Genomic DNA, 106,399 nt, shown 5'->3' with positions numbered 1-106,399 from the left:
TAAGCTCCTGAGTCAATTCGTACCATTTTTAGGACCTAAAAACCTCAAAAACCCTAAGAACTCTAACCTCCGATTTGGTGCACTGTTCATGCACACGTAAATGTGAAGGTTTCAGTGGATTTTAAGCTCACAGGGAGCTTTAAAAGGCCATCACGAAGCTCAAAGAAGAAAAACCAAGCGATTTGGACATCGGGATCGTCATTTTCAAGTTTGGCCAGTTTTCCTCGAATTTCTCTGGCTAGATTCCGTGATCATTGGGGCTTTAAATAGGTAAGGAAATGTTCTACAAGTTAAGAGCTTCAATTTGGTACTGGTTTCATGAAATTTGGTTGAAAACGAGTGAGATATCAAGGTTTAAAGAAATTCCCAGTTTCTGGCGCCGACGACGGTTGCCGGAGTTCTGAGGTTAGGGATGACGGAATATTCCGTCAACTTTGACTGAATATTCCTATCGGCGTTGGTTAGTTTTAACGGTTTCCGTTACTTTTAACAGAATATTCCTAACGGCGTCACTGTTACCGTCAGTGTGCCAGGCACGTGCTCGCGAGTGGGCAGCGCGTCTGGCTGTGCCTTGGCCTGCGCGTGGGTGGTCAGAAAATTTTTCTAAAAATATGGGGATGTTCGTGAGGTTGTGTAGATCACGTTGGTATATTCCAACACCCCATTTGAGCATTGTATGAGAAGTTATTAGCTAGTTTTGTCTATGTGCTTTAAATAACATTTTTATAGTTATTTCGCATATAGGGGAGGCTTAGCCCGAGGACGAGCGCAGTCAAGGGCGACTCGGGGGCTACGACCCTTCGACATACCAGTGAGTGGGCTTTTGGTTTTCAGTATATATTTATATACTTAATATTTTCCCAGAAAATGCGTTTAAATGAAAGTATGCCTTGAATGCCATACATCTAAATTTATATTTCGTATATGAATTAGTATATGATGCATATGTATAATTGTGGTGCTGTGGACGCTCAGGTAAGCCCAAATGAGTTATGAATTGTGAATGTGATTAAGGTTGTGATTATTTGAGAAGCATTGAGCTCATAAACCTCCACCTAAGGTGTTAATGATTAGCCAGAGATATGGCACAAGCCTGTTATTATAATGTCACCTCCCGCACCATATGCTTATATTGGATCCAATTTAGGTGCACAGTCCTGTCGTACAGACCATCATAGGTGGTTCTGACTCATAGGTGACTATCGATTTATCGCCCAGCTATCATGAGATATTAATATTGAGCATAATTATATTACACCTAGTCTTGTCGTACAGACCCATTTTTAGTGGTTTCGACTTATGTGCAATGTAGTGCCGTATAGGTCATAGTAGTGACTCCAGCTAGATTGACTAATGAGTTATGAATTCAGCCGTACAGACTTATGCAGAGGTTCCGGCTAATATGTTAACTTCCATGCAATTATTCTCACCTGAATTACTTATTTTATTTGCATCTTGGCATGGCATACTTATGATTATGAATATGTGAAGCATGATTTGAATGGATATGTTTACTTATATATTTATGCATATGATTATATTCTATTTTTGGAAAAATTATACATGTTTTACGGCGAGGGGTTAGAACTGTTGAGAAATGAAATGATTTTGTAAAACATTTGCTTTTGCCCACTCACATTTTCTGTTTTGCGCCCCTTCGGGTTTTAGGTAACTGCCGTTGGTGGCGTACGAGGATTTCGGCGGTTCTAACATATTAAAATAATTGTAGGACATCTTATGGTACTGTATAATTAGTACTTGTCCTACTGGACTGCACCTGGATTTTCTATGCTCTGAATAAGAGTATTTACACTTGTATCTCACTCCTAGCACTTCCTGTTTATTAATGCACATTAGTAGCTTTCAGTTTTAATTTATTCGTGTATTTCTTATCTTAATTGCTTCTGCACTATGCACATGGTTACGTCACCCTCACGTGACGGCCAGCATGCCTCGATCTCGGTCGGGGTGTGTCATTTTTTTTTCTTTTTACACATTCTTGTTTATTTTGTAATTTAATTTTCAATTATTTAATTCAAAAGCTCTAGTGGAACAAGTCTCCAATCGTTACATACTAATTCTCAAGCTATGAGGTCATCTCCAATAGAAGGGGCTAAACATAGACCTGTCCAGATTAAGTTTTGCAAAAAATTATTTTAAATAAACAATGTCATACCATACTTATACACCATCTCCAACCGAAGGAGTTAAACATAATCTCTTCAATAATTTATTAATTTTAAGTTTATACTGACACACCCCGTCCCGAAGGAGGGCGTGCTGGCCGTCACGTGAGAGTGACGTAACCATTTACACAGTTCGGAAGCTTTAAAAAAAAATTCCAATTACTAAGATAACACACCCGAAGGTGAGTCCTACATTTGTGAATTCTGTCAGAATACCGTTGGATTCCTCGTGGCCACCAAAACTCTGCTCTATCAAGAACCTGGAGGGGCGAAAAACAAAATTGAGTGGGTCAGTAAAACCAAGCTTTTCAAAAACATTTCTCCAAAAATAATTCTAACCCCTCACTGTAAAACCTGTATACTTTTCCCAGAAAATAGTATAATAACATAGTACTTTTCATAAATCTCGAATCATCAATTTTTCTTTAAAACCCGAAAGTATGCCATGATTTAATTTCGAAAACAAAATAAATGATGCATCAATGTAACAGGTGAAAAGTTGAATTAACCGGAGACCCTGCAGTTGGTCCTGTACGGTTAATTCCATAGCTCAACATCCAATCCAACCGGAGTCACCTCGATGACCTGTACGGCACTACACTGCAGATAAGTCGGAACTACCTGAAGTAGTCTGTACGACATGGATGGTGTAATAATACGCTCTAGTGCTTCTCTCATCAATCATCTGTGCACATAATCTAAGGTCACCCACTAGTCGGAATCACATCCAGTAATCTATACGACTAGCATGTCGGAACCCTCACTTGGTCTGTACGACATCCACCTACTTGGATCCAAGACGAGCATGCGGTGTGGTGAATAATATAAGCACTAACACCATGATTGCAGGTTATGAGCTATCCACAATATACACATCAACAATGCACATGAATAATATAAAACTCACCTGATACTTACTTGTGCGTCCACAACACCAATTCACATATATATATATGCATCATATATCAATTCATGCTTTTCATATACTTCTATGCATGGCATTTCAAATCATACTTTTCATATAAATCTATCCATGGCATTTTAAACCATACTTTCATTTAAATTCAATTTCTGGGAAAACTCAATAGTATATAGGTAATACGAAAACAAAACTGCCCACTCACCTGGAGTTCGCCCTACAACTCCCTAGCACAACACATCAAGGCGTCATGACGATCGCCGCCTAGAACAATAATCAAATCCAACCTCAGAAATCATATCGATAGGATATAACTTATATAAAACACATCACTACGCAGTTTGATTCGAAAGATCTGCAACTCAGATTTTAAATCTATAACTTCTAGAGATCCACAATATATCTCTAGGACAACATCCTGAAATTTCATTACCATCCAACGGTCGGATCTCCGTCAATTTCCAAAACTAAGTGACAGTTAACATTTTATTTTATGAACTTACAACTCCAATTCCGGAAGATTCGTAACTCGGATTCCCAATCCGTAAGTTCCAATAATCCTCAAATATTACGTATTACAACGTATCAAAGTTTGGTGACGATCCAACGGTCGGATCGTCAATTCACATTTTCACCTAAATGCGAAAACTATCAAACGTTATTTAAAGCACCTAACCAATAATCGTAATAACTTTTTCATACGGTGCTCAATTTGGGTATATGAATATACCACAGTGATCTACTCGACGTCACGAACGTCGACATATTTTTAGATTATTTGTTTGATGTGCCACGCGCCCCCACGCGCCAGGACAAGCACGGGGACACGCGCCCCCACGCGCATCATCCCCAACCCTGGGTTCGCCGGACTGGTTTTTCCGGCGGCCGGTTTCCGGCCAAACTTCAAACGCCTTGTTCTCCTTCGTTTCTCAACCATTTTATTCGTATAATATATCAAATTGAAGCCCCAAACATGTAGAATCACAATACACTACTTTAAGGCTCTAAAAACAACTAAATCTCACCGGAAAAATCCAAGCAAAACCGGCCAAAGTCGAACTCGACGATCCCGACGTCCAAACCTTCCAAACGAACGTCCCCGAGCTTCCTTAGGACCTCACTAAGCTCACTATAAGCTTAGAATTCCCTGAAAATCAACATTTCACGTGTGCATGAACAGTACTCAAAAACTGGGGTTCGGGTTTCAGGGGTTTTTCAAAGGTTCTACGTCCTAAAACTAACACCAATCAACTCAGAACTTCAAGAGGGTGAAGATTCTTACCTTATTTGCTTCGATCCACGAAGTTTTGGATGGTTTTGGTTGCCGTCCGTACGATGTGGGTGAGAGAGAGGAAGAATCGTGAGGGAGGAGAGAGAGAGAGTGATACGGGAAGAGGGAGAGAGAACAGGGAGTTTTAGGTGTGTGTGGTCCACTCAAATCCCCACCCTCCAATTCATCTACTTCCTAACCACAAAATTATACAAAACCAAATTTTTTAATTCATCTCATTTGCATTCTTTTTCTCCAATACTTATATGAAGTTAAACCAAATAATGTCACACATACATACCTTAGCACTTACTAGGGGCAATCCCGTCAATTCACATTCCCGTCAAATGAACCTTCGGGATGGGTTGTGACATATACTTTGAATTTGTTGATTAATTTAATGAAACTACTATTCAATGTTTTTATATATAGTCGTTGAATTTAAATTAATTATTGCATCATAAAAGTTGTCCTAAAAAGGGCTGAGAGTGGCCTACACTTGGCCAACCTAATGCGCCTTGAGTCAAATAATGGTTTATTGGGCTCGTAGAATTATAGCCTAGGCTTCCTAGTCATTTATTGAAGATTATTTTTTTGGAATTTCAAACTATTTTTTGAATTTTGGAGCTTTAGCCTCTTTATTGGAGATAATCTTAGCTCAAGCGTCGTAACTGTAACATTCCTTAGCGCCGGTATAATTATTTGCGTCTCTCTATCTCTTTGATCATATATGTTTTTTTTGTTTTTTTGGAAAACTTTGATCATATATGTTAAGTGTAAAAATAAATAAATATATATGAGTAAATTACATAGTAACCCCTCAAGTTTGAGGTCTATTACAACCCCATACAGTATCTTTAAAACATTTCACTTTCATACCTCAAGTACTATTTTATTTCAATATAATACATCTGTTAGATTTTCCATCCATTAATTCGTTAAATGCTGACGTGGTTGCCACATTTGTGCCACGTGGTAAAAAAAAATTTTTTTTTTTTAAACCTGAATTTTCTCAACAAAAAAAATAATAAATAAATTAAAACGCATCCATCTCCCCGCAACCCCCCAACCAAAAACAAATCCAGATCCTTTTTCCCCCCACTCCCCACCCACCCACCCACCCTCTTCCCTCCTATACACACTCCACTCCTTAAATCCACACCCCATTCCTCCCATTTGCACCTCATGAACCCGACGATGGCGGACGGGATCGGGGTTTTGTTTTTTTTTTTTGTTTTTTTGTTTTTTTTTTCTTCTAGGTTGCAGGTAGGGGGTTGGGCGCACCCGCACCCACCCTCTTCAGTCCTCTACACACCCCACTCCTTAAATCCACACCCATTCCTCCCATTTTCACCTCACAAACTCGATGATGGCAGACTGGATCTGGGTTTTGTTTTTTTGTTTTTTTCCTTCTAGGTTGCAAGTAGGGGTTGGGGGAAGAAGATGAAGATTGGGGAGAAGAGAGGGGAGAAGGAGGGGGGAAGACTAACTGAAGGGGTGTTTTTTTTTTTTTCTAGGTTGCGGAGAAGATGAAGATGGGGAAGAAGATGGGTGTGGTGGGGTGTGTAAAGGAGGGAAGAGGGTGGGTGCAAGGGGTGGATGCGCGGGTGCCACGGGCAAGATGAAGATGAGTTTTTTTTTCCTCCTCTTCTTCTTCTGGGTTGCAGGTTGCAGGTTAGGTTTTGGGGGAGGGGTGAAAGGGAGGGAGGGAAGACGAAGTGGGCTTTGGTTTTTGGTTTTTTTTTTTTTTTTTGATTTTATAATTTATTTAGAAGATTTAGGTTTTTTTTTTTTTTTAAATTTAATTTTTTTTTGCCACATGACACACATTTGGCAGCCAAGTGGCATAAATGTGACAGCCACGTCAGCATTTAACAGATTAATGGATGAAAAATCTAACGGATGTATTATATTAAAATAAAATAGTACTTGAGGTATGAAAGTAAAATGTTTTAAAGATGTTGTATAAGATTATAATATACCTCAATTAAGAAGTCACTATGTAATTTACCCGACAGAATTTAGATCCTCTCGGCATCTTGCAGTCCGGAACCGAGATTCTCTCATTTGACTGACTCGTGAGGGGGTCACTGGGCGCGTTTACGTAAGGGTAATGGGAATCAAGAAACGGAATTGAATTCCGATTACGGCTTACACCGGTGTTTACTAACGTGAGAGGAATAAAAAATCGTGTGGGACCCAGTTGAATTCCGGAATCACACTCCGGAATTTCCCGGAGTCGGATTCTCTAGCAACAAGTGGTAATTGAATTCCTTGTATTGCTGTCCTCCAGGAATCAAACTTTTGTTCCTAAATTACCCTCTCAATTCGTCTTCTGCAAATCCACCCAAATTGGGAGGTCGCATGGGTGGTGGGCGGACATGTGAACATGGGAGGCAGTGGGAGGATCTGTGAATATGGGAGGTTGTGGGGGCTGGGGAAGAAGAGGATATGGAGGATTGGGGAGTGTGGAGGACCTGTGAGTATGATGGGTGGTGGGAAGGGCTGTGCGGGCTGGGAAGGAAGAAGGCAGCAAGGATGAAACGAAGAGGTGTGGGAGACTGGGGGTGCTCTAGAAGTCGAAGAAAAGATGGGGATGAGAGGAAACGGAGAGGCATGGGAGATCGACTAGGGGTGCTCTGGAAGAAGGTGAAGAAAAGATGGGGATGAGAGGAAACGGAGAGGCATATGAGGTCGACTGGGGGTGTTCTGGAATAAGGTGCAGGAAAGATGGGGATAAGAGGATGGGAGGAAGAAAAGTCAAGTTTGTAAAGATAAATTTAATTTTATATAAATAAACTTAATTTTCAATAATTATAGCATAAAAATCATTTATTTTCAACAATGACAATTTAGTATTTACATTACTTGGAACAAGGGCATTTTAGTAATCGTACTGGTTTATATTCCGATTCTGCTGAATTAGTAAACAGCTTTATGAAATTCTATTCCGATTCCAGACAGTTTTAGTAAACAACTTCAACATGAATCCAATTCTGATTCCGCCTCATTTCATTTCCTCCTTAATCCAATTCCTCCCAATTTGATTACGGATTAGTAAACGCGCCATCAATTTATCAAACCAGCAAGATATATGCGGTTCCAAATGCCCGCCAATTATTTAATCTCTTTGATTTCAATTTCATGTTGTTTTCCTAGTGGATGCAGTGTGGTTTCCGTAAGCCGTGACGTGTGCGGTGACTGAGTAGTGTTGTTTTTTTTTGGCTACTCTTTAATTCATAAATAAATAAATATATCGTTGCTACGTATGGAATTTGGAAACTTGCGTTTTGGACGTTGAATATATAATTTTCTCTGCTTAAACCTGTTGCCCATTTTTCTGGGATTTTTGGGTTCTCTTTTTCCTCTGCAACTGAGCTCAAAGGTGACGGCTTTCTTCTCTTTCCACTTCTCTTTGTTTATTTGTTGATATAATTAGATTACAAACTTTGAAAATGGAGGTGGGTTTTTGATGCATACAAAAATTGAATCTTTGATTCTGTTTATTATTGTCAACCAGAAGTTAATGGGGTGTGGGCTGCTATACCAGCAAGTGCTTTTGGCTCATACATTAAGTAGCAAGTGCTTTTGGCTTATTTCTATACAAAAATTGAATCTTTGAATCTGCTTATTCATGTTTTGAAATTAGTGTGTTTGTTAATATTGCAGGAAGTGCTTCTGTGTGAGAAATTATTTCCTTGTGAAGTAATTAAGAAATTTGAGATTAAGATTGCATTAAGAAGTATGAGTTTGTACTTGTAGTGTGCCTTCAGTAGTGAACATCTGTTTTGGGGTTGTATACCCCAAATTTCTGAGCCTCGGGTATAGGCAGGAAGTTAATTGTATTGGATTGCGAGCATGCTGCCACAAGCTATGGTTTTTGAGCCAATAGATTGGTATTGCCAACCAGAAGCTAATTGGGTGTGGGCAGCTAAAGCAGCAAGTGCTTTTGGCTCATACACTCCTTGTGCAATTGACTCCCTAGCCATCTCCATTTCTCACTTGGTTCTTATGAGCCTTTGCTGCTACCGGATATGGATGATCAAGATGAGTTCAAAAGCCCGGAGGTTTCGATTGAGGTCGAATTACTACAATTACATTTTGGGTTTGTTGGCTGGTTACTTCACTGCACAGCCCTTACTGAGGTTGCTGATGGGCATGTCATATTTTAACTTGAACACACAATCTGGCTCTGCTCCTTTTGAGGTGGGTTGTTTTTATTTTCTTGTTTTGTGCTACCTTTGATATGTGCCTTATTGATAGGAATCTACAGTAAATTGTAATATGAAATGAAGCTACGCACTTGCAGATGACTTCTGCAGTCATTGAGTCAATTGCTTGGTGCTCCATGCTAATTATGATTGGCTTGGAGACTAAGATATACATAAAGGAATTCCGGTGGTTTGTAAGGTTTGGAGTCATTTATGTCTTGGTGGGAGAAGCTGTGGTGCTAAACCTTATTCTTTCAGTGGCAGATTACTACACCAGGTTATTTTTCCTCCTCTTCACTTACCAGATGCTTTATTTTCAGAGTTGTTTGAAATTCCGCACATGAAGGAGAATATTCGTATATACAATAAGTGTTCATCTTACATCCTAAGAACTTTAACTTTTGGGAATAATGGTTAACTAAACCAATTTCAGAAAATGCCCTTGTATTTAAAGATGAAAGAATATTCGGACATAATTATCATATAAGTTGTTGCTGAGTGGTTTTATTCTTCGTTTTTGTTTCACTCTTGCAGAGGTACTCTGTATCTGTATATAAGCACGGTCTGTTGCCAGGTTTGTCCCAATTTCCCAACTAATTACGTTTTCTTCATTTTATTACTCGTATATAAGTTGTTAGATCAATAAAATGTTTCATCCTTTTTCTTCGTCTTTCATCTCCCCGTCATAATATTAGTCTCCAAATTTAGGCTGACAGCCTTTCTGGCCAAATATTTGATGGTTGATAAGCCTCTGGACAAGCTAGGCCTTTGCTAGACTTTGTTGAGTAATATATATCTCATTAATTTGTCTAAGAATTTAAAATTTTACTTAAGCCGTTTATCCTTGTAACAAACTTAGATCTTAGTTCGTTGTTTCCGATCATTTCATATATTGCTATTTACATTTTGGTCTACGGTTCTTGTTCTGATGTAGGTGCTGTTTGGAATTCTACTTCTCGTTTATATTCCCAATTTGGATCCTTATCCGGGTTACATTGCTCTTCAATCCGAGCCTCTTGATAATGTCGAATATGAAGCACTACCTGGAGAAGAACAAATTTGCCCTGAAAGACATGTTAATATATTTTCCAGTAAGTAGTTCTTGAACATCGCATAATTAATTCACAGTTTTATAATTTTGGTTTAGGGTCTTTTTAAGTTTCTTTTGTTTACGTTTTGGTGATATGATATCTTATGTGTTCTACCGCTGCTTACTATTTTCTTGTGCATCTCCGTAGGAATATATTTCGGATGGATGACTCCACTCATGCAGCTTGGGTATCGAAAACCCATCACCGAATCAGATGTTTGGAAGTTGGATACGTGGGATCAGACTGAGACACTAATTAAAAAGTTCACTTCATGTTGCCTCCTTTTCAGTTGCTTCAACATAATTTCATGTGTCCAGCGCAGAACATGTATAACAGTTTTGAGTTTGCAGGTTCCAGACATGTTGGGATAAAGAATGTCAAAGGCCTAAGCCATGGCTTCTAAGAGCATTGAACTGTAGCCTTGGGGGAAGGTAAAGTTCAAACTACCATTTTCGTAATTCGTTAATTAACTTTTTGAATATGTTATCAGTTCTAGCAATAGATTAGTTTAGACAAAACACCCTATTTCCTAACATCTAATTTCATTTCTATCTTATTTGATTCGATTTTTGTCGAATATTCTGTGTAGGTTCTGGTGGGGAGGCTTATTCAAGGTAATGAACATATAGCCAGTTTATAAAGTCTGAAAGGAAAAATATTTTCAGAAAGTATTTGTTGAGTAAAATTCGCAAGCATCGCTTTATCTGCCTTTAAAGTTTTATTGCCTTAACATCTTGTAGATTGGAAATGATCTTTCTCAGTTTGCGGGTCCGGTTCTACTAAGTCATCTCTTGCAGGTCAGCCTCTCGCCAAAGCATCATTAGTATTCGTTTCTACCATATTACAGATTGTTGTATCAAAAGTGGTTCAAGGAATTCATGTTCGAGTCTATGAAGTTTCAATGCTTTTAACTATGCTTAAAAAATTTGTAAGTTATTGCTAGCTTGTCTTTCGACATGAGAGTTCATAATTGTCTCGCTATGATGTGCAGTCAATGCAACAAGGCGATCCGACTTGGATTGGTTACATTTATGCTTTCTCAATTTTCGCTGGTGTGGTATGGTTTTTATCTTTTTACTTTCTCCAGCAACATCATGTTTTCAACTTTTTCTGGCAAGCAACAGCTAATTGACTTGCGTCAACTTTAAGAAAAATGGATGATTAATTGAAACCAAGAACTGAGAAGTTAAATGTGCAGCATATTTTGAAGAGGTTGTGACGTATCTTGACAAGTTTATTCATCTTTTTCCAGTCACTTGGTGTGCTCTGTGAAGCTCAGTATTTCCAGAATGTTATGCGGGTCGGTTTTAGGCTAAGATCAACTTTGGTAATGTTCTTTATAAATATAAAACTAATTCGTTGGTACATTTTAATTTATTTTTATTATTCTCTTTCTGTCTGCAATGAATTTTCGGTCAGCTCAAGTTCCCAACTCCGTTTCATGCTGTGTGATTCATGAAAAGTAGGTTGCTTATGTTTTCCCTTCTTGTAGGTTGCTGCTGTATTCCGTAAATCTATAAGAATAACACATGAAGGCCGTAAGAAGTTTCCATCTGGGAAGATAACAAATATGATGTCAACAGATGCTAATGCACTCCAGGTATGCTCTAGATGTAGATTGGGTACGAGACAGTTTTTCTGATGTCTTGTTTTCTATTAAATGGAAATTCCATTTCTGATTTTTTGAAACGCTTTATTTCAAGTCATTTTATTGAATTGTGGATTTATAACTGATATGGGCTTTCTCCTGATTTAGCAAATATGTCAACAACTTCATGGATTGTGGTCAGCTCCTTTTCGTATCACTGTAGCTATGGTTCTTCTTTACCAGCAACTAGGTGTGGCATCACTCATTGGATCAGGAATGCTGGTTCTCATGATCCCCATACAGGTACGTACTCAGTTCTTTTTTAACCAAAAGTCTGTTTAGATTACCACTTTGCTACAGAAGTTAAGCTCAGGCTTCCATAACGTTACATGTTTTAGTGTAATGACTCATTTGTTTTAAACTCCTTTGTGAAAAGACATTTGTGATCAGCAAAATGCGAAAACTGACAAAGGATGGACTACAGCAAACTGACAAGAGAGTTGGCCTCATGAATGAAATTTTGGCAGCCATGGATACAGTGAAGTATGGTTGAATTTGGTTACAGCTTCCCTTTACATTTCTAGATGGCAAGCCATTGAAGGTAATCCTTCTCACATTCGTCTGAAATAAAATGTTTCAGATGTTACGCCTGGGAGACAAGTTTCCAACACCGAGTTCAAAGTATAAGGAATGATGAGTTGTCAAGGTTCCGTAAAGCGCAATTACTATCTTCTGTAAGGCACAGCACATCGTCCTGAAAATTTTATTTCCCTAAACACCTAAAGCACAATTGAGTCAATAGATTTGGTGGATAACACATTTTCTGAGGACTATCTCATTCGTGACCATAGAGTTTCTCTGACCAGCTGCCACCATTTTTGCAGTTTAACAGTTTTATACTGAACAGCATCCCAGTTGTTGTGACATTAACATCGTTTGGGGTGTTCACTGCTCTTGGTGGCGAATTGACACCTGCAAGGGCATTTACGTCCCTTTCTCTTTTCGCAGTGCTACGGTTTCCTCTAAACATGCTGCCTAGCTTACTAAGTCAGGTACCATTAGTTTCTTATCTGTTCACTTATCTGACTTCTTGCATTTGGCTTAACATCTAAACCTGTATGATCTCCTTTTCAACCTGTAATATATGTTTTGTTTGTGCTTAATGGAATGTTAGTATGTTAACTAGTTTCTCCTCATCCTTGTGAGTTTGTAACTCTGCTCTAATTTAACAGGTTGTGAATGCAAATGTATCGTTACAACGTTTGGAGGAACTATTTTTAACTGAGGAGAGAATTCTAGTACCGAACTTGCCTCTTGAACCAGGGCTGCCGGCCATCTCAATTAAGGATGGGTACTTTTCATGGGATTCAAAGGTCAGCGCTTGATGATTATGTATATATAGTGCATTCTTAGTTACGTTGAAATGTTGCATGAGAAAATGTGTAAATCCCAGGAATTTTTGTTCGTACTTGATACTTGATACTGAGTATCAAGCATGCCTCTTATCTTCTTCTCTTTTCTTTTTCTTTTTTTTCAGGCAGAGAATCCCACATTATCGAACATCAACTTAGATATACCAGTTGGCAGCTTAGTAGCAGTTGTTGGTGGAACTGGAGAAGGGAAGACATCGCTGGTATCAGCCATGCTTGGTGAGCTGCCTCCCAGAACAGATGCCAGTGTTGTAATCAGGGGGACTGTAGCTTATGTTCCCCAAGTTTCATGGATTTTCAACGCTACTGTGAGTCACAGCTTCTCTTATTTGAGTACCTCCAATGTTTAATCTTGTAACCCCTATGTGCACTTCTGAGCTTACAAAATTTATTTCTCTAGGTACGTGATAATATATTATTTGGATCTAAATTCGAATCTGCACGATATTGGAAGGCCATTGATTTGACCGAGTTACAGCATGATCTAGACTTACTTCCAGTAAGTCGATTGTGTGAATTTTTAGGCTTGCAAGTACTGCTCTAGCATGTAAAGGTTTTGATTAGTTAACTACTACACTTAAATGTTCTAGGGTCGAGATCTAACAGAGATAGGTGAAAGAGGGGTGAATATTAGCGGCGGTCAAAAGCAAAGAGTTTCAATGGCTAGAGCTGTATATTCTGATTCAGATGTTTACGTATTTGACGACCCGTTAAGTGCTCTAGATGCTCATGTGGCGAGAGAGGTTTTCAACCGCTGTATCAAGGAAGAGTTGCAAGGGAAAACTCGGGTGCTGGTCACAAATCAGCTACATTTTCTTCCTCAAGTGGATCATATTATTTTAGTCTCTGAAGGTATGATTAAAGGCGAGGGAACATTTAAGGAGCTCTCTGAAAGCAGTACGCTGTTCCAGAAGCTAATGGAAAATGCAGGGAAAATGGAAGCACATGTCGAAGAAAAGGAAGAGAGTGAAAATGATGACCATGAGAGCTCAACACCTACTTCCAATGGGGTGTCGAATGAGTTGCCAAAAGATGCAAGCAACCCAAAGAAAGGGAAAGGGGCGAAATCAGTACTCATTAAACAAGAGGAAAGGGAAACAGGCATTGTCAGTTGGAAAATTCTAATGAGGTAATACCAGTCGTGAATGCTTTTAGTCTTTTTTGACAATATTTATTGCCAGCGGCAAGTTCTTAATCTGATCATCACGCATTGATGAATGAATTGAGTCTATTTGTTCTTGTTGCAGGTACAAAAATGCATTAGGAGGGCTATGGGTGGTCATGGTTCTATTTGCGTGTTATACATTAACAGAAGTTCTTCGAGTTTCGAGCAGCACATGGTTAAGTGTTTGGACATCAAAAAGCACATCAAAGAGTTATAAACCTGGATTCTTCATTCTTGTGTATGGTCTTCTGTCATTTGGTCAGGTGAGCCGACGCGTAACTGGGAGCAGATTCTCACTTTTGCATGTTAGCTACATCATTTTATTCAGTTTTTCCATAAATACTTAAATCTGAATTTGCTTGATTCAGGTAACAGTGACACTGACGAACTCTTTTTGGTTAATCACGTCAAGCCTTCATGCAGCCAGAAGACTGCACGATGCTCTGCTTAATGCTATAATGAGAGCTCCAATGGTATTCTTCCACACTAATCCAACAGGACGGATAATCAATAGGTTTGCGAAAGATCTGGGTGACATAGATCGCGGCGTAGCAATGGTTGTGAACATGTTTATGGGTCAAGTGTGGCAGCTCTTTTCAACTTTTGTGCTCATAGGCATTGTGAGCACAATATCCCTCTGGGCCATAATGCCACTTCTGATTTTGTTCTATGCAGCCTATCTTTTTTATCAGGTAAGTTTGACATAGTATCGATCTTTATTATTAGTTCTTCCGCTTCTTTAGTATCGTCATTCGGCATAAAATCTTAATACTTATCTATGCGTTTTACAGAGCACATCCCGTGAAGTGAAACGTTTGGATTCCATTAGCAGATCTCCTGTTTATGCACAATTTGGAGAGGCATTGAATGGTTTGTCAACCATTCGTGCCTACAAAGCGTATGATCGGATGGCCAACATTAGCGGAAGGTCCATGGACAAGAACATCAGATTCACCCTTGTGAATATCAGTTCAAATCGCTGGCTTACGATTAGGTTGGAAACACTCGGAGGTCTGATGATTTGGTTGATAGCAAGCTTTGCTGTCATGCAAAACGGAAGAGCAGAAGACAAATTAGCATTTGCATCTACAATGGGTCTACTTCTCACTTATACTTTAAATATCACAAATTTGTTGAGCGGTGTTCTTAGGACAGCCAGCCGGGCTGAAAATAGTTTAAATGCCGTTGAGCGTGTTGGATCCTATATAGAACTGCCTTCTGAGGCACCGGCTGTAATTGAAAGCAACCGTCCCCAACCTGGGTGGCCATCGTCAGGATCAATCGAGTTTGAAGATGTCGTCCTGCGTTATAGGCCTGGACTTCCTCCGGTATTGCACGGATTATCTTTTACAGTTTCTGCGAGTGAAAAGCTAGGAATAGTCGGAAGAACTGGTGCAGGGAAATCTAGCATGATTAATGCATTGTTTAGGATAGTAGAAATCGAAAAGGGAAGAATCTTGATAGATAGTTGTGATGTTTCCAAGTTTGGACTGACGGATTTGCGAAAAGTTCTTAGTATCATACCCCAGTCACCGGTTCTTTTTTCAGGTATGCACTTATCCAACCTATATGTACTTTGATTGAGCTGACATGTTCAACCTATATACATAAAATGCAGCATTCTAATTGATTTCCATCATCTCTCGTCTAGGAACTGTGCGGTTTAACCTTGATCCCTTCAGCGAGCATAGCGACGCTGACCTTTGGGAAGCTCTAGAGAGGGCACATCTAAAGGATGTCATTAGGCGGAATTCTCTCGGTCTGGATGCTGAGGTATAAGTACATCTGTTAAGTTGAAGCTGCTTAAGTGAGCATTGAAAAGTGACAATTTATTAGTAAGTTTTAACCTATCTTATCGCATCAAGGTTTCAGAAGGAGGCGAAAACTTTAGCGTTGGGCAGAGGCAACTATTAAGTCTTGCTAGAGCATTGCTGCGAAGATCAAAGATTCTTGTTCTTGATGAAGCAACTGCTGCTGTCGACGTTGGGACTGATGCTCTTATCCAGAAAACCATTCGCGAAGAGTTCAAATCATGCACCATGCTCGTTATTGCTCACAGATTAAATACCATAATTGACTGTGATCGAATTCTGGTTCTGGATACCGGTCAGGTATATACCCTCACTCTAATGCAAGCAGGAATCCTTGTATGAGCCCGTCACATATAACCTCCCTCTCAGGATATGCATTTAGGTTCCGCTATGTAACAACGGTTCCCACGTGCATTTTGTGAGAGGACAATTGTATAGGGCTCATACAATAATATTTTACCAATTTTCCGAGTACCTAAACTCATAACTTTCGTCCTCTCCATTTAGGTCCTGGAACATGACTCCCCAGACAAACTCCTATCAAACGAAGAGAGTGCCTTCTCCAAGATGGTCAAGAGCACGGGACCTGCAAATGCTGAGTACTTGCGCGGCCTGGTATTTGGAGGTAAACAGCATAAGTTCGTTAGAGACCGAACGAAGCAGCTGGCTGGTCAGAGCCAGAGGGGATGGTTAGCCTCTTCGCGCTGGGCCGCTGCTGCCCAGTTAGCCTTAGCTGTTAGTCTCACTTCTTCGCAAAACGACCTTCGAGGAATGGACATTGAAGACAAAAACAATATCATCATGAAAACAAATGATGCAGTAATAACACTTCAGGGAGTTTTGGAAGGGAAGCATGACAAAGAGATAGACGACACACTGAATCAACACCATATACCAAGGGAAGGATGGTGGTCGGCTTTCTTCAGAGTAGTAGAAGGTAAAATCCTGAACTCATGTACCTATACATTGTAATACATAGAAGTACAAAACTGTGTATTTTGATACTGAAAATGGTTCAACGAGATAGAGATCATAAAATCGCAATCACACAAAAAACACAAACGATATAGCGTGGACTGAACAATAGGAGATAGTTGCGTCAAGAGGGGCGCATTCTAGTGTCTTAAATTTAGATGTGCTTTTTTTTTGTTTCGGGAAATGATTTTCGCACAAGCATTTTGTCCCAAAGGGATGTGCGGAAATCAACTTCCTTTCGATTTTTCGTCATCAAATATTGGCTTTTTGTTTCAGGTATGGCTGTGATGGGCAGGCTGGCTCACAACAGACTTCAGCCGTTAGAAGACGACTTTGAAAACAAAGAAATAGATTGGATTTGAACAGAGAGCAAGAAATGTTTCATATTTGTATAGGCCAAGGATTTTCAGATGTCCAAATTGCAACAAGCAGAAAGGAGTTATCATCTCTGCTTATAACTACAATCCATAAGTTGTCATGAACAACAGTAAATCTATATTTTCGAAGGAAAAATGTTTCAGTTCTTTCTGCAAGTATGCGTACTGCTTAGTATTACTTTGACATTCTTTTACTAATTTTAGATTCAAATGATTCCGAAGACAGTAATCAAAGTTGCAAACTTCATTCCGATGTGATTTATAAACGTTCCCCCATCCCCTTCTCTAGTTTCTTGGGACAGAAATGGTTACTAGGGCAATACAGCACTAACTGCATCTTAAAAAAGCAATTAAGATCAGCCAATCTAACAAAATCCTCAGGATTGTTATGATTAACATCTTCAACTACGTTGATAACCAGCTAGCCCCCCCAGTATAAATCTATGAAGTTGAGGGCAGTGCAATTTCAGAAGTCGAATCAAAACCATCAGCTGGTTTAATGTGCCCACAACCAGACTCAATGGCTTCCACATAGACTTGAAGACGTCATTAACGCTTGGAATACATTAGGAAGGCTGGTTTTCAGGTTTTCCAACGTCATGGCCTTACTAACCTGGGCCGAGTTCAGATATTTAGCCTTCTCGCTGTCCACTCACGCTTAAGCGACAATGGATGCTTAGGGCATAAACAGGAGTACTTGCCTTCGGCAGTGCTCCTTTTCTCCATCCCAACTAATGAATCCAACTCCCTTTGCAGCCTTTTGTCAAGTTTCTCGTATTTTTTTCTGCAGATTGTGCTCCTCTTCTTGCAGCATGAGAATGGAGAGGGTATTTGATGAGATTTGTGACTTCTATTTCTTATCCAGATGTTAAGGAAGGAGGTGCAGTACGATTATTGCCTTGAATGCATGCTTGGTGACATTGAGGTTCTGATGCGAAGTATGAGGTCTGTGACTTTTGCCTTCGTGCCTAGAGAGAGCAAAAGTGCGGCTCACTCGGTGACTAAGTTTGTGTTTAAGAGATAAAGTCTTTTGTATAGGATTGTATTAGTTCAGAATTTTTGTTTAATATTGGCACAAGATATTAATCTTTCTATTCGATTATAATAAATTTACCTTTTCTATTCGATTATAATAAATTTACCCTTTGGAAAAGAAAAAAAACAAAGATGTTAGGTGGCCTTGTTCTTAAAAGCTCTCAACTACAATTTTTCCAGCTTGCGTGCAGTGTGTGTGGTAATGTCATTCTTTTATTATTCTTTCTATTTCCTTTTTAAAAAGCACTTTGCTGACCAATAACTTGTCCTAAGGGTGATGCGTCACCCAGTCGTGCTGTATCTTCTTTCTGCTGTTCGCTTTTTCTCTACTTTTTTCCTCTCTCAAGTATTTTAGTCGTGTAATTAAACAAAAAAAAAAAGTTGTAGTAACTTCTATTTCTTAGGTACTAAGAAAGCATGATATGTGGTGTTTCTAGGCTTTGACGATGGAGGGGTCTAATATTTTAGTGGATAGGGTGTTGAATTTCTACCTATACGTCCTGATTTCTCAGTTCAAAACTCTAGTCTCTGATATTATTGTAATAGTTTTGAATCATCATCTCTCTCCTTAATAGTAATAGTAGTAGTAGTTATAATAATAATAATAAATAAAATGTATTTACCATTACTAGGGTTTGCTGCAAAATATTGAAAAATAATAATACCATGAATTGAATTGAAAAATAATACTAGGGTTTTCTAAAGTTCCAAAGTTTATTTTTTGAATGACTTTTTAAGTTTTGAATTCATCTCTCTTTTTATAATGTGGTGTTCTAATATGATTATAGTATTCAAAATTCAAGTATGGAATAGTATTAATATGAATTGAATTAAGACTTCACATTTACGAGTGAAAAGAAGTATCAACGAACTGCATTATAGAATTCATCTCTGAACTCGCAGCAGAGTTTAGATTTTGTCCTTGAACTAATTTTTCGTTATTTTATGTTCCTTATTTTACCAAAACGTGCAACATTTGTCCTTTCATGGACCAATTCTATATTTTACTCTTTTCTAGTAAGCAATGAAAACTTGAAAATTGTAATAAAAATTAGAAGTTGGAAGTTTGATCCACCACATTGACCATTTGGATATCAAAAGGGGCGAAAGGTTTATGTTCGTGTTTGATATCTGTGTTTTTCTTCTTATTTGGGCTTCTTTAAAAAAAGGAAGATTGTAACTTAAATTTAATAAATTGAATCCAACCCACGAAGAAAAAGCCCTATTGGGTCTGTCTGAGGGAGATTGGGCTGGGGCCTCACTCCTGACTAGTAAAGAAGGAAAACTGAGCCTTGAAAACAAGGCAACACTTGTCCCACATCGGTCAGTCATGCTCTTCTTCAACGCTTTATATACGTTTTCTCCATAACACTGTTTGTCCCTTCGGGGACATCCGATAAAATTGGAACGATACAGAGAAGATTAGCATGGCCCCTGCGCAAGGATGACACGCATAAATCGAGAAATGGTCCAAATTTTTTTTGCCATTTTTCCGTTGTCTTCCCGCTGTATCAAGCTACTTGCCGGAATCCAAAGGGTAAAATACATAGCTGAATGAGGTTTTGGGTTTTAAGCTACAGGGAAGTATTTTTTATCTCCAGTAATTCATTGTCTTTTGATTCTGTACAACATATAATAGTAGTGAAGCGGTTTGCAAGCACCTGAGAAGGAGGATGTATCCTCCTGTGGTCCGCAGAGGTGACTCTTAACGGTAGCATACGATATTGTAGCATCAGGTGTCCTTAATTTAACAACACGTGCATTTCTTTTTTCATATGAAGTTGAATCATTGACACGATTACTCTGTATTTGTGTCACACTTCATGTCCAATTATAATAATTAGATATTAAATTCGTCAATTTGAACACTTCATGTCCAATCATAATAATTAGGTATCAAATTCGTCAATTTGAACTTGAATGTTTGACTCTCACTCTCTCTCGACAATAAAAATGTTTCAAAAAATTGAATGTTTGAGTCCGCGTGACTTGTTTTTTATTGTTTTGCAAAGTATTTAAGTACAAAGCAAGCAACACAAATTATGATACACCGTAAATACTCATGTTATCCCTCCCACGATCTGCAAACTTGCAGTATACAAGATTATGTGGGTTTCCACATTTTGCATTGAACTTTGGACAAAACTTCACGCCTACTAATGCTAAGGAGACTCTCTTAAAAATGGGACTATTTGTCACTTCATATTTTTTTCACGATGTTCTATAAATCGGCACAGGAGTTGAAGTTAAACTATATGTACTTTGATTGAGCTGACATGTTCAACCTATATACATAAAATGCAGCATTCTAATTGATTTCCATCATCTCTCGTCCAGGAACCGTGCGGTTTAACCTTGATCCCTTCAGCGAGCATAGCGACGCTGACCTTTGGGAAGCTCTAGAGAGGGCACATCTAAGGGATGTCATCATCTCTCGGTCTGGATGCTGAGGTATAAGTACATCTGTTAAGTTGAAGCTGCTTAAGTGAGCATTGAAAACTGACAATTTACTAGTAAGTTTTAACCTGTCTTTCTTGCATCAAGGTTTCCGAAGGAGGCGAAAACTTTAGGGTTTAGGCAACTAATAAGTCTTGCTAGAGCATTGCTGCGAAGATCAAAGATTCTTGTTCTTGATGAAGCAACTGCTGCTGTCGACGTTGGGACTGATGCTCTTATCCAGAAAACCATTCGCGAAGAGTTCAAATCGTGCACCATGCTCGTTATTGCTCACAGATTAAATACCATAACTGACTGTGATCGAATTCTGGTTCTGGATGCCGGTCAGGTATGTGCCCTCACTTTAATGCAAGCAGGAATCCTTGTATGAGCCCGTCATATATAACCTCCCTCTCAGGATATGCATTTAAGTTCCGCTATGTAACAACGGTTCCACGTGCATTTTGTGAGAGGAAGATTGTATCGGGCTCATACAATAATATTTTACCAATTTTCCGAGTACTTAAAACTCATAACTTTCGTCCTCTCCATTTAGGTCCTGGAACATGACTCCCCAGACAAACTCCTATCAAACGAAGAGAGTGCCTTCTCCAAGATGGTCAAGAGAACGGGACCTGCGAATGCTGAGTACTTGCGCGGCCTGGTATTCGGAGGTAAACAGAATAAGGTGGTTAGTGTTGTGATTGGCTCATATAATTATGAGTTGACAACAATTTCATCTCAACCATGTGGAGTGCTAGCTACTTTCGGCTAAAGAAAAGGACAAAGGAAAAGGGAGACATCTACTTTTGGCTAAAGAAAGGGACAAAGAAAAAGGAAGACATCATCATGTCTAGCCCTTGATTTGTGGCCTTTTCAAAGGTGGTTTTCTTTTGTTGTTATAAGTGGAAGGATTTGCCGAAGGATGAAAAGGCTTGCCGAGTGAGAGGGTAAGCACCAGAGAGCATCCAAGGGGGAGAGCATTCGGCTCTCCCATGGGAAAGCATGGGCATGGGTGAGAGAAAATCAAGAGAGCTAGAGTGAAAAGTATTCTAGTGAAAGAACTCTTGGGGTAGAGTGAGGCTCTTGGGAAAATTCTATGAGTGGGTGTACAAGGGATTTGAGATTAGGTTATGTCGATTTAACTCATGTGTACTTGTACTGTTATTTTCATAGTGAAGAGCAATATCTCTCCGGAGACGTAGGCAGGATTTTTGCCGAACCTCGTAAATTTCTCGGTGTCTTTATTTCTTGTATTTTATTCTGTTCAACTGAGTGTGATTTGGTGAGGTTGTAATCTGAATCTCATTTCCGCACTGATAAACGGGCCAAGGCACAACAGTTAGAAACCGAACGGAGCTGCTGGCTGGTCAGAGCCAGAGGGGATGGTTAGCCTCTTCGCGCTGGGCCGCTGCTGCCCAGTTAGCCTTAGCTGTTAGTCTCAATTCTTTGTAAAACGACCTTCGAGGGATGGACATTGAAGACAAAAACAATATCCTCATGAAAACAAATGATGCAGTAATAACACTGCAGGGAGTTTTGGAAGGGAAGCATGACACAGAGATTGACGACACACTGAATCAACACCATATACCAAGGGAAGGATGGTGGTCAGCTTTCTTCAGAGTAGTAGAAGGTAAAATCTTGAACTCATTCATAATATACACACATATGTACATGTATACATTGTAATACATAGAAGTACAAAACCATGTATGTTGATGCCGCAAAATGGTTTGACGAACACAAATGATATAGCGGAGATATTTGCGTCAAGAGGGGAGCATTCCACAATCACCACCAAGCCTTATCCCACTAGGTGGGGTCGGCCGTATGAATTCTAGAACGTGACTGCACTCGGTTTTGCCCCGAGTCTTCCATTAGCTTAAAGTACTTCATATCTTTTCTTGAAAGAGACTAAGAAAACATATGGAGTACTCGAGCTAATGAAATACTTGGCATAAAATCGAGCGCAGTGGCATTCTAGAGTGCATACAACCGACTCCACTTAGTGTGATAAGGCTTGGTGGTGGTGGTTGTAGAGTGCTCCCCTCTTGATGTCTAAAAATTCTAGTGTCTAAGTTCAAGTGTGCTTTTCTTGTTTGGGAAATGGTTTTCTCACAAGCAACTTTTCCCCTTGCACATTCATGTTCATTTCTAGCCTTTGAATTGAACAAATCAAGAAACACAAATGATCAATCTGCATAAGAAGAAAAGGAGTGTACGGAAATCAACTTCCTTTCGATTTTTCGTTATCAAATCTTTGGCTTTTTGTTTCAGGTATGGCTGCGATGGGCAGGCTGGCTCACAACAGACCTCACCCGTTAGAAGATGATTTCGAAGACAAAGCCATAGATTGGAGTTGAATACAGAGCAAAAAATGTTTCATATTTGTATGGGCCAAGGATTTTTAGATGTCCAAATTGCAACAAGCAGAAAAGAGTTATCATCTCTGCTTGTAGCTACAATTCCTAAATTGTTATAACATCCTTAAATCTATATCTTCGAAAGAAAAAAAATTCACTTCTTTTTGCAAGTATGAGTACTTCTTAGTATTATTTTGACATTCTTTTGCTAATTTTCGATTCAAATGATTCCGAAGAAAAAGTAATCAAAGCTGTAACTACATTCCGATGCGATTTACAAACGTCCCCTCGCCCCCCTCTTCAGTTTCTTGGGACAGAAATGGTTGATAGGGCAATACAGCACTAACTGCATCTTAAAAAAGCAATTAAGATCAGCCAATCTAACAAAATCCTCAGGATTGTAATGAATAACATCTTCAACTACGTCGATAACCTGCTAGGCCCTCAGTATAAATCTATGAAGTTGAGGGAAGTGCAATTTCAGAAGTGGAATCAAAACCATCAGCTGGTTTAATGTGCCCACAAACAGACTCAATGGCTTCCACATAGAGATTTGAAGACGTCATTAACGCTTGGAATACATTAGGAAGGCGGGTTTTCAGGTTTTCCAACGTCATGGCCCTACTAACCTGGACCGAGTTAAGATATTTAGCCCTCTCGCTGTCCACTTGCTTCTTTAAGGCTTCGATTTTAGCACGCTTAAGTGACAACGGATGCTTAGGGCCTAAACTGGAGTACAAATCTTCGGCAGTGCTCCTTTCCTCCATCTCAACTAATGAATCTGACTCCTTTTGCAGCCTTTTGTCAAGTTTCTCGTATTTTTTCTGCAGATTGTGCTCCTCTTCTTGCTGCATGAGAATCGAGTGGATGGCTAATAGAAGGCTCTTGATGGCCTCCGCTGCCTCCTGCAAGCACGAAAAAGCATAAAAAGTTAAAGCTCCCCACATAAAACAGCACATGAGGTAATTTATAGTTTCAGAGGTATAAGTACAACACCAAGCACAAACTAGGTTAAGCAATAGAATGGTTCGTAATGGTAATCAGTTATCCTTAACTTCAAAATGCTTACGAGGATACCTCAGCATCTAATTCCCATATCTTAGTAGATCTTGATCGCCTAATACCTCAGCATCTAATACTCTATCGAACACCCTCTCCATTCTCATCATATCAACAAGAAATGCACGTAAATTTGTTTTTCTGTCAAAAGCCAACCACATGTTTTGCCTCAGCACAGCAAACGTCCAACTTCTTGTATTTTGTTATACAAGTGAGAAAGACTGAAAAACATAGACCGGGTCGTCCTTTCCACTACCATGTGCAATTTACCTTCCTCCGACCAAACGAGTAATGGGAACATATCTAATGGTGCACTCCGCTTTTAGCAACAACATTTATATAGTAGCTCGTAGATAAGATCATCAAGAATTTTCTTTTTAGGAACGTTAGATTTTCTGGAAAATCAGTGATAGCCAACAAAAGGTTATAACAGAAGTACCTTATCTTGTAATCTTTCAAAGGCAAGATTCCATTGTTCACATATGCGGTGAACAGAAGATGAGTACAGACTCTTTCGATCATCGCTGACAAGACTGTCAGTAAGTTGGATCCACCCGGAAAGTGTTCTAACATACTCTTTTTGAGATTTTATGACTTTGCCAAAGCTGTTGTACCAACAAGAGACCTCGGTTTCTAGTTGAACTGCAGCTTGGCGATGATGGTTGCTACTCAAGTCTAGCTTTTCAATATCAGTAAGAATATTCAACTGCTGGGAAAAATAATGCTGAGCTCGGTGACATTCATACATCGTTCTCCACAAGTGCAAAAGCCTGCAAGAGGGCCATACAAAGAAGACATCTCAGGATACAAATAAGCAGGGAAGTGTTTCAACACATTCCATTAAAAGGTGCAGAAGGGCAGTTGACAATTCCATCTTCAGGGTAAGGCAACTTTAATTCTGAAGACAAAACAAATACGATTAAATCAAGCTTTTCTTCGGTAAAAGGGTGCTTAGGGATAAAACAACTTCTTGTTCCATGTATTCGCTACTTGGTTGGTATCAACTAGAAAGACTACTAAACACCCTGCTGTATGCAAGAGAAAAGTGTGAAGGAAAGAGTACTAATGACATTTATAGAACCATGAGGAGGATATGATATCATCACGGTCTGATAACTAAGGTGACAGATGAATGAGAACAGAAAAAAATGATAATTTGAGTCATCGTGACGAACAATTTTCCCTGAGTGATCAAGAGTACTTTATACATTCTACTGTCCTACATAATTTAAAGCTAATAGAATAGCATCCATATTATTTTTCTAGACTTTCATAATCTCAACAATACCCGGAAGTTAGCGTGACCAACTGAGGATACAGCTCATTATCTATGAGCTTCACTATAGAAGAACAAGTAGTGCTGATTGAATCATGAAGACGTAAGATTTCGGACTCCAAACTCTCAACGCTTAACCGAATTTTCTCAGTCTTGGTCCAGTCATTGTTTCCATCCTCTTGTTTTTTCAGTAATTTGGATTTCCTATCGTGCTCAAATTTGGTATACTCTTCCTCCTGCACAATAAAAATGATTAAATTCTCTAGAAACAAGGCTAGCTGGAAAAGGAGGATTAGGAGGAGGGGAACGAGGCTAGTTTGTGATATTTAAATACACATTCCGATTATCTTCACTGGATACCCTAGTCAATTACTATTCTTACCTTAACTTCTTTGTAAAGTTTCTTTTCGTGATCATATAATTTTTTCAGTGTGATGCAATGAGCTCCTGGCCTGCATGGTTCATTTGGACCACTAGACTCAACCGCATCTTTAGGAAATTGAAGTGACCTAGAAGACCAGCTCCATGGGAATGCACTAAAGACCTTTGTGGAATTGGACGTCTTCCCTGTAAACCGCACAGCAAGGAAAATATGTGGAAGAGCTTAATAAGTGAAATAGCCAGTAAACACAAGTACACAGACATAGAGACTGCATTAAGCTGCACGATAACACAGTGTAAAGAACTAATACACGTGAAATTTTGACTTTAATGTGATATGTATTTTCAAGTCGGAAGTCTAAAAATTAATTTTACAAACTTCTCTACCATGCTACATTTACTTTTCTCCAACTTTGTTATAAAGTTTGTGTTTCTGTCAAAAGAAAAAATTATCAAGAAATAAAAAGAGACAACGTATAAGAGAAACCAAATCCAAAAATCGACAACATCTTACTTTGGCTTTCGCTACTACTGAGTGGCAGAAAAGTGTCCCTTCCTTTGATGTCCATAAGAACAGCAATTTCCTTTAAACCATCTGATGATTTCAGAAAATAATCATCTAACTCCTTAGCTATACCCTCCAAGGTCTTCTTGCTTCTCCATAGTCCCATGGGCACATCTGCAGTGTCCTTAGTATGCCGCTTTTTCACTGATACATCCTCCACGATGGCTTCTGCAAGCTGCAGATTCTTAGGCGGCGAATTCACAACATTAGCAACAGTTTCCTCTTCCAGTTCGTCTTCCTCAAATTCCATCTTAGTCTCTTCCCATTCTTCCTCTAGCAATTCCACCGTTTCATCATGTTTATGATGCTCTGGTGAGGAAGAGCTCAGGTTTGGAGGAGGTGGTGGAGTGCTGCTATCATCCTCAGTACGTTCTATGTATTCCTCTTGACCAACTTCTTCTCTGTGACTATCATCCAACTTTCTCGAATCAGGGCTGAAAGGTGGTGGCGGCGGGGGAGGCAAAGAGGGAGGTGGTGAAGCTGGCGACTCCAAGCCGTATGGAGCAGTATTATCAAGCTCCAACGTCTCCGACTCGGTAAATTGTCTGAGTGTTGATCCAGTGTTCCTCAATGATCTTAAATAAGCCAATTGTGCCTCAGCAAATTCACCTCTAAACCTTACCAACTGTTTCATTAGCTTCTTTCTCTCCTTGCAAACCCTCACCCTCTCTTCCTTATCAATCCTAGATGCAACACAACCCATCTTTCCAGATTAACAAATTCTACCAAAAACAACACAATCTCTTCTTCCTAGTTTCTGAAATTACAAAACCAAAACTTCCACATCCAATTTTTAACTACTTTGAGAACTCATCATATCAAGAAACTACAGTAGAAGAACTTCCACATCCAATTTTCACAATTTCCACTACATGCATTCCTTTTAATCTGGTCACTGAAAATAATAATAAATAAATAAAAACCCAACAAATTCAAAATCTTCATAAACCAGGAGGCTTCAGAGGTTGTAGAAGTAACAAGAAAAAGAGAAAAAGTAAAGTGGGTACCTTTCTTCTCAGTGAATTTTCAAGCATACACAGATAAAGTTGGCATCTTTCACCAGTGAATCAAAGGTCTCATCCTCCAAATCATGAATCTGCTATCTTTGCACTACATGCATCCATACTTCCAGAGCTTCAAGTCCCCAAAGAAAACAAAAATATCAGTAAAAAAAAAAAGTTACCTACTTCCCAAAATCTCCATATCCCCCATAATCAAACAGAACTGGAATTAAAAAAATAATAAATGGGTTTTGGAGCAGCTTTTCAGAGAAGTGTTTTTCCTGCCAAGCAGTTCCAGAAATGTGTTTGAAAATGCTACCTTTTTTGTTTGGTTACATAAAAATTTGAACGTTCATAAAATAAATAAACATATTAATTAAAAAAATGGAAAGCAAAAAACAAGATAAACAATTCTCCCGACATGGAAACTGTTATAGAAAGAAAGAAGAGCAGAGATTTGCCTTGCCCAGAAAAAACTACAGCAGTAAAACGACACTCACTGCTATTAGTAGTAGCAGGGATTTGAGCTTTCAAAACGTTGTGACAGGAAGTTGAATCTTCTTCAACAATTGTGCGTTGCCTTTTCCATGCTTTTCAAGTGGAGACCATTCTCCAAGCACACAGAGAAGCGAGAGAAAGCAAGGAGAGAGAGATGAGCTCGAGACCCAAGAGAGAAAGAGAAGCATTCAAGGACAAGAGCGAGGAAGATGGCGCACTTTAGCACAACATATAAAAATACTTACCCAAGAAGCAGAAATTTTTCAGTGTGATCGATACATTGTATGATACATCACGTGTACTAAATAAATAACATGATATGTGTGTTAAAAAGTTAATAACTTAAAAAATAAAATTTTCTATCATTTATATAAAAATACATGATGTATCTCTGTGCTTCGGTTACAATAAAAAATTTCTCCCAAGAAGCAACTCACGATCATGAATGACAGACATGATTTCCAATTGGGAAGGCCACTCCACCAATTGCAACACTGCTGCCCAACAGGACTAGAGTGTGTTACCCTCGGTGCATTTTAGCAAAGAGAGGTAAAACTACAAGTTATTGAGTGTGAATTCTACATTAGAAAATTAACCTTTTCGTTTCAACAGTCAACGTTACTCAATATGTATTTTTACGTGTTAGGCTAACGTGATTTGTCTCATGTTAAGCCTAATGGCAATATGTTATTACGTCATTCAGTATATGTTGTATACGTATTAAACTTAAATGACATCGCGCACAAAAAAAATTATTGAATGTGTAAATCTTACATCAGCATGTAATTTATTTATGATGATATATCAACTTATTTTACTCAAGATATAAAGTAAATTATTATATTACATGACTGCTGGTAGTTTCGTATGACGTGAGTGAAACCTAGAGGTGCGCATTCTAGCATGCAAAAGAGGGCCGAGGAGATGGGTGGCTTTGTTCATAAAGCTCCCACTACAATTTTTCCAGTTTGTGTTTAAAAAGCTCTTTTGCTATCTTCTTTCCGCTGTTGGCTTTTTCTCTACTTTTTTCGTTCTCTCAAGTATTTTAATTGTAATTAAGTTGTAATAACTTTTATTTCTTAGGTACTAAGAAAGCATGATATGTGGTGTTTCTAGGCTTCCACCATTACTAGGGTTTGCTGAAAAATATTCAAAACTTACGTTGAATAACAATTATTATGAATTGAATTAAAGTTTAGAAAACTAAAAGAATTCAGAAAACTACTTTTCTAAAGTACCAAAGTTCACTTTTCGAAAGATTTCTTAAGTTGTGAATTCATCGCTCTTTTTATAATGTCGTGTTTATACACGTTGTCCAATCAATAAAAAAATATTCAAAACTTACGTTGTTATCATGAATTAAATTAAAGTTTAGAAAACTAAAAGAATTCAGAAAACTACTTTTCTAAAGTACCAAAGTTCACTTTTCGAAAGATTTCTTAAGTTGTGAATTCATCGCTCTTTTTATAATGTCGTGTTTATACACGTTGTCCAATCAATAAAAAAATATTCAAAACTTACGTTGTTATCATGAATTAAATTAAAGTTTAGAAAACTAAAAGAATTCAGAAAACTACTTTTCTAAAGTACCAAAGTTCACTTTTCGAAAGATTTCTTAAGTTGTGAATTCATCGCTCTTTTTATAATGTCGTGTTTATACACGTTGTCCAATCAATAAAAAAATCCGGGGGATGGTTCATGAATTTGAAATCAATCTACGGGTTAAGAAGTTGGAGTAAGGAGTTGTTTTGAAAAATCTAAAATTGGAAAGGCTTTTTTATAATTTATGAAAATTGAATAATGACCTAAAGATATCCATTAAACAAAGTCTAAAAAAATGAATCAATCGTTGGATTCATTTCAATTTATAGAATAAGAACAAGTGATTGCTGAAATTTGCGCGGAAGCATGTACTTTAAATTTTAAAGAGATGGGTCGAATAGGCTTCTAGCAATCCAATAATATTATGATTATTGAATATTCTATATTTAATTATCAAATAGTATTCATGTGAATTGAATTTAAAACTTCACATCTACGAGTGGAAATAAGTATCAACAAACTGCATTTAGAATTCGTGCTAAACTCGCATCCGAGTTTAGAATCGTCGTTTAACTAATATTTCTTTCATTTACATTCTTTAATTTATCAAAACATGCACCATTCATCCTTCTGGCGGATGCATTCAGCCTTATCGTTAAAAAAGCCATGTGACGCGTTTTTCAGGAGTATATCGGATAGCACACCAATCCACTTTTATTTATTTTTTTAAATTTCAAAACTCACAACCCAAAAAGGAATGCAACACTTGTTTTATTTACTTTCCTCCTGTATTGGACCACAGGGGGTGTGTTGCCGTAGTTGCCGTCCCAATTGACCTAAGCAATGACTTGTGCTCGGAAGGATTTGTGGATGTTGGTGGTACAAGTAAAGCTTCTGTGCAGTTTTCCTCTAGTTAATTCAACACACAATACTAAGGATGTTGAGGGAGACTATGTTGATGTTAAAGGTACAATATTTATAGACATTAAACGTCATATCATATGGAGGATAGAACACAACGAACCTTACCGGAACTTTCAACTCGTCTAAGAAAAATGAGGACAACACTGTAAAGATTGAACGCGTGAGCTATTCTCTAACAAGTTGGTGATAGTGTTGGGTGGTTCCTCAAGCACGTGATCTATCCCTTGAATCTCCTTCAAATATAATGCATGCATGCATGTGAACCATCAGCTCCACCTGAAATGGTGATCGCACTCCTTCAACTCTTCCCGCCATCATTGCCACAATAGCACCGCCAACATCTCGCACCCATGCCCATTTGCTCAAAATAACCTCCATCTATTTTTGTGAGCATTTTCCCTCTTCTCTTCTCTCCCAATGTATCGTTGAAAAATACACCTCATGTGTGTAGCACGAGCCTTTTTGAACAAAAAAGCTGACAACATTCACCAAAAGAACGAATGATGCTTATTTTGGTAAATCAAGAGACGTAAATTAACGAAAAAGTAGTTGAGAAACAAATTCTAAACTAGGGTGTGAATTCGTGGACGAATTCTATATTTTACTCTTTTCTAGTAAGCAATGAAAACTTGAAAATTGTAATAAAAATTAGAAGGAGAAGTTTGATCCACCCATTGACCATTTGGCTATCAAAAGGGGCGAAAGGTTTATGTACGAGTTTGATATCTTTGTTTTACTTCTTCTTTGGGCTTCTCTAGGAAAAGGAAGATTGTAACTTAAATTTAATAAATTGAATCCAACCCACGAAGAAAAGGCCCAATTGGGTCTGTCTGAGGGAGATTGGGCTGGGGCCTCACTCCTGACGAGTAAAGAAGGAAAACTGAGCCTTGAAAACAAGGCAACACTTGTCCCACATCGGTCAATCATGCTATTCTTCAACGCTTTATATACTTTTCCTCCATAGCACTGCTTGTCCCTTCGGGGACATCCGATAAAATTGGAACGATACAGAGAAGATTAGCATGGCCCCTGCGCAAGGATGACACGCATAAATCGAGAAATGGTCCAAATTTTTTTTGCCGTTTTTCCGTCGTCTTCCCTCTGTATCAAGGTGCTTGTCTGAATCCGAAGGGTAAAATACATAACTGAATGAGGTTCTGGGTTTTAAGCTATGGGGAAGTATCTCTTATCTCCAGTAATTCATTGTTTTTTTAATCTGTACAACATATGATAGTAGTGAACCCGTTTGCAAGAACCTGAGGAGGATGTATCCTCTCGTGGTCCACGACAGCGACTCTTAACGGCAGCATACGACGTTGTAGCATCCCGTGTCTTTAATTTAACAACATGTGCAATTCTTTTTTCATATGAAGTTGAATCATTAACACGATTACTTTGTATTTGTGCTGAGAAAATACTTCTCTCACACTTCATGTTTAATCATAATAATTAGGTATCAAATTCGCCATTAAAGTAAGTTGAACTTGAATGTTTTACTCTCTCTCTCTCTCTCTCTCTCTCTCTCTCTCATTGACTAGACAATGAAATACTTCTCTCACACTTCATGTTTAATCATAATAATTAGGTATCAAATTCGCCATTAAAGTAAGTTGAACTTGAATGTTTTACTCTCTCTCTCTCTCTCTCTCTCTCTCTCTCTCTCATTGACTAGACAATAAAAACGTTTCAAAAAATTGAATGTTCGAGTCCGCTTGACTACTTGTTTATTGTTTTGCAAAGTAATTAAGAAGTAAAAAGCAAACAACACAAATTATGATACACTATATATACTCATGTTATCCCTCCCACGCTCTGCAAACTTGCAGAATACAAGATTATGTAGGTTTCCACATTTTGCATTGAACTTGACAAAACTTCACACCTACGTATGCTAGGGAGACACGAGAGTTAATGTTAAACTATGAGGTGGTAGAAAGTCTTCTTAGCATTTATCTGTTTTAGTCCCATATATTTAGTTCAACCTCAAGTGAAAACAAATAAAAAAACAAGTTGAATGATGCTAAGGCATTTCACGTTTCTTTTTATAATATTTTGATTGTATTTCTTACCTTTATGTTTGGTTTTGCAACTCGTTATAAGGAGATAAATTTCGGTAAGATTGTCTGATTAAGGTAGCTCACGCATCTAGTAGATCAATGTAAGGCCATGCCTAACCAAAATACACGAGCTTTTCAACTTTGGTCACAGCTGCCTAGCTGCCTAGCTAATCACTTGGAGAGACACCCCTATTGTGATCAGAAGTGGAATCAAAACCATCAGCTGGTTTAATGTGCCCACAAACAGACTCAATGGCTTCCACATAGAGACTTGAAAACGTCATTAACGCTTGGAATACATTAGGAAGGCTCGTTTTCAGGTTTTCCAACGTCATGGCCTTACTAACCTGGACCGAGTTCAGATATTTAGCCTTCTCGCTGTCCACTTGCTTCTTTAAGGCTTCGATTTTAGCACGCTTAAGCGACAACGGATGCTTAGGGCCTAAACTGGAGTACAAATCTTCGGCAGTGCTCCTTTCCTCCATCTCAACTAATGAATCTGACTCCTTTTGCAGCCTTTTGTCAAGTTTCTCGTATTTTTTCTGCAGATTGTGCTCCTCTTCTTGCTGCATGAGAATCGAGTGGATGGCTAATAGAAGGCTCTTGATGGCCTCCGCTGCCTCCTGCAAGCACGAAAAAGCATAAAAAGTTAAAGCTCCCCACATAAAACAGCACATGAGGTAATTTATGGTTTCAGAGGTATAAGTACAACGCCAAGAACAAACTAGGTTACGAAATAGAATGGTTCATAATAGTGATCAGTTATTCTTAACTTCAAAATAATTGCGAGGATTTGAACTATATCTAATTGATTCATCTAACTTCCATATCTTAGTACATCTTGATCGCCTAATACCTCAACATCTAATACTCTTTATCAAATACCCTCTCCATTCTCATCATATGCAACAAGAAATGCACGTCAATTTGTTTTTCCGTCAAAGGCCAACCACATGTTTTGCCTCAGCACAGCAAACGTCCAACTCCTTGTATTTTGTTATACAAGTGAGAAAGACTGAAAAACAGGTCGTCCTTTCCACTACCATGTACAATTTACCTTCCTCCGACCAAACGAGCAATGGGAACATATCTATTGGTGCACTCCACTTTTAGTGACAACATTTATATAGTAGCTCATAGTAGATAAGATCATCAAGAATTTTCTTTTTAAGAACGTTAGATTTTCTGGAAAATCAGTGATATCCAACATAAGGTTATAACAGAAGTACCTTATCTCGTAATCTTTCAAAGGCAAGATTCCATTGTTCACATATGCGGTGAACAGAAGATGAGTACAGACTCTTTCGATCATCATCGACAAGACTGTCAGTAAGTTGGATCCACCTGGAAAGTGTTCTAACATACTCTTTTTGAGATTTTATGACTTTGCAGAAGCTGTTGTACCAACAAGAGACCTCGGTTTCCAGTTGAACTCCAGCTTGGCGATGATAGTTGCTACTCAAGTTTAGCTTTTCAATATCAGTAAGAATATTCAACTGCTGGGAAACATAATGCTGAACTCGGTGACATTCATACATCGTTCTCCACAAGTGCAAAAGCCTGCAAGAGGGCCATACAAAGAAGACATCTCAGGATACAAATAAGCAGGGAAGTGTTTCACCACATTCCATTGAAAGGTGCAGAAGGGCAGTTGACAATTCCATCTTCAGGGTAAAGCAACTTTAATTCTGAAGACAAAACAAATACAATTAAATCAAGCTTTTCTTCAGTAAAAGGGTAATTTGAGTCATCGTGACGAACAATTTTCCCTGAGTGATCAAGAGTACTTTATACATTCTACTGTCCTACATAATTTAAAGCTAATAGAATAGCATCCATATTATTTTTCTAGACCAAGAAAAAAACAATGGCTTTCATAATCTCAACAATACCCAGAAGTTAGCGTGACCAACTGAGGATACAGCTCATTATCTATGAGCTTCACTATTGAAGAACAAGTAGTGCTGATTGAATCCTGAAGAGGAAAGATTTCAGACTCCACACTCTCAACGCTTAACTGAATTTTCTCAGTCTTGGTCCGGTCATTGTTTTCATCCTCTTGTTTTTGCAGTAATTTGGATTTCCTATCGTGCTCGAATTTGGTATACTCTTCCTCCTGCACAATAAAAATGATTAAATTCTCTAGAAACAAGGCTAGCTGGAAAAGGAGAATTAGGAGGAGAGGAACGAGGCTAGTTTGTCATATTTAAATACACATTCCAATTATCTTCACTGGATACACTAGTCAATTACTATTCTTACCTTAACTTCTTTGTAAAGTTTCTTTTCGTGATCATATAATTTTTTCAGTGTGATGCAATGAGCTCCTGGCCTGCATGGTTCATTTGGACCACTAGACTCAGCCTCATCTTTAGGAAATTGAAGTGACCTAGAAGACCAGCCCCATGGGAATGCACTAAAGACCTTTGTGGAATTCGACCTCTTCCCTGTAAATCGCACAGCAAAGAAAATATGTGGAAGAGCTTAATAAGTGAAATAGCCAGTAACCACAAGAACACAGACATAGAGACTGCATTGAGCTGCACGATAACACAGTGTTGTAAAGAACTAATACATGTGAAAATTTGACTTTGCTGTGATATGTATTTTCGAGTTAGAAGTGTAAAAATTAATTTTACAAACTTCTCTACCATGCTACATTTACTTTTCTCCAACTTTGTTATAAAGTTTGTGTTTCTGTCAAAAGAAAAAATCATCAAGAAATAAAAAGAGACAACGTATAGGAGAAACCAAATCCAAAAATCAACATCTTACTTTTGCTTTCGCTACTACTGAGTGGCAGAAAAGCGTCCCTTCCTTTGATGTCCATAAGAACAGCAATTTCCTTTAAACCATCTGATGATTTCAGAAAATAATCATCTAACACCTTAGCTATACCCTCCAAGGTCTTCTTGCTTTTCCACAGTACCATGGGCACATCTGCAGTGTCCTTAGTATGCCGCTTTTTCACTGATACATCCTCCACGATGGCTTCTGCGAGCTGCAGGTTCTTAGGCGGCAAATTCACAACATTAGCAACTGTTTCCTCTTCCTGTTCGTCTTCCTTAAATTCCATCATAGTCTTTTCCCATTTTTCCTCTAGCGATTCCACAGTTTCATCAGGGCTCAAAGGTGGTGGCGGCGGAGGAGGAGGCAAAGGGGAAGATGGTGAAGCTGGCGACTCCAAGCCGTATGGAGCAGTATTATCAAGCTCCAACGTCTCCGACTCGGTAAATTGTCTGAGTGTTGATCCAGTGTTCCTCAATGATCTTAAATAAGCCAATTGTGCCTCAGCAAATTCACCTCTAAACCTTACCAACTGTTTCATTAGCTTCTTTCTCTCCTTGCAAACCCTCACCCTCTCTTCCTTATCAATCCTAGATGCAACACAACCCATCTTTCCAGATTAACAAATTCTACCAAAAACAACACAATCTCTTCTTCCTAGTTTTTGAAATTACAAAACCAAAACTTCCACATCCAATTTTTAACTACTTTGAGAACTCATCAGATCAAGAAACTACGGTAGAAGAACTTCCACATCCAATTTTCACAATTTCCACTACATGCATTCCTTTTAATCTGGTCACTGTAAATAGTAATAAATATATAAAAACCCAACAAATTCAAAATCTTCATAAATCAGAAGGCTCCAGGAATCAGAGGTTGTAGAAGTAACAAGAAAAAGAGAAAAGGTAAAGTGGGTACCTTTCTTCTCAGTGAATTTTCAAGCATACACAGATAAGGTTGGCATCTGTCACCAGTGAATCAAAGGTCTCATCCTCCAAATCATGAATCTGCTATCTTTGCACTGCATGCATCCACACTTCCAGAGCTTCAAGTCCCCAAAGAAAACAAAAATATCAGTAAAAAAAAGTTACCCACTTCCCAAAATCTCCATATCCCCCATAATCAAACAGAACAGGAATTAAAAAATAAATGGGTTTCTGAAATTACAAAACCAAAACTTCCACATCCAATTTTCAACTACTTTGAGAACTCATCATATCAAGAAACTACAGTAGAAGAACTTCCACATCCAATTTTCACAATTTCCACTACATGCATTCCTTTTAATCTGGTCACTGTAAATAGTAATAAATATATAAAAACCCAACAAATTCAAAATCTTCATAAACCAGAAGGCTTCAGGAATCAGAGGTTGTAGAAGTAACAAGAAAAAAGAAAAAGTAAAGTGGGTACCTTTCTTCTCAGTGAATTTTCAAGCATACACAGATAAGGTTGGCATCTTTCACCAGTGAATCAAAGGTCTCATCCTCCAAATCATGAATCTGCTATCTTTGCACTGCATGCATCCACACTTCCAGAGCTTCACGTCCCCAAAGAAAACAAAACTATCAGTAAAAAAAAGTTACCCACTTCCCAAAATCTCCATATCCCCCATAATCAAACAGAACTGGAATTAAAAAATAAATAAAAATAAATGGGTTTTAGCGCAGCTTTTCAGAGAAGTGTTTTTCCTGCCAAGCAGTTCCAGAGATGTGTTTAAAATGCTACCTTAATGGAAAGCAAAAAAAACAAGATAAACAATGCTTCTGACATGGAAACTGTTAGAGAGAGAAAGAAGAGCAGAGATTTGCCTTGCCCAGAAAAAAACTACAGCGGTGAAACGACACTCACTGCTATTAGTAGTAGCAGGGATTTGGGCTTTCAAAAAGTTGCGACAGAAAGTAGAATCTTCTTCAACAAATGTGTGTTGCCTTTTCCATGCTTTTCCAGTGGAGACCATTCTCCAAGCACACAGAGATGATAGAGAAAGCAAGGAGAGAGAGAGAGAGAGATGAGCATCCAAGGACGAGAGACATATAAAAATACATGGTTTCCTTTGGGGAAGGCCACTCCACCAATTGCAACAGTGCTGCCCAAAAGGACTAGAGAGTGTGTTACCCCTCGGTCCATTTTAGCAATGAGAGGTAAAACTACAAATTATTGAGAATGTGAATTCTACCTTACAAAATTAACATCTTAGTTCCAACCGTTCACGTTACTCAATATGTATTTATACGTGTTGGCTTACGTGATCTCTCTCGCAAGTTAAGCCTAATGGCAATATGCTCTTACGTTATCCAGTATGTGTTGTACACGTGTTAAATTTAAGTGACGTCGCACAAAAAAAAGATTGTTGAGTATGTAAATCGTACATCAGCATGTAATTTATCATGATACATCAACTTATTTTACTCAAAATATAAAGTAAATTAATAACATTACATGACCGTGTTATGCTGGTAGTTTCGTATGACGTGCGTGAAACCTAAAGGTGCGCATTCGAGCATGCAAAAGAGGGCCGAGGAGATGCTGGGTGGCTTTGTTCAGAAAGCTCCCACTACAATTTTTCCAGTTTGTGTTTAAAAAGCTCTTTTGCTGTATCTTTTCTTTCCGCTGTTGGCTTTTTCTCTACTTTTTTCGTTCTCTCAAGTATTTTAATTGTAATTAAGTTGTAAAAAATAAAATATAATTTAAAAAGTTGTAATAACTTTTACTTCTTAGGTACTAAGAAAGCATGATATGTGGTGTTTCTAGGCTTCTTCCATTACCAGGGTTTGCTGAAAAATATTCAAAACTTACGTTGAATAACAATTATCATGAATTGAATTAAAGTTCAGAAAATTAAAAGAATTCAGAAAATTACTTTTCTAAAGAACGTTCACTTTTCGAAATACCTTTTAGGTTGTGAATTCATCTCTCTTTTTATAATGTGGTGTTTATACACGTTATACAATCAATAAAAAAATCCGGGGGATGGTTCATGAATTTGAAATCAATCTATGGGTTAAGAAGTTGGAGTAAGGAGTTGTTTTGAAAAATCTAAAATTGGAAATGCTTTTTATAATTTATGAAAATTGAATAATGACCTAAAGATATCCATTAAACACAGTTTAAAAAAATGAATCAATTTATAGAATAAGAACAAGTGATTGCTGAAATTCGTGCGGAAGCATCTACTTTAAATTTTAAAGAGAGGATTCGAATAGGCTTCTAGCAATCCAATAATATTATGATTATTGAATATTCTATATTTAACTATCAAATAGTATTCATGTGAATTAAATTTAAAACTTCACATCTACGAGTGGAAATAAATATCAATAAACTGCATTTAGAATTTGTCCTAAACTCGCATCCGAGATTAGATTAGTCGTTTAACTAATATTTCGTTAATTTACATCCTTTAATTTATCAAAACGTGCACCATTCATCCTTATGGTGGATGCAGTCAACCTTCTCGTTAAACGTGCATCATTCAGTGTGACCGGTATATGAAATAGTGTACCACATGTCACTATACAAATGGTGGAATATTTATGTTAAAAAATTAATAACTTAAAAAATAAAATTTCCTATCACTTATATAAAAACACCTGGCGGACCTCTCATGTTCCGGTCACAATAAAAAAAATTTCATTTTTTCAGGAGTACATTGGATAGCACACCAATCCACTTTTATTTACTTTTTAAATTTTTAAAACTCACAACCCAAAAAGGAATGCAACACTAGTTTTATGGGAACTTTAACGAAAAGCACCCGGTACTGTTCACTTTAACGAAAAACCACATTTTTACACTAAAAAGTCAATCCTGGTACTATTCACTTTACTTTTTATTTTGTACTTATCATTAAAACTCAAAATTTTCAAGCCCTTTTCATTAGTTTTCCTTAATTTTATTTACTTTCCTCCTGGATTGGACCACAGGGGCTGTGTTGCCATAGTTGCCGTCCCAATTGACCTAAGCAATGACTTGTGCTCGGAAGGATTTGTGGATGTTGCTGGTACAAGTAAAGCTTCTGTGCAGTTTTCCACTAGTTAATTCAACACACAATACTAAGGATGTTGAGTTGATGTTAAAGGTACGATATTCATAGATATTAAACGTCATATCATTTGGAAGATAGAACACAACGAACATTGCCGAAACTTTCAACTCGTCTAAGGAAAAGGCGTACAACACCGTAAAGATTAAACGCATGAGCTATTCTCTAACAAGTTGGTGATATTGTTGGGTGGTTCCTCAAGCACGTGATCTATCCCTTGAATCTCCTTCAAATATAATGCGTGCATGCCTGGGAGCCATCAGCTCCACCTGAAATGGTGATCGCACTCCTTCAGCTCTTCCCGCCATCATTGCCACAATAGTACCGCTAACATCTCGCACCCATGCCCATTTGCTCAAAATAACCTCCATCTATTTTTGTGAGCATTTTCCCTCTTCTCTTCTAGCAAATATCTCATGTGTATTGATAGGGATTTTTACTACTCATGTGAACATGCTTAAATCTCCTATTTTACTTGCAAGAATCACAAGGTTATTGTAGTATAAACGGATTTCGCAAGGTCATCTCCACAGGAATTATTAAATAATTCGAACTAATCAGATTCCATTTAATTATTGTAAAATAGAGATTGAAGTGATTGATTTTATAACCTAATTAAAATAAAAACGAATTTAATGAATTAAAATAAACAATCTGCAATATTAGGACTAGAGAGAAGAAAACAGTTTTGAGAAAATCAAATTAAGAAAGCACTAGGGTTCCACCATCACCTAGCAATCCTATGAATTTTTACCAATTACTTATGATCTACACATGCCACTTTGAAGGTTAGATTTTCCTAATTCATATTCTACTTGGAACCTCCAACATAGAACGTATATCTAACATGCAACCCGTCCGGACGTTCGGATCAAATCTAAACATGAAAGACTCATTATGCTTTATGAAAAATCCTTTGAAAAACCATGCAATCCTTAAGACGTGATATTCATCCTAAGAGAAATTACAATTATTAATCACAAGAAGCCAGTGTCAATTTCAGGGAACCTTCCGACCAAAATTGCATCAAATTACTTTTCTAAAAATCCTAACGGTGATCAGGCATTAAAACAATTAGATAGTTTTTATCTCGGTGATTAACAATTCAAAGTACGCATGCAATCAATCATAAGCAATTAAATAAAAATCACATATTTATGCTAAGGCTCAAGGTTTCGCCCTATCAAAAGAAATTAGTTCTGCATATTCATAATTGAAATCATAGAAAACATATTCAAGAAAAGGATTGAAAGCACCTTCAAGTAAAAAGTCTTCAAAACCCTAACAATTCTCTGTCTCCCCAAAATTGCATAAAAGAAAGCGTGTTCTAAAACTGTAGACGGCTAAGCAATATATTTTTCCAAGCCACCCCACAAACCCTAGGAAACATAACCCTAAATTAAATGATAAAATTCGTCTAAAATCTGAACAACCACGTTTTGACCCATAGGCTGCTCCAAAACTGGCCCAATATAGCTGGATTTAATGTTTGGAATATTCTGAACACTTTTTCAGAAGGCCACAAACCCATCCGAGGTCATCTTGGGCTCCAAAAACGCAATTTAAGCCCAAAAACGTCATTTTCCAACACTGCGCACTGCGCACTGCTTCTTTATTTCATCGCCAGAAAATAACCGCTTGGTGGAAAAATCCCAAATTTTGATACGATCAAGTTAAGTGACTCACGAACGTCCTCCAACTAGAATTACTCCAAAATTCGTCCATTTGGTCATGTTTTGCTCCAGAGGAAGTCGAAAGTCCTATATTGACAATACAATTCAAAGTATCAAAATTCTTCCAATATATTAACCAAAATATACTAAGATTAGGGTAAAATATATAATATAAAATCTACTCATCATGTATGGCACGAGCCTTTTTTAATATAAAAAAGTTGACAACATTCATCAAAAGAACGAATGATGCTTATTTTGGTAAATTTGTTATCTTTATTTTTTTTTCCTCTTTGCATTTTTCTAAGAAAATGAATAATATAATTTTAAATTTAATAAATTGAATCCAACCCACGAAGAAAAAGCCCACTTGGGTCTGTCTGAGGGAGATTGGGCCGGGGCTTCACTGCTGACTAATAAAGACGGTCAGTCATGCTATTCTTCAAAGCTTTTTATACGTTTGCTACATAACAATGCTTGGCCCTGTACAAGGATGACACGCATAAATTGAGAAATGTTCCAAAAAATTTTCGTCGTCTTCCCACTGTATCAATGTGCTTGTCGGAATCCGAAGTGTACAATACATAGCTGAATGAGATTTTGGGTTTTAAGCTACGGGAAGTATCTTTTATCTCCAGTAATTCATTGTCTTTTGATTCTGTACAACATATGATAGTAGTGAACCGGTTTGCAAGCAGTTGAGAAGAAGGATGTATCCTCCCGTGGTCTGCAACGGCGATTTTTAACTGCAGCATACAAAGTTGTAGCATCTCGTGTTCTTAATTTGACAACATGTGCAATTCTTTTCTTATATGAAGTTGAATCATTGACACGATTATTCTATATTTGTGCTAAGAAAGTACTTCTCTCACATTTCATATCCAATCATAATAATTAGATATTAAACTCGTCATTTAAGTAAGTTTAACTTGAATGTTTGACTCTTCCTCTTTCTCTCTCATCGACTAGACAATAAAAATGTTTCGAAAAATTGAATGTTTGAATTTGAGTCCGCGTGACTTCTTGTTGATTGTTATGCAAACTATTTAAGAAGTAAAAAGCAAACAACACAAATTATGATACACCACAAAATACTCATGTTATCCCTCCCACGCTCTGCAAACTTGCAGTATACAAGATTATGTGGTTTCCACATTTTGCATTGAACTTTGGACAAAACTTCACACCTACGTATGCTAAAGAAACTTTCTTAAAAATGAGATTCTTAAGGAATTTGTTGTCACTTTATATTTTGTGCACGGTGTTTTATAAGTCGGCACAGGAGGTGACGTTAAACTGTGAGGTGGTAGATAGTCTTCATAGCATTTCTCTGTTTTTTCAAATCCTAATTATATGTTAAGCAATATAATGAACATGAAACTTTAATAAATGGTATAATTAATTTAGTCCCATATATTTAGTTCAACCTCAGGTGAAAACAAATAAAAAAACAAGTTGAATGATGCTAAAGGCACTTCACATTTCCTTTTATAATATTTGATTGTATTTCTTATCTTTATGCTTGATTTTGTAACTTGTTATGAGGAGAGAAATTTTGGTAGAGTTGTCTAATTAAGGCAGCTCACGCATCTAGTAGACCAATGTAAGGCCATGTCTAACCAAAATACACGAGTTTTTCAACTTTTGTAACATCTGCCTAGCTGGCTACTAATGACGTGGAGAGACACCCCTACTTAAATTCTTTTGTTCATTAATTTGTTATGATCTATTGACTATGGAGTAAGAGTGAGATTAGGCCTACCAACCTATTTATTTTCTCCCATAATGCAGCTCACATATTAGTTGGTTGAGCACATTACTCTATACTAAAACTTAGCTGAAAAATATTGTTCATTAACAGTATTTTTGACGAAATTGTCCTTCTGTTGCTGCCGCCTATCCTCAATTTTTATTTTTTTAATTATGTTGCAATCAATTTACGATTTCACCCCTGATTTACATGTGTTAGTAATCAATGACTGAGGGTTATGAAAAAAAAAAATTGATTTTTGTACTTTATCAATGTTAATTTATCTTCATCTTCGTTTCTTTTATTTATCATTTTAGTATTACGGTCTAGCAACTTAATATTTATAGGTAAAAAGTTTTAAATTCAATTATAGTAAATAATAAGTTCAATGTCAAGTCACAAAAACTTACTTTTAAAAAAAAAAAAAAAATTTGATCGCAAAGTCTGTCCCACTCCAGCATTGCTATCATGAAAAGAAACTTTGAGGAGAATAATCACAAAGACTTACTCATTATATAGCTTAACCTCAATCATCCATTAGCGTTAATATATCGTTTGTTAAAAAAAAACAAAAAACCTTTAAAAATCCACATTGACCCCTATTTCTCCGTCAATACAGCGGGAAGAGGTTGGGTGGGGGGAATGAATCGGTCCCAATTCCAAATTATTGCATTTGCTATGCATGGGACAATAAATTGACTATCTTTCCAATCAACCCTATCAATTTCTTGTTTTTAATTTTATTCCCCAAAATCAATCAAAATCTCACTTAAAATGTCCACGTACTATATTTAATCATTATTCTTCTTTTGGTCTGAATAATTAATTAATTTTCATATGGGCGTTAGCAACGCACCCACATGGCCTTGCTGGATGAAACATATAGATGTTGCTTCTATTCTTTGTCTTTAAAGAATCCGGATGTGAAGATATCGGAAATTCTTAAATCGAGTTCGTTTGTTATACATCGTACGATTATAAATTAGTTTTTTATTTAAAATTGAATACAAACAGTAGTTGACAAATACTGATCGTACGATATACGATAAATGAACACAATTCATGAATCTCCGTAACTCTCACAAAACTATCGAAGAGGATCGTGTTGGATCATTAAACTAGAAGAACAAGAAAAGCTAAAGAATTATGGTTAATAATTAGACAACATTATCCTTTTCCTGGTCAAATTGCAGTTTCCCTTTACTTGTTGTGTACTCTATGTTTTTTTTTTTTTTTTTTTTAGAATTATGATTTTAGCGTCCATAGATTAGTTCAAGTTTTGATTTTTTCTTATTAAAATCGATATTAGTATTATATGCAGACCAAACTACACGAAGAAAGGAGAATAATTTAACTTGAAACTTATAGTGAGATAAAAGACAAAAGTCTTATCAATCAAAGCTTTGTTTTATTTGACAAATGAAAAGTTTTATCAATCCAAGCGACATTTTATAATATTGACACGAAAATTACATAAAAGGGGTGTGCTATCTACACATCTCTTTTTACTTCTCACACATCCTTGTTAATTTCTGTCCGTTGATCTTCTTAAATTCATCAGATCCAACGGCCGAAAACCAAAAAGGTGTGGAATAAGTAAAAAGGGATGTGTGGATATCACACCCCTACATTAAACTGTGAAGTAACAAAGAATATGTAAAAATCTTACTTTTAGAGTGTCTCTTTAGCATTTCTCATTTTATTTTAGTTCTTATAGTTTCAATTTTAGGATTTATAATCGTCATAATTCAAAGTAATGCCTTGATTGAGCGTTGTGGTTGTTTTATTTTATTTTCCACCTCCTAAAATATATATTTATTACTGACAACTGACAAGAGGTCTTAGATTTAAACTTCATAAATGATGAGTCTAATAATAATTTGTTTTCTCGCCCTTAATGTAAAAATATATCGTTGTATGAAGAATAAACTAATTTTCGCTCACATATGTCACAAAAGCGTTATTTGTGTCGTTATATAAAAAATAAACTAATTTACCTTCACATATGTCACACAAGCGTTATTTTGTATTTGTTGATGAAGCATTATTTTTAGGGTAGTGCTTTTCATAAACCTTTTTTTTTTAAATCTCCTACGCACTTTTTGTGAATTTTGTCCATTGATATTTTTTAATTTATTTGATCCAACGCGTAAAAAATGAAAAATAAAATGTGCGAGATAAAAATAAGTGTGTGAATTACGAGGTTTCTTAAAAACTAAAAACTAGAGGTCTCGGGTTCGAAACCCACTGTTGGTGTGGAAGCTAGACTTGTGGCAAGAGAAGGTTAAAATGCCTCTGTGAGTTTTTCCAGCCCCCAGAGGGATGGATAACCGTGACTTGCCACCAGTTGTCATTTAAAAAAAAAAAAAAAAAAGGTGTGAATAACACCTCTCTCAAAAGTGAGAGTCACCTCCTATTTTTTCAGGGTGGGGGGAGAAAAAATATCTATTGGCCCAATTGTTAGAGAAAGAAATCATCTCTGAATCTCTTTCACCAAGGCTACCGGATCAAGTGATCCAAACCCTTGAAATTTGATCAAATAGCTAAAAATAGGGGCCTTTAAAAGTTATAATAACTTTAGCCGTTGAATCAAATTTTAAGAGCCCTGATTACTTGATCCGGTAATCTTGATGGAAGATATCCGGAGAATATCTATTTTCAATTGTTAGTATTAATTATAAAACGTTATATCAAAAACATAAAATGACGGAAGATTTGGAGAGAATTTCACCTTAAAAAATATGTTTAGCATTTTTCCTCTTACATTAGAAAAGGAAAAGACTAATCGCGAAAATTGAAACTTGAAAGACCAAAAGCGGAAATTTGCACCCACTTCAAAACCAAATCATTATGTTGGGGTAAACATTCTCATCTCCTAAACCAAGTTCTTAAAGTGCAATGAGTGTGCCGCAAGCCAGAGGACCCCACATGTATGAGTGAGAGGAGAGAAGGCCTTCCTACCTTCGGAGCCAGAGGGAGAGAGGGAGCTGCTGTGCTGCCATTAATAACAAGGCCCTGACACGTTAGGGTTTCCAGGCGCCTGGCTGTCTTTTGGGCAAATGGGTCTTGCGGTTTTGCATTGGCAGGCATTAGGAGGACTCCTTTTCCTTTTACTTTAATAAGGTGTCAGTGGTTTTGGTCTCTTGTGTCTTGAGGGGTTTCAATATTTGGAAATTTCTTTTAAGTTAAATTATTTAAGCATCTCGTTTTGGGGGTTTCTGGGGCACCAGTTTGGAGGGGTTTACCTAAATTCTCTGTCTGAATTAGAAAGTTTGAGTTTTTATTTAATTTTTAATTTTTTGTGGGGTTTTTGGGGTCAGGTTTGGGGATTTTTGGAGGTGGGTATTTGTAGTGGAGTTGTTTTGGAGGAATTTTCTTGGATTCAGAACTGGGTTTGTAAAGGAATTCATTTTCTTCTGTTATATCTGCTGGTTTTTTGGGTCAGTTTTTTCCAGAAAATTTAGTGGGGTTCTGCAAAGAAAGCTGCATTGTGGTGCTGTTGGGTTTCTGCTTTCGGCTTTTTTTCAGGGATTTTTCTGGCTGATTTGGGCTTTTACAGTGGTTTTTGAGGGAAAGTGCTTATTGGGTATCCGCTTTTGCTTGTAAAACTGCCCTGATTTGGGCAGTTACTAGTGCATTTTGCCTTGAGGGATTTGTTTCTGCAGACTTGATTAGCTTGTCTCTGTTGGGAAGTTGTTCTTGAAGTTCTTCTGTACTGCTTTCACTGGGAGAAAAAATGGCTTGCGTGAAATTGGGATCTAAAACTGATGCATTCCATAGACAAGGACAGGCCTGGTATGCACCCTGACATCTTTAGTTTGATACTCTTTATGACCGAATGTGTGTGTGTATATATATATGTATGTATATGTATACATGCTCTGAATTGTTCTGAATTTGTGTCACAATTAAAATTGTTTACTTTTACATCATTTATATTCAGTTTGCAAACTTGAATTTGTATGGAAAGTAAAATTTGATATGTTGCCTGCAAGTTGGGATTCAGTTTAGGCACATCATATTTAGAGTTGTTACCTTCAAACGATTATTATTCCATTGGTGTTTTGGGATTTCGTAGTTTGAAGAATGCTTAAAAGAAAGGCGGTTGATACAAACATGTCCGCTGCTTGTTAATCATTGATGAGTTCTTGCTGTATCACAGTTGTTTGGGAGTCTGAAGAATGACTTAATTTGGAAGACAGAAGACGTTTCTTCTTCCTTTACCATCCATATTCTGGATATGCTCTTTGGGTTTTAGGATCTACTTGTTGCGTGTTCCTGTGTAGTACGTGGGTGATTGCATTCTCTTTGTACATTGCGTTGTGCTAGCAATCTTTTTCTGTTTTTGAACCTCATATTTGTGATTAACAATATGAAACGATGTTGGACTGATTTTTGTTTCTACTAGGTAATGAGTATATATAACAAATTGTATGCATGTTGTGAAACGAAAGCCATGTAGCGATTACCCTTTTGGATTATGTGTCTGTGCTTCATGATTGATTAGCTGATTATATGTTATGACTACAGACACTGAATCAATTCTTCTTGAGTAAATTAGTTCCCAATACTTTCTTATTTGTTGACTGACATTATATATGTCTTGCAACGATATAGGTTCTGCACCACTGGGCTTCCTAGTGACATTGTTGTTGAGGTTGGAGAGATGTCATTCCATCTTCATAAGGTTAGCTTCCCGGTTCCCTGTTTACTTTTACCTCCTTTTGGTAGGTATAACTATCACTTGATTTACTGTTCTTGTAACTTGGGACAATTCGTTACGTACCTGTTCTGGAGAATGACTTTTGACTTCTTTTATCAGGTTCTCTGACTCTTCTTTTGAGTCGTTAATCATAATTTGGTGTCAACCCCGTATGCATAATGCATGCCTGATTTCACATTTGAATGCTACTCTCACCTTTGAATTGCCATTTGGTGCAGTTTCCTTTGCTCTCAAGAAGTGGGGTTATGGAAAGATTGATTTCTGAAGCATCTGAAGGAGAAGAAGGATGTGTCATAACCGTCCCTGATATTCCTGGTGGGGCAAAAACATTTGAATTGGTAGCCAAGTTCTGCTACGGGGTGAAATTTGAGCTTTCTGCCTCAAATGTTGTCTACCTTCGATGTGCTGCTGAGCATCTTGAAATGACTGAAGACTACGGGGAGGACAACTTAATCACACAAACTGAAGCCTTTCTCAGTCAAGTAGTCCTTCGAAATTGGAAAGACTCTCTAAAGGCGCTTCAGACTTGTGATGATATTCTCCCTTATGCTGAAGAACTCAACATTACCAAAAGGTGCATCGAGTCACTAGCCACAAAAGCATCTACTGATCCTAATTTGTTTGGGTGGCCTGTCAGGGAGCATGGTGGCCCCATGCAAAGTCCTGGTGGGAGTGTCCTGTGGAATGGGATAAGTACAGGGGCTAGACCAAAGAAGTCAAGTTCAGATTGGTGGTATGAGGATGCATCAACCTTAAGCTTGCCTCTCTACCAGAGGCTGATTTCGGTCATGGAATCTCGTGGCATCAAACAGGAGATCATTGCAGCCTCAATCACTTATTATGCAAAAAAGTACCTTCCTGGGCTGAATCGGCGTCAAGGCAATGATTCTAGTACTCATCTTAAACCAGTGTCCTTGGGGTCCCCACCATCAGAAGAAGACCAGAAGCTCTTACTTGAAGAGGTTGATCGGTTACTTCCATTTCAGAAGCGTGTAGTCCCAACCAAATTTTTGTTTGGTCTACTTCGAACAGCCATGATTCTTCGAGCCAACCCTTCCTGCATATCAAATTTTGAGAAAAGAATTGGCATGCAGCTTGATCAAGCTACTTTGGAAGATCTTTTGATGCCCAACTTCTCTTATTCTATGGAGACTCTGTACAATGTTGACTGTGTGCAACGAATTCTTGACCACTTCATTGCCATGGAACAAACAGGAGGAGTGTCTCCATGTTCGGTCGATGATGAACAATTGATCGGGTCTTCAGGCCCTTCACTGACCCCAATCACAATGGTAGCCAAGCTTATCGATGGATACCTTGCAGAGGTTGCCCCTGATGTCAACTTGAAGCTCCCCAAGTTTCAGGCTCTTGCTGCTGCTGTTCCAGAATATGCCAGACCCTTGGATGATGGTCTTTACCGTGCCATGGATATTTATTTGAAGGTAATAGGCATCGATCAATTGTTCAATATAATTCATTTTTCCTTTATAAGATTGATCATTGAATTGATCAACCACACCGCATCCACCTAGAAATATTCTCTCAACCTCAATGTTTCTAGAGTTACAATCTATAAAATGAATTTAGTATTGGACACTCCTGTAACTTTTTGGGCTTATTGTTTTCTATGGTTTACAACCTGCAGTCGCACCCATGGTTGGTAGAGTCCGAAAGGGAACAGCTTTGCCGGTTGATGGACTGCCAGAAGCTTTCCTTGGAAGCTTGCACTCATGCTGCACAGAATGAGAGGCTACCCTTGAGAATAGTTGTTCAAGTTCTCTTCTTCGAGCAGCTTCAGCTTAGGTCGTCAATTGCCGACTGCTTCCTGGTATCAGAAAATCTTGATGGATCAAGACAGTTAAGAAGCGGGTTTGCTATGTCTAACGAGGGAGGCTGGGCCACTACCGTGAGGGAGAATCAGGTTTTAAAGGTTGGGATGGACAACATGAGGATGCGGGTATCCGAGCTTGAGAAGGAGTGTTCGAACATGAGACAAGAGATCGAGAAGTTGGGTCGCGTAAAAGGGTCTAGCACGTGGGGAAACGTATCAAAGAAATTCGGGTTCAAGATTAAGTCCCAGATGTGCAGTGCTCAAGAGGGATCCGTCACCAATCAACACAACGCGATTGAGAAAGTCGAGAAGCTAAAGGAGAGGCATGGAAAGCATAAGAAAGACTCTGTTAAAGATGAATAGTTTTGAAGTTTTTCCTGTGTTTAGCTGGATATTTCTTCGATTTCGGTTCAGAAAGTAAGTTCCAACGTTTGCTTCTTTGTGCTAATACACCTGTTTAGTCTTTTGCTGTATGATATTCTGCCGTAATTATGTGTAGTGGCGATGGACAAACGAAGTTACCTTGTAATTTGGTTCTCAACAAAGTTCATGAGAAATTCAAATGATCTTTATCAATCAATGTTTTTTTGTTGCAAGTCATTCTGCATTCTTGTTAGTCGCGGGAGGTCAAAGTTACACTAAAATAATTCAGCGACCTAAATTTGACCTCCCGCGGATTAGAGGAAGTGGGGGGAGAGCCTCGAGATGGAACAAACCATCGTCGCAGCTCTCCCGGTGAACGCATCCTGCTAGCGCAGATGCGCGATGCGCGAGCAACGATGAAAAATGAGGCTCTGGATTTTATTATCCTACTCATGCAGGAGAAATGCAACAATCTTTAACCTTTTAGATGTATTTGTTTAAGACGAATATTGATAGGAATTGATTAATATTAACATTTTAGATGTATTTGTTTAAGACGAATATTGATAGGAATTGATTAATATTCACTGGATTCAATGTACGTTGAAGGTTTGGTTTGGTGTCGAGGATTGAATTTGGTTTGAAATTGACGTGAAAAATTCTCTGGATTTTACGTTCGTTGAAGAATAAATGGATGTCAACTTCCAAAGTCGGGTCACAAGGTTATTGGGCCATGACGAAGACATATTTTCATTGTAGAAATGTTGTATCGAAACTATTTATATTTTTAATAACATGTCTTTCCTCCTTTACATAGTACCTTCAAAACTCACCATCAAAGCTAATTTATGAGAACTCATTGAATTGTAAGATTTTTTTTTTTTATTAAGCTTGTTGTCTTATAATTTTTGTGTGTACTCTTCAATACTGCAGGGACGAGACGACTTTAGTTTTGAATTTGGGACACAGTGAATTAAATAGAAAAGTTTTTATGTAACATTTTTTTACTCTCAAAATTACTATTTTAAGCTAGACTAGAGGAGAGAATTTAAATCCAAGATGCACTGAGTTGTAGTCAAAGATCATATCCACGAGCGCAATACACTACCTGCATAAGATCAACAAATTTTATACGTTATAACTACTGTATCAAATTTTGTTATAAGACGAGAGAACCATAGTGAGCAATGCTTAATTCACTAATGGCCGATTCATAAAACTTCGTATTTCAGAATCGTACATGTTATAGATTTCTTTGTAAATATCATTTCTTACAAAAGTCAATTAAAGTTAAGGTTGTTTTATAAATCAATTGTAGCAAATAAATAGACGGTTTTTAATGTTTTTTCCGAATTCGTCTGTTTGTTTTTATACAGTTCGATGACTAAACAATCTCATATTTTATTAATTTTTTGTATAGATAATTTTTACAAAGCGTTTTATAACAGTTCTGATTATAAGTATGAAATAAACTTGGAATTTGAATAAAGGAAAAATTAGGTTTCCATCCATCTTTTTGCTACTCCATTGATTAAAACCTTATTCTTTTTCAATTTTTGATTAAGGACCTTAGGTTTTAATAAACACTATTAATTATTTCAATAATAAAATATTTTTTATTACTAAATACATTAATTTAGTGTTAGAAACATTACATTTAATATATTTATATTTATGGCTAAATTTTTTATTATATATTTTTATTTTTAGTTTGTACCCATTTTCGATTTGCAACTTTTTTTTTTTAAATTTGTACCAATTTTATTTTCAGCTTTAATTTGTACCCATATATTAATTTCTTTTTGTGCCCATATATTTTAAACTTTTATTTGTATTTGTACCCATATTTTTAAAATTTATTTGTACACATTTTTAATTTTGCTAAATGTACCCATGCTAATTATATGTATTTATTTTATGTTTTAAAATATATATCGGTATTTATTTTTTAAAATATGTTAATAATTATGTGGGTACATTAATTTTTTGCTATAATTTTGTGAAAAACAATATTACTCTATTATTGATTTTTAAGTATTTACTATATTTTGATAATATTATTTGAATTTGGTTAAATTTCATAATTTGAGAGACATTAAATGCATAAATACATGAGTTAAATATCTTAAATGATACTAAGAACCTAGATCAAAATATTTAAACAAATAAGGCTTTAATCTAACAATTAGGTTAATAAGGGATCGGAACCAAAATGGCCCTTGAATAGAAGTCAAAATTTATAAATTAACATGCAGCAATTCCTTGTTTGGATTCATAAACATATAAATTTAGAATTTCAGCGTGTAAAAAAACTTGGAATTTGAGACCTCTGATTTTCAAGTTTAAATTCTAGGTATATATATGTCACTTTTCAATGTCTATTATGGAAAGTTTAAAAAAAAAAAATTTCGTATTTAATTTCATTGTTCTTTTAGATTAATCAAACCAGAAAATTCACAAATTCATAAAAATAAAATTCCGTCATTTTAATTTTAATTTTAAAATTTCTGGTAATTTTAATTTTGTTTTCATCCACCATAGAGTGACTGTGTAATGAATTGAGGAGGAACTCAGGACCGAGAGCCAATATTAACAGAAGCAAAACCGTGGTTCCAAAATTTGACGTCGTCATTTCTCAATTTCTTTTCTCCTATTTTTCTCATTTGATTTCGCCTCCAGGTTTCTTCAATTCAAAGCCGCCTCTGTCTTTTTCTCTGCGTTTCTTTGAACAATCAACATCCAATAATATCATCGTTTCTTAATTTTCCACAAATATTATATAAAAATCCTTTCTTTCTATCTCTTTCTCGCACAGATCTAAATCCACTTTCTATAGGAGTAGCTTTGTATCGGATCGATCCAAACAGGGGATAGGAAATGGACAATGTCGACGTCGAAGCCGGTGCGGAAGACGAGTTCCGTGGCCAGAGGGGTCGCAAGTACCGCCCCGTCGTCGACAACGATCGGGCCGTGCTCGAGATGTCGCCCATGGATCCTTCCTCCTCCTCTTCTTCGTCGTCTTCTCTCCCGGTTCACCAGGCTTCCCTCAAGTATGTGTGTTTTCTGTATCTGAGACTTAGGGATTTGAATGGTGGTTTAAGAATGAATTTTGATGCGGTATGCTTTTGGTTTAATGGGTTAATTGTCGAAGATGAGTTAAACCCACAAGTTCACTTGATGATTTAAGCTTTGTGTATGGTGAATTCTTGTCCGAAATCGAACATGGGTTAAACCCAGAAGTGCAAGTTGATGCTTTGAGCTTTGTGTATTGTTAATTCTTGTCGGAAGTCGAAAATGAGTTAAACCCACAAGTGCAAATTGATGCTTTAAGCTTTGTGTATTGTTAATTCTTGTTGGAATTCGAAAATGAGTTAAACCCACAAGTGCAATTTGATGCTTCTAGCTGCTTTGTGTATGACGAATTCTTGTTGGAAATCGAAAATGAGTTAAACCCACGAGTGCCTTTGCCAGAATGTTGTTTGTTAAGTGGACCGAGATATTGAATTCAAAAAATGGGAAATCATAAAATGTTTGGATTCTGAATCCTAACATAAGGCTCTGCCCAAGTAGGAGAGTGCTGATCCTGTTACAGCACAAATTTGGGTTAGGCTGATGAAACTGTTGGGGGTGGTTTAGGTTGAGCTTAGAAAATGTTGTTCCTTGCTGGTGAAGATGAATTGCATACTGGGGCCAACGTAATGTGATTATCATTTGGCATTGTGGGGTATTGGTTTCTATGTGGATTGTTTGGTTGGAATGACATAAGAGGTAGTTTGAGGTTACGGTGGTGGAATTGGGGTGCGTTTTGGACTATAATAGAGTTTGATATTTTTTTTTTGTGTGTGTTTTATAATTCTGACTCTCCTCTAGATCTTGTTCTTTTGATGTATCTAGCAACAAACTAAACTTAGCAAAATAGAGAATAACTAGAAACACACAAGATTTATATTGGTTCGGCAACACTTTTGCCTACGTCCTGTTGTGATTTCTCTAGGTAGAGAAACGACTTCTTTGATTAATAATAGAGTTACAGTACTTTTGCAAACCTTAGAATTAATCCCTCTCTTTTCCTCTCGGCTGTCTCTGGCTTTCTCTTCTTTTACTAGCCTTGCCGCACCCTATTTATAAGTATAGGCTGTGGTTTACATGCCTATTTTTTATTAAGTTTCCTATTCTATATGGAAATGGAAAGTAAATTATCTCTATTTTGTATGGAGTAAGAAAGTACACTTTCTTTCTTATTCTATATAAAATAGGAAAGTACACTTTCTTTCTTATTCTATATAAAATAGGAAAGTACACTTTCTTTCCTTTGCCAATTATGTTTCTAGGATTCCCAATCTAATTTTACAAGGAAACTTGATTCTTTCCTAATACAATCCTAAACAAAATAGGACACTTACTTTGACGAGGAAATTCCTAACATTTTGGTCATCTATATCCAAGCATTTCAGGATATTCCTTTAACTGCAATCATTTTGGTTGGGATTTTTGAGTTGAATGTAATCTAATTCTTGCATTCTTCACTTATACATCTTTTTATTATTCATGGGTATCCCAATCTATGGTTTGGCATAGCATCAAAATCCATGAAAATCTAAAGATATCTTATTTATGAGGTGTTGCAATAATTCCTTGAGACAAAAAATCCGAGTTTCCCTTGTCAAAATGTTTCTGATAGCTATAAAGATACTTGTAAACTAATATTCATTTTCAGGTAAGTTTGGTTTTTTGTGCCTATACGTTGAAAGGCTGATTTCTCTTCATTGCATGTAAAGAAGATCAAGCAACATGTGTACTAGAATATAATATTATTTATTCTTGCTCGTAATCTTTGTACATGCTTATTGGTGGACAGGAAAATAAAAGTGAGCACACAAGAAAACATGGGTTCTAACATAAATGAAGGGCCTTCTACTCATGTGCAAGCCAAGGGCCCCCAGAAAGAATCCAATTTGGAACTATTTGGTTTTGATTCTCTCGTCAACATTCTTGGTCTGAAGAGGTATGTTTGTTATGTTCAATAGTATTGTTTCTTTATCATGCTCTGTCACCCTAAAACGCAGATACTGCAATATATTTTGGGTATGTAGTATCTGATTGGCATTCTTTTGGTACTCCATATCTGTATTCAACTTGACCCTTGAATATGGCATGTACATGGTGAATAGGAACAGTGATTTTGAGATTGTTAGGAAAATCATGTGTCTGTTGGTAGTTTTAAATTGTTAAGGGCTAACATGAAAATAAAACATTGATAAAAAAAGAGGAAACACTTTGCATATTTATTTTGCTTTGTTGTCTTATTCGTTGCTAGCCGTATCTGTATCCTAGTTTTTACGATATGTCATATTGTTGTATTGTTTATGTATCCTGTATCTGGTGCCCTTGGAACATAGTTTTATTGACCCATATACATACATGTCTAGGCATTCAGAGGGATGCAGGCACACGTACAAACTACTTTATGTTCACTTTTAAAGTTATTGTTTCTGATATATGGTTTATGTTTCCTGCCTAATCTCTTTCTGAGAAGAGATGCAAGGATGAGAGAATATTTTGGCAGTTTTCTCCCCGCATGTTTGATTTTGGAGAATGTTCGTGATACGAAAGTTATTTACTATAGTTTGGTATAAAATTTTGTTGCTGATTGGTCGGTAATTATTTGTTTCATGCTCCTACAGTATGACGGATGAGCAGACTGCAGCACCATCAAGTCCTAGAGATGGTGAAGATATTGCTATCACTCAGGGGCGACCAAAGGTATGGTCATTTATTACAATCCTGCTGTCTGTTGCATAAGTCCCTCCTTTATCATGTTGCTTGCTTAGTTTCAATAGCAGCAGTTACAAGGCAAAATAGTGCAACTACTGTGTTATGTCGTCATCATCATCCTCAACAACATCAATCCTTCTTTTTCTTCCCCTTATTCCCTTCAATTTTCTCACATTTTACTACCAATTTTGACGGTATAGTTACTTGTAGTATATGCTTATTACCCCTTTGCTTTATTGTTGAACTATCATATTGTTATGCTTTCCTGAAAGTTGAAACTGATTTTGAATTTCTGATGTTTTTCTGTATCTTTTGATGTGCATTCACCATGCAGCCAAGTGATCTCAAACTGGGAACATTAATGGGTGTATTTGTGCCGTGCCTTCAGAACATTTTGGGAATTATCTACTATATCCGATTTTCTTGGTAATTCTTGATTTGGTTGAGATTTATCATTCTTTGATATTCAACTATCTTATTCTATTTTTCAAACTGTCTATAGGATGCATGAACAATTATATATTTATGGTAGGATTTTCTGTTAGATGTTGATATTGTATATGGAGGGTGCAATGTAGATTTTCTTGTTCATTATTGGACGTGCTATCAAAAATCTGGTGAATTTTTGTTTTCCCTTTAATACCACATTGTTTTGTGCCCCCCTAGTGCTGTTCCAGTGGAACTTGTTTAGATTCTGAAATTAAGAAAGCCTTTATATTTTCATTTCGAAGCGTGTTTTTATCCATGTCAAATACAACTACAAGTCCTATTGGCGCAGCCACCACAGCACCCGCTTTTTATGGAAGTGGGATTGTCTTGTTTTCTCACTAGTTAATTTTGGATGCATGTGAAAAATACTTCTCTCCTGCAGAGGCTGTAAAATTGACTTTTTGTCCGGCATGCTTCTTTCTCTTTTTAAAGCTCTTTATTAGGCTTAGTAGAACTGGGAAATTGCATGCCAGACGAATCTGATCATTATTGCCTATATATTTGTGTAATATTTTACTGCTTTTAAATTATTTTTTTTGTCACTGCTTTTAAATGATTGAATTCATCATGTTTCTGTTTCCTTATAGACCAGTCATGTTTTTACTGATATAAGTTTTTTAAATTTATTTATTAGTACAAAAAGATAGTGATATTATCTCTGATATGTTAAAATGGCAGGATTGTTGGTATGGCTGGCATAGCTGAGTCACTATTCTTGGTTTCCCTCTGTGGCTTGTGTACTTTCCTGACTGCAATATCATTGAGCGCAATTGCAACCAATGGTGCTATGAAGGTACACAATTTATATATGATAAGACTAGAGAAATATTAGATGGTGAACTTTAGCGACTCTTAACAGTTGAAAACTGGATTGTGAGACCATTTTAGATTGCTACACGGTGGTGCATCTACAATTGGGATTTAATCTTAAAACAGTTATTCCTACTTTCAAGGAATCATTAACCTTGTGCTTTATATGTTAATGAACTGTGTAATATTCCAATTATTATCATGTACTGCACGTCGAGTTCTGGTTCTTTCCTTTTGAGTACTCTGACACTGTATTTTAGGAGTTAATCAATTCTTAACTGAATAGGGTTGTGAAAGAAGGAAACTGAGTTCTGCTTTGTATTCATTTTACTAGGGTGGTGGACCTTACTATCTAATTGGTCGTGCCCTTGGTCCAGAAGTTGGAGTTAGCATTGGATTATGTTTCTTTCTAGGAAATGCTGTTGCTGGATCTCTGTGAGTTTTCACTGTTAACTTAATTGTGATGATATAATGACATGATGGTTGACGCCTGGAGGCAGATGGATTTTGTCGAGGCAGATGGATTTTGTCTTGAATAAAGTGTTCTATTATTTTGATTGCTTTGTGCTTGATGCTGGATGGTTGTTGACTTGAGTAATGAACTTAGGCTTTCATGTTATTGTTGTTCTAGTTATGTCTTGGGAGCTGTTGAAACCTTCTTGAAAGCTGTGCCGGCAGCTGGGATTTTTAGAGGTAATTTAGCAATGTTCCGGTTCACAATAATAGAACTTTTTTTCTTTGAAAATTGTTGCTGGGAATTGCTTTAAAAACCAAAAAAAATTCAGGTTAGAAAAAACAAAGACTTGTTACTAATATTTGAATGGAGTGTAAGTAATTTCTTTTTCTTCTTTCATGTTGTCAACACAGAGACCACAAGAGTTAATGGAACATCAATTACCATACACAGTCCAAGTTCTCATGACCTGCAAATCTATGGGATAGTTGTGACTATTATTTTGTGCTTTATTGTGTTTGGTGGTGTGAAAATGATCAATCGGGTTGCACCTGCCTTCCTCATACCCGTTTTGTTCTCGCTGTTCTGCATATATATCGGGATTGCTTTGGCGAGGAAGAATCACCCTGTAGGTTAGTGAAGGTTTAACTTTTTTTCAGGAACTGGCACTTTTCAGTATGGATATATGTTTTTGCCTCATATTAATAATGATGTATGCCATTTTGAGGTCATAATATGTAGGTATGATTTTTTACATAACGTAATGCTGTGAACCTAGAGTGTTGTGTTGTTATCAGCTTCTTGTTTTATTGTTATTAGTTATTACTACTACAATGCTAGAGGTAATATTGTTTGCAATAATAATGATACAAATATTAACAACAATAATAATTTTACTAAAACAAAAATTTTACGAATAAAAATAAATGAAAATATAAGCAAGCTTATATGATAAACTCAACCAAAAGCACAAAATAAAGTCAATAATCTAACACTGCCCCCATTCAAGAACAATATACTAAAATAAATATCTTTGAAGGCTGGATACTGTTTTAGTATTTTTTTTCTTTTCATTTTAGTGGTCAAAGGCTGCATGCCTGGACCAGTTTCTTAATGATTAGCTGACTTTTACTTAGGGGTGCGGATCAGATCAAGTCAACTGTTGCATTAAAGTAACTTGACTTTCTAAAATATTTGTTCCAGTCAAATGTATTCTTTTAAGGTTTTGGTGGGGATAAATGGATAATATTTCTTGCAATATTTGTTACAGATGGGGTCACGGGCTTGAGTTCGCACTCTTTCAAAGAAAACTGGAGCTCAGATTATAAGAAGACCAATAACAATGGAATTCCTGATCCTGACGGAAAAGTATCCTGGAATTTCAAGTCAGTATGGCATTAATTTTCCAACTTTGATAGTTTTACTTTGATGCTGGTGTGAGTTAAACTTATAAATATGCGAATATGTGGATTTTTTTTTATGATTTTGGAGGACATTCTTTTAAATCACCAATTCATCAATCTGTTTCTTTAAACTAGTAATATGCGGATATCTGGGTTCTTATTATTGCTCTCTCTCTTGCGCACTCTCTATTCTTGTTATTACTATTCTTCTTCTTCTTCTTCTTCTTCTTCTTCTTCTTTTATTTATTTATTTATTTATTTTTAAATTTAATTAATTAAATTTTTTTTTTCTAGTGAAGGCCGTTTTGCATGCTGGCTGTATATTTGTATAGCAATTTATATGCTTTGTTATGAATCTAGGGCGGAAATAAAATTGTATTGCTTTTCTAACTGCTATTAATCTTTGTATCCAGTGCAATGGTCGGCCTCTTTTTCCCTGCTGTGACAGGAATTATGGCAGGTTCAAATCGGTCAGCCTCACTGAAAGATACTCAGCGTTCAATTCCTATTGGAACACTGGCTGCAACTCTTTCAACTACTGCAATGTATCTGGTCTCTGTGTTACTATTTGGAGCCCTTGCAACCAGGGAGAAGCTTTTGACTGACAGGTATACAAATGTTCTTATAGCCCTTTCTTAGGGCACGGACATAAATTTCTATCTTTCTTTTTTTTTTTTTAATTTTTAATTTTTTTTTTAATTTTAACTATTTATTCAAAAGTTGCATGTTGTATAATTTGGTTTTTTTCTTCCCTTTCTGTTCTTGTTATTGTGTGTCAATGGGCTACTGTGTTAATTTTGTGACAAACTAGATGTCGAGAAATCATCTTTTTTATTTTCATATCCATTTTGTCTCAACTATGGAAATAAGAAATCCAAAATTTGAAAGAAGACGGAGTTCTTCAACATAAGAAAGGAGAGACAGAAATCTTTTTCTAAACTGTTAAAGTTCCCCCTCTTTCATCAATGGCTCTTCTTTCTTTGAAACATAGAAAAACGTCTCCCTTTGTGCTGAACTTTTTGACACCTAATAAAAAGATAATCTCATTTCTAGGTTTTGTACCTGTTAGAATGTAAGAATGGAGAAGATTTATGTGAGTTCATAGATAACTAGTCTTTGTCTGGGAGTTCCTTTTGTTTTTCGTTTGTTCTGAACTCTTCAGGGTTTAGAACAGCTAAATCTGTTGTTTTGGAGTTTCTTCCATAGCCACTTATTTAATACATTATCTTTATTGTGTCAAATTGAGTTCTAAAAGTTGGGATTATCTGTCCAGTTAATTGTTTTCCTGCGTATGTGTCGACTAGAATTTTGCATTAACAAAATAATGTACTTTGTTCGTTGTTTGTCTCATTGCTGAAACTGGAGTTCCTCTGCAGGCTACTCTCGGCTAGAATTGCTTGGCCTTTCCCAGTATTCATTTACATTGGAATAATTCTTTCAACCTTAGGTGCTGCTCTTCAAAGCCTGACTGGTGCCCCCCGTCTCCTTGCAGCAATAGCCAATGATGACATTTTACCCGTTCTTAACTACTTTCGGGTTTCAGAAGGGAATGAGCCTCACATTGCTACCTTGTTTACTGCGCTCCTCTGTATCGGGTGTGTCATTATTGGGAACCTGGATCTTATCACGCCAACTATAACTATGTTTTTCCTTCTGTGTTATGCGGGTGTGAACTTATCTTGCTTCCTTCTGGATCTTCTGGATGCTCCCAGTTGGCGTCCTCGGTGGAAATTTCACCACTGGAGCCTCTCTCTTCTTGGAGCCACACTTTGTATAGGTATACCTATTGTATTTATTTTGTACTTTGATTTTAACATTATGCTCTCTGTATAGACGTGCTAAGAAAGGCAGTAAAAGCATAGGGAGGAGAAATCAACCGTCAGCTCTTGAAAATTAGGCACTAGTTTGTGCTTGAATATCTGTCAGTGATGTGATTCTGTTACTGGCATACTGTGTGCTATTGTAGCCACATGCTATGCGTGATGTAAGTAGGTCAAATTTGATTTCTTTTGAACTTTATACTGACCTTCTGTTTTTACTTTTTTTCTTTTTGTATACAGTGATCATGTTCTTGATCTCTTGGTCATTCACTATCGTGTCTCTAGCCCTGGCAAGCCTTATATATTATTATGTGAGCATCAAAGGCAAGGCTGGGGACTGGGGTGATGGTTTCAAGAGTGCATATTTCCAACTTGCTCTCCGCAGTCTTCGATCTCTAGGAGGTATGTGTACTTGCATCTCTAGGACAAAATTTTAACGTGGGAGCCATGTTTGTGTTGTGTGGTTGCCGGGGGCATGCTGATGGTTTGAACGAAGTGCATGCTAATGCTATGGTTTATGCTTGCGTGTGAGTATATTTTAACCTTTTCTCATTCATCTTTTCACTATCCATGCAGCAAACCAGGTACACCCAAAGAATTGGTATCCCATCCCCTTGATATTCTGCCGGCCATGGGGGAAGCTGCCAGAAAATGTGCCCTGCCATCCCAAACTTGCTGACTTTGCCAACTGTATGAAGAAGAAGGGCAGGGGAATGTCCATTTTTTTCTCTATTCTAGACGGTGATTACCGTGAATGTGCTGAAGATGCTAAGACTGCATGCAAACAGCTTGCGACCTACCTTGACTACAAGAATTGTGAAGGTGTAGCTGAGATTGTCGTGGCCCCCAGTATGTCTGAAGGCTTTCGGGGCATCGTCCAGACAATGGGTCTTGGAAACCTCAAGCCAAACATTGTGGTGATGCGGTATCCTGAGATATGGCGTCGTGAAAACTTAACGGAAATTCCAGCCACTTTCGTTGAAATAATTAACGATTGCATTATTGCGAACAAGGCCGTTGTCATCGTCAAGGGTCTTGATGAATGGCCTAATGAGTATCAGAGGCAGTATGGTACCATTGACTTGTACTGGATTGTGAGAGATGGAGGTCTCATGCTGCTTCTGTCCCAGCTCCTCCTCACGAAGGAAAGCTTTGAGAGTTGCAAAATCCAGGTTTTCTGCATCGCAGAGGAGGATACTGATGCGGAGGGGCTCAAGGCTGATGTGAAAAAGTTTCTATATGATCTTCGGATGCATGCTGAAGTGATTGTTGTAACAATGAAATCGTGGGATGTGCAAGCAGATGGTGGGTCTCCTCAAGATGAATCTGTGGAGGCGTTCACTGGTGCTCAGCGGCGGATAGCTGATTACATGGCTAACATGAAGGCAATAGCTGAGAAACAAGGGACCCCGCTGATGGCTGACGGGAAGCAAGTTTTTGTGGATGAACAGCAGGTGGAGAAGTTTCTTTACACTACCCTAAAGCTGAACTCGACAATACTCAGATACTCGAGAATGGCTGCGGTTGTGCTTGTGAGCTTACCTCCACCGCCGGCCAACCACCCTGCATATTTCTACATGGAGTACATGGATTTGCTGGTGGAGAACGTGCCGAGACTTCTGATGGTGAGAGGATACCGTAGAGACGTTGTAACTCTATTCACATAGTTTCAGTGGAAGACTGCTTCCGTCCTGGAATGGTAAATTACCGCATTTTCCAACACTCTATGTTCATATAATTTTTTTGCTTTTGTAGTTTAAAACGTTACATTCATTCATTTCACCTTCCCTGTGGCTAGAGCAGCATTTTACTGGTTCCCTTAATTTGTTTTTGTAAAATTTTGAAATATAGCTTCTTTTTTTTTGGGATTCATACAGCCGACCCCGCTTAGAGAAATAAGTTTTTGCTATTGTCGTCATCTTGCAGCTCAGATATGTTGGTTTTGAATATGGTGTTTATTTGCCTTCTCCTACAACATCCTGCAGCAAATTAAGCACTACATAGTACCTTGCATTTGCCTTTGCATTTGCATGACTTGGTTGAGCGCGCGGAAGGCTACTTAGCAATCAAATATCATTGCCATCTTAACAACATTGTATCGACAGGTGTCTTAATGGACACCATACGAACATGGCGTCACATCGACAATATCAACTAGATATTAATATAAGGTCATCTCCAATTGAAAGGGTTAAATATAGTTTCGTTTAGAATTATAGTCTTGCAAAATATATTTTTTAAATGAACAGTGACAAACCATACTCATACAATCTCTAACCAAATAGGTTAAACATAGTCTTCTCGATAATTTATTAGGTAATTTAATTAAACTACCTTTGAATGTTTTCAAATTAAGTCGTTGAATTTGAATTAATTATTGTAACTGAGGAGCTGACCTCCAAAAAAAAAGAAGCTAGAAGGGCTACATTTGGTCAGCCTAATGTTCTTTTGCCAAATAATAGCCCCAACCATCTGTTTGGAGTGAGTTTTTGTACCAATCAAGTCTTTTTTTTGGCTTTTAAACCTTTAGCTATTTCTATTAGAAATGGTCTAATATCTACTGAACATCAACGTTGTCTTGTCACCAACTTAGCATGACGTTTACATATGACCATTGTCGTCTGCGTCGCTATCGTTGCTATACGGATAATGCCGCATGAGAGAAAATCTGCCGTGTCGGAGGTCTATTCAATGACTGAATGACAGAGCAGAGACCAGCTTGGAAAGGAATCATCTCCAGATCTCTTTCTTCTAATCCATCAAGTTCGGTAATTCGGATAATTAAAATTTGATCAAACAGCTAAAGTTATTATAACTTTTAAAGTGAGCTCCTGTTGTAACCGTTAGATCAAATTTCAACAGACCGAATCCCCGAACTTGGTGGATTAAGAGGAAGGGATCGAGAGAGGATCCCTTTCCCTTGGGCTCTTCGACCATTCGGTTTCAAAGTCAACACCAAAGGTTGGGTGGCTAGTCAATTGAGAGTTTTCAATGTGTCAGGAATACGAAATGAAACATCATGTGTTATTTTACAATTGGAAGAACACTTGAAAATAAAACATTCCTCTAATTATATAATAACTGTGGTATTCCGTTTCATATTTCGGACACATTTAAAATCTATAAGTCAAGTGCGTATGCAGATTTTGTCCCCACCAACAAAGTAGGCAATATTGCATAGACAAGGATTGTCTGCCCTCCCACTTTCGGTGCCCTCCCATGTCCTTCTGTTTGTATGGTCACTGTTAAACCCTATCAACATTTTATATCTGTGAACAAGGAAAATTCCTGAAACGAAAGAGACAAGAACAACGTTCACAAACAAATATTTGTATTTGATGATGATTTTGGGTTACAATCTCTCTCTAATTTGATCATCTGATTCGATCTCCGTAAGGTGTGTATTTGTGGATGTGTGATTGATCCAAAGGGCCGTTGGGCTTGATCTAAGGATGAACGTTCTTCAAGGGCCGTGGACTTGATCTTGAAGGTGGATTTGAGCGGATCTTCAAAGGGGCTTTTGGGCTTGATCTTTGAAGAACAGTGATGAACGGATCTCCAAGGGCTTTTGGGCTCGATCTTGAAGAACAGTGATGAACGGATCTTCAAGGGCTTTTGGGCTTGATCTTGAAGAACGGTTGGATGTGTGGATTTGTCGACGTTGTTGATCCAAAGGGCCGTTGGGGCTTGATCTTGGATGAACGGATGATGAACGATGGTGCTTTCTTCAAGGGCCGTCGGGGCTTGATCTTGAATTGGTGGATGATTGTTGATCCAAAGGGCCGTTGGGGCTTGATCTTGGAAGAACGATGAACGAAGAACGAAGAACGCTTTCTTCAAGGGCCGTCGGGGCTTGATCTTGAAGGTGGATGATTGTTGATCCAAGGGCCGTCGAGGCTTGGTCTTGGAAGAACGATGAACGAAGAACGAAGAACACTTTCTTGATTCTTCGAGAACCTGGATGCTTGAGAGCTTCGGAGTTTCAGAGCTTCAGAGCTTCAAGGTGTAATATGAATTGATTCCTCAAAATGAATGAAATGGGCTTGTATTTATAGAATTTTCCAAGGCCTAATTTTGAATATAATATCCCAGATGAAATAAGTCGTTTCTGCCAGGTGTTGACACGTGTCCTATTTGATGACTTTTCCAACTCATTTCAATTTTCGTTGAGTCACACGCTACGTGTAAAATTTATGTAATACATGAGCGTTGACACTTTGATTTATCGGTCAACATTTATTTACCGAAATTTCGATGTCTACAATATCACTATTCATTTTTGTCTCATTATCTCTATAAAAAAATAATATAAAATGTTGACATGGCTTAACCATGACCACACAAAACAGGAGGGCACGAGAGGACACCGGAAGTGGGAGGGCAGACAATCCTTGTCCATATTGCACACACTTTCAACACTACGGGCAATCGGGTCCCACATCTCTATTTTTAATAAGACATTTTATGTAGAAGAGGAAGACAAAACTAAAAGATAAAAAGTAGATATTAAAGATGAAATAAAGCAATAAAATTAAATTTTACCTATGCGGTTTGCCTATTTCATTAGAGTGACACATTTTGTTCATGAGACAATTGAGTAGGCAACTTACTACATTATAGTACAATTTTTTCCGTTTTGTTTTCCTACACCATTGAAGATGATCAAGAATAAATTCTTGACTTGTTTGGTTCGGAGAGTGTCCTAATGAATAGGTTTTTTTGTTTAACTCATTGCATTTTCAAGTTCACACTCTTCATTTTTTTCGCGAATGAAAAGAGTTTAGTGCAAATGATCTTATTATTTATATAAAATACAATATCTTGCTAATTTCAACTCGTAATCATATACAATGTTGAAGAACGTAAAGCCCCAACTCGAAAATATCAAGATAAAATAAGACGCATAATGATTATCAAAGTATAATTCCACTCCATCCAGTTATTTAATTAAAAAAAACCTCACAAATGCTTAATTGTGCAGGTTATTAAGTATCTAGACCGTCTAAAGTTTTACCACAAAAATTTAGGGAACTTTAACGAAAAGTTTCCCGGTACTGTTTACTTTAACGAAAAATCACATTTTTACATTAAAAAGTCAATCATGGTACTATTCACTTTACCTTTATTTCATTATTATCGTTAAAACTCAAAATTTTCAAATCATTTTAATTAGTTTTCCTAAAAATTTACAAACAAAAAATTGTCATGGTCAATTGCTCATAGTCAATGATTTATGGAAGCACTATCCGACTTCGAAACCAAGAAACAAAACACAAAAATGGTGGGACAATGTTGGACTTTTAAGACTGAGCTTCTTTTATAACCTTAGTTCACATGCGACGTATGCATATCCACTAGGAAAGAGGCGCCCGAGTCAGCGCCTCTAATTCGGACCATAAGGGAACGAGGAATTCTCAACGAAAAAAAAATGTTTTTTGAACGGAACGTAAAAGTTGTTTTCCATCAGACGGTTGTACCCGTAACTCTACCGACTTGGATTATATATCCAAAAAGGTCCGTCCAAAATAATTTTGTCTTCTATAGTATGCATTAATAATTGGCCAGAAAAATTAACGTTTTTATATAAAGTTTAATAAATTTTTACAATAATTAAATTTTGCGTGATTAAAATTTTGCAACCATGCACAATTATACGACAGGATGGCACGTATCATTGTAGCCGGACTTTATCCAAAACCATGCACTCAGCCAAATTGTAGGGATCCTAGGAATCCTCACATTTTAGCAATTGATCGTGAATTGTGCGGTTATAAATTATTTGATTTTTTTATTAAAAATTAAACATAAATAGTACCTGACGAAAATTAACTATACGATATACAATGAACAGCTAGGATGTGGGGATCCTAAAGTGGATCCGGAGAGGATCCTCTTTCATGCACTCATTCCTTGACTTTTCAACAAAACTAGAGAATTTCAACTATAGTAGCTAGTACGTAGCACAATTAATTTTAGGGAACTTTAACGAAAAGCTCCGGTACTGTTTACTTTAACGAAAAACCACATTTTTACATTAAAAAGTCAATCCTGGTACTATTCACTTTACCCTTTATTTTGTCCTTATCATTAAAACTCAAAGTTTTCAAACCCTTTTCATTAGTTTTCCTTTAATCTTATCTTAACTTTAAACTTTAAACCGTAAACCCTAATTAATCTTATCTTAATCCTTCCCATGCTCAGAGCAACTGGAACGAGAAATGCAGAAGCTCGATATGAATCTCATGCACATCCTTTAAAATTATGAACTGATGCGTATAATAATTATTTGGTAATCTATTGCATGCATTTTATTAGGCTATCTTTAATGTAAGGGGCTAAAAATTAAAAATTTAGCTCCATATGTTCAACTACTCATTTATACGTACCTACTCAAATTGGTTTTCCTCTTAGACCATCTCCAATGGTGGCTTATAACCTAAATTTTCCCCATTCCTCCCCCCCCAAATCCACTCCAACCCAAAACCTAAACCAAACCTAAAACCTAAAACTTAAAATGAAAGTAAATATAGGTCATAAATTTAGCCTACAAAAGCTGCTGGGACCCATAGATGAGAGTGAAAAGTGGGCCTTGTCCTGTAGTCAACGGCTACTTTTCTTCATCAGGTGGTGGTGGTAATTGGACCGTTGGTTAATCCAATGGTCCACATTCAATTTTTTTTTGTTTTATATTTATATATTTATTGAATCCAACGGCTTAAATCGAATATAATCAAATCTCACGGTAAAAAAAAAGATCTAACGGTCCAAATTTAAATCCAATGGCTAGAATAATCTTAAAATTTATCGGAATTTAAATATTTTTTTCCAACGGCTAGAATAATTTTTTTTTTTTAAGTTTATGTGGTTTATCATGATTTTCATGTATTGATTTAGTGATTTTCAAAATTTATCGGAATTTAAATATTTTTAGGTTAAAATGTTCATAAAATTAATTTAGGATAGTCTACATAATATTTTTTTTTAAAGTTAATTTAAAAAAAATTAGCCTTAATTCATTTTTTGATAATCTGGGGCTAAAATTTTAGGCCAAAAGGGTTGGAGTAGAAAAGCTGTTTCTGGGCTAAAACCTAAATGTTTTGGGCTAAATATTTTTAGGTTTTAGGTCAGGATTGGAGATGGTCTTAGTGGTCCTAACTTTTTAAACAGGAAGGATCCATGACTTTTTTACACAACTTTTGACACATGTTTTTTGTGGGACGCATTCCGTAATGTATTTCAATGATTTGAGTCGTCTATTATTTAGATCTTCCCTAAAAAATAATGTTTACCAAAAAACACTCAATTCTGAAACATATGACTGTTGGATTAATGGTTATGGTTTCTTTGTACCATTTTCTTCACCACAAATGCATGTTTTAATGGTTTTGGATTTCTCTACTTTTTTACAAAGATTGTCACATTTCGGCCCAAGATCGATTTTGCCGTAGCACGATATTGTCTACTTTGGACCCCGACCATGCCCTCAAGGTTTTGTTTCTGGGAATTCACACGAGAACTTCCCAATGGGTCACCCATCATGAGATTGCTCTTGTGCGAACTCGCTTAACTTCGGAGTTCTGATAGAACCCGAAGCCAGTGAGCTCCCAAAATACCTCGTGCTAGGTAGAGATGTGAATATACATATAAGATTATAGGATCCTCACCTCTGGGCGATGTGGGATCTTACAAAGATAACCTATGAATGATGTTATAAAAGCTAGACCGTTCAGATCGTTAAAATACATTATAGAATGGGTCTCACAAAAACTCACTCTGTAGTAAAAAATCGTATAAAAAAATAATGTCACAGATCTGTCCATTTTAAAATTATATAATTTTGGTGTTTCCTTAACTTTTGTTGTTTAGATTCAAGTCTTCTTCATTAATATGAACACAATCTATCTGTGTGTCAAATACGTGTGCTTATGAAATTTTTTTATTTCATATAATGGACTCCTATTAAGTTTTTTATTAGTGTGAAAACAACCCATAAAGAAATTAATTTAACCTATAATTACTACTATTAATTTATCCAGGTGGATCTCCTACGCTTGATTTTTAATTGGTGGGACCCTATTTGATAATTCTTGACAAAAAATTCATATAAAAAAACAGAAAAATAGTAAAACGGTAAGCGTATAAGGCCAGCCATTGCCGCGAGTGGTATATTTCCCCAAACGTGTATCTGCCAAGTAAGACCTAATTAAATTGCATTTTCACACTAAATACCAATTAAGACAACGTTAATTATGGGGGTTCTCACTAATCACTATCCGCGTCACACAACCGTAAGAAGCCCCCTTTTTAGGAATAAAATCTCAGCCGTCCGATTAGGACACCATTTAAAAACTACCGAATTTTGTCCAGATTCAATGTCCTTTTGCCTTGCTTTCTTTACTAAATAAGTACCGCCTTAATTTCGAAATGAGAAAATTTTCAGTATATCGAGATTACTGTTGGTGCATGAAATATCATGACATTATTGGGTAGAAATTTAATTAGTCAAGTATCAAACTATTTACAATTTTCTAAAAAAATATCAAATTTAGAAAATTAAATATTAAAAAGATTCTAGATTCGCTTTTCCATGTGATATAATTCCAAAACAAAAAAATTTCCATTAATCAAACAAACAAAGCTGTTTTCAATTATATAAAAAAATATTAGCGTCAATTATTCACGAGCATATAAATAAAATGAATCTCATATGGAGATTCACCAAATCAACGACCCTCGCATCAAATAATTAGTGACCGTCGATGAAGCGTCAGATTTACTGAATCTGGCGGTTGAGATCGTCCCTCCAAAAATCAACGGTTCAGATTCGATCATTGCCAGAATGTAACAGCTCTTATTCTTAACACGCGAGTAATGAGCGGTCAACGAAGTGGGCGTATATAACTGCTTGCTTTACTGAATGAGTTTTCCCGCGCCTCTCTCTGTCTCTCTCCGCCGGCCAAAGGAGAAAACGGAAGCTCACTTTCTCTCTCTCTCTATAAATCTCTCTCTCTCTCTCTCTCTCTCTCTCGAAGATAATATACAAATATGCAGATATTGGAATAATCGCTTATTATTTCGTATATATATAAGCCAAATTCAGACGTACGGTTGCGGATCTAAGCATTTTCCTCAGCTTTCTCGGCAACCAAACAGAAACTAAGGGTACTGAATCAAGCCTCTCTGGATCATCTGATTTACTTATTTATTTCGATAATAAATTCGGTGTTTTTTAAAATGTTGAGTGTGAATTTTTACAGATGGTGGCGGGCGGCGGAGGAGACGATGAGGGGATACGGCGGAGAGGCTGCACGTACCGAAGGAACGATTTTCTCCCCGAGGAGTCGTTCCAGAGCTGGTGGAATTACGTCCATGCGCTGTGCCAGACGCCGGGCCGGTTCGTGGATCGGGTCCTGACCCGGTCGGCGGACAGCACGGAGCTGGTGGAGATGAAGGCGCGGAGTCATAACGAGATGAAGAAGACGCTCAACTGGTGGGACCTCATCTGGTTCGGACTCGGCGCTGTCATCGGCGCCGGAATATTCGTGCTCACCGGACTGGAGGCGAAAAACCACGCGGGCCCCGCCGTCGTGCTGTCGTACGTCGTCTCGGGCGTCTCCGCCTTGCTCTCTGTTTTCTGCTACACCGAGTTCGCAGTCGAGATTCCTGTTGCAGGTACGGCAACACACTTACTGAATATTCGAGCAATTTTGTTAAATATTATTGTTGTATTAATATTTTTTGGTAAAAAAATTTGTTTTATTACTTTTAAATTAGCCTTTGCCTGCATATTATCGTCTTTTTTTCAACAAGAAACGGTTCTATTAATTTTTAATATATTTTTTATGAACGACTGATGTGTATGCCTGGACGTAAATATTTGATCTTGACGGAAAATACTAAAAAAAGGTTCGATATATAAAATTTAATAAAAAAGGTTCGATTTTCACGTAAATATTTTTTAAACTAAATTTATAAATCAAATGATGTGGTTATTGATAATTAGATTATTAGTTAAGCGTTAATTAACGTGCTTATTTCCTACTAGTGATATATCATTTGGGTTCTAAAATTAGTTTAAAATTTTAATCTCCTTAACTTACCCTTTTTATTTTATTATGTGTTTTTCATTAAAATATATTTTGAAAAATAATAAACTTACTAATCACTCACAGTCCGACTATGTCTTTCTTGTGTGAATATTTTTACTTTTTATTTTTAGAAATTCCTAATGAGAAAGGCAATTTAAGTATTATAAAAGTTCGACTCTTTTGTCTTTTCCCTTTATATAATAACACAAGTTTTGATAATATTACCGTAAAATTATATAAATTAAATTACGTAAGATTCTTAAACAGTTGAACATGCTTTTCTTAGTATTTTATAATTGAATTATTCCATAGGGTATTTGACTTGAGGTTTTATACAACCTTACTGATTTTAGCCTTAAGACATTTGAAATCACGGCAAGAAGAAATTATGATTATATATCCAATAAATCGAATTACAATAAATCAATGATGATTAAACTTATTTGTAGAAGAGAAATCGTCGCATGCTTATAAATGTCATCTACTCTCTTCAAACTATATGTTCTTACTATTCAAAAGAGTTAAGTACGTATTAGAAACAATATTATTAGAACAGGGACAAATCTTTATATAATCGTGAAATTAATCTATCTTCTTACCATTGAATGAGAGAATCTCATTGGTCACAACAATTATACTATATTAGCGTCCCATCACACCATTAAATGAAATAAAAAATTACAGAGTTCCGAATCTATTATTTTGATCATAATTAGGATTGCAAGATCACATAAACAGAGATCCTCTTCGGATTCCTTTCAACAGTCTTTGACCAACAAATTCGGATATTTGAAATTTGATCAAACGACTAAAGTTTTTATAACTTTTAATGGGGCCTTCTGTTTTTAACTATTGGATCAAATTTCAAAGGTCCAAATTTGTTAGTTAGGAGGCTCAGGTGGAAAGGATCAGGAGATGATCCCTTTTCCACATAAACATCATATAATTTGAACTGGGAACTGTTAATAGAACTCAAAAAATCTCATTCGGCATTCTTCATAAGTGTATTTTTTTTTTGTATTACAAAATATTTAAAGTGCAAAATAAGATTTTTAAATTTTTAGAGTATTAATAACAATTATGTTTGAATATTAAATAACCCATTTAGGTGAAGATGCAAAACGTCAAATGATCAAATGCTTACGTTTAAAGGAATGCTTTTGAATATTCTGAAGATATTTTAGTAAAATGTATCAATAAATCCAAAGAAATATTTAATGAATATATGGGTGACTGGGGGAAATCTGGCAGGTGGCTCATCACGTTGCTTGCCCGCATGATTTTGCTACTTTCTACATTATTCTTCGTTTTCCATGCGGACTTTCTGTTTGCTTAACTATTCAAAGTCAATGACTCAATAGCGTAGGCCGGTCTATCTCTTTGACTCTGATGAGTGATGACCTGGGAGTCCTGTCCCCACCATCTATCACTGGTTTTGACTTTCTTTGGGTCAATTATCCTTGATTTAGACTTAATCCTAGTATTGTCTGGTTCATAAGGTACTAACACATTGATTAAATTTAGTTGATTAAGAACATTCATTCTTGTACTCGAGTTCGAATCTTGTTGTATCGCTTCTATAAATCATAATAGTTATTGATCCTATCTTGCTATGTCTAATATAATATTTCGAAGTAATTAAAGTAGTAATACCATTATAATTAAACTAACGGAAGATATGAAATTGTAACAAATTCGTAGATGAAGTATGATATTGAAATTTTTTAAAGATAGGGTATGAAACTGTCATTGATCCAATAGTTAAGATAATTTTATGTAATTTACCTATTTTTTTTCAACTGATCGTAGAAGTGAAAACGTTTTGAATTTGATTTTGCAGGGGGCTCATTTGCCTACCTAAGGGTGGAGCTAGGTGACTTCGTGGCCTTCATTGCAGCAGGCAACATCCTCCTCGAGTATGTCATAGGCGGCGCAGCCGTTGCTCGTTCCTGGACCTCCTACTTCACCACCCTCTGCAACCGCAGCGACACCAATGATTTCCGCATCGTAGCCCACGATTTGCCAGAGGACTACAGGTTCCTCGACCCCATTGCCGTTGTTGTCATTATCGGCATCTGCTGCCTCGCAGTCCTCAGCACAAAGGGCTCTTCTCGTCTCAACTACATTGCCTCGATTGTCCATGTAATTGTCATTATCTTCATCATCATTGCCGGCCTCACCAAAGCTGATACCAAAAACTACATCGATTTCGCCCCCTTTGGCCCCCGCGGTGTGTTCCAAGCCTCAGCTGTACTATTCTTCGCCTACGTTGGATTCGATGCTGTTTCAACCATGGCGGAGGAGACCAAGAATCCCGCAAGGGACATCCCAATTGGTCTTGTCGGTTCAATGGTGATTACCACAGTGGTCTATTGCTTGCTTGCAGTGACATTATGCCTTATGCAGCCGTATGGCAGCATTGACGAACAAGCTCCATTTTCGGTTGCATTTGAAGCTGTTGGGATGGGATGGGCTAAGTACATTGTGGCAGCGGGCGCATTGAAAGGTATGACAAGCGTGCTTCTTGTCGGGGCAGTTGGACAGGCTCGGTACCTCACTCACATTGCCCGAACCCACATGGTGCCGCCATGGTTTGCGCAAGTTGATTCCAAAACCGGCACTCCTGTCAATGCGACGGTCACCATGCTTGCAGCCACCGCAATCATTGCCTTCTTCTCAAGCCTCGACGTTCTGGCCAACCTTCTCTCCATCTCCACTCTGTTCATCTTCAGCCTTGTTGCCATGGCTCTCCTTGTTCGCCGCTACTATGTAAGCGGCGTCACAACTCAGGCCAACAGGAACAAGTTCATTGCCTTCCTTTTCATCATAATTACCTCTTCAATTGCCACCTCTATCTACTGGAGCAGAACAGATAAATGGACTGCCTACGTGGTAACCGCGCCGCTTTGGTTCTTGGGTACTTTCGGGATTTGGTTACTTGTCCCCCAAGCAAGGGATCCGAAGCTCTGGGGAGTGCCACTGGTGCCATGGTTGCCATCTCTTTCAATTGCCATCAACATTTTCCTGCTCGGGTCAATCGATCACGCCTCATTCGTAAGGTTTGGAGTGTGGACTGTGATCATCTTGGTTTACTACTTCTTCTTCGGGTTGCACGCGTCTTATGACACGGCAAAGGACTCCGAAGCGAAGAGGCTGGAGGGCGGCACAGGCAATGAGTTGTGGAAGGTTGAAGCTGCAGGGGTTGCGACAAGGGACCCCGGATTAGGCAGTGGAAATGGTAGCTATGCCTCTGCAACTGCTGCTAATTAAGAAAGGGTTTCTTGAATGTGTCAAGATTTAGTTGTGTTTGTGTGATTAATTCTGTATTAGTTTGTTATCAGCTTGCTCATTAGTAATGTGATTTACAATTATATGTCTATAAATATGATTTACAGTAGTACTTTTAACACACCACACCTTTCTTTGTAACCAAGTTTTTTTTTTTTTTTAGTTTCTTTCTTACAAGCAATTAGAGAGGTTAATTATTTTTATGAGGGTACGTCGACAATCTAATTTTAATTGGTAAAAGTTTACATCGGGCATGGGAGACTATTTTAGGGACAAAATGCATCCGAACTTTCACGCACAACTGAGAATGACCTATATTTGCCAATGCATTCGCAGCAATAAACATTCCTTCTGATCCTCGCAAAGCGAGAAGTTTTGTTGGCTTGAGGTCGCCCTTTTACCATAATCAATTTAGAAATCTCAATTATTGAAACTATCATTTTTCAGCATTTGATCAATATCGCCAATGTTTGATCCATATATCATCAATGTTCTATTTAGACCATTGAGATTTGCAAATCGATCATTTGAGTCAACTTCCGAAAAATCTATGGCAATTAGAGTACGAAAGAAATTAGTGAACCTTTATGACGCCATGAAAGTTACACGAAAATAAATTTATACTTCCCGTAGAATTTCGCAAAACCGATTAATAAACGTGTATATATCATTAACTAATTGAATAATGCCAACACAATCCTCATTGTAATATCCCTTTCTCACTGCACACCTTACAATTACGTACATTATATATTTATGTCTCGATTTTGAGGAGGGTGTTGAGGGATGTACTGTTGAATCTCTGAGCGAGCCCTCGGATCACAAGCACTGTCACATCCCGCAGGTGCCTCGACTGCACCATCAAGTCCACCTCATTCTCGCCGTCCACCACGATTTTCAGACGATGTTGGTCGTTTCGGAACAGCTCCACCTGACAAAACTCTCCACCTTTTTAAGTTTGTAGGACATAAGAAATGCAACTCAAAGCCGGAAGGAAGATGAAAGGAAATCCAGCCATCTTAGGCTTAGAACGACAACAATGAGCCTGCGCTAAAGTTCTATGTTTGAAATTTCTTCGATGTGTTGAACATTCCAAACATCGCGCAACTGGGAAAGCAAAGATGGATTTAGAAGGCGTGTATAGGAAGTTAGTGACGTGAACTTACGTGAAAGGGAGGCGCATAACTTCCACGAATTTCAGTCGTTGGGAAGGAAGTCTTGGAACCAGGCTTTACCACCTTGACTCTTTTTCTATTGACTTCGAGGATTCTTCTCTCAAGACTTCCCACTGCAGGAGCCTGCAATAAAAACAACAAAAAAATTTCAATCGTTTCCAATGGGGAACAGATTAATTACAATCGTAGAAAGAGGATATCAGTTGACGAACCTTTTTCGTAGATTGGTCCTTGTCACACAATGTCTGTACCGAATAAGTGAAATGTGGTTAGAAATGGATTTTGCGACAGATACTATAGGATTTACTACACATGGAAGACAATATCAATGAGTTTAACGATTTCCATACCTCAAATTTCACAGTTCCAAGATCAAGCTTCTGCCTCACTTCTTTAAGAACATCAGGTTCTGCATGAAAATCGATGCCAATTTTATAAACAAACAGTCGGTCTATTACAACTTAAAAGCAATAAGAAAAAGGAAAAAAAATGGTGAGAGACGGGATTCTAAATTACCAACTGCAATCGGGTCTGTTGATGCAGAAACAGGTTGCCCCTCCACTCCATCCTCTCTTACAGGAGTGTAAACCACAACAAGCCTGTACCCTACGTCGTCCACATTAGACTCATACATTCTCCCTACCTCCCCTGCAAGTAAAATTTTCATTCAATATTCCAGTGGAAAGATAAATCATATGCTATTCGCTAGGCTATTTACCATCACAAACGAAATTCAGAAAGCTCCACAAATTGTTGAACAGAAAAATGATTCGTGTAAGAAAAACTATACCTGGTATAGAGATAAGATCAGGACTCCCAACCATTGATCTGAGCCACTGGATTCTACTTTTGCCTTCCTTCCCTCCGCTATAAATTCCACGTACAGCGTATAAGTTGGTGTGGAAACCCCTCCCTTCAATCTCCAGCTTATCTATCCTAGGGATCCCTACAGATTAACAGAAGTGAAATATATGATTAAACAAAAATTAGGGGCATATACGAATACGGTTAAAAGCTAAAATATGGAGCCGTGGCAACTTCCACACGTTTTGCATTTCAATCCATCAAATGGGCTTGAAAGCATTTCTTACTAGTCCAGTTTACATGCTTTAGGATCCCAAGAAAATCACCAAACCCGAGGACTAATGGATGTGTTTGAAAGGGAATACCTGGTAATATAGGTCCAGTTTCAGCATATACAGGCTCAGTTGATCTTCCAAAGACATCAGTCACAATGCACTCACATTTTAGACAGCGCCCAACATCTTCTAGACGCATCTTGTAGGAGCAAGATTGCTGCGCAGGTAATATTTCAAAGGTTTTCATATCTTCCTCCTTTGAAGAAAAATACCTGCAGCATCCCTTTGTGTCATATAATGAACAAATTGAAATAGTACAAGCTAATAAACTTGAGACAAGAAATAAGAAAATTTCAACAAATTGAATGCATCTCGAGACTTGAAAGTTATGACATTAGACGACATTAGAAACCGCTGCATGCCACCTTCTAAAAGATTCAAATAGCCATCTGATTATCAGAAAAAAATGTTACATGCCACTATGACCCAACTGTAGTCCCATTTGAATGGAATCATGCCGGTGATTACTAAAATATAACACCATACCATTGATATCTGACATCTTTCTTGTACTTGCTCCAAACAATCTGTTGAGTCTCACTCTCTGGGATCACTTGAACAACTGTAAGAACATCACCTTCGATTGCCTTTCCAGTGAGAGCGAGCATCTCTAGTCTTGGAAGCTCTGGAGGGTAATGCCATATCCGAACGATATTAAAATTTAAGTCCAAATATATCAAAGGCCAGAAGTGTTGATACAGTCAAATGGGACTCTACCTGGAAGAATAATATCAGTTGGCTCAGACAACTTCAGTTCTCCAACCACCGAATCTGAACGAACCGGTGTGTATCTATGAGATGCATTTGAAAAAGTTCATTAGTGTGTATATATAGATATCTACATATTCATCCATAAAACTCCACAGGCTATACATATAACTAACAAGGAATATATTTGACATGCAAGTTGTCAGATGTTGGAAAGGTTAAAATGCGAGATGGAACTTTTACCCAAACAATAGACGGCAGTTGTAGTCTGCATCGGTGACTTCATAAGTGTTAGAGTTGGCTCCATTAATAAGAGCAATAGTTCCTTCATTATTTTCTCTATACCAGCTAAACAGGCTCGATCCTTCATATCCACCAAAATACTCTCCTTCTCCAGAATAAACACTTCGTGACAACTCCTTCACACGAACATTAGAAACCACAGGAAGAGCTGCAACATTATTTCACTAAACAGTCAATGATCCAAAAGAAATGGATATATGAATGCCTTGGAAGACCTAGACAATAACATATGAAATGTATCGACAATAGTATATAGCAGATACAAAACATGGAACTGATCAATTAACTATAAAGTTGGTCTCGATTCTTGGCTAAATTAAATTGAAACAGTTTCTCAAGTATGTAACTTCCTTAAAATCCAACACCACATGAAATTTAAGGAACTTGAAGGAGTGTATATCAATTTTTCCAATCAGAAAAATAAAACAGCATTAATGGTATGTCCTCCTGTGAATGATAACCAAAGAATCTACAAGCATGAAAATATCAGAACTAAGTTTGTACCTGGTGCAACTGGAAAGTTGCAAATCGCAACTAGTGGCTGTCCACATTTGCCATCAGAACGAGTGGGGAGCCAATGCAAGGCTAAATATGCCTCCACATCTTCAAGTACTGGTGTGTATGTTCTGCCACATTTGCAAACCATTAAGATACATCTTTTCAAAAATGGAAAAACAGACTTAGAATCATTAGAAATCACCTCCCAGTATCAGAACTTACAATGCTTTACCACATATAACCAAATCTTCACACACATTAGATATATCCTGCAATGCAGATCCATGCAGCTTATTCTTTGTTCTGTACCAAATGTATTCTCCAACACCTTCTTCTCCACCAAAATATCTTTTTTTTGGGTGTAAATTTTCAGCCTCACAGCAGTCGGGAATGACAAGCTCCAGCCCTTCAGGATCCGCTGTTGCAAGAAGCAATAAATTGAGTTGGTTTAATAATAATCAAATAATCTTTTCTTTAATGCAAATGAAAACAAAAGAAATGGACAGAATAAGATGGATTCACCATAATCCAAAACGAATTTAACATTTGACCATCCAAACTACAAAAAGAATCTGCAGAACTCTTGAAAATAAATTAACTAACCAGGAGCAATCACATCAGATTGTATACTCTTAGAATTTCCTTTCATCCCATCTTTGCGCATAGGAGTGTAAACAAGTTCAACACATGTTCCCACATCATCAAGGGTCAAATCCACAAAATCTGCCACGAGAAAAAGTGCCATTTCAAATTGTAATTTAAATGGATGTGAAATATGTCTCAAGTAATTACTCTAAAGAACTCACCGTGTCCTTGAGTACTCAACTTCTCCTTGACACCATTACGCTTCACTCTAAACCATTCGTGGGAGCAATTTCCTTTCTCCCTGAATCACAAACAAGGACTTCCATTGTGTGAGCAATCATAAAACCAAAATTCCAGGATTATCCAAAGGAGGAGAAAACAATAATACAAAAAGAATAAAAGGAAATCTGACCCTCCACTATAAGAAGCAGTAAAGCTGAGACGTTGCCCTTCTATCATGGAACCAAGAAACTCCAGAGATCGACAAGTTGGGGGGCCTGCAGTCCGAATACAAGTTTATAATAAACACTCTTTCTTAATTTTATTCTTCTGGAAAGATGAATAGGCATTTATCAGAACTGATGGTATGCGTATCAAACTTATATGACCATATTATTACTGATAACCAGCTATACAAGCCAAAGTGAGAAAGGGAAGAAAAAAAACTAGAAACCTTCATTAGTATCCTACCATTATAAATAAAGATAACAATAAATTAACTCATTACCAGGTATAACAGGTCCAATTTGTTCGGATAGAACAGTGGGACCACGAGCCCAGTCACTTCTGACAGGCTCACATGACACTGAGACAAAGAAGCCAATATCATCAATTGAGAGAGTGTATGAAGCAGCTTTTGCACCCCTAATTTCAGTTTGTGCTCCATCTGAGGTAGTCTGCCAATGCATCACATTTCTTTTATCAAAAGTTGTACCAGTTGGCAATTTTCTATTGCTTGAGAAAAGCAACCACAAACAAGGTCGTATACGACGTGTTTTCTCAAGGAATTGTGACTTTCTGGTAATATTAAAATGTAAATTTCTAGTAAACAAGGAATTCTCACACACAAGGTTCTGGAAGCCAACCAAAATTTCACAAATTGAGAACAGAAGATAACTTACTAGCAGAACAAAGTTAAATGAAATTACCCGGAACCAGTAGAAAACTGAATCTCCCTCTTCACCGCCCCAATATTTTTTTTCCACACTAAGTGTAGTTCCTTCAGTGGCATTCCCAACGATTTGTAGAGAAAGCAATCTAGGGTTCCCTGATTAAGAAGTAGCATGCTTCATAAGAATGACTCGAGCACAAAATATATAAATCAGCATGCATAGGTATCCACCATAATTTGCACAAGTCTACAATGAAAATTATAGCATATGCCATTGGCATGCATATTCATTTGAAACCAACTAAAGATCAATGTACTGTGCTTTTTCTTTTGTCCACTTAGCAAAACAAACATGCAAATAATCGGCACAATATATATCAAGAAACAAGAGAACAAAATTACCAGGGCGAACACATTCCTGGCCCATGCATGTTCTTGGCTCACCCACAATCCCATCATCACGCACTGGTGTGCATTGGAATGAAATGAATTTACCAATTGCATCTTTTGCAATACGATACTGAAGAAGTCCTGTGACCTCAGGTATTAGAGATCCGCAGTCAGCCTCAACCTGTCAATTCCCAGGAAAACAAGTAACTATAAGCATAGGTCCTCTATATATCACCTAGCAATCTGCACAGCACATCATGGGAAAAAAAACCTAATACGACCCAGTGTAACGTTGAAGATTCTCTCATTTTTGTAGATAAATCAGTTAAAAATATGTAAGAAAGGTATTAGACCACCAATAGATCAAGCATTAAATCATGTCTTGAATTTGATAAAGGTATATATACCTCATGAAGATACCAATTATAGATACTTTTTCCTTCATGACCACCAATGTAACCATATGATGCCGTCAACATTCCACCTTCGGTGTAATCACCGGTAATTGATAAGAAATTTAGGCTTGGAGGCAGAGCTGCAAGAAGCAGGATAACGGTCAGGTATCCACTACCTCTATTAGCGCATCAAGAATGGGTGGTACAAGGATTAAGCAACTCCCTTGTTAGCAACAGATGCAACCTTCAATCTAGCCGTTGGAAATCAACGGCTGGGTTTATAAAGTTTAAAAAAAAACACATATAGAATTCCACCGAAATTTTTGTGAATATATTAAAAAGATTCTCTGTTTCCAACTTTCCACCAAGATAATTATGGTAGAATGCCGCAAACATTTCATTGATAAGTGGGGAAGGATATACCTTCCACCACTCTTTCTATATCAGTGGTGGCAAAATCCTTGTATTAGGCTGATATTACTGTATATTAGCTTGAAATCCAAAAACTATTAAATACACAAACACATAAAAGATTTACTTACTCTCAACTGCTCTATCTGATATAGCATACGCTGGTTCACCAGATTCACCGTCTAGAGTCATAGGAGTAAATTTTGCAACGATGTAATAGCCAACAGCTCCTAAGGGTACGCGAAACGCCTAAACAAAGGTATCATCAATACAATTTGCATCACATATATGAAAGCCCTTCAATTAGGATTTCTGAATTCGTATGTTAAAAGAATATGAGATCACGAACCTTTGCAATCTTAGAGGTGCTCAAAGATTCAAGACCTTTCTCACCATCCAAAGTAGACGAACTTGTTTTAAACCACTGTACTCTGCTAGACCCTTCAGTTCCTCCAGTGACAGTACCGACTGCAGTAACCTTACTGTTCTCCCTTAGATCACCAACTATCTTCAAATCTATTACCTTTGGAGGTGCTGGAATTTGACAGAGCAAAAAAAATATATTAAACAAGAGGAAGTCAGTGACAACATGCCAACATCACAAAACCAAAATAGAAACATAGAACAGGTTAAAATTCCAACCATACATCACAACAGATATCCACAAAATCAACCAGAAGACTTCCACAAGGAAAATGACATCAATTTAAAGAATGCTTTTTTTTTTTTTTTTTACTTAGAAAAGTAAACCAAATCTAGCTTCAAGACTGTTGACATTATTCAAGATACCTGGCTTCACAACATGGGACCTTATCGAAACAGATTCCCCTTCTTGACCTGAAAAAAAGAAAAGCACCAACACAATGTTAAATGCCAATTCAGGAGTAAGCCACACTGTTACTATTTATAAAATGTTCCCAAAGGAAAGGTCAAAGTATTAACCTTCAAAATTGATAGGTATATACACAAAAGCCAAGTGATGGCCAACATCTTCCTTAGTCAAAGTATACTCAGATGTACCAGTTGATACCAAAACGAGGTCTCTGACAAGAAAAGCCATTAGAGGAAATATGAGGAGGGAGGCTCAAGTATGCAAACTTTCAACAAAAAAGAAATTAGAAAAAAAAAGACGCCAAAATTGAAAAAAAAAGATTAAGGGAACAAAACTATGAGGAACTTCCACATGAAGGAACATAATAACTAAAGGCCATATAAGTTCCTTTGGAGCATCACAACAAATGAGTATACTAACCCAGTGTCTTTATGCTCACATAACCATTCAAACTTGCTGGGACCCTCTCTTCCTCCAAAGTAATCACCAACTCCTCTGATGGTACTGCCTTCAACAACATCTCCAACAATGTGTACATTATTGACTGATGGAGGGGCTGCCACCATGAAACATGAACAATTAATACCCCAGTCATAATCTTTTGGGCTGAAAAGGAAACGCAGTGAATAAAAGAGGGAAAAACAGCCTCAATGAATCGTATACTTGACACAGTCATGCTACAAAAGTTATGGACAGGATCTTTGCAAAAGTTGGAAGGGTTACAAACCTGATTTTACAAAATCGGTGTATTTATAATGAGGTTCTCCTTTGGCACCTTCTTCTGTCACTGGTGTGTACATAAAAACCAAACTCGAATCAATATCATCTATAGTCAATTTGTACTCCTCATCTTCAGCTCCAGCAATAACCACAGGACTGCTATTCCATTTTCTCCTCAACCAACTGAAAAATATGAAAGATGTATGTGCATTACGTTATTTCTCTGTACCATTACATACAAATGTGCGGACAAGCACATATTTGTAAGAAACATATGTATGTAAATAACTTGCGCAGATATGTGCTAGACTACTATTGTACATCAAAGCTTAAGCTAAGAAACAGGCCAACAACGTGTGCAACGCACTCCTGCACTATTAAAAGTTAATAAAATTACTGGTGGCTGGAGGTTGGAACACATGAGACTATCATATACCCAATCTTCAGCTATTTTGGAATGGATAGCAATGTATATCAAGCTAAAAATATCCAGCATTGTCAACGTAACGTTGTAAACATGTACGTAAATTGTTTAAATGGGTATTCTCACCTAGAAACACCTTTCCCTGGAGTACCACCACACCACGCAACCTCTGCATGGCCTCTCATAATATTTCCCTCCATCAGATCTCCACGAACATCAAGATTCACAACCTTTGGGATTCCACTTCCTTTGCAAGAGAGACAGTAAGATAATCAGTAGCATGACAAAAGTTCCTTACACCGTATAAAAACTTTCCCAATAAGCAAATGTATGCTTCTTTACACGGAAATATATTGGCAAATTATTCCATTGGTATTTACCTCGTTTAACTGGAGAAGATATAGCAAAAATAGGAGGATACTCCATTTCTCCTAATACGGGAGTACACTCCACTTTTAAAATTCTACCGATATCGTCATGCTTAGGCCAGTAGACCTATGTTCATCATCAGCTCAAAATTAGATTGCACGAAGAATAAATTGCAGCCCTAAACTTCAAAACATTGAACTTACTGAAAGAATCAGTTACCTCTCCAGTGGCATCAGGAATAATGGTGAAATTTGAAGGAGTTCTTTCTCCTACAAACCATTGGTATTTTAAGATTAATTGTGGATCAGTTGCCAAAGTGTTCTCTTGTACAAAAGTGAACTGGCAGCGACAGGTATCTTCTTCAAATGGTTTCTCAACAGAGGCCTCCTTGACCAGGAAGCCAGGAGGCAAATGATCCTTCCATTGCTCAACAAGGAAACGAAAAGTTGAGTCTGTTCAAGAAACAAAATTTCATTAGTTTAACTAAACTATCAACTACAACTGCAAAACAAGGTTAAACATCCTAATATTTCCTGACAACAGACAAAAATGAAAACTAAAATACAGCAGCATGCCAATCATAGAATATAACTATCCATAAACACACATATCTCCAGACATATACATATAAATTTGGTAAGTTCATTTGAAGGGCATATAAATGCAGCTTATTGTGAACTTTGTTCATGCATTTCAATACATTATTATCCTATGAAGCAAAACACACGATAAACCATCAGATTTGCAGTCCCTTTATCAAAAACAACATGTCTCTCCAAAAGGAATTATGCAAGACAGTAAGGTGTCCATTCAAACCCTTTACTTCCAAGTTCCAACAGCAACTTGTCCTTTCAAAACCAAACATAAGCTCTGCACCAAAGATTTCACGAGAACTGAATTTTGCAACATAAAAGAACGAAAGAATCAAATTACACACCTGCTGCATGGTCTGGACGGCAAAACTCCCAACCATCTCTAATGCACAAAGAGGTGTGTGCAGGATAGCGCTTTGCAATTGTAAGCTCTTCTCGGGAAAGATCTGGCAAAATTTTCACATTAACTCGTAAGAACACACTATTGGAAAATAAAACTAGTGATATACAAACACAAAATTATAGATATACACAGAAAAAAAGGGGGGGGGGGAGGGAAAGAAAAGTAAGAGCAGGAAACAGGTAAACATAGTAGAGATGCAGAAACCAAATCACAATCATTCTACAAGATACCTCTATCATTGAACTTTTTTAAGGTAGGGCCAACAAGCAAAATGGAAGCTGCTTCTAAGTGAGGCATTTTAAGAATGGGATTCTCCTCCACTCGTAAATGCTGTGGCACAAAACAAGAAAGTATGAGTATGTGAGTTTACACACCTGGGTCAAATGAATTAATTAATTGATGCATCAATCCCTTTCATTGACATGCTTGATGTCAATCACACTGAATTTCACCAATACAATCACCACAGCTAGTCTATAGTATTTGACGTTAAATGTGCCAGATGTTCAGCTACATTGTTAAAGATAAAGACCCACAGAAGAGAACTTGGGGTAAATGTAGGTATTTTGAAACTAACCTCAAGGACTGGTAAGTAGGGGAAACCCTTTAGAGTTGAAATTTTGTTTTTGCTGGCAGCTAATACCTGTTTGAAATTTTGAAGTGATTGAAATAATAAGTATTTCAAACACTAGGAGTGGGGAAAAGAAGCCACAAGTTGCAAGCTACTACAACAACAACAAACCTGTAATCTAGGTTGGCTTGCCATTGTAAGAGACTTCAACTTATTTTGAGCGACAGAGAGAAACTATACAAGGAAAAACAAACAAAAGTCAGAAACATCAAAATTATTACCCCCAGGGACCAACTCGGGAGGTTATAACAAATTGAAAACTGGCATTGCACATCAGCAACGCAAAACAATTCATTAATCCTTACCTCCAAATTAGGGAGCTGAGGGAGGCTTGCAAGTGATGTGATTTGGTTTCCAGCAAGATAAAGTTGCTGCACAGATCAAAATTTAAGAACCCTATTACATGGATAACTGCATTCTACCAGAAAGATGAATATATGTATATATATGAAACATATATGAAACACAAACCTGTAAGACTTTGCAATTTTCAAGAGGTTCAAATCCAGGCCCTTTGAAATCATTGAAGCTCAAATCCAGAACCTGGAAATAAGGAAGTACTATCAATCATTATTAAGCTATTTATTTTCAAATCTGCAGACATTGTTTACATGCTTATTGCGTGCATAGTAATAAATAGTTGCTTGGCAAATAATTTGAACATGTGGATGGAAACATTTGAGTCCTATTAACCAACCTTTACTCGTGTCAATATTTCCACTCCCTCCAACGTAGACAAGAGATTGTCTCTAAGATAAACAAACTGCCAAAAAGAGTGTTATTTAAAGGAAGAATTATAATCGCTTGCAAGGTATCTAGTTAGGCAGATCGCAAAATTCTCTTAAATGCTAATCGTATAATAAGAAATCAGTTTACCTCTAAATTTGGCGACAAGTTCAACCCGCTAGCCTTGAGGCTACGAACTCTGTGACCCCTAAGATCTAACCTCTGGCACAAAAAGTAAAATAAGGCAGTAATAAGTACAGAATGAAAGGACTGTCTGTCACCTGTGATATGATAATATTTCACAAGTAGTCATCTTCAACACCATGACACACACAGATGCAAATCAAATAAAGTATCCAATGAAGCGTATGTGAAATTCAAGAGGAATGATGCTTACCAGATCATCACCGGCTTTGATTTCCACTTGTGGAAGTACAATGAACCGAGAATCCCGGTGTTCAGGAGTTGCTGTTTTCCTACGTCCAGATAAACTGGAATTTCTATCAAGAGAAGAGGACAAAGTTCTCAGCCCACTAGTAACTGCAGGTGATCGAGCTGATGGGGAAGAAAGCTTTGAGACCGACTTCCTGACACCACTGCTAGCACTACTGTCCAATGAGGAAGTCGGCCTTCTTGAAGATGAAGAAGAAGTGGACAATACTGGCCTCACAGCAGGCTTCCTGATAGTCTCTTGTTTAGTTACACTCACATTAGATCCAGTTGATTTATTCAGGCTCCGGTCCAATGGCGATCCTGAAACCGACTTTCTAACCTCTGAAACGCTGGTTCTAGTCAAAGATTTAGCAGTAGCAGCTGAAGGCACTGAACTTCTTCTAAGCTCTGGGAGAGACCGCCTTACAGCGTCCGGAGTCTTTTTAACTGCAGCCGTAGTAGTATTGTTTTGCATTCTTGCGGCGGAGACTGATGGCTTCTGAGGCAAACCTCCAGTGCTGTTGCGCCTTACAGGGACTGAATTCAAACTCCGGGTAGAGCCAGTTGCACTTGGCTTGGTGACACTTAAATTAGGATCCAAACCACTTTTCGGGTCTACTTTCGGTCTAATGGAACTAGTTGGAACCGAGATCTTCGATGTCACTGCACCACCAGGTTTCACCTTTTTGGAAACACTTTTTGCAGTTTCTGATGAACAAACAGAGGACTGCTTCTTTGGAATTGGGACCTTTTCAACTGTGTCTTCGCCCGCAGGCACTAAATTGTCCTCCATTTTGGTTCACCACAAATGCGTTCAAAACCAAAAGCTACATTCCACCAACAGTTAACAAAACCGAATAAGTTTATGTTTGGTTTCCAAGAAAATGCAGAAAGAAAATAAAAGAAAAAAGTGCAGTTTTGTAAAAATTCACACCCTTTACTCAACTAAGCTAAAAACTTCAACTTCACTCCTCACCTCAATTTTTCACCAACTAAAAGGTAATTCAATTCAAGTAAAACTCCATGTGGAAAAAATGGAAAACCCAATTCATAAAATAAAAGCCGGAGGTACTTACAAGTCCAGAACTTGATAAAGATTGAAGCTTTTTTCAGGACCAAAACCCCTGTCCTTGTAAACAAAGGACCATACTTGGATCTACCACAAAATGTAGACTGTTTAGCAAAACCCAGTTCGATTTAAGCCAAACCCTTTCGAGAAAAAGGCTCAAAAACAACAAATGTGAACTCAGAAGGACTAATGCAAACAAACAGTAAAAAGATTGAGACGAAATAAATGAAGAGAGATAGAGAGACAAGGACAATAAATTAAAAAATCACCTGGACAATGTCTCAGATCTGGGGGGTCACAAAACTGAAAGGGAAACTGTAAAGCATTTCTAGGGTTTTATTATTATGGCAGAAGATGCTCAGAGGCAGGCTCGCAAGGCACCAAAAATACAGCACAAAAGTGATGGAGTGAGAGAGTGAGTAACTGAGAAACTGTGCTGTTTGCTGAGCTAAGAATTTGGTAAAAGCTATGGCCACACCACAGCCATGTGGGGATTAAAATATATTTGGAAAAAGTTGGGTGTTCCAGATAAAATTAGCAAATGTTAAAAAATTGGCGGAAAAAATTAAGATTTAAAACACTGTGCAGTGAAAAATGGACTCCCATTCCCCATGTCATCTGTGAGTGGGCAGAAAAAAAGGGGAAGTGGTTGGTGAAAATTATAGTACACTTGACTACTTTAATTTCGAAAAAGAGATCATCTTCGGATCTCTTCCTCTTAATTCACTAAATCAAAAAATTTATGTCGTTGAAATTTGATCAAACGGCTACTAAAAGTTATAATAACTTCAACTGTTGAATCAAATTTTAACGGCGCAGATCCCCTGATTTGATAGATTATGATGAAGGAATCCAGAGAGGATCCAAGTTAGGATAAAAAAAGTAATGTGCTTTTATTTTAGGATTTTATCAAAATAAAGTGTCAAAATACTTTTAAAATGACCTAAAACGTTTTTAGTTAAATTAATTTAGCTTTAAAACTTGTATCGTAATTGCCTTTTTGTGTATGAAGTTCATGGTTGTGAACTTTTAAATCTTCAATTTTTATCCAAATGAAGATTATTTAATCCTTTAATTAATATCATCTTCATTTTAGTAGACAAACTTTATTCGACTATCTAATTTAAATGACTAAACGATTTTTAATTTGCTTATGTTTCTTTTCGTTTTGTTTTGTAATTTGAAAAAAAAAGAGAATGCAAAGTCGTCTTACATAAAATATATGTGTTTTTTCAATGCAAACATCCTTACTTCTTGTTGCTTATCTAGTGCACTTCATTGGATTCGGTTCCTCTCCAAAAGGATTAGGATCCTCTCTAGATCTCCTCCCTGGGGATCCGAATATCAAAGCATAAGGACTGTTCATCAAAGATCGTGCGGTCACAATTAAAGATTTTTTATATTTTTAAAAGTAAAGCAATCTCGTTTTACGTAAAAAATATTTAATTGTGACCGCACGATTTTTAATGAACTGTCATTGTGCATTGATCTCCGGGATCTCCAGACAAGGGATCCGGAGAGGATCCAAATCCCTCTCCAAAATCAGTTCCGTCGGCATCGAGCATTACCTGAAAAAATAAAAATACACACATTTTTTAAAAGGGTAACAAATTGGAGACTTTCTATTCGGTTATTCCTGACCGAAATGAAAAGCAATTATTGTCGGGTGGGAAATCGTTGTCATTATTACTAAACAAGTACGAAACTTTGACTAAATTTAATTCACCACACAGGACAACTGATGGGTAAATTTGTAAAATGACAAAACACGGATAAATGTTCATCCTGATCCGACGTAAGGATATTTCTAATCCCGAACAGGAGCATAGACTTGCCCGTGTCCAAACATCCCCAGATATTATTTTATTCACTTCTTCGTCGGCACGGCGTTTGGTCTTCAGAAAAGCAAACGCAAAAGACTAACACAGAGAAAGACTTAGAGAGAGAAAAAAGAGGAGAGAGAAAGCGAGAGCTGCAATGGCGGACGAGAGGCCGCTGAGGAAGATAGCGGAGGCATTCAAAGAGCTCGAGGCGGCCGTAAACTCCCCAGCGGCGGACGTCGAGTTGGCTCCGTTCTCTCTTGCGTGCTCGCTCGTTTCGCCTCTGTTCGGCTGCTTAGGAATCGCCTTCAAGTTCGCCGAGATGGACTACGTCGCCAAGGTACGCAATTTCATATTCCCCCTTCTTTTTTTTTCCTGTTTGGTTGCCGAGAAAATCACTGAAACGTGCTCAAACCAAAATCTGAAACATTTGCTCTTCAATTTGATCGGTATCGGGATTGTAATAGGTCCATGATCTATCGGAGGCCTCGGATTCAATCTCGACGTTGCAGGTTCTGCTCGATCGCGATATCGAAGCGGATTGCGTGAGAAAAGCCGGTAGTCACTCGAGGAATTTGTTGAGAGTGAAGCGTGGGATTGACATGGTTAGAGTACTCTTCGAGCAGATTATAGTCACCAAGTACGTAATTTTATCAGAAACTATTGATTTGCATCATAGCTCGATTGTTTGATCGTCTTCATTTCACTATTTTCCAGTTAAATTAATTAGCTTTTTAGTACAAAGTTTGTTGGGATTATGTCGAAATTAATAGGGGATTATTTGCGAATTAAAAGTGCGAAATGTATTTCGAGTTTCGCCTTTCGGTATAAAAAAAAATCGATTTTGCACCATAAATTTACAAACTTTTGCACATTGACGGACTGCAACTGTTGTAAAACCATACAAGCAGCTGCACTAGTTGTAGTATCATACTTGGATGCGTTCCGTTTGCTGCATGTCGTTTGTTGTTTCGAGCTGTTGCAACCACCGCGTGTTATGTTTTAAGCACGAACATAGTTTGCACCCGTTTTTCTTCCTTGAATTGGTTTAAATGGTGACGCTGCAAGCCTGCGGCGACTGGTATAGTGGTATGTTTGATTGAACATAAACATTAAATGGGGTTAACATGCTACAATTCGTAAAAGTTTGGTATAGCTTGTTCAAGTGGAAACATCACGAACCAAAGTGAACCCCGCTTAAGATGTCAAGGTTCATACAAATTATTTGGATGCTTAAGTTTATATTACGTGGTTAAATTGTATTGAAATTTCCTTGTTTTCATATGGAAGGGGAAATTCCCTGAAGGATCCAGCTTCCAAGGCTTACGCACAGGTGTTTGCTCCCCACCATGGATGGGTCATCAGGAAAGCTGTTGCAGCAGGGATGTATGCGCTTCCTACTAGGGAACAACTAATGAACAAACTCAATGAAGACGGTGAGTGTATTACGAGATAGTACATTTGTTTCTTAAATTTTTTATTTCAGTAAATCTGATTTGGCTGCAAAGATAGTTGCATTTGGACCTTTTGCGCCAAAACGGTTGGAACTGGTAGTTTTATTTTAAAACCTTTACACACCCATTTGACCTTTGATTGATTTGAGCGGAGCTTTATGGCATTGTGCCGTTTTGAATATAGTGAAAAGTTGAAAACTAATGCTCGACTATCCCTGCCGAGATCTTGACTTTGCTGGGCTTATAGATTTTAGTGTAACTTCTACCATTTCTTTCATTATATAACTTGTGAATATCAAGCTTTCCATTATGCACATTTTGTACATATAGGCTTCGTTTTAGATGATTTGAGTCTCGAGTCGAAAGTTTGAGCACTTAGCACCAGTTAAATATGTCACTTTGCAAATGGATTGTAAAATAAAAGCGGGGAAGGAAGACCCGTTGGACTAGTTATTTTTGTCCTTTTCAATATTTTCCTTCCACTTTTACTTATATTGTTATTCTCGATCGACTGGTCGTGTTAAGTTGTTAACTTCACATTTCCTTTTACTTTGTTTCTTTCAGATAACTCGGCAAAAGTTCAAATGCAGAGTTATATCGCTGCGTCTGCACCTCTAAGTCTGTACATCGACAAACTCTTCCATTCGCGGAAATTGGGCGTAGATTGGTAGGGCAGAGCTTGCATTGTACGTCTGGAGATTTGTACTCGACATTGTAACGCAGAGCTTGCATTGTACGTCTGGAGATTTGTACTCGACATTGTAACTTGTTTGAAAACATCGTTGTATACTGTTACAAATAATTGAAAATGCTCATAAACTCTTCTGTTTACAACTGTTTTGCTACATAAAATTCCACATGCTTTTACATTGAACGTATTTTTGTTCGGACCTTGGAATTGTTCGAAGAGAACGGTGGATTAGACATCGTCGCAAGCGACTTCTGCAGGAAAATCCCGTATGATGTACCACGGGCTACTAATTTAGGTCTTCAAATTACTTTCTACCATTCGATTTCTGATTCGAATGCACACTGAAAAAGGTTGCGTTCCTCGTCGTATGAAATTCAACGTCGTCGATGACGCAGCACAAGAACAAAAGCTCAACTACATAAAATCTGAGCACAAGGAACATCATTTCATTTAACTCATCAACTCATTGTTGTCAAAATTGGGAGATGCAAGAACATATGATTGTCAAAACTGAGAGCTTAGAGAGTGTTTGTATCTTCTGATGAAAGCTTAATGGAATGGATTGCGATTCCGTTCCGAGCAGCTGGGTTATGTCCCCACCTTCCTAGACGAGGTTCCTGTCGCAAAGGTCATTGGCAATGTTAGAAGCTGAGATTGTTTCCGTAAAGTGAACAATATGGAAACAAAACTGAAGAAAATAGACACGGGTTCAGAAATATCCCGATGAAGTATTCAAGAAACAGAAATTTAAGTTTTGCGTCGTTCTCCTTGCCCCAAAAAAACCTTAAGCTCTAGCAGCATTACGCTTGCACTGCACTATTATAATGTTTCAACTTTCATATCCACTTTCGAAGTTCAATCTTAAAGTTGAGCATTCCTTTCAATCGATGAAGTTGAAAGGAATATGAGAAAGCAAAAATTGCAAGATGGCGAAATAAGTGAAGATCGAAAAGAAAAGAGAGGTCACCTTCCCAACTCCTGCAACCAGAAACCGTCCAGATTTTGCAAAAGCTAAAGAATTCACAAATCCAACCTGCACGGAACAAGAATATTGAGGGAAGAAAAAAAAACTTGTTAACTTCTGATTTACACGAGGCAAACAAGGTTTTTTAATAATTGATTTGGCATACCAATGGGATGTTGTGTAACGGCTGAAGCACTCTGCTCTCACTTTCAATAGCCCATAATCGAACAGAGCCATTACCAGCTCCTGATGCAGCGAGGTCACTGCCTCTACAAACAGTGACTGAACTGATCCAAGAATTGGTTGATGAACAATCAAAGCTTTCAGAAGTGTGGTTACCATTTTCTGCACAACAAAATTCAATACCATCCCGTTAGAACACAACTAACTGGGAAGAAAAGCGTCCGCAGGGTAAAACTTGAAGACCGAAAAACTTAAGAATGTTTTAGATAAATTTACCTATGTGACCATTTGGGATTCTATCACCATCCTTTTGTTCGACTTCTTTGTGTGCAGCCAAAAAAGGATGAGCATTCTTAACTATGCAAACAGGCTTCTTCCGCACCATGTTCCAAAGCTCAACACTTCCATCATCAGAGCCGGATAAGAATTCGTCATTGCTAATAAAGCAACAACACTCCAATGAAGATGCAGGGGCACGGAATACTAAACGTGACTCCTCTGGGACCTGTGTTTCAGGTAACGGATGATTGTGTCAAAACTAAGATAGACTACATGCCGTAAGTACACCAAAGTAACTCTGGAACATATAATTGAAAGAAAAAGAAAGTCTATCCTAAAAGTCTGGCTAATGCGGTAGTGCAATTCAATAGCATTGGGATCCAAAGTTAATCACAGGAAAGCTAAAGGTTCCTAGGAAGTTTGGATTTTAGAAATGAGAAGGAAAGGAATAATATGAAATAGTAGCTTCCGCCCATGAGCGGTAGGTCTCGGGTTCGAGACTTGGGAGCAGCCTCTCCATAAATGGGGGTAAGGCTAGCCGACATTCACCTCTCCCAGACCCTGCGTAAAGCGGGAGCCTTGTGCACTGGGTACGACCTTTAGTAGCTTCCGCCAACGTGATTTGACCTAAGTTTTATTTACAAGTGTTCCCAAAACATAGAAAGTATTTACTTTTTACCTTAAATAACTGCATGCTTCGATCATGTCCAACAGTTAATACCCTTTCTTTCCGTAGGCAATCAATACTTAATACTTCCCCTTGATGACCAAATAATGTGTTTATGTAAGCTCTATCTTCTACATTCCATATCTTAACTGTTCGATCATATGAACCAGAAAAAAGTTCTGAAGACCCTTGCCTGAAAGTTAAACATGAAACGGGGCCCCTGTGACCTGGAAAAGCCTGTTAACAAACACAAAGTTCAATTAAGAACAGATCGCAAGGAAAAAAAAAAATTAAGAACAGATCATAAAACCTTTCCGTAGTTACAAATATTGCTTCTAACAAAATTTGGAGGGAGAAGTGGAGAGTGCGTATGCATAATAAAAAATTATAGCTTACTGTCAAAACTTAAGTTGACAAACAATACATCAACAGCCCTGACATTTCATTATTTTGTTTAGGACCTTTCTATAGCATAATCAGACATAATTCCTCATCAGTGTCTTTAACATGTCGATGCATCCCAATCCCAATATATGGACGACATGTGAGTAAGCTTACAGATAATACTGCTTTTGCCAAAGAAAAACATGTACTTCTGTTGGATAAAAACAAAAGCATTTCTTGTAAAAAAATAAAATAAATTAGGTCATTCACTTATGATTTGTATATAGGCACATAGGCCCTTCTCTATGCACGAGCAATTTTACAGTTAGTGAATTATCCTAACAGTATGAGAGGTCAACTGCACTCCCCTATCCTGATTAAACTAAGTTTATTAAACCACAACCTACTAACAATTTCCAAAACATTAACGTATTATTCTACTCCATAACCAAAAAGAAGCAACAAATCAATCGTATTTACCAGAATATGCTCTCGTGTACGAGTATCCCACAAATGAACATGGCGATCTAAGCCCCCACTTGCCAAATACCGACCATCAGAGCTAACTGCTAGTGCTAACACGTGTTTACTATGCTTTTTAGCTCGACCTTGTGGATCCTTGACCCCATGAGACTTAAGTACTTCATCACTAGGCCATAGATACTTTTCACTTTTCCCACTATCTACATCCCAATGTAGAATGGTGCCATCCTTAGAAGCTGAAAAGCCCCTGAGGTCATTCTCGGACAGAACCACAGCAGTAACAGTTTGTCGATGCTTCACTAATATCCGAAATTCATCAGTAGATTCTGGCTTTTTAACCCTGAAATGAGAGAATTCAACATGGGAATTAGGAACATGGTACCACAAAGTAACAGATTAAATAACCCACAAGACGGAAGTAAAATTCCAAGATACCCATCAAACTTAAGTGTCAGACAAGAAAATGCTTAAGCAAGAAAGCTGATGGTAGCATGATAGCATCTGAATAAAGTAGCATTAAATCAAAACGGAAGTTTATAAAGATTACAACTTTGAATCCAAATACCGATCAAAATGCCGCTACATGTTGGCCAAGTTTTGAAACGATAACAACACCTACAATCTAATCACTAACATAAACACCCACAATCGCAAATAATAAACACGAATGAACCAAATTTCGGCACAAACCAAAGGAAAATTGGCAAACAATAGAAATGCTGATTAACAAGTTAAACGAAAACAACAAAAACAGATAAACAACTTCTAATGAAAACAATTTCAATTAAAAAAAAAGGAAGGTAAAAAGCAGTGATTACCTAGAAGCAATGGCACGGCGAGCTCGGCCGCTGTCCTCGAGCTGCTGCTGCTGCAACATCTTGCCAACAAGCGAGTCCATCTCGCCTTCCTTCACACCCTCTTCACCGCTATCATCATCCTCATCATCTTCCTTGGCCCTCCTCAGCAGCTCCCGAGTGTTCTCCAAGAACTCATGAGCAAGCCTATTCCTCTTCTCGTCTGCCGTTTCCACTATAGCCTCCCCCTCCTCCTCGGCCTCCTCTCCGCCGCCCTCGCCGTCCGACCCGACGGCCCCGTAGTCGTCGTCGGATTCGCTCTCAATCTCATCGCGCTCGACTTTCCGGCGCTTCTTGGATTCGGTGCCGAAGAAGGGATCTTCGTCGAGAGAGAAAGCCTTGCCCTTTTTGGGTCCCTTGGGAGCTGAGCCGCCGCCTCTCTTCTTGTTCTTCATGGTCGGAATCAATGTGCGGAGTGTTGAGGTGAAGTCGGAAATGCTGCTGCTTGCACTGGTTTGCTAGGGTTTTGGTCTTTGGTGGGTTTAAGGTTTAAGCGGCGAGGAAGACGGTGAGGAAGTGTTAGAATTTCGGGTCGTGGGTCCATGTATAGTGACCCGGGTTCGATTTATTTGAACTCGTAACAGTTGTTCTACTTTCCAGGCCCAAAAGTTTTGTTTCGTTGGGTTATAACTCATAATCATTGAAACTTCTTCGATATTATCGTAGAAATATCGAAAAAATTAGAGAAAGATATAAAATGAGTGATGAAGTTTAAACTTCACAAGATAACAAATAAACTTCAACTTCAACTAAAGCCAATAGATTTCGTTGATTTTTAGACATATCACTTAAATATCGATAAATTGTCATATGACACTCTAAAAGTTTCATTTTAAATGTTCACGTTTTAAAACAAATTTTCATAATTTCCATCAAAAGTAACCGATAGTGATATCAGTATATTCATCGACATATTGAACCACCAATACTAATATTTTAAACACTACTTATAACTTTAGCATAATGCTCTCCGCACATCAATATACAAAAAATAAACGTTGAGATTTAATACTAACGGCTTTTTCGTGACAATAATGTGATGGAGAGAATTCAACTTTAACTCCGCGCTACTCTATTTTGAAGTGCAAACGACTAAAAATTGAATGCGAAAATCCATTGTTTTTTTTTTATTATCCGCTTTATTTTTATACTAACGGTATTCTGTACTAAATCGATTCGAACTAGCTGCAGAGGATTAAAAAAAAGTTATATAATTATAAATTCAGCTACCTTGACCTTTTACCTTTTGTTTTACCAGGATAAAAGGTCGTACCCAGTGCACAAGGCTCCCGCTTTACGCAAGGTCTGAGAGAGGTGAATGTCGCAGAATTTACCAGGATAGTTACAAAAATATCACAGAATTTACCGCATATTTCAAACTTGTAACAAAAAGGAAAGACATCAGTAGCACTAAAGAATCCATATATCCCGAATGAAACCCTTCCATTTTCTAAGAAAATGCGGTCAGCCTATGGTGTGGAGGAAGACGGGTTTCCCTCGTTAGTGGCATGGGCATGGCATCACTAGTACTGCTGAGCTGCTAGTGCTCGGAGGTCGCATCTCCTTCCGAGTCTCGCCGTTTCTTCTTTCCATCTCCATGCCTCGACCGCCTCGGGGCCTCATCCTCACTTTCGCTATCATCATTTCTAGAGCTGTTTCCAGCACCATAATGTGTCTCATCATCTGGACCTGACATATCTTGTCCCTTCCGATCAGTGGAAGCTCCCCTTGGATCTCTCTTCGGCATCCGGTTAGGGTTTTGAGATGATGGTGGTGGGGGTGGTGGAAACATTGGAGACATACCTGTTGGCCGACCACCTCGGCCTGGATGTATCCCTCCCATGAATGGTGCACGTCCAGGACCCATAATCCCAAACCCACCGGGTGGAAATCCAGGTTGTTGTGGTCTCCCACGAAACATCATGCCAGGGTTGGGCCCTGTAAAATCACCTGAAAACCTGGGACCATACGGATTGAAACCCCGAGGGGCCATACCGAACGGATTTGGCATTACAAATCCGTCAGGTACATAGGGCATTGCATCATGACCCATCATTCCTGGGGGAAAACCCTGCATCCCGGGCATAGGTCTGCCACCTCTTGGTAGAGCCATGTGAGGAGGCCACATGACTCCTCCTCCTCTGCCCCTTCCTCTGCCATCATTTCCTGCTCCGGGAACTTGACCAAAGCTATCTTCCTCATCTTCACTTTCTTCCTCTTCCTCCTCTTCATTGTCCTCAAATGGGACAATGTCTGGATTCTCACCACCATTCTCTGGATTGACTCCCTTTGCTTTTTCTTCTTCGCGTTTTGATTCTGCCGCAATCGAAATTGCCTGTACGCAGAGAGCGATAAACAAGATTCAGATTCATCAAGTTCTGACCATTTAACAACATAAAATTAAAAGCAAAGGACACATTATAGTGCAAAACAGATCTTGTCCTGCCCCAGCAAAATGGCCTCTAATTTAACAGCAAAATGGCCTCTAATTTAACAGCAAAATGGCCTCTAATTTAATGGACGACACAAATGAAAACTAAGAGAGGAGAAGTATCGAGATAAATTCCTATGTTAAAAATTAATTGATAAACACAGTGTAAATACTTTTGGAATTCTATTGCTTTCTCTCTTTTTGCTTTCTTTCCTTTTAACCTTTTTTTTTTCACTTCAATTTCTTTTTCGCAAAATTTAACTAGTTTCCTGTGAACTTCGAACATACCATAAGTTCACTATCTGGCTCAAGATAAAGCAAGGATGCCAACTGCTCACCGACGGAGAGCTCTAGCTCTTGACAATCTCTACTTATCTGCAAGAGTACAAGCACGACAATAAGATCAGAAGTTATTTTTTTCGTCTCAAGGTATGTCTACACAAGAAAGTAGTATCACATGAGCAAGCATACATGTTGACAATAGTAATGATTGCAAGTGAAAACGCATGGTGAAACAGCTAATAAAAAATAGGCGCACACGTAAAGAAGTTATTAACATGATATTCTATCAGATTTGTTCTATTTAAGAACCAAGTGATGCATCAACACTTATATTTAAGCAGCACTCGGCCAAGTGATACATCATGACATTAGACAATAACTTCAGTATCGTTCTAAACAATGCTAACTTATCTGTTAATACCACACACACACACACACAAACCACAAAGGACCCACAAAAATACATGCACACATATGTATTGATGGATTGTACATTTAGTCATATGGGTTATATTGTATTATTTTTTAGGTTTTGGTTATCAATTTAAGTTTGATACTCAAGACTGTTCAGTGGACTCCGAGTCCCCTGGATCGTAACTTTCATTTTGATTAATGAATGTCTTTTATAAATGTAAGAAAATGTTTTCAGCTGTCTAAATCATGGATAGCATGACAAACCAGCTGCATACTGATACATAATGAAAATCCTGACAGAAATAAAAATTGGGTGATTTCACAATCAATCAAGAAAGAACAGACAAAAATCAAATGGTGTTTACGTGGGTGTTTCTATAGTTTTAAGGCTCCAGATTGTACCTTCACTGGTAGGTTCTCATTGTAGGGGTTCCTCAAATGACGAGTTTTGTGAAAGGATAGTTCACATAGCTGCATCAAAGAAACTGCAATTAGTCATCACATCTTATCATTTACTGCTTATCCATGCCCATTAAATTTTAAACTGAGGTCTTCCATCATAATAGCTTCTCCTAATTTCCAGATGGAAGTAGTGATCCCAACTGAAACTTGACTCAAGTTGGCACACAGATGGGGGTTTAGGTATGCTATGAATTGAAACATTGAAATAAGTCCAAATAACTTAAAGTCGATACGAGTACAATCAACTCCAATCTTGATTCAAGCCAACAATTTGAGATCATAGGATCAAAAGAATTAAGTAACTATTAAGATACAAGCCCTCAAACAAATAAAACAGATAATGTGAACTACAACTAACAAGGAACATAAAAGCAAAGCCATACTCCTTAGCATGCCAATCAGTAAGAGTGAGAACAACAACAATAATAAAACAGACTTGATAATTCTCACAAGAAATTTTGTAGGATCCTGTTTGTTTGCAGCAGAAAAAAATATCAAAGAGGGAATCAAATTCTAGCTCAATGAGTAGAAGGTTGCCATAAAGTTTAAACAAAATTATACCTTTAACCATTTGACAGAGAAATTTCGCCCATAATGTGCGGTTCCATGTGCATATTTCCAATTCCCTCCACCAACAGACCCACCAATTCTGGACATCATCTTTGCACAACCCTAACAAAGAATAGGCAATTTTAATTCTAGCACCCCCAGTGGATAACTTGATATAACTAAAAATAGAAAGCGATGTGAAAAACATTGGGATGTAATTTGCAATCCTACCTGGAAATGTCGAGTCCGGTTGACTGAGAAAATTAAAATCACATTTTCAGCAGAGTCAAAAGCTTCATTAAGTTTGGACTCGTTGCTCCTCTGAGTTGCCCATAATCCTTGTTGTACAGATAATTCCAAATTTTCTCGGTTGCAACTTTTAACAATAAAATACCTAAGGTTTGATGTTTGAAATAAATAAGTATATCCAATTTCATACAACAGGTGCACTAATTGGAAAGAAGAGTAATACATGTAGAGAAACAGTCAAGAGATTTCATTAGGTAGGAAGAATGATATGACTATTGACTTTACAGTACAAAATTTAATGGGAAGATGATTATCACAATACGACAAAAAGGTCGTACCCAGTGCACAAGGCTCCCGCTTTACGCAGGGTCTGGGAGAGGTGAATGTCGGCTAGCCTTACCCCCATTTATGGAGAGGCTGCTCCCAAGTCTCGAACCCGAGACCTACCGCTCATGGGCGAAGGCACTTGCCATCGCACCAAGTGAGACCTCTAATTATCACAATACGACATTTCAAAAAAATGTCAGCAAGCAGGTTGGGTGTGCATTTTTATCTTTGAACCTATACAGCCATCATACAAAACTCCAAAACTAACAGTGAGTAGCAGCAAGCAGTAAGCAATGATGCACACTTTGGTAGCATATATCAAGCAGCTTAAACTGATATAACAACCACATATATGTATATTTTCTAACTTTATCTAGATGATCCAAATCTACATTGGGGAACAGGCAATCAAGGTTGATAGCAAACAAGCTTTTTGAGATTCACAACCTATATTTATGGCACCTTAGCCCCCCAACAATATCAAATGCAGTTTGAAGGTAGGAACATATTTGACTCATGTTCCCAAGGAAATTTTCTGCAGAGCCAGGTCAGAGTATATTGTATATTCCAGAATCTGAATGTTCATTGACAGAACACATATTTGGAACCCTACAACTCAACACATCACCAAACCATTCATTATGGGATGGGATTCATGCACTGGCATTCCTACTAGCACTACGAAAAGCTCAGGTCATAACGCCCCTACTATGGTTGTGCAGCCCTTCCTCGGGTTCATAGAGTCAAGATTCCCATTTACCCACAATGGAGGACCTGTTCCCAGACTCCGCATAAAACTCATCCAAATATTTTTCTATGGACCTTCCTTATCAACAAAGTCACTGTTGTGTAGGACTTCTAGTTCAGGAAGCTCAAGATACAACATCTTATTCAGCCGAGGTCCAACTTAAGCCCTGAGCTTACATCTAGGAACCTATCTAGGCACCATTGCTCAATCCAAGTGGCTTACGAAGTTGAGCTTTTTGCTTCTTATTGCAACTCAAAAATCAAAATACATTTGCTTTGGGTACCCTGTTCTTTATTTCCCTCTTCCCTCCCTACCTACTGACAAGTCAACTAATTATTTCAGCTGTAAATTTGTAAAAGCCAAACATTTCAGGCTTAAACCCTACTTAAGAGTTCAGAACTGTCTTGACTTTCTGGTCTCTTAGGAGTCTCCCAGATTCCAAGAAAGTTATAATTAACATACTACAGCCATATGCAACAAATACCATATATTGGGGATAAAGATACAAACTTTTTTCCTAGCACCAAAAAACGTGAAATTTACTAAGTTATGTAAATAATTTCAGCCATTTCTTATTACCCTATCATACCCAAGCAAGTAAATCTTGCCATAAATTTTCCTTACTGCAGTACAATGGAAAAATAGAATAATAGAAGAGGATATCCTTCATCTCTCAATAACAAAATATTATTAGGTCAATAACTTATTGGGAGAAAGCAACTCCATGTATAACTACATACGAAAAAGCAAAATTCGTACATAATGTGGTCAAGTACAAATTATACAGAGTAATTACTCATAAAGTTAGCTAATATAGGTTTAAACTTTAAAGAAAGCTAGTTACAGCCGATAGAATGGACCGAACTCTTTCGGGAATTATTGACCAAACAATTTATACATGAATTGATTTACAAAACCTAATAAAAAACCTTGGGACTCTGAACAAACCTAGATGTTCCTTGAGGCAAAGGCAACGCGCTTCTATTTGCCTGATTAGCTAAGCCATTGGGAAGAGTTTGTGTCTGTGTGGGGCCAACATGTTGTTGGGTTTGTTGAAGCTGTTGCTGTTGCTGCTGCTGGACATTGCCAGACTCTGCTGTAGTAGGTTTTCCCACAAAATTGTTGGGTCCTTGTGCAGGCTGATGCTTATCTCCTTGTTGGGGAAAACCAGCATTCCTTTGTTGATAGAACTTACTTGAGTTGTTATAATTGTAAGAAGTCAAATGCTGGATCTTCTGAAGGACTTCTTCCACTGGAGGTGGAGGTCCAGGCAGCTTTGCGTGTCTATACCGGCAATCAGGACCATTTGGACAAAAACCCAACTTGTACCTACAATGACAAAACCCTTCCATAAGAACAAATACACTTTCGATAAATTCATGGTTTTGTTCACACCGAAACTAGACTCCAATATTTCGGATAAAGAAGTTTAAATAATGAGGAGAAGCAACAACTTTAGATAATTTTATTCCTTCTGCCCTCCACTTATGCACCTCGAATCGTCGAAATCATATGATCCCAGAATACCAATAACAACAATTCCTAAGGAATCCACCACATCAATATCACAATAGGACAATTGAATTGAATTCAGTAAAACTTTAACCTATCCATTAAGTTCCAGATCAGAATCACCAAATTAAACCAAAAACCAACAAAGATGAATCAGGAAACTGGCAGAGAAGAGCAAGCACATACATATTACACTCTTTGATGTCCTCGTTAGTGTGCTTGTACACGCAGTCCTGCTCGCGGCACTCGCCGTACAACCGGAAGAAGCGGCACACGGGCATCCGCGACTTGTCGTATTGGTGGAGGAACCCACAGGCATCGCCCTTCATACAAAGGCTGCGCAGCCAGTGACGACACACCGTTTGTCGGTAGCTCCGCCCACCTGTCCGGTTCGCATTCTGATTGGGCTGCGGCGCCGCAGCGGCCTGATTGGCACCCAGCCCGGTAACGGCGGAGTCGGATTGCATCACGGAATAATTCGAAGTTGGGACCGTATTGGCGGGGCCCGCGGAGGCCGAGACGGTGGCGGGTGCATCGAGGCCTCCCTCAAAGTCGAAGTTGAGGCCTCCGTCGGAGTCCTCCATCGGGTGAGCTTAGTATTCGTTTGTCTGTTGTGCGCGGGTGTATGTTCGGGAGATTTGGGGATTTGCGTAGATAATTAGGGTTTTAGAGATTCTGATGAGAGAAGGAGAGAGATGCGAAACGTGCGTTTTGGGGATCTAGGTTGAATGAAGGAGGAAGAAGGAGCGTGGGTTTCGACAGTCGACAGGGAGCAACAAAGAGCGCGAACACCAGGACGTGCAGAGGAGAAAGGGTATCCGGGTTTGGGCTCTCATCCCGTCCAATCCGGGGAAGAAAGAAAATCGCAGTCCGGCCCAACCAAACGAGAAAGGCCTCTCATGCAATGGAGTTTTCATTTGGCGGTGCTATTTCACACCTTTATTTTTATTTTTCACACAATTTTTCAATTTTCCGTCGTCGGATTAAATAAATTGAAGAAGATAAATAAAAAAATTAACAAAAATATGTGAAAGATAAAAGGAAGTGTTTGAATGGTATTATATTTAAGTTCGATCTGTGGCCAAGATTTAGTGTTATTTCATACCTCATCCTTAAAAAAATTCAATGTCATACCTTATCTACGAATTTTTTACAATTTTATACTTTCAATTTTTCCGTTAAATAGTGACGTGGCTTTAGACGGAATCCACTTTCTATTAAAAAATTAATTAAATACTAAAAAATAAAATCTTTTATTTTATTTTTTTTGCATGGAGGACCCACCCCTTGATAAAAAAAATAAAAAAATAAAGATTTTTCAGCCAAAATGGTTCCTGAGATTTGCATAACACATTACTTTGGTCCTTGAGATTGTCCATTATCCATTATTTTGATCATTTCATTAAAAACTGCATTAAGTGTCCCGGAGCTCTTGGCCGGAAGTTTAAGCAATTTTCAAAGCTTCGTAACTCAATCGTTTCTTAACCAAATTCGACCCATAATATATCAAAATGAAGATAGAAAAGTGTAGAACAAGATTATACCTATTTGGAAGCCTAATAGTTGCCGGAGATGGCCAAAAAATAGCCTGCAAGGTGACTGATCCACGGGAAAATTGGAAAACTCGCCAAAAACTGGGCAAATTGTAAACGTTCATAACTTCTTCAATAATCAACGAAATCAAGTCACCTTTTAGTTTAAAGTTTATAATTTACCCAGTTTTCGGCAAGTTTTCCAGTTTTCTTGCGGACCAATCACCTTTCAAGCTATTTTTCTGCGATTTTTGGCAACCATTGGGCTTCCAAATATGTATAATCTTGTTCTATACTTTCTTATCTTCATTTTGATATATTATGGGTCGAATTTGATTAAGAAACGATTGAGTTAAGAAGCTTTAAAAATTGCCCAAACTTTCGGCCAAGAGCTGCGGAACACTTAATGGAGTTTTTAACGAAATGACCAAAATAATGGATGGTGGACAATCTCAATGACCATTTCTATTGATTTTCAATCTCAGTTACCAAAGTGATGTGTTATGCAAATCTTATGGACCATTTTGGCTAAAAAGTAAAAAATAAAAAACCTAAAAACTACACAGAATCCTCTATTCGATTACACACCCCGCCGCACCAGATCTCCTCCCTCCTCTGGGTCAACCCTGCCCTGTCGTTCCTTCTCTTGACGGAGGCCCTCTTCGCCTCCCCTCCATCCAACGTGTCATCGATGAGCTCGTCTTCGAGAACTTCAACTTCTCAGCACTCTATGTCACGAACTCTCCCTTCCTTGCCCATCTATGCGAGGACGACCAATGTGAAATTAAGGCGTAGTGCAGCCTCGTCTTCCAGAACTTCACACACACGTCTCTGTCTTCTAGAACTTCACCTTCAACTATGACGCCAAGATGATCAATTTGGGCAGCAAGTCATTGAATAATTACATTAATATGATCGATTCGTTGGGTCGTGATGGCTGAGTTGATGGATTCGCGAACTAGGATTCGAGATCTGCAAATGAGGAACGCACGGATGACACACCCTAACCCCGATATCCCCACATACCAGGGTAGGCACGTGCTGGCCGACACTCATGGGTGACGAAGCCATTTTAAACATGCATGCAAATAAAATATATGCAATTAGAACTATTATACCAAAGCAGAAACATGTTCAAAGTATACAACTACTAAGAATAATATAGAAAGATTATTAGAAAAAGATACGAACAAGGGAATGATACCTACACGGAAAAGACTTGAGGATACCTATGTTGAAGTGCCTTGACGCCGGGATCATGTGCCTCGATCCTAACTCTTAAAGGGGGGCAAAAACAGAAAGGTGAGTGAACCAAAGTTTATAATAATAATACTAATAATAGGAAAATATTTTATTTCTGAACATAATAACCCCCTGTTTTGAAAACACATATATAATACTACATATAGGTTTTATAAAAACCCTAGAATGCCAGGTAAAACATTCGTAAAACATTGTAAATCATATATGTGATGTACTCAACTAGGGGTATCATAGTCGTCCAAAGGCAATACATGTTCATCACCCGAATGTGAAGCTGAATAACCTGTATATATCATATCTCATAATCTCACTTCTCCTCATCAACTGTGTCCTATGGCCATAGACATCTATACCCGTGGTGTGTGGATGTGTTGTATGATAACCCACTAGATAAGTACCGAAAATGTAGCTGAAAATCTCATATCCAAACCAAAATTCGAAATCTCCAAAACTTAACTCGCAAATCCATGGTAATTCATATTCGTAAATCCATAATAAGTCATATTCGAAATCCATAGAAATTCATATCCAATAATTCAATACTTTTAATAAAACGTAATTTCGATAAATCAAACTATTTCGTAAACCATAATTATAAAAGTTCATAAAGCATATTATAAAACACATTTTAAGTCATGAAATATGAAAGCATGCTAGGCTAATATTTTATAAAAACATATAAGTTAAGAAGGGGTCCATCCATTCACAGATATTTTATCATCTGAAAACCGCTCGAACTAGCGAGAACGGGATCACCTCTATTGATGACCTAAACACAATTAAAGGTCGTTTAATAAAACTTTACGAAAATGTTAGAATTTGGAAAAACGGACGGCGCATTTGAACTTGGCACGTCGAAAAACTTAAAGAGGGACCTCAGGTTTCTCCTACACACCGCCGCACGAGCCGCCACGAGGACGGCGGTCAGAAGGCCACGCTCCGCTGCATGTGGTGGTTTCCAATGAATGGAAACGCAATTTCCTGACTAACTCTAAATTATCAAATTTTACAAAGAAGTAGATCTCAATGAATGGATCAAGTTTTATACCTGTGACTAAGCCTAATTTGGCTGGGAAAGCCCCAATTTCCCTCGAACCCGCCGAAAATCCTAAAAATGGTGTGCTTTGATCCATCACCTCCAGTCATTCGCCATCTCCACGGTTGTTTGGGCTTTGTTCCTAGGTTCAAGGAAAGTGTAATGGTGGTGGAGATTGAAAGAAATCATTTCACAAATGGTGGTTCAAAGCCAAGAACCACATGTACCCGCCGGTGGGTTTTCTCGCACATTGGGGCTAAAACTCGTCGGGTTTGGCTAGAATTAGGTGTTAAGATGAGGTTTGGTGGTTATGGGAGGTTGAAGAAAGCCGCAAAATTGGATAGAAAACATCGGGAAACTCCAAGGAAACCGAGTCGGTCACACAGGTCAAGGGGAACCTGGCCAATTCCCTTCTTTCTCTTCTCCCTCATTTCCCTCTTTGCTATCTCTTATCATTTGTTCATTATCTTCTCCTTTTTCTTGATTAAGCAGCACCCACCCTCTTTTGTCTCTTTATCTTTCCATTACAGCCACATGCGTGGCTTCCCAGATTTTGTTTCTCCAACAATCTGGAGCCTTCCAAAAAATGATCAATTGACCATTTTGCCCTCAACTTCATTCGTTAATAACTCATTCGTTATAACTCCAAATTACGTTCCCTTCGCGTCCGCACGATCGTAGCGATGAGTACTACGAGGATACGCCAAGAAAACGGATCTTACGTGACACGACAAGGCGGTCAAATAAAATCAATACATTTGCCTCAAAGGGCATTTTCATAATTTCACTTTTTAAAATAAACCGTAATTTTTTGGGATGGGTCGTTACAACGAAAGTGGGTTTGAATCACTCAGACGGCGGAGTTTCTAAGAGAACATGAGTACGGAGAGTGAGAGCAGTGCGAGGTAGAGAATGAGTAGTGGTGGATGGAGGATTCGAGGACTTCAATGCGGGAAAAGAGGGAGGAGATAAGTTGGTCTTGTTGTGGTTGTTGGTAGAAACGGTGTTTTGGGTGGTGGGCATTGTGGGTGTGGTGAGGGTTTTTAGGGCGAAGATTTTGGGGAGGGGGGGAGTAGGGATCTGATGAGGTGGATTGGAGGAGTTGAGAAGTAAGGGCTTGGAGAAGTGGGTCAATGGTTGGTGGAGGGTAGGGGTGGTGGGTTCAGGTGCAGTAGTAGGTGTTGTAGGAGCTGGTGCAGCAAATGGTAATGGTGGGGGGTGGGGGAGGATGTTGGGGTGGGTGGGACCTGGGTTTGGGGTGGTTCTAGTTTTGGGTTAGGAGAAGAGGGTGCAGGGAAGAAGGGTGAGGGGGATAAAGGTGGGTCCCCCATGCAAAAAAACAAAAAACATTAACAAAATTTATTTTTTAGTTTATAATATTTTATTAATTTTTTAATAAAAATAGGTCACATCTCAAGCCACGTCACTATTTGACA

At 37.7% G+C, this 106,399-nt stretch overlaps 10 protein-coding genes, 3 long non-coding RNA genes and 2 other non-coding genes across 24 annotated transcripts; 8 read left to right on the top strand and 7 right to left on the bottom strand.

Moving 5' to 3' along the window:
• Positions 1-2,134: 2,134 nt before the first annotated feature.
• LOC139188810 (uncharacterized) lies at positions 2,135-4,556 on the bottom strand. Its single transcript, XR_011572109.1, has 4 exons — positions 4,388-4,556; positions 4,131-4,252; positions 3,311-3,369; positions 2,135-2,446 (listed from the first exon to the last, which is right to left on the bottom strand). It is a non-coding gene; the product is annotated as an uncharacterized lncRNA (long non-coding RNA).
• Positions 4,557-7,620: 3,064 nt separating this feature from the next.
• On the top strand, positions 7,621-17,311 carry LOC103452859 (ABC transporter C family member 12-like). Of its 5 annotated transcripts, none has more exons than XM_008392396.4 (27): positions 7,621-7,760; positions 8,045-8,581; positions 8,685-8,863; positions 9,121-9,160; positions 9,521-9,677; positions 9,825-9,939; positions 10,028-10,108; positions 10,267-10,291; positions 10,418-10,474; positions 10,669-10,734; positions 10,930-11,004; positions 11,170-11,277; positions 11,434-11,568; positions 11,702-11,808; positions 11,906-11,999; positions 12,150-12,317; positions 12,498-12,638; positions 12,803-13,003; positions 13,096-13,194; positions 13,286-13,824; positions 13,943-14,123; positions 14,229-14,552; positions 14,652-15,408; positions 15,512-15,633; positions 15,726-15,971; positions 16,179-16,608; positions 16,923-17,311. In XM_008392396.4, the coding sequence occupies exons 2-27, from the start codon at positions 8,234-8,236 to the stop codon at positions 17,006-17,008; spliced, it is 4,881 nt and encodes a 1,626-aa protein (XP_008390618.2). In that variant the 5' UTR covers positions 7,621-7,760; positions 8,045-8,233; the 3' UTR covers positions 17,009-17,311. The 5 variants fall into 5 exon arrangements, 4 of the variants coding, with proteins under 4 accessions (XP_008390618.2, XP_070662758.1, XP_070662757.1 ...); XR_011572107.1 differs by having other exon boundaries at positions 7,628-7,760; positions 15,733-15,971; XM_070806656.1 differs by having other exon boundaries at positions 7,653-7,760; positions 7,896-8,581.
• Positions 17,312-19,435: 2,124 nt separating this feature from the next.
• Positions 19,436-19,538, top strand: LOC114819338 (U6 spliceosomal RNA). Its single transcript, XR_003766395.1, has one exon. It is a non-coding gene; the product is annotated as a U6 spliceosomal RNA (small nuclear RNA).
• Positions 19,539-21,423: 1,885 nt separating this feature from the next.
• On the top strand, positions 21,424-23,030 carry LOC114827757 (uncharacterized). The gene is made up of 2 exons (XR_011572108.1): positions 21,424-22,130; positions 22,775-23,030. It is a non-coding gene; the product is annotated as an uncharacterized lncRNA (long non-coding RNA).
• A 19-nt stretch (positions 23,031-23,049) lies between these two features.
• LOC139188809 (protein ALTERED PHOSPHATE STARVATION RESPONSE 1-like) lies at positions 23,050-27,894 on the bottom strand. Of its 2 annotated transcripts, none has more exons than XM_070806658.1 (7): positions 27,643-27,894; positions 27,149-27,275; positions 26,091-27,036; positions 25,578-25,762; positions 25,208-25,431; positions 24,359-24,689; positions 23,050-23,765 (listed from the first exon to the last, which is right to left on the bottom strand). In XM_070806658.1, exons 3-7 carry the CDS (start codon positions 26,842-26,844, stop codon positions 23,316-23,318), a joined length of 1,944 nt encoding a protein of 647 aa, XP_070662759.1. In that variant the 5' UTR covers positions 26,845-27,036; positions 27,149-27,275; positions 27,643-27,894; the 3' UTR covers positions 23,050-23,315. The 2 variants fall into 2 exon arrangements, with proteins under 2 accessions (XP_070662759.1, XP_070662760.1); XM_070806659.1 differs by having other exon boundaries at positions 26,091-26,824; positions 27,643-27,851.
• Positions 27,895-31,078: 3,184 nt separating this feature from the next.
• LOC139189083 (U6 spliceosomal RNA) lies at positions 31,079-31,181 on the top strand. The gene has a single exon (XR_011572586.1). It is a non-coding gene; the product is annotated as a U6 spliceosomal RNA (small nuclear RNA).
• A 1,033-nt stretch (positions 31,182-32,214) lies between these two features.
• LOC103446128 (protein ALTERED PHOSPHATE STARVATION RESPONSE 1-like) lies at positions 32,215-37,081 on the bottom strand. 2 transcript variants are annotated; one of them, XM_070806654.1, is made up of 8 exons: positions 36,805-37,081; positions 36,367-36,493; positions 35,872-35,998; positions 34,939-35,752; positions 34,426-34,610; positions 34,056-34,279; positions 33,393-33,723; positions 32,215-32,786 (listed from the first exon to the last, which is right to left on the bottom strand). In XM_070806654.1, the coding sequence occupies exons 4-8, from the start codon at positions 35,558-35,560 to the stop codon at positions 32,331-32,333; spliced, it is 1,818 nt and encodes a 605-aa protein (XP_070662755.1). In that variant the 5' UTR covers positions 35,561-35,752; positions 35,872-35,998; positions 36,367-36,493; positions 36,805-37,081; the 3' UTR covers positions 32,215-32,330. The 2 variants fall into 2 exon arrangements, with proteins under 2 accessions (XP_070662755.1, XP_070662756.1); XM_070806655.1 differs by having other exon boundaries at positions 36,682-36,817.
• An 8,102-nt stretch (positions 37,082-45,183) lies between these two features.
• Positions 45,184-49,555, top strand: LOC103446127 (BTB/POZ domain-containing protein At1g30440-like). The gene is made up of 4 exons (XM_008385200.4): positions 45,184-46,216; positions 47,039-47,108; positions 47,363-48,586; positions 48,790-49,555. The coding sequence occupies exons 1-4, from the start codon at positions 46,158-46,160 to the stop codon at positions 49,336-49,338; spliced, it is 1,902 nt and encodes a 633-aa protein (XP_008383422.1). The 5' UTR covers positions 45,184-46,157; the 3' UTR covers positions 49,339-49,555.
• Positions 49,556-51,877: 2,322 nt separating this feature from the next.
• LOC103446126 (cation-chloride cotransporter 1-like) lies at positions 51,878-61,961 on the top strand. 2 transcript variants are annotated; one of them, XM_029110230.2, is made up of 14 exons: positions 51,878-52,017; positions 52,154-52,388; positions 54,197-54,343; positions 55,023-55,101; positions 55,448-55,539; positions 56,281-56,395; positions 56,747-56,847; positions 57,044-57,105; positions 57,280-57,498; positions 58,137-58,251; positions 58,683-58,877; positions 59,646-60,046; positions 60,330-60,491; positions 60,666-61,961. In XM_029110230.2, the coding sequence occupies exons 2-14, from the start codon at positions 52,216-52,218 to the stop codon at positions 61,754-61,756; spliced, it is 2,952 nt and encodes a 983-aa protein (XP_028966063.1). In that variant the 5' UTR covers positions 51,878-52,017; positions 52,154-52,215; the 3' UTR covers positions 61,757-61,961. The 2 variants fall into 2 exon arrangements, with proteins under 2 accessions (XP_028966063.1, XP_008383418.2); XM_008385196.4 differs by having other exon boundaries at positions 51,878-52,388.
• A 7,017-nt stretch (positions 61,962-68,978) lies between these two features.
• Positions 68,979-73,591, top strand: LOC103446117 (cationic amino acid transporter 1-like). The gene is made up of 3 exons (XM_008385184.4): positions 68,979-69,251; positions 69,347-69,761; positions 72,018-73,591. The coding sequence occupies exons 2-3, from the start codon at positions 69,347-69,349 to the stop codon at positions 73,445-73,447; spliced, it is 1,845 nt and encodes a 614-aa protein (XP_008383406.1). The 5' UTR covers positions 68,979-69,251; the 3' UTR covers positions 73,448-73,591.
• A 523-nt stretch (positions 73,592-74,114) lies between these two features.
• On the bottom strand, positions 74,115-86,925 carry LOC103446118 (187-kDa microtubule-associated protein AIR9-like). Of its 3 annotated transcripts, none has more exons than XM_008385185.4 (39): positions 86,649-86,925; positions 86,387-86,466; positions 85,276-86,137; positions 85,029-85,100; positions 84,850-84,915; positions 84,624-84,695; positions 84,458-84,523; positions 84,264-84,326; positions 84,099-84,164; positions 83,752-83,851; positions 83,463-83,564; positions 82,745-82,977; positions 82,537-82,651; positions 82,283-82,403; positions 81,740-81,915; positions 81,433-81,568; positions 81,123-81,223; positions 80,970-81,017; positions 80,530-80,714; positions 80,312-80,429; positions 79,782-79,909; positions 79,387-79,555; positions 79,022-79,140; positions 78,601-78,769; positions 78,286-78,370; positions 78,095-78,174; positions 77,892-78,011; positions 77,511-77,706; positions 77,295-77,416; positions 76,731-76,938; positions 76,497-76,570; positions 76,266-76,404; positions 75,810-75,991; positions 75,431-75,586; positions 75,157-75,288; positions 74,991-75,049; positions 74,853-74,885; positions 74,632-74,763; positions 74,115-74,396 (listed from the first exon to the last, which is right to left on the bottom strand). In XM_008385185.4, the coding sequence occupies exons 3-39, from the start codon at positions 86,101-86,103 to the stop codon at positions 74,220-74,222; spliced, it is 5,148 nt and encodes a 1,715-aa protein (XP_008383407.1). In that variant the 5' UTR covers positions 86,104-86,137; positions 86,387-86,466; positions 86,649-86,925; the 3' UTR covers positions 74,115-74,219. The 3 variants fall into 3 exon arrangements, with proteins under 3 accessions (XP_008383407.1, XP_070661738.1, XP_008383409.1); XM_070805637.1 differs by having other exon boundaries at positions 86,387-86,483; positions 86,649-86,814; XM_008385187.4 differs by lacking the exon at positions 86,387-86,466 and having other exon boundaries at positions 86,649-86,849.
• A 1,292-nt stretch (positions 86,926-88,217) lies between these two features.
• On the top strand, positions 88,218-90,487 carry LOC103446119 (accelerated cell death 11-like). Its single transcript, XM_008385188.4, has 4 exons — positions 88,218-88,539; positions 88,667-88,839; positions 89,490-89,635; positions 90,218-90,487. Exons 1-4 carry the CDS (start codon positions 88,357-88,359, stop codon positions 90,322-90,324), a joined length of 609 nt encoding a protein of 202 aa, XP_008383410.1. The 5' UTR covers positions 88,218-88,356; the 3' UTR covers positions 90,325-90,487.
• LOC103446120 (U3 snoRNP-associated protein-like YAO) lies at positions 90,420-94,756 on the bottom strand. The gene is made up of 7 exons (XM_008385190.4): positions 94,123-94,756; positions 93,302-93,644; positions 92,450-92,674; positions 91,768-91,996; positions 91,475-91,653; positions 91,312-91,377; positions 90,420-90,961 (listed from the first exon to the last, which is right to left on the bottom strand). The coding sequence occupies exons 1-7, from the start codon at positions 94,551-94,553 to the stop codon at positions 90,863-90,865; spliced, it is 1,572 nt and encodes a 523-aa protein (XP_008383412.1). The 5' UTR covers positions 94,554-94,756; the 3' UTR covers positions 90,420-90,862.
• Positions 94,757-95,698: 942 nt separating this feature from the next.
• Positions 95,699-101,716, bottom strand: YTP14 (cleavage and polyadenylation specificity factor CPSF30). Its single transcript, NM_001293951.1, is given in 7 exon segments — positions 95,699-96,493; positions 96,878-96,964; positions 97,688-97,756; positions 98,309-98,419; positions 98,528-98,690; positions 100,569-100,949; positions 101,319-101,716. Coding segments are annotated over 7 exon segments (2,004 nt in total).
• Positions 101,717-103,104: 1,388 nt separating this feature from the next.
• Positions 103,105-105,419, bottom strand: LOC114827756 (uncharacterized). The gene is made up of 3 exons (XR_003777016.2): positions 104,976-105,419; positions 103,873-103,941; positions 103,105-103,636 (listed from the first exon to the last, which is right to left on the bottom strand). It is a non-coding gene; the product is annotated as an uncharacterized lncRNA (long non-coding RNA).
• Positions 105,420-106,399: the final 980 nt, after the last annotated feature.

The sequence above is a fragment of the Malus domestica genome, chromosome 10 (assembly GCF_042453785.1).
Source record: "Malus domestica chromosome 10, GDT2T_hap1".
NCBI lineage: Eukaryota > Viridiplantae > Streptophyta > Magnoliopsida > Rosales > Rosaceae > Malus > Malus domestica.
This window is presented reverse-complemented; position numbering and strand designations above follow the sequence as displayed.

Coding starts and splice junctions, on each gene's coding strand:
- LOC103446127 (XM_008385200.4), top strand. CDS start 46,158: ATGGCTTGCGTGAAATTGGGATCTAAAACTGATGCATTCCATAGACAA. Junction 46,217..47,038: donor CATAGACAAGGACAGGCCTG/GTATGCACCCTG, acceptor GCAACGATATAG/GTTCTGCACCACTGGGCTTC. Junction 47,109..47,362: donor TGTCATTCCATCTTCATAAG/GTTAGCTTCCCG, acceptor CATTTGGTGCAG/TTTCCTTTGCTCTCAAGAAG.
- LOC103446120 (XM_008385190.4), bottom strand. CDS start 94,553: ATGAAGAACAAGAAGAGAGGCGGCGGCTCAGCTCCCAAGGGACCCAAA. Junction 93,645..94,122: donor CGCCGTGCCATTGCTTCTAG/GTAATCACTGCT, acceptor CTCTCATTTCAG/GGTTAAAAAGCCAGAATCTA. Junction 92,675..93,301: donor GTACACGAGAGCATATTCTG/GTAAATACGATT, acceptor GTTTGTTAACAG/GCTTTTCCAGGTCACAGGGG.
- LOC103452859 (XM_008392396.4), top strand. CDS start 8,234: ATGCTGCCACAAGCTATGGTTTTTGAGCCAATAGATTGGTATTGCCAA. Junction 12,318..12,497: donor TGCCTAGCTTACTAAGTCAG/GTACCATTAGTT, acceptor CTAATTTAACAG/GTTGTGAATGCAAATGTATC. Junction 15,972..16,178: donor TGGTTCTGGATACCGGTCAG/GTATATACCCTC, acceptor CTCTCCATTTAG/GTCCTGGAACATGACTCCCC.
- LOC103446119 (XM_008385188.4), top strand. CDS start 88,357: ATGGCGGACGAGAGGCCGCTGAGGAAGATAGCGGAGGCATTCAAAGAG. Junction 88,540..88,666: donor AGATGGACTACGTCGCCAAG/GTACGCAATTTC, acceptor GGATTGTAATAG/GTCCATGATCTATCGGAGGC. Junction 89,636..90,217: donor GAACAAACTCAATGAAGACG/GTGAGTGTATTA, acceptor TGTTTCTTTCAG/ATAACTCGGCAAAAGTTCAA.
- LOC103446126 (XM_029110230.2), top strand. CDS start 52,216: ATGGACAATGTCGACGTCGAAGCCGGTGCGGAAGACGAGTTCCGTGGC. Junction 55,540..56,280: donor TACTATATCCGATTTTCTTG/GTAATTCTTGAT, acceptor TTAAAATGGCAG/GATTGTTGGTATGGCTGGCA. Junction 58,878..59,645: donor GAGAAGCTTTTGACTGACAG/GTATACAAATGT, acceptor GTTCCTCTGCAG/GCTACTCTCGGCTAGAATTG.
- LOC103446128 (XM_070806654.1), bottom strand. CDS start 35,560: ATGGGTTGTGTTGCATCTAGGATTGATAAGGAAGAGAGGGTGAGGGTT. Junction 34,280..34,425: donor AACTTTACAAAGAAGTTAAG/GTAAGAATAGTA, acceptor TTTATTGTGCAG/GAGGAAGAGTATACCAAATT. Junction 33,724..34,055: donor TTGGTCACGCTAACTTCTGG/GTATTGTTGAGA, acceptor GCCCTCTTGCAG/GCTTTTGCACTTGTGGAGAA.
- LOC139188809 (XM_070806658.1), bottom strand. CDS start 26,844: ATGGGTTGTGTTGCATCTAGGATTGATAAGGAAGAGAGGGTGAGGGTT. Junction 25,432..25,577: donor AACTTTACAAAGAAGTTAAG/GTAAGAATAGTA, acceptor TTTATTGTGCAG/GAGGAAGAGTATACCAAATT. Junction 24,690..25,207: donor TTGGTCACGCTAACTTCCGG/GTATTGTTGAGA, acceptor GCCCTCTTGCAG/GCTTTTGCACTTGTGGAGAA.
- LOC103446118 (XM_008385185.4), bottom strand. CDS start 86,103: ATGGAGGACAATTTAGTGCCTGCGGGCGAAGACACAGTTGAAAAGGTC. Junction 79,141..79,386: donor CCAGGAATGTGTTCGCCCTG/GTAATTTTGTTC, acceptor CTTCTTAATCAG/GGAACCCTAGATTGCTTTCT. Junction 75,050..75,156: donor AACAGACCCGATTGCAGTTG/GTAATTTAGAAT, acceptor ATTTTCATGCAG/AACCTGATGTTCTTAAAGAA.
- LOC103446117 (XM_008385184.4), top strand. CDS start 69,347: ATGGTGGCGGGCGGCGGAGGAGACGATGAGGGGATACGGCGGAGAGGC. Junction 69,762..72,017: donor AGTCGAGATTCCTGTTGCAG/GTACGGCAACAC, acceptor TTGATTTTGCAG/GGGGCTCATTTGCCTACCTA.